The sequence below is a fragment of the Aythya marila genome (assembly GCF_965140915.1).
Source record: "Aythya marila genome assembly, chromosome: 1".
NCBI lineage: Eukaryota > Metazoa > Chordata > Aves > Anseriformes > Anatidae > Aythya > Aythya marila.
The window spans coordinates 148,396,387-148,515,403 of record NC_139042.1 but is presented as its reverse complement, the minus strand read 5'-3'; the positions used below and the strand labels follow the sequence as shown (position 1 = coordinate 148,515,403).

Genomic DNA, 119,017 nt, shown 5'->3' with positions numbered 1-119,017 from the left:
GTGAATTCCCAAGGTGGATAAACCACTAGAATTAAACTGTAATGTAGAGATCTTGTTCGTAAGACACAGATATATGTGAATTCAGCTTAAAGGTCTAAATTCAGGCTTCTCTCATGTTGCAGAAGGGACAGTGAAACCTCTGCACACTGTCAAAATAGCACAGAACCAATAACAAGGATGTCTAATGGATGTTGCAGGGGAGACGTTCGGGTCGTTGTGATTTTTTTTTTCATAGCTGGTTGTGCTTTTGGCTTTTAGTGAACTTACCCAGTTAAGTTAAACCGTATTGCCTTCTTTTCCTACTTCATGCATTCAGTGTATCTTTAGATATAGCTTGAAATTCGGGAGCTTATACTGGACGCACAGGAAAAACCAGGAGCTGCAGTCCAGCTGAGATGTTAGTGACCAAGATGTGTGACTTCTTTTAAAGGTCCAGCACCCTACTGCAGAAATGCTTGTGAAGGCTTCCCACACACAAGAGCAAGAAGTTGGAGATGGAACTGGCTTCGTCCTCGTTCTTGATCAAGTCCTTCAGGAAGTAGCCTAAGCCCTTCGGAGGCTGGGATTATCAGTCTCAGAGGCAAGCTCTATTGTTACTGCCGTTCTGGAGATTTAGTTCACACTGCCATTGGTCATAGAACTGCGACTAGTCTGCTTGCTTCCAAATGAATTTTTAGTCAGAGGTGTATGGAGAAGAGCACTGTATGTTTTTGTTGCTTGTGATTGTTTGCTTCCCTTGTAAGCTTTTCCATTTGTTTTTGTTGTATGGCCCTTTTCCAAGGAGGTAGAAGCAATACGAATGCACAGCCAGGTGAAATATTTGTTGTTTGCTGCACAGGTGAGGGAAAGATCCAAAAAAGTTGGCAAGGAGGCCCTAGAAATTCTTCCAGACATGGTGTGCTGTTCGCAATGAACCTTGGGGATTTTGAAGTGGCATCTGTGTTGCGTCTTTCAGTGATACGCACAAAGGATGGCACTGAAGGCTTCTTTTGTTGAAGCTTATTGCTCAGGCCTGTAGCAAGTGGATAAGAACATACCTGTGCACGCATCTAAAGACTTCCGTGGCTTGACTAACTTCTTCATAGAAGACAAAAGTCGTGGCTAGTTTATCAGGGTAAACTGATGGAATACATCAGCCTCTGAAATTAGTATGACATTGAACTCTTTGCTGACACTGTGGCTCAGAAAAGACCTGTACTTTCTACTAAATCTTTACAGAAATAGCTTACTGCTTTTATCTTTCAAGCAGAAAACCCTTTTTCGTAGACTTTGTTGGCATTGCGAGGGTACATGAAGAGAATTCTGCAGAGAGGGGGGGTGTGATTTAAAAGGCTAAGAGAACACCCAGAGTGTGTCGGCTTGCTTTCTCAATTGCTAACATATCCAATCAAAGCATAGGAACTGAATCAAGAAAGGAGGGGTTGCAAATCTTCCGATTATGGCATTCTCCAAATGTACGTAGTGTCTTGTTCTAGTTGGACCTACAGAGCAGCCTCTGGCAGACCACTGCCATTGCAGAGCATCACCTTGCTGAAGAAGCGCTATTGAAGTCACTAAGCATTTGCAAGTAACAGTGACAAACTGGGAAGAGATTGCTGTTTGCTTGTGTCAACCTTGCCTGCCTGGGAGACTGATTTCCCTCCCCAGCTGGAGAACCCGCAGGGACATCAAGGAGGCCGGAAGGGGGCTATTCAGGGGACCACACAGGGAAGGGCAAGCAACGGCCAGGTGAGGGCTGATCCCTTTTAAATAGCTTTATTTGCTTCTTGGCTCTTGAGTCAAAACACCCATAGCTACGTTGCAGGACCAGCATTATGCCTGCTCCGGCTGCTCCAGCCAGAGCCACACTGTGATATCATCGTGGTGACACTGGGTCGTCACGGTGACGTTTGAGTTCCCCCACCAGAACCCCCAGGCAGTCCGTTGAGCCTCACTTGCTGACTGGCAGCACCAGCAGTAGCCTCTCGCACAAATGGCTGCAGATGGAAACTCGAGTGACAACGAGATAAATGAAATTTATCAGGAGCCACTTCCCGAAGAGATGTCGTACGGTTTTGCTCCAGATGAGCTGTTTGAGTCTTCGGACTCCCCTTCTCCTGAGCCTCTGCGACAAGATAAAGGAGCAGCTTGTGATGCTCCTGTACCATCAACGAGGGGAGAAAAAGATCCCCAAGCTCTCCCTGATGACCACGAGACCAAACACCTTCCACGTCATTCCTCTGAGGAGAACGCTGGCCAGGACAACATCTTCTCATCGCTCAGCTTCCCAAGGAAACTCTGGCAACTGGCGGAAAGTGACCAATTTAAGGCCATCTGGTGGGGTCACTCTGGAAACTATATCGTGATCGACAAGGAAATGTTTGAAGCGGAAGTGCTGGGAAGGACAAGACCTCCGAGAGTTTTTGAGACTGAGAGAATGCAAAGTTTCATCCGTCAGCTGAATCTCTATGGATTCAGAAAACTGCGAGAGGACCTGCAAAGATCTGCCTCGCTTCCTGATCTTCCTAAAGAAGAGGATGCATTTTCTGCTCGTAGGAAGGTACCTCCACTGCTCCACGCGTGAACACAATATTCTGGTGGGAGAGATGGGTGTGCCAATACAATAAGCCTTGGCAATGGAGGAGATGAGGATAAGAGCAGATGTTCTGATCTTAATTGCTTTTTCAGGCTACTTCCAGGTGTTTTAGAGCTAGCATTGCTGAGGGGTAGAAATGCAGATAACATACATTTGGGTGGTACCCAATGAGTTTGAACCCATGGAACACAAAGATAAATCAATCAGGCTATGATGAGTCTATTTATTTTCAGCCATTTGCAACGGACCAGGACTGTATCATCAGGACTGCATCATTAAGTTTTAGGCTTCAACCGACCAATAGATCTTGCTAACCCAGGATTGCCTTTACCAACTAAAATCCTCAGCTCTTCTCTCTTGCTGTTTCTCAGTCCCAAACACGGAGCAACTAATTCTTCTCCTTTGCATTTTGTAGCTACTCTACTACTCTAACCCCAACTTCAAGAGAGGTGCTCCCCACCTGCTCAAGAACTGCAAGCGACAAGTTGCCCCGAAGAGGAAAGCCCTGCAGGCGGGGCTGGATGAGAGCTGCCCCAGCAGCAGCCTATACGCCCAGCCTGGCTGCAGAGACGTCGATATGCATGAGGAGGACCCCATGGCAGCAGCTCCAGCAGAAACACAGCCAGCGGCACGCGCAGGGTCCCCAGTCCCCAGGCACTGGGCAAAAGCCACCCCTCAAGCCAGCGCTGCCCCGACAGCCTCGCAGGGAGCTTCTCCCACCCTGCCAGCTCCTGCTGCAGCAGCAGGCAGGGCCAAGCAGCGGCGCCTGGACCCCTCCCTGCTGCTAGCAGGCAGCAGCCAGACTTCAGCTGCCGATCCTGCGCCCTCCTCACACCACAACCTCCCTTCCCACATACCCCAGGCTTCCTCTTCTGCCCTGCCTCCCTTCCGTCACCTACTCTTTCCACTGGCCTTGCTGGCAGTAGCCTCGGCTGCAGCCATTTTGCAGCCATACAGCTGGCAGTGCCTGGCAGCCCCACACTGCCCGACCTGCACCTGCGAACAAGACAGGGCAGCTGCAGGCGACACAATGGCACCCAGGCATGGCACCCGCTAGACGTAGCACAGATAGCAGCACCCCCTTACACCTTCATAGTCTCTTAGTTCATAGGTTGATAGTGCTGGAGTTAATCTGTTAGAATAATAAAACTTTCCCTGTTCCACTTGGTTAGGTCATAGATTGATTGCTCTGGTGTTAATCTGTTTGAACAATAAAACTTTTGCCGTTCCAGTTGTCTTTTTTGTATTATTCTGTATTATATATGTATTGGGGAAATCTCAGATTGAATGTGTATTTTGTCTCTCAAAAGGAAGTAGAAGCAACTGTTCTAACATCAAGTGGATCGTTTTCCAGAACAGACCAGCTCTCTAGCTTCTTAGCCATAGAGTAAAAGACTGGAAAATGTCTGCAAGCCACATGCACTGAGGATGCTCTTCCTAATGATGACTTCTAACGGAAAGATAGGAGAGAGGAATTAAATAACAGCATTTTAATTAGGGAAGACTCAGACAGGGAATGTCACGGAATCACAGAATTGTAGGGGTTGGAAGGGACCTCAAGAGATCATCGGGTCCAACCCCCCTCCCAAAGCAGGTTCCTGAGAGCAGCTTGCCCAGGTAGGCATCCAGAGGGGCCTTGAATATCTCCAGAGAAGGAGACCCCACAACCTCCCTGGGCAGCCTGTTCCAGTGCTCTGTTACCCTCACCGTGAAGAAGTTCTTTCGCACGCTGCTGCGGAACTTCCTGTCATCCATGTTGTGGCCACTGCCCCTTGTCCTGTCCCCACAAACCACCAAAAAGAGGTTGGCCAAATCCCTCTGCCTCCCACACTTAAGATATGTGTAACATTAATAAGGTCCCCAATTCACCTTCGGGTGAATGCTTGCAAAGTTCACACTAAATTGGCAGGCAGGAACAACCCTGGATTCGATTTCTGAGCTAACTTTTACGAAGGAGCTGAGAAACCAACGGCTTTGGAGAGTCCAAACCCAAAAAAAAACAGAGAACAGAGTTCAGAAGCTATGAAAAGAGTCATCTTGAGCCTTTCCTCTTCTAAGAATATCATAATGGCTGCACATTTGAGAAGTCTTTTAAATTGTAGAACCCCATTCCTTTAACGTGCCAAATACCATTGCTTTGGATCTTCTGCTGTGAGACTTGGGGAAAATCAGGTAAAGAGCTGTCCTGGTTTCAGCCAGGATAGGGTTCTTTTTCTTCATAGGGGCTGGTATGCGCATTTTGCAGGAAAGTAACTCCAAATCCCAAATATAAACAACTTCTATAGATAGAAATGTGAGGAGTCCAAAGTCGTGAAATCTGAAAGACAGCTTACTTTGCTAGGCTTTCTGTGAAAGAAGTCATTCTTAATCCAATATTAGAGATCCTTCTATGGAAAGCAAGAACATTATGTAATCCAAAAGCCAGGTGCCACAAAGAGTAAAGAGATTTGGTGTAAGGGTATCTAACAGATTGAAATGTGGGTAAATATTTTGGTACTACCGTAACATCCAATAATAATCAGTTGCATGCAACTTTTTGACCCCCACCCCCTTTTATTTTTTCTTTTTTCTTCCCCCAGTCATTCACCCACCCACATACAATGCAACAAAAACAGATTTGGTAATAAAAGTAAGTATTCAGATAATCTTATAAAAACGTTTTGGTTACAAAAAAGCTGGTTATAGGAAAGCACCAAAAGTTCAAAACATGCAAAATAGCACAGAGAAGTTGTGCAAATAAGTCTCAAAAGTGCATGACTGCTTTGCATGCAACCACGAATTGTACAGCAGTGTTCTAGGTGTCTTTGCTGAAGTGCATTGTGTTTCGGCATACAGGATCAGGCTGCTGGAGGCTTTGCCTTTGGTTATTCCATTTCACCAAGCATCTCATCACTTGTCTTAGTGTTGGCGTTGTCCAGTGCCTGTTGGCTTTCGATTGTAAAAGGGCATGAAAGACAAGCTGTGGTAATGCAGCTAGAGCTAGGAGCTGCCTCTTCCCAAGTAATGTCATCGTGCCTCTGCTGTGACCTTCTCCATTCACTTTTGACCATGTTCCAACATAACCAAAGCATCTCTCCAGCTCATCTCTCTCCTTATCTTCTGCTTTTCCCTCTATCTCTACCTAGTCCTTAATTCTGAGCCAAAATGCCACGCTGCACTTTCTCTGAGCTCTTTTCTTACCTGGGTATGTCTTTTCCAAGACTCCGGGGAGACACCCTCAGAACTGAAAGTGCCTCTGAAGTCAAAGAAATAATGTGTTATTTCTGGATGGTGGAATGACAAACAAAAGTAGGCCTCCTTTGATTATCATGACAAAGCTTATCCCGGTTTTGGCTCGGAGAGAGTTTGTTTTGTAGGTAGCTGGTGTGGTGCCGTGTTTTGGGTTTAGGATGAGAATGCTGCTGATAACACAGAGGTGTTTCAGTTGTGACAGAACAGTGCTTACCCAGAGACAAGGACTCGTCAACTTCTCGTGCTGCCTTGCCAGCGAAGAGGCTGCAGATGCTCCAAAACAAGTCGAGAAGGGACACAGCCAGAACAGGAGACCCAAACTGGCCCAAGGGATGTCCCATTCCATATGGCATCATGCAGAACAACAAAACTTTGGGGGTTGCCCATGGATGGAGAGGTGCTGTTTGGGGCCTGGCAGGGTATCAATTGGTGGATGGTAAGCAATTGCATTGTGCATCATTCCTTTTGTAGATAGATTATAATTGTAGTTGTTAGTGGTTTTCCTCCCTTTAGTGAACCATTCAACTGTCTTTATCTCAACCCACAAGTTCTAACTTTGTTGTTTTCCCAATTTTCTCCCCCGTCCCACGGGGAGGGTGGGGGAATGAGCGAATGGCTGCGTGCTGCTTAGCGGCCTGCCAGGTTAAACCACAACAGGAGAGTAACACCACTGTATATACACTGCCTCAGAAATGTTTTTAATACAAAATGGGTACTGTTTGGGGTATCGTAATTGAAGTCCAGTCTGGCATTCCACCTAGCATGATGTAGTGCTGGCAAGTGAGACAACCCTACAGGAAAAGAGCCACAGACTTTCTGGCTGACAACTGCAAACTTTTCAGGAAGCATTTCATCATTGAACCATTCTGCTTCCTACCTGGAAAAAAAGAAGTGCTCCTGTAAGGCCTGCACTAGTGAAGTAGCTACAACCAGATGATGGCATGAAGAATGTGAAATATATGGTAAAAAAAGTGACAAAATGTTAAGTCTTGATGAATCACTGGAGTCCTAACTGGTAAGGTCACTGTGTCCTCTTTGCTGTCTTTCTCCTCTATGGGAGACCTACAGAAAATAAAAGATGGTAACTTGGTAGATATCATCTTGCATGTAAACAGACTGTGTTCTGACACGTACAACAAAACCACGATCTTCAGTCGTCTTGATTAGTTAAATTCTGTACCAATATTTCTGAAGAGAAAACTGCTTCTTCAGAAATGAATGAGTTCCCCTTGATGTAACACACTTCTGAGTGTTATTTCAGAAAAAAAAATAAAAATAGATTATTAAATTACAAACAAGTCTAAAGGATATTTCTTTTCCCCTTTAGCAAGGAACAAAATGGGTACAATCATCTGGCCAAGCTTTTAGTTAGAAATGATGCTGCTACTGTCTTGAGAGAGCTGGAAGCGAGTTTTCCTAGAATAAGATAGTTCAGTTGGAAGGGACCTTCCAAGATCGAGTCCAACTGTCTGACCTCTTTGAGGATAATCAAAAGCTAAAGCATATCCATGAGGGCATTGCCCAAATGCCTCTGGAACACTGGAAGTCCTGGGGTGTCAACCACCTCTCAAGGATGCCTGTTCCAGGGTTTGATCGCCCCACAGTAAAGAATTTTTTCCTAATGTGCAGTCTGAACTCAACCGTTGCAGCTTTCCACCATTTCCATGCATCCTAGCATTCTTGCTTCAGAAGATGTCAAGGCTGTAAACTATTGTTTCTCTTAGCATGGGTCCAGATGGTTCTGGATGCTAACTGGAAGTGTGTCACCCTGCCAGATGACTTGGGTATGCCATTTTGTTACATTCTTCACTGGATTGGAGGAAAGTAAATGAGCTATATCCAGCATGGCGATCAAGCAGTTGCAGAAGACGCTTAGTCATTGGGTACTTTGTTCTCCCAAACCACTGCAGATTTAGAAGAGAGTACGCCTAGACAATGCAGTGTTTGGAAAACTGACTGAAATATCTGGTGTATTAATCTCCTGATGGTGGTGGTTGCCATGTTTTGTCTGCCTACAATATGGGAATCAGAGATATGAAGCTGGGGATATAACAGCATGCTCTTCTGAATAAAGTAAAGTCAACATTGTGGAAAGACCGACTTGTAGCTTTTTTCTCATACTAGCCAAAGTGTATCTATATTACTATGCAAATAAGACTTTACTGAGTTCTACACTAGACAGAAGTTCTAGACACATTTCTAGAGAGAAATTATTTTCTAGGATAATCATCAAGAAAGCTGGCCAGCTATAGGACAGCATCTTGAAAGCAGTATGAATTCCGTACTTAATGTATGCAGTTTAAGTAGGGCTAGCACGGAAGTCTCCATTCTGATGTTAAAAAACAATACAAATCTGAAGACTAGTTGCTTAATCTAAGGAAGTCATGCACCTTCCTCTCTGGCATAAGGTGACAGTTGCTCCAGTTATTTTCAAGAACGTAGTGTTGTTATTACGCTTTGGGTAATAATAAATAAAATTGGTGCGAGAGGGGGGGAAACAGTGAATTCCCAAGGTGGATAAACCACTAGAATTAAACTGTAATGTAGAGATCTTGTTCGTAAGACACACATATGTGAATTCAGCTTAAAGGTCTAAATTCAGGCTTCTCTCATGTTGCAGAAGGGACAGTGAAACCTCTGCACACTGTCAAAATAGCACAGAACCAATAACAAGGATGTCTAATGGATGTTGCAGGGGAGACGTTCGGGTCGTTGTGATTTTTTTTTTCATAGCTGGTTGTGCTTTTGGCTTTTAGTGAACTTACCCAGTTAAGTTAAACCGTATTGCCTTCTTTTCCTACTTCATGCATTCAGTGTATCTTTAGATATAGCTTGAAATTCGGGAGCTTTTACTGGACGCACAGGAAAAACCAGGAGCTGCAGTCCAGCTGAGATGTTAGTGACCAAGATGTGTGACTTCTTTTAAAGGTCCAGCACCCTACTGCAGAAATGCTTGTGAAGGCTTCCCACACACAAGAGCAAGAAGTTGGAGATGGAACTGGCTTCGTCCTCGTTCTTGATCAAGTCCTTCAGGAAGTAGCCTAAGCCCTTCGGAGGCTGGGATTATCAGTCTCAGAGGCAAGCTCTATTGTTACTGCTGTTCTGGAGATTTAGTTCACACTGCCATTGGTCATAGAACTGCGACTAGTCTGCTTGCTTCCAAATGAATTTTTAGTCAGAAGTGTATGGAGAAGAGCACTGTATGTTTTTGTTGCTTGTGATTGTTTGCTTCCCTTGTAAGCTTTTCCATTTGTTTTTGTTGTATGGCCCTTTTCCAAGGAGGTAGAAGCAATACGAATGCACAGCCAGGTGAAATATTTGTTGTTTGCTGCACAGGTGAGGGAAAGATCCAAAAAAGTTGGCAAGGAGGCCCTAGAAATTCTTCTAGACATGGTGTGCTGTTCGCAATGAACCTTGGGGATTTTGAAGTGGCATCTGTGTTGCGTCTTTCAGTGATACGCACAAAGGATGGCACTGAAGGCTTCTTTTGTTGAAGCTTATTGCTCAGGCCTGTAGCAAGTGGATAAGAACATACCTGTGCACGCATCTAAAGACTTCCGTGGCTTGACTAACTTCTTCATAGAAGACAAAAGTCGTGGCTAGTTTATCAGGGTAAACTGATGGAATACATCAGCCTCTGAAATTAGTATGACATTGAACTCTTTGCTGACACTGTGGCTCAGAAAAGACCTGTACTTTCTACTAAATCTTTACAGAAATAGCTTACTGCTTTTATCTTTCAAACAGAAAAACCTTTTTCGTAGACTTTGTTGGCATTGCGAGGGTACATGAAGAGAATTCTGCAGAGAGGGGGGGTGTGATTTAAAAGGCTAAGAGAACACCCTGAGTGTGTCGGCTTGCTTTCTCAATTGCTAACATATCCAATCAAAGCATAGGAACTGAATCAAGAAAGGAGGGGTTCCGCATCATCCGTTTATGGCATTCTCCAAATGTACGTAGTGTCTCGTTCTAGTTGGACCTACAGAGCAGCCTCTGGCAGACCACTGCCATTGCAGAGCATCACCTTGCTGAAGAAGCGCTATTGAAGTCACTAAGCATTTGCAAGTAACAGTGACAAACTGGGAAGAGATTGCTGTTTGCTTGTGTCAACCTTGCCTGCCTGGGAGACTGATTTCCCTCCCCAGCTGGAGAACCCGCAGGGACATCAAGGAGGCCGGAAGGGGGCTATTCAGGGGACCACACAGGGAAGGGCAAGCAACGGCCAGGTGAGGGCTGATCCCTTTTAAATAGCTTTATTTGCTTCTTGGCTCTTGAGTCAAAACACCCATAGCTACGTTGCAGGACCAGCATTATGCCTGCTCCGGCTGCTCCAGCCAGAGCCACACTGTGATATCATCGTGGTGACACTGGGTCGTCACGGTGACGTTTGAGTTCCCCCACCAGAACCCCCAGGCAGTCCGTTGAGCCTCACTTGCTGACTGGCAGCACCAGCAGTAGCCTCTCGCACAAATGGCTGCAGATGGAAACTCGAGTGACAACGAGATAAATGAAATTTATCAGGAGCCACTTCCCGAAGAGATGTCGTACGGTTTTGCTCCAGATGAGCTGTTTGAGTCTTCGGACTCCCCTTCTCCTGAGCCTCTGCGACAAGATAAAGGAGCAGCTTGTGATGCTCCTGTACCATCAACAAGGGAGGAAAAAGATCTCCAAGCTCTCCCTGATGACCACGAGACCAAACACCTTCCTCATCATTCTTCTGAGGAGAACGCTGGCCAGGACAACATCTTCTCATCGCTCAGCTTCCCTAGGAAACTCTGGCAACTGGCGGAAAGTGACCAATTTAAGGCCATCTGGTGGGGTCACTCTGGAAACTATATCGTGATCGACAAGGAAATGTTTGAAGCGGAAGTGCTGGGAAGGACAAGACCTCCGAGAGTTTTTGAGACTGAGAGAATGCAAAGTTTCATCCGTCAGCTGAATCTCTATGGATTCAGAAAACTGCGAGAGGACCTGCAAAGATCTGCCTCGCTTCCTGATCTTCCTAAAGAAGAGGATGCATTTTCTGCTCGTAGGAAGGTACCTCCACTGCTCCACGCGTGAACACAATATTCTGGTGGGAGAGATGGGTGTGCCAATACAATAAGCCTTGGCAATGGAGGAGATGAGGATAAGAGCAGATGTTCTGATCTTAATTGCTTTTTCAGGCTACTTCCAGGTGTTTTAGAGCTAGCATTGCTGAGGGGTAGAAATGCAGATAACATACATTTGGGTGGTACCCAATGAGTTTGAACCCATGGAACACAAAGATAAATCAATCAGGCTATGATGAGTCTATTTATTTTCAGCCATTTGCAACGGACCAGGACTGTATCATCAGGACTGCATCATTAAGTTTTAGGCTTCAACCGACCAATAGATCTTGCTAACCCAGGATTGCCTTTACCAACTAAAATCCTCAGCTCTTCTCTCTTGCTGTTTCTCAGTCCCAAACACGGAGCAACTAATTCTTCTCCTTTGCATTTTGTAGCTACTCTACTACTCTAACCCCAACTTCAAGAGAGGTGCTCCCCACCTGCTCAAGAACTGCAAGCGACAAGTTGCCCCGAAGAGGAAAGCCCTGCAGGCGGGGCTGGATGAGAGCTGCCCCAGCAGCAGCCTATACGCCCAGCCTGGCTGCAGAGACGTCGATATGCATGAGGAGGACCCCATGGCAGCAGCTCCAGCAGAAACACAGCCAGCGGCACGCGCAGGGTCCCCAGTCCCCAGGCACTGGGCAAAAGCCACCCCTCAAGCCAGCGCTGCCCCGACAGCCTCGCAGGGAGCTTCTCCCACCCTGCCAGCTCCTGCTGCAGCAGCAGGCAGGGCCAAGCAGCGGCGCCTGGACCCCTCCCTGCTGCTAGCAGGCAGCAGCCAGACTTCAGCTGCCGATCCTGCGCCCTCCCCACACCACATCCTCCCTTCCCACATACCCCAGGCTTCCTCTTCTGCCCTGCCTCCCTTCCGTCACCTACTCTTTCCACTGGCCTTGCTGGCAGTAGCCTCGGCTGCAGCCATTTTGCAGCCATACAGCTGGCAGTGCCTGGCAGCCCCACACTGCCCGACCTGCACCTGCGAACAAGACAGGGCAGCTGCAGGCGACACAATGGCACCCAGGCATGGCACCCGCTAGACGTAGCACAGATAGCAGCACCCCCTTACACCTTCATAGTCTCTTAGTTCATAGGTTGATAGTGCTGGAGTTAATCTGTTAGAATAATAAAACTTTCCCTGTTCCACTTGGTTAGGTCATAGATTGATTGCTCTGGTGTTAATCTGTTTGAACAATAAAACTTTTGCCGTTCCAGTTGTCTTTTTTGTATTATTCTGTATTATATATGTATTGGGGAAATCTCAGATTGAATGTGTATTTTGTCTCTCAAAAGGAAGTAGAAGCAACTGTTCTAACATCAAGTGGATCGTTTTCCAGAACAGACCAGCTCTCTAGCTTCTTAGCCATAGAGTAAAAGACTGGAAAATGTCTGCAAGCCACATGCACTGAGGATGCTCTTCCTAATGATGACTTCTAACGGAAAGATAGGAGAGAGGAATTAAATAACAGCATTTTAATTAGGGAAGACTCAGACAGGGAATGTCACGGAATCACAGAATTGTAGGGGTTGGAAGGGACCTCAAGAGATCATCGGGTCCAACCCCCCTCCCAAAGCAGGTTCCTGAGAGCAGCTTGCCCAGGTAGGCATCCAGAGGGGCCTTGAATATCTCCAGAGAAGGAGACCCCACAACCTCCCTGGGCAGCCTGTTCCAGTGCTCTGTTACCCTCACCGTGAAGAAGTTCTTTCGCACGCTGCTGCGGAACTTCCTGTCATCCATGTTGTGGCCACTGCCCCTTGTCCTGTCCCCACAAACCACCAAAAAGAGGTTGGCCAAATCCCTCTGCCTCCCACACTTAAGATATGTGTAACATTAATAAGGTCCCCAATTCACCTTCGGGTGAATGCTTGCAAAGTTCACACTAAATTGGCAGGCAGGAACAACCCTGGATTCGATTTCTGAGCTAACTTTTACGAAGGAGCTGAGAAACCAATGGCTTTGGAGAGTCCAAACCCAAAAAAAAACAGAGAACAGAGTTCAGAAGCTATGAAAAGAGTCATCTTGAGCCTTTCCTCTTCTAAGAATATCATAATGGCTGCACATTTGAGAAGTCTTTTAAATTGTAGAACCCCATTCCTTTAACGTGCCAAATACCATTGCTTTGGATCTTCTGCTGTGAGACTTGGGGAAAATCAGGTAAAGAGCTGTCCTGGTTTCAACCAGGATAGGGTTCTTTTTCTTCATAGGGGCTGGTATGCGCATTTTGCAGGAAAGTAACTCCAAATCCCAAATATAAACAACTTCTATAGATAGAAATGTGAGGAGTCCAAAGTCGTGAAATCTGAAAGACAGCTTACTTTGCTAGGCTTTCTGTGAAAGAAGTCATTCTTAATCCAATATTAGAGATCCTTCTATGGAAAGCAAGAACATTATGTAATCCAAAAGCCAGGTGCCACAAAGAGTAAAGAGATTTGGTGTAAGGGTATCTAACAGATTGAAATGTGGGTAAATATTTTGGTACTACCGTAACATCCAATAATAATCAGTTGCATGCAACTTTTTGACCCCCACCCCCTTTTATTTTTTCTTTTTTCTTCCCCCAGTCATTCACCCGCCCACATACAATGCAACAAAAACAGATTTGGTAATAAAAGTAAGTATTCAGATAATCTTATAAAAACGTTTTGGTTACAAAAAAGCTGGTTATAGGAAAGCACCAAAAGTTCAAAACATGCAAAATAGCACAGAGAAGTTGTGCAAATAAGTCTCAAAAGTGCATGACTGCTTTGCATGCAACCACGAATTGTACAGCAGTGTTCTAGGTGTCTTTGCTGAAGTGCATTGTGTTTCGGCATACAGGATCAGGCTGCTGGAGGCTTTGCCTTTGGTTATTCCATTTCACCAAGCATCTCATCACTTGTCTTAGTGTTGGCGTTGTCCAGTGCCTGTTGGCTTTCGATTGTAAAAGGGCATGAAAGACAAGCTGTGGTAATGCAGCTAGAGCTAGGAGCTGCCTCTTCCCAAGTAATGTCATCGTGCCTCTGCTGTGACCTTCTCCATTCACTTTTGACCATGTTCCAACATAACCAAAGCATCTCTCCAGCTCATCTCTCTCCTTATCTTCTGCTTTTCCCTCTATCTCTACCTAGTCCTTAATTCTGAGCCAAAATGCCACGCTGCACTTTCTCTGAGCTCTTTTCTTACCTGGGTATGTCTTTTCCAAGACTCCGGGGAGACACCCTCAGAACTGAAAGTGCCTCTGAAGTCAAAGAAATAATGTGTTATTTCTGGATGGTGGAATGACAAACAAAAGTAGGCCTCCTTTGATTATCATGACAAAGCTTATCCCGGTTTTGGCTCGGAGAGAGTTTGTTTCGTAGGTAGCTGGTGTGGTGCCGTGTTTTGGGTTTAGGATGAGAATGCTGCTGATAACACAGAGGTGTTTCAGTTGTGACAGAACAGTGCTTACCCAGAGACAAGGACTCGTCAACTTCTCGTGCTGCCTTGCCAGCGAAGAGGCTGCAGATGCTCCAAAACAAGTCGGGAAGGGACACAGCCAGAACAGGAGACCCAAACTGGCCCAAGGGATGTCCCATTCCATATGGCATCATGCAGAACAACAAAACTTTGGGGGTTGCCCATGGATGGAGAGGTGCTGTTTGGGGCCTGGCAGGGTATCAATTGGTGGATGGTAAGCAATTGCATTGTGCATCATTCCTTTTGTAGATAGATTATAATTGTAGTTGTTAGTGGTTTTCCTCCCTTTAGTGAACCATTCAACTGTCTTTATCTCAACCCACAAGTTCTAACTTTGTTGTTTTCCCAATTTTCTCCCCCGTCCCACGGGGAGGGTGGGGGAATGAGCGAATGGCTGCGTGCTGCTTAGCGGCCTGCCAGGTTAAACCACAACAGGAGAGTAACACCACTGTATATACACTGCCTCAGAAATGTTTTTAATACAAACGGATACTGTTTGGGGTATCGTAATTGAAGTCCAGTCTGGCATTCCACCTAGCATGATGTAGTGCTGGCAAGTGAGACGACCCTACAGGAAAAGAGCCACAGACTTTCTGGCTGACAACTGCAAACTTTTCAGGAAGCATTTCATCATTGAACCATTCTGCTTCCTACCTGGAAAAAAAGAAGTGCTCCTATAAGGCCTGCACTAGTGAAGTAGCTACAACCAGATGATGGCATGAAGAATGTGAAATACACGGTAAAACAAAATGACAAAATGTTAAGTCTTGATGAATCACTGGAGTCCTAACTGGTAAGGTCACTGTGTCCTCTTTGCTGTCTTACTCCTCTATGGGAGACCTACAGAAAATAAAAGATGGTAACTTGGTAGATATCATCTTGCATGTAAACAGACTGTGTTCTGACACGTACAACAAAACCACGATCTTCAGTCGTCTTGATTAGTTAAATTCTGTACCAATATTTCTGAAGAGAAAACTGCTTCTTCAGAAACTAATGAGTTCCCCTTGATGTAACACACTCCTGAGTGTTATTTCAGAAAAAAAAAAATAATAAAACAAAAGATTATTAAATTACAAACAAGTCTAAAGGATATTTCTTTTCCCCTTTAGCAAGGAACAAAATGGGTACAATTATCTGGCCAAGCTTTTAGTTAGAAATGATGCTGCTACTATCTTGAGAGAGCTGGAAGCGAGCTTTCCTAGAATAAGATAGTTCAGTTGGAAGGGACCTTCCAAGATCGAGTCCAACTGTCTGACCTCTTTGAGGATAATCAAAAGCTAAAGCATATCCATGAGGGCATTGCCCAAATGCCTCTGGAACACTGGAAGTCCTGGGGTGTCAACCACCTCTCAAGGATGCCTGTTCCAGGGTTTGATCGCCCCACAGTAAAGAATTTTTTCCTAATGTGCAGTCTGAACTCAACCGTTGCAGCTTTTCACCATTTCCATGCATTCTAGCATTCTTGCTTCAGAAGATGTCAAGGCTGTAAACTATTGTTTCTCTTAGCATGGGTCCAGATGGTTCTGGATGCTAACTGGAAGTGTGTCACCCTGCCAGATGACTTGGGTATGCCATTTTGTTACATTCTTCACTGGATTGGAGGAAAGTAAATGAGCTATATCCAGCATGGCGATCAAGCAGTTGCAGAAGACGCTTAGTCATTGGGTACTTTGTTCTCCCAAACCACTGCAGATTTAGAAGAGAGTACGCCTAGACAATGCAGTGTTTGGAAAACTGACTGAAATATCTGGTGTATTAATCTCCTGATGGTGGTGGTTGCCATGTTTTGTCTGCCTACAATATGGGAATCAGAGATATGAAGCTGGGGATATAACAGCATGCTCTTCTGAATAAAGTAAAGTCAACATTGTGGAAAGACCGACTTGTAGCTTTTTTCTCATACTAGCCAAAGTGTATCTATATTACTATGCAAATAAGACTTTACTGAGTTCTACACTAGACAGAAGTTCTAGACACATTTCTAGAGAGAAATTATTTTCTAGGATAATCATCAAGAAAGCTGGCCAGCTATAGGACAGCATCTTGAAAGCAGTATGAATTCCGTACTTAATGTATGCAGTCTAAGTAGGGCTAGCACGGAAGTCTCCATTCTGATGTTAAAAAACAATACAAATCTGAAGACTAGTTGCTTAATCTAAGGAAGTCATGCACCTTCCTCTCTGGCATAAGGTGACAGTTGCTCCAGTTATTTTCAAGAACGTAGTGTTGTTATTACGCTTTGGGTAATAATAAATAAAATTGGTGCGAGAGGGGGGGAAACAGTGAATTCCCAAGGTGGATAAACCACTAGAATTAAACTGTAATGTAGAGATCTTGTTCGTAAGACACACATATGTGAATTCAGCTTAAAGGTCTAAATTCAGGCTTCTCTCATGTTGCAGAAGGGACAGTGAAACCTCTGCACACTGTCAAAATAGCACAGAACCAATAACAAGGATGTCTAATGGATGTTGCAGGGGAGACGTTCGGGTCGTTGTGATTTTTTTTTTCATAGCTGGTTGTGCTTTTGGCTTTTAGTGAACTTACCCAGTTAAGTTAAACCGTATTGCCTTCCTTTCCTTCTTCATGCATTCAGTGTATCTTTAGATATAGCTTGAAATTCGGGAGCTTATACTGGACGCACAGGAAAAACCAGGAGCTGCAGTCCAGCTGAGATGTTAGTGACCAAGATGTGTGACTTCTTTTAAAGGTCCAGCACCCTACTGCAGAAATGCTTGTGAAGGCTTCCCACACACAAGAGCAAGAAGTTGGAGATGGAACTGGCTTTGTCCTCGTTCTTGATCAAGTCCTTCAGGAAGTAGCCTAAGCCCTTCGGAGGCTGGGATTATCAGTCTCAGAGGCAAGCTCTATTGTTACTGCCGTTCTGGAGATTTAGTTCACACTGCCATTGGTCATAGAACTGCGACCAGTCTGCTTGCTTCCAGATGAATTTTTAGTCAGAGGTGTATGGAGAAGAGCACTGTATGTTTTTGTTGCTTGTGATTGTTTGCTTCCCTTGTAAGCTTTTCCATTTGTTTTTGTTGTATGGCCCTTTTCCAAGGAGGTAGAAGCAATACGAATGCACAGCCAGGTGATATATTTGTTGTTTGCTGCACAGGTGAGGGAAGGATACAAAACAGTTGGCAAGGAAGCCCTAGAAATTCTTCTAGACATGGTGTGCTGTTCGCAATGAACCTTGGGGATTTTGAAGTGGCATCTGTGTTGCGTCTTTCAGTGATACGCACAAAGGATGGCACTGAAGGCTTCTTTTGTTGAAGCTTATTGCTCAGGCCTGTAGCAAGTGGATAAGAACATACCTGTGCACGCATCTAAAGACTTCCGTGGCTTGACTAACTTCTTCATAGAAGACAAAAGTCGTGGCTAGTTTATCAGGGCAAACTGATGGAATACATCAGCCTCTGAAATTAGTATGACATTGAACTCTTTGCTGACACTGTGGCTCAGAAAAGACCTGTACTTTCTACTAAATCTTTACAGAAATAGCTTACTGCTTTTATCTTTCAAGCAGAAAACCCTTTTTCGTAGACTTTGTTGGCATTGCGAGGGTACATGAAGAGAATTCTGCAGAGAGGGGGGGTGTGATTTAAAAGGCTAAGAGAACACCCTGAGTGTGTCGGCTTGCTTTCTCAATTGCTAACATATCAAAGCATAGGAACTGAATCAAGAAAGGAGGGGTTCCGCATCATCCGTTTATGGCATTCTCCAAATGTACGTAGTGTCTCGTTCTAGTTGGACCTACAGAGCAGCCTCTGGCAGACCACTGCCATTGCAGAGCATCACCTTGCTGAAGAAGCGCTATTGAAGTCACTAAGCATTTGCAAGTAACAGTGACAAACTGGGAAGAGATTGCTGTTTGCTTGTGTCAACCTTGCCTGCCTGGGAGACTGATTTCCCTCCCCAGCTGGAGAACCCGCAGGGACATCAAGGAGGCCGGAAGGGGGCTATTCAGGGGACCACACAGGGAAGGGCAAGCAACGGCCAGGTGAGGGCTGATCCCTTTTAAATAGCTTTATTTGCTTCTTGGCTCTTGAGTCAAAACACCCATAGCTACGTTGCAGGACCAGCATTATGCCTGCTCCGGCTGCTCCAGCCAGAGCCACACTGTGATATCATCGTGGTGACACTGGGTCGTCACGGTGACGTTTGAGTTCCCCCACCAGAACCCCCAGGCAGTCCGTTGAGCCTCACTTGCTGACTGGCAGCACCAGCAGTAGCCTCTCGCACAAATGGCTGCAGATGGAAACTCGAGTGACAACGAGATAAATGAAATTTATCAGGAGCCACTTCCCGAAGAGATGTCGTACGGTTTTGCTCCAGATGAGCTGTTTGAGTCTTCAGACTCCCCTTCTCCTGAGCCTCTGCGACAAGATAAAGGAGCAGCTTGTGATGCTCCTGTACCATCAACAAGGGGAGAAAAAGATCCCCAAGCTCTCCCTGATGACCACGAGACCAAACACCTTCCTCATCATTCTTCTGAGGAGAACGCTGGCCAGGACAACATCTTCTCATCGCTCAGCTTCCCAAGGAAACTCTGGCAACTGGCGGAAAGTGACCAATTTAAGGCCGTCTGGTGGGGTCACTCTGGAAACTATATCGTGATCGACAAGGAAATGTTTGAAGCGGAAGTGCTGGGAAGGACAAGACCTCCGAGAGTTTTTGAGACTGAGAGAATGCAAAGTTTCATCCGTCAGCTGAATCTCTATGGATTCAGAAAACTGCGAGAGGACCTGCAAAGATCTGCCTCACTTCCTGATCTTCCTAAAGAAGAGGATGCATTTTCTGCTCGTAGGAAGGTACCTCCATTGCTCCACAAGTGAACTAATTCTCACAATATTCTGGTGGGAGAGATGGGTGTGCCAATACAATAAGCCTTGGCAATGGAAGAGATGAGGGTAACAGCAGATGTTTTGATCTTAATTGCTTTTTCAGGCTACTTCCAGGTGTTTTAGAGCTAGCATTGCTGAGGGGTAGAAATGCAGATAACATACATTTGGGTGGTACCCAATGAGTTTGAACCCATGGAACACAAAGATAAATCAATCAGGCTATGATGAGTCTATTTATTTTCAGCCATTTGCAACGGACCAGGACTGTATCATCAGGACTGCATCATTAAGTTTTAGGCTTCAACCGACCAATAGATCTTGCTAACCCAGGATTGCCTTTACCAACTAAAATCCTCAGCTCTTCTCTCTTGCTGTTTCTCAGTCCCAAACACGGAGCAACTAATTCTTCTCCTTTGCATTTTGTAGCTACTCTACTACTCTAACCCCAACTTCAAGAGAGGTGCTCCCCACCTGCTCAAGAACTGCAAGCGACAAGTTGCCCCGAAGAGGAAAGCCCTGCAGGCGGGGCTGGATGAGAGCTGCCCCAGCAGCAGCCTATACGCCCAGCCTGGCTGCAGAGACGTCGATATGCATGAGGAGGACCCCATGGCAGCAGCTCCAGCAGAAACACAGCCAGCGGCACGCGCAGGGTCCCCAGTCCCCAGGCACTGGGCAAAAGCCACCCCTCAAGCCAGCGCTGCCCCGACAGCCTCGCAGGGAGCTTCTCCCACCCTGCCAGCTCCTGCTGCAGCAGCAGGCAGGGCCAAGCAGCGGCGCCTGGACCCCTCCCTGCTGCTAGCAGGCAGCAGCCAGACTTCAGCTGCCGATCCTGCGCCCTCCCCACACCACATCCTCCCTTCCCACATACCCCAGGCTTCCTCTTCTGCCCTGCCTCCCTTCCGTCACCTACTCTTTCCACTGGCCTTGCTGGCAGTAGCCTCGGCTGCAGCCATTTTGCAGCCATACAGCTGGCAGTGCCTGGCAGCCCCACACTGCCCGACCTGCACCTGCGAACAAGACAGGGCAGCTGCAGGCGACACAATGGCACCCAGGCATGGCACCCGCTAGACATAGCACAGATAGCAGCACCCCCTTACACCTTCATAGTCTCTTAGTTCATAGGTTGATAGTGCTGGAGTTAATCTGTTAGAATAATAAAACTTTCCCTGTTCCACTTGGTTAGGTCATAGATTGATTGCTCTGGTGTTAATCTGTTTGAACAATAAAACTTTTGCCGTTCCAGTTGTCTTTTTTGTCTAATTCTGAAATGGGGAAATCTCAGATTGAATGTGCATTTTGTCTCTCAAAAGGAAGTAGAAGCAACTGTTCTAACATCAATTGGATCGTTTTCCAGAACAGACCAGCTCTCTAGCTTCTTAGCCATAGAGTAAAAGACTGGAAAATGTCTGCAAGCCACATGCACTGAGGATGCTCTTCCTAATGATGACTTCTAACGGAAAGATAGGAGAGAGGAATTAAATAACAGCATTTTAATTAGGGAAGACTCAGACAGGGAATGTCACGGAATCACAGAATTGTAGGGGTTGGAAGGGACCTCAAGAGATCATCGGGTCCAACCCCCCTCCCAAAGCAGGTTCCTGAGAGCAGCTTGCCCAGGTAGGCATCCAGAGGGGCCTTGAATATCTCCAGAGAAGGAGACCCCACAACCTCCCTGGGCAGCCTGTTCCAGTGCTCTGTCACCCTCACCGTGAAGAAGTTCTTTCGCACGCTGCTGCGGAACTTCCTGTCATCCATGTTGTGGCCACTGCCCCTTGTCCTGTCCCCACAAACCACCAAAAAGAGGTTGGCCAAATCCCTCTGCCTCCCACACTTAAGATATGTGTAACATTAATAAGGTCCCCAATTCACCTTCGGGTGAATGCTTGCAAAGTTCACACTAAATTGGCAGGCAGGAACAACCCTGGATTCGATTTCTGAGCTAACTTTTACGAAGGAGCTGAGAAACCAATGGCTTTGGAGAGTCCAAACCCAAAAAAAAACAGAGAACAGAGTTCAGAAGCTATGAAAAGAGTCATCTTGAGCCTTTCCTCTTCTAAGAATATCATAATGGCTGCACATTTGAGAAGTCTTTTAAATTGTAGAACCCCATTCCTTTAACGTGCCAAATACCATTGCTTTGGATCTTCTGCTGTGAGACTTGGGGAAAATCAGGTAAAGAGCTGTCCTGGTTTCAGCCAGGATAGGGTTCTTTTTCTTCATAGGGGCTGGTATGCGCATTTTGCAGGAAAGTAACTCCAAATCCCAAATATAAACAACTTCTATAGATAGAAATGTGAGGAGTCCAAAGTCGTGAAATCTGAAAGACAGCTTACTTTGCTAGGCTTTCTGTGAAAGAAGTCATTCTTAATCCAATATTAGAGATCCTTCTATGGAAAGCAAGAACATTATGTAATCCAAAAGCCAGGTGCCACAAAGAGTAAAGAGATTTGGTGTAAGGGTATCTAACAGATTGAAATGTGGGTAAATATTTTGGTACTACCGTAACATCCAATAATAATCAGTTGCATGCAACTTTTTGACCCCCACCCCCTTTTATTTTTTCTTTTTTCTTCCCCCAGTCATTCACCCGCCCACATACAATGCAACAAAAACAGATTTGGTAATAAAAGTAAGTATTCAGATAATCTTATAAAAACGTTTTGGTTACAAAAAAGCTGGTTATAGGAAAGCACCAAAAGTTCAAAACATGCAAAATAGCACAGAGAAGTTGTGCAAATAAGTCTCAAAAGTGCATGACTGCTTTGCATGCAACCACGAATTGTACAGCAGTGTTCTAGGTGTCTTTGCTGAAGTGCATTGTGTTTCGGCATACAGGATCAGGCTGCTGGAGGCTTTGCCTTTGGTTATTCCATTTCACCAAGCATCTCATCACTTGTCTTAGTGTTGGCGTTGTCCAGTGCCTGTTGGCTTTCGATTGTAAAAGGGCATGAAAGACAAGCTGTGGTAATGCAGCTAGAGCTAGGAGCTGCCTCTTCCCAAGTAATGTCATCGTGCCTCTGCTGTGACCTTCTCCATTCACTTTTGACCATGTTCCAACATAACCAAAGCATCTCTCCAGCTCATCTCTCTCCTTATCTTCTGCTTTTCCCTCTATCTCTACCTAGTCCTTAATTCTGAGCCAAAATGCCACGCTGCACTTTCTCTGAGCTCTTTTCTTACCTGGGTATGTCTTTTCCAAGACTCCGTGGAGACACCCTCAGAACTGAAAGTGCCTCTGAAGTCAAAGAAATAATGTGTTATTTCTGGATGGTGGAATGACAAACAAAAGTAGGCCTCCTTTGATTATCATGACAAAGCTTATCCCGGTTTTGGCTCGGAGAGAGTTCGTTTCGTAGGTAGCTGGTGTGGTGCCGTGTTTTGGGTTTAGGATGAGAATGCTGCTGATAACACAGAGGTGTTTCAGTTGTGACAGAACAGTGCTTACCCAGAGACAAGGACTCGTCAACTTCTCGTGCTGCCTTGCCAGCGAAGAGGCTGCAGATGCTCCAAAACAAGTCGGGAAGGGACACAGCCAGAACAGGAGACCCAAACTGGCCCAAGGGATGTCCCATTCCATATGGCATCATGCAGAACAACAAAACTTTGGGGGTTGCCCATGGATGGAGAGGTGCTGTTTGGGGCCTGGCAGGGTATCAATTGGTGGATGGTAAGCAATTGCATTGTGCATCATTCCTTTTGTAGATAGATTATAATTGTAGTTGTTAGTGGTTTTCCTCCCTTTAGTGAACCATTCAACTGTCTTTATCTCAACCCACAAGTTCTAACTTTGTTGTTTTCCCAATTTTCTCCCCCGTCCCACGGGGAGGGTGGGGGAATGAGCGAATGGCTGCGTGCTGCTTAGCGGCCTGCCAGGTTAAACCACAACAGGAGAGTAACACCACTGTATATACACTGCCTCAGAAATGTTTTTAATACAAACGGGTACTGTTTGGGGTATCGTAATTGAAGTCCAGTCTGGCATTCCACCTAGCATGATGTAGTGCTGGCAAGTGAGACGACCCTACAGGAAAAGAGCCACAGACTTTCTGGCTGACAACTGCAAACTTTTCAGGAAGCATTTCATCATTGAACCATTCTGCTTCCTACCTGGAAAAAAAGAAGTGCTCCTATAAGGCCTGCACTAGTGAAGTAGCTACAACCAGATGATGGCATGAAGAATGTGAAATACACGGTAAAACAAAATGACAAAATGTTAAGTCTTGATGAATCACTGGAGTCCTAACTGGTAAGGTCACTGTGTCCTCTTTGCTGTCTTACTCCTCTATGGGAGACCTACAGAAAATAAAAGATGGTAACTTGGTAGATATCATCTTGCATGTAACCAGACTGTGTTCTGACACGTACAACAAAACCACGATCTTCAGTCGTCTTGATTAGTTAAATTCTGTACCAATATTTCTGAAGAGAAAACTGCTTCTTCAGAAACTAACGAGTTCCCCTTGATGTAACACACTCCTGAGTGTTATTTCAGAAAAAAAAAAAATAATAAAAAAAAAGATTATTAAATTACAAACAAGTCTAAAGGATATTTCTTTTCCCCTTTAGCAAGGAACAAAATGGGTACAATCATCTGGCCAAGCTTTTAGTTAGAAATGATGCTGCTACTGTCTTGAGAGAGCTGGAAGCGAGTTTTCCTAGAATAAGATAGTTCAGTTGGAAGGGACCTTCCAAGATCGAGTCCAACTGTCTGACCTCTTTGAGGATAATCAAAAGCTAAAGCATATCCATGAGGGCATTGCCCAAATGCCTCTGGAACACTGGAAGTCCTGGGGTGTCAACCACCTCTCAAGGATGCCTGTTCCAGGGTTTGATCGCCCCACAGTAAAGAATTTTTTCCTAATGTGCAGTCTGAACTCAACCGTTGCAGCTTTTCACCATTTCCATGCATTCTAGCATTCTTGCTTCAGAAGATGTCAAGGCTGTAAACTATTGTTTCTCTTAGCATGGGTCCAGATGGTTCTGGATGCTAACTGGAAGTGTGTCACCCTGCCAGATGACTTGGGTATGCCATTTTGTTACATTCTTCACTGGATTGGAGGAAAGTAAATGAGCTATATCCAGCATGGCGATCAAGCAGTTGCAGAAGACGCTTAGTCATTGGGTACTTTGTTCTCCCAAACCACTGCAGATTTAGAAGAGAGTACGCCTAGACAATGCAGTGTTTGGAAAACTGACTGAAATATCTGGTGTATTAATCTCCTGATGGTGGTGGTTGCCATGTTTTGTCTGCCTACAATATGGGAATCAGAGATATGAAGCTGGGGATATAACAGCATGCTCTTCTGAATAAAGTAAAGTCAACATTGTGGAAAGACCGACTTGTAGCTTTTTTCTCATACTAGCCAAAGTGTATCTATATTACTATGCAAATAAGACTTTACTGAGTTCTACACTAGACAGAAGTTCTAGACACATTTCTAGAGAGAAATTATTTTCTAGGATAATCATCAAGAAAGCTGGCCAGCTATAGGACAGCATCTTGAAAGCAGTAGTAATTCCGTACTTAATGTATGCAGTCTAAGTAGGGCTAGCACGGAAGTCTCCATTCTGATGTTAAAAAACAATACAAATCTGAAGACTAGTTGCTTAATCTAAGGAAGTCATGCACCTTCCTCTCTGGCATAAGGTGACAGTTGCTCCAGTTATTTTCAAGAACGTAGTGTTGTTATTACGCTTTGGGTAATAATAAATAAAATTGGTGCGAGAGGGGGGGAAACAGTGAATTCCCAAGGTGGATAAACCACTAGAATTAAACTGTAATGTAGAGATCTTGTTCGTAAGACACACATATGTGAATTCAGCTTAAAGGTCTAAATTCAGGCTTCTCTCATGTTGCAGAAGGGACAGTGAAACCTCTGCACACTGTCAAAATAGCACAGAACCAATAACAAGGATGTCTAATGGATGTTGCAGGGGAGACGTTCGGGTCGTTGTGATTTTTTTTTTCATAGCTGGTTGTGCTTTTGGCTTTTAGTGAACTTACCCAGTTAAGTTAAACCGTATTGCCTTCTTTTCCTACTTCATGCATTCAGTGTATCTTTAGATATAGCTTGAAATTCGGGAGCTTATACTGGACGCACAGGAAAAACCAGGAGCTGCAGTCCAGCTGAGATGTTAGTGACCAAGATGTGTGACTTCTTTTAAAGGTCCAGCACCCTACTGCAGAAATGCTTGTGAAGGCTTCCCACACACAAGAGCAAGAAGTTGGAGATGGAACTGGCTTTGTCCTCGTTCTTGATCAAGTCCTTCAGGAAGTAGCCTAAGCCCTTCGGAGGCTGGGATTATCAGTCTCAGAGGCAAGCTCTATTGTTACTGCCGTTCTGGAGATTTAGTTCACACTGCCATTGGTCATAGAACTGCGACTAGTCTGCTTGCTTCCAGATGAATTTTTAGTCAGAGGTGTATGGAGAAGAGCACTGTATGTTTTTGTTGCTTGTGATTGTTTGCTTCCCTTGTAAGCTTTTCCATTTGTTTTTGTTGTATGGCCCTTTTCCAAGGAGGTAGAAGCAATACGAATGCACAGCCAGGTGATATATTTGTTGTTTGCTGCACAGGTGAGGGAAAGATCCAAAAAAGTTGGCAAGGAAGCCCTAGAAATTCTTCTAGACATGGTGTGCTGTTCGCAATGAACCTTGGGGATTTTGAAGTGGCATCTGTGTTGCGTCTTTCAGTGATACGCACAAAGGATGGCACTGAAGGCTTCTTTTGTTGAAGCTTATTGCTCAGGCCTGTAGCAAGTGGATAAGAACATACCTGTGCATGCATCTAAAGACTTCCGTGGCTTGACTAACTTCTTCATAGAAGACAAAAGTCGTGGCTAGTTTATCAGGGTAAACTGATGGAATACATCAGCCTCTGAAATTAGTATGACATTGAACTCTTTGCTGACACTGTGGCTCAGAAAAGACCTGTACTTTCTACTAAATCTTTACAGAAATAGCTTACTGCTTTTATCTTTCAAGCAGAAAACCCTTTTTCGTAGACTTTGTTGGCATTGCGAGGGTACATGAAGAGAATTCTGCAGAGAGGGGGGGTGTGATTTAAAAGGCTAAGAGAACACCCTGAGTGTGTCGGCTTGCTTTCTCAATTGCTAACATATCAAAGCATAGGAACTGAATCAAGAAAGGAGGGGTTCCGCATCATCCGTTTATGGCATTCTCCAAATGTACGTAGTGTCTCGTTCTAGTTGGACCTACAGAGCAGCCTCTGGCAGACCACTGCCATTGCAGAGCATCACCTTGCTGAAGAAGCGCTATTGAAGTCACTAAGCATTTGCAAGTAACAGTGACAAACTGGGAAGAGATTGCTGTTTGCTTGTGTCAACCTTGCCTGCCTGGGAGACTGATTTCCCTCCCCAGCTGGAGAACCCGCAGGGACATCAAGGAGGCCGGAAGGGGGCTATTCAGGGGACCACACAGGGAAGGGCAAGCAACGGCCAGGTGAGGGCTGATCCCTTTTAAATAGCTTTATTTGCTTCTTGGCTCTTGAGTCAAAACACCCATAGCTACGTTGCAGGACCAGCATTATGCCTGCTCCGGCTGCTCCAGCCAGAGCCACACTGTGATATCATCGTGGTGACACTGGGTCGTCACGGTGACGTTTGAGTTCCCCCACCAGAACCCCCAGGCAGTCCGTTGAGCCTCACTTGCTGACTGGCAGCACCAGCAGTAGCCTCTCGCACAAATGGCTGCAGATGGAAACTCGAGTGACAACGAGATAAATGAAATTTATCAGGAGCCACTTCCCGAAGAGATGTCGTACGGTTTTGCTCCAGATGAGCTGTTTGAGTCTTCGGACTCCCCTTCTCCTGAGCCTCTGCGACAAGATAAAGGAGCAGCTTGTGATGCTCCTGTACCATCAACAAGGGAGGAAAAAGATCTCCAAGCTCTCCCTGATGACCACGAGACCAAACACCTTCCTCATCATTCTTCTGAGGAGAACGCTGGCCAGGACAACATCTTCTCATCGCTCAGCTTCCCAAGGAAACTCTGGCAACTGGCGGAAAGTGACCAATTTAAGGCCATCTGGTGGGGTCACTCTGGAAACTATATCGTGATCGACAAGGAAATGTTTGAAGCAGAAGTGCTGGGAAGGACAAGACCTCCGAGAGTTTTTGAGACTGAGAGAATGCAAAGTTTCATCCGTCAGCTGAATCTCTATGGATTCAGAAAACTGCGAGAGGACCTGCAAAGATCTGCCTCGCTTCCTGATCTTCCTAAAGAAGAGGATGCATTTTCTGCTCGTAGGAAGGTACCTCCATTGCTCCACGCGTGAACACAATATTCTGGTGGGAGAGATGGGTGTGCCAATGCAATAAGCCTTGGCAATGGAGGAGATGAGGATAAGAGCAGATGTTCTGATCTTAATTGCTTTTTCAGGCTACTTCCAGGTGTTTTAGAGCTAGCATTGCTGAGGGGTAGAAATGCAGATAACATACATTTGGGTGGTACCCAATGAGTTTGAACCCATGGAACACAAAGATAAATCAATCAGGCTATGATGAGTCTATTTATTTTCAGCCATTTGCAACGGACCAGGACTGTATCATCAGGACTGCATCATTAACTTCGTGTCAGCCTAAGTTTTAGGCTTCAACCGACCAATAGATCTTGCTAACCCAGGATTGCCTTTACCAATTAAAATCCTCAGCTCTTCTCTCTTGCTGTTTCTCAGTCCCAAACACGGAGCAACTAATTCTTCTCCTTTGCATTTTGTAGCTACTCTACTACTCTAACCCCAACTTCAAGAGAGGTGCTCCCCACCTGCTCAAGAACTGCAAGCGACAAGTTGCCCCGAAGAGGAAAGCCCTGCAGGCGGGGCTGGATGAGAGCTGCCCCAGCAGCAGCCTATACGCCCAGCCTGGCTGCAGAGACGTCGATATGCATGAGGAGGACCCCATGGCAGCAGCTCCAGCAGAAACACAGCCAGCGGCACGCGCAGGGTCCCCAGTCCCCAGGCACTGGGCAAAAGCCACCCCTCAAGCCAGCGCTGCCCCGACAGCCTCGCAGGGAGCTTCTCCCACCCTGCCAGCTCCTGCTGCAGCAGCAGGCAGGGCCAAGCAGCGGCGCCTGGACCCCTCCCTGCTGCTAGCAGGCAGCAGCCAGACTTCAGCTGCCGATCCTGCGCCCTCCCCACACCACATCCTCCCTTCCCACATACCCCAGGCTTCCTCTTCTGCCCTGCCTCCCTTCCGTCACCTACTCTTTCCACTGGCCTTGCTGGCAGTAGCCTCGGCTGCAGCCATTTTGCAGCCATACAGCTGGCAGTGCCTGGCAGCCCCACACTGCCCGACCTGCACCTGCGAACAAGACAGGGCAGCTGCAGGCGACACAATGGCACCCAGGCATGGCACCCGCTAGACATAGCACAGATAGCAGCACCCCCTTACACCTTCATAGTCTCTTAGTTCATAGGTTGATAGTGCTGGAGTTAATCTGTTAGAATAATAAAACTTTCCCTGTTCCACTTGGTTAGGTCATAGATTGATTGCTCTGGTGTTAATCTGTTTGAACAATAAAACTTTTGCCGTTCCAGTTGTCTTTTTTGTCTAATTCTGAAATGGGGAAATCTCAGATTGAATGTGCATTTTGTCTCTCAAAAGGAAGTAGAAGCAACTGTTCTAACATCAATTGGATCGTTTTCCAGAACAGACCAGCTCTCTAGCTTCTTAGCCATAGAGTAAAAGACTGGAAAATGTCTGCAAGCCACATGCACTGAGGATGCTCTTCCTAATGATGACTTCTAACGGAAAGATAGGAGAGAGGAATTAAATAACAGCATTTTAATTAGGGAAGACTCAGACAGGGAATGTCACGGAATCACAGAATTGTAGGGGTTGGAAGGGACCTCAAGAGATCATCGGGTCCAACCCCCCTCCCAAAGCAGGTTCCTGAGAGCAGCTTGCCCAGGTAGGCATCCAGAGGGGCCTTGAATATCTCCAGAGAAGGAGACCCCACAACCTCCCTGGGCAGCCTGTTCCAGTGCTCTGTCACCCTCACCGTGAAGAAGTTCTTTCGCACGCTGCTGCGGAACTTCCTGTCATCCATGTTGTGGCCACTGCCCCTTGTCCTGTCCCCACAAACCACCAAAAAGAGGTTGGCCAAATCCCTCTGCCTCCCACACTTAAGATATGTGTAACATTAATAAGGTCCCCAATTCACCTTCGGGTGAATGCTTGCAAAGTTCACACTAAATTGGCAGGCAGGAACAACCCTGGATTCGATTTCTGAGCTAACTTTTACGAAGGAGCTGAGAAACCAATGGCTTTGGAGAGTCCAAACCCAAAAAAAAACAGAGAACAGAGTTCAGAAGCTATGAAAAGAGTCATCTTGAGCCTTTCCTCTTCTAAGAATATCATAATGGCTGCACATTTGAGAAGTCTTTTAAATTGTAGAACCCCATTCCTTTAACGTGCCAAATACCATTGCTTTGGATCTTCTGCTGTGAGACTTGGGGAAAATCAGGTAAAGAGCTGTCCTGGTTTCAGCCAGGATAGGGTTCTTTTTCTTCATAGGGGCTGGTATGCGCATTTTGCAGGAAAGTAACTCCAAATCCCAAATATAAACAACTTCTATAGATAGAAATGTGAGGAGTCCAAAGTCGTGAAATCTGAAAGACAGCTTACTTTGCTAGGCTTTCTGTGAAAGAAGTCATTCTTAATCCAATATTAGAGATCCTTCTATGGAAAGCAAGAACATTATGTAATCCAAAAGCCAGGTGCCACAAAGAGTAAAGAGATTTGGTGTAAGGGTATCTAACAGATTGAAATGTGGGTAAATATTTTGGTACTACCGTAACATCCAATAATAATCAGTTGCATGCAACTTTTTGACCCCCACCCCCTTTTATTTTTTCTTTTTTCTTCCCCCAGTCATTCACCCGCCCACATACAATGCAACAAAAACAGATTTGGTAATAAAAGTAAGTATTCAGATAATCTTATAAAAACGTTTTGGTTACAAAAAAGCTGGTTATAGGAAAGCACCAAAAGTTCAAAACATGCAAAATAGCACAGAGAAGTTGTGCAAATAAGTCTCAAAAGTGCATGACTGCTTTGCATGCAACCACGAATTGTACAGCAGTGTTCTAGGTGTCTTTGCTGAAGTGCATTGTGTTTCGGCATACAGGATCAGGCTGCTGGAGGCTTTGCCTTTGGTTATTCCATTTCACCAAGCATCTCATCACTTGTCTTAGTGTTGGCGTTGTCCAGTGCCTGTTGGCTTTCGATTGTAAAAGGGCATGAAAGACAAGCTGTGGTAATGCAGCTAGAGCTAGGAGCTGCCTCTTCCCAAGTAATGTCATCGTGCCTCTGCTGTGACCTTCTCCATTCACTTTTGACCATGTTCCAACATAACCAAAGCATCTCTCCAGCTCATCTCTCTCCTTATCTTCTGCTTTTCCCTCTATCTCTACCTAGTCCTTAATTCTGAGCCAAAATGCCACGCTGCACTTTCTCTGAGCTCTTTTCTTACCTGGGTATGTCTTTTCCAAGACTCCGGGGAGACACCCTCAGAACTGAAAGTGCCTCTGAAGTCAAAGAAATAATGTGTTATTTCTGGATGGTGGAATGACAAACAAAAGTAGGCCTCCTTTGATTATCATGACAAAGCTTATCCCGGTTTTGGCTCGGAGAGAGTTCGTTTCGTAGGTAGCTGGTGTGGTGCCGTGTTTTGGGTTTAGGATGAGAATGCTGCTGATAACACAGAGGTGTTTCAGTTGTGACAGAACAGTGCTTACCCAGAGACAAGGACTCGTCAACTTCTCGTGCTGCCTTGCCAGCGAAGAGGCTGCAGATGCTCCAAAACAAGTCGGGAAGGGACACAGCCAGAACAGGAGACCCAAACTGGCCCAAGGGATGTCCCATTCCATATGGCATCATGCAGAACAACAAAACTTTGGGGGTTGCCCATGGATGGAGAGGTGCTGTTTGGGGCCTGGCAGGGTATCAATTGGTGGATGGTAAGCAATTGCATTGTGCATCATTCCTTTTGTAGATAGATTATAATTGTAGTTGTTAGTGGTTTTCCTCCCTTTAGTGAACCATTCAACTGTCTTTATCTCAACCCACAAGTTCTAACTTTGTTGTTTTCCCAATTTTCTCCCCCGTCCCACGGGGAGGGTGGGGGAATGAGCGAATGGCTGCGTGCTGCTTAGCGGCCTGCCAGGTTAAACCACAACAGGAGAGTAACACCACTGTATATACACTGCCTCAGAAATGTTTTTAATACAAACGGGTACTGTTTGGGGTATCGTAATTGAAGTCCAGTCTGGCATTCCACCTAGCATGATGTAGTGCTGGCAAGTGAGACGACCCTACAGGAAAAGAGCCACAGACTTTCTGGCTGACAACTGCAAACTTTTCAGGAAGCATTTCATCATTGAACCATTCTGCTTCCTACCTGGAAAAAAAGAAGTGCTCCTATAAGGCCTGCACTAGTGAAGTAGCTACAACCAGATGATGGCATGAAGAATGTGAAATACACGGTAAAACAAAATGACAAAATGTTAAGTCTTGATGAATCACTGGAGTCCTAACTGGTAAGGTCACTGTGTCCTCTTTGCTGTCTTACTCCTCTATGGGAGACCTACAGAAAATAAAAGATGGTAACTTGGTAGATATCATCTTGCATGTAACCAGACTGTGTTCTGACACGTACAACAAAACCACGATCTTCAGTCGTCTTGATTAGTTAAATTCTGTACCAATATTTCTGAAGAGAAAACTGCTTCTTCAGAAACTAACGAGTTCCCCTTGATGTAACACACTCCTGAGTGTTATTTCAGAAAAAAAAAAAATAAAAATAGATTATTAAATTACAAACAAGTCTAAAGGATATTTCTTTTCCCCTTTAGCAAGGAACAAAATGGGTACAATCATCTGGCCAAGCTTTTAGTTAGAAATGATGCTGCTACTGTCTTGAGAGAGCTGGAAGCGAGTTTTCCTAGAATAAGATAGTTCAGTTGGAAGGGACCTTCCAAGATCGAGTCCAACTGTCTGACCTCTTTGAGGATAATCAAAAGCTAAAGCATATCCATGAGGGCATTGCCCAAATGCCTCTGGAACACTGGAAGTCCTGGGGTGTCAACCACCTCTCAAGGATGCCTGTTCCAGGGTTTGATCGCCCCACAGTAAAGAATTTTTTCCTAATGTGCAGTCTGAACTCAACCGTTGCAGCTTTTCACCATTTCCATGCATTCTAGCATTCTTGCTTCAGAAGATGTCAAGGCTGTAAACTATTGTTTCTCTTAGCATGGGTCCAGATGGTTCTGGATGCTAACTGGAAGTGTGTCACCCTGCCAGATGACTTGGGTATGCCATTTTGTTACATTCTTCACTGGATTGGAGGAAAGTAAATGAGCTATATCCAGCATGGCGATCAAGCAGTTGCAGAAGACGCTTAGTCATTGGGTACTTTGTTCTCCCAAACCACTGCAGATTTAGAAGAGAGTACGCCTAGACAATGCAGTGTTTGGAAAACTGACTGAAATATCTGGTGTATTAATCTCCTGATGGTGGTGGTTGCCATGTTTTGTCTGCCTACAATATGGGAATCAGAGATATGAAGCTGGGGATATAACAGCATGCTCTTCTGAATAAAGTAAAGTCAACATTGTGGAAAGACCGACTTGTAGCTTTTTTCTCATACTAGCCAAAGTGTATCTATATTACTATGCAAATAAGACTTTACTGAGTTCTACACTAGACAGAAGTTCTAGACACATTTCTAGAGAGAAATTATTTTCTAGGATAATCATCAAGAAAGCTGGCCAGCTATAGGACAGCATCTTGAAAGCAGTAGTAATTCCGTACTTAATGTATGCAGTCTAAGTAGGGCTAGCACGGAAGTCTCCATTCTGATGTTAAAAAACAATACAAATCTGAAGACTAGTTGCTTAATCTAAGGAAGTCATGCACCTTCCTCTCTGGCATAAGGTGACAGTTGCTCCAGTTATTTTCAAGAACGTAGTGTTGTTATTACGCTTTGGGTAATAATAAATAAAATTGGTGCGAGAGGGGGGGAAACAGTGAATTCCCAAGGTGGATAAACCACTAGAATTAAACTGTAATGTAGAGATCTTGTTCGTAAGACACACATATGTGAATTCAGCTTAAAGGTCTAAATTCAGGCTTCTCTCATGTTGCAGAAGGGACAGTGAAACCTCTGCACACTGTCAAAATAGCACAGAACCAATAACAAGGATGTCTAATGGATGTTGCAGGGGAGACGTTCGGGTCGTTGTGATTTTTTTTTTCATAGCTGGTTGTGCTTTTGGCTTTTAGTGAACTTACCCAGTTAAGTTAAACCGTATTGCCTTCTTTTCCTACTTCATGCATTCAGTGTATCTTTAGATATAGCTTGAAATTCGGGAGCTTATACTGGACGCACAGGAAAAACCAGGAGCTGCAGTCCAGCTGAGATGTTAGTGACCAAGATGTGTGACTTCTTTTAAAGGTCCAGCACCCTACTGCAGAAATGCTTGTGAAGGCTTCCCACACACAAGAGCAAGAAGTTGGAGATGGAACTGGCTTTGTCCTCGTTCTTGATCAAGTCCTTCAGGAAGTAGCCTAAGCCCTTCGGAGGCTGGGATTATCAGTCTCAGAGGCAAGCTCTATTGTTACTGCCGTTCTGGAGATTTAGTTCACACTGCCATTGGTCATAGAACTGCGACTAGTCTGCTTGCTTCCAGATGAATTTTTAGTCAGAGGTGTATGGAGAAGAGCACTGTATGTTTTTGTTGCTTGTGATTGTTTGCTTCCCTTGTAAGCTTTTCCATTTGTTTTTGTTGTATGGCCCTTTTCCAAGGAGGTAGAAGCAATACGAATGCACAGCCAGGTGATATATTTGTTGTTTGCTGCACAGGTGAGGGAAAGATCCAAAAAAGTTGGCAAGGAAGCCCTAGAAATTCTTCTAGACATGGTGTGCTGTTCGCAATGAACCTTGGGGATTTTGAAGTGGCATCTGTGTTGCGTCTTTCAGTGATACGCACAAAGGATGGCACTGAAGGCTTCTTTTGTTGAAGCTTATTGCTCAGGCCTGTAGCAAGTGGATAAGAACATACCTGTGCACGCATCTAAAGACTTCCGTGGCTTGACTAACTTCTTCATAGAAGACAAAAGTCGTGGCTAGTTTATCAGGGTAAACTGATGGAATACATCAGCCTCTGAAATTAGTATGACATTGAACTCTTTGCTGACACTGTGGCTCAGAAAAGACCTGTACTTTCTACTAAATCTTTACAGAAATAGCTTACTGCTTTTATCTTTCAAGCAGAAAACCCTTTTTCGTAGACTTTGTTGGCATTGCGAGGGTACATGAAGAGAATTCTGCAGAGAGGGGGGGTGTGATTTAAAAGGCTAAGAGAACACCCTGAGTGTGTCGGCTTGCTTTCTCAATTGCTAACATATCAAAGCATAGGAACTGAATCAAGAAAGGAGGGGTTCCGCATCATCCGTTTATGGCATTCTCCAAATGTACGTAGTGTCTCGTTCTAGTTGGACCTACAGAGCAGCCTCTGGCAGACCACTGCCATTGCAGAGCATCACCTTGCTGAAGAAGCGCTATTGAAGTCACTAAGCATTTGCAAGTAACAGTGACAAACTGGGAAGAGATTGCTGTTTGCTTGTGTCAACCTTGCCTGCCTGGGAGACTGATTTCCCTCCCCAGCTGGAGAACCCGCAGGGACATCAAGGAGGCCGGAAGGGGGCTATTCAGGGGACCACACAGGGAAGGGCAAGCAACGGCCAGGTGAGGGCTGATCCCTTTTAAATAGCTTTATTTGCTTCTTGGCTCTTGAGTCAAAACACCCATAGCTACGTTGCAGGACCAGCATTATGCCTGCTCCGGCTGCTCCAGCCAGAGCCACACTGTGATATCATCGTGGTGACACTGGGTCGTCACGGTGACGTTTGAGTTCCCCCACCAGAACCCCCAGGCAGTCCGTTGAGCCTCACTTGCTGACTGGCAGCACCAGCAGTAGCCTCTCGCACAAATGGCTGCAGATGGAAACTCGAGTGACAACGAGATAAATGAAATTTATCAGGAGCCACTTCCCGAAGAGATGTCGTACGGTTTTGCTCCAGATGAGCTGTTTGAGTCTTCGGACTCCCCTTCTCCTGAGCCTCTGCGACAAGATAAAGGAGCAGCTTGTGATGCTCCTGTACCATCAACAAGGGAGGAAAAAGATCTCCAAGCTCTCCCTGATGACCACGAGACCAAACACCTTCCTCATCATTCTTCTGAGGAGAACGCTGGCCAGGACAACATCTTCTCATCGCTCAGCTTCCCAAGGAAACTCTGGCAACTGGCGGAAAGTGACCAATTTAAGGCCATCTGGTGGGGTCACTCTGGAAACTATATCGTGATCGACAAGGAAATGTTTGAAGCAGAAGTGCTGGGAAGGACAAGACCTCCGAGAGTTTTTGAGACTGAGAGAATGCAAAGTTTCATCCGTCAGCTGAATCTCTATGGATTCAGAAAACTGCGAGAGGACCTGCAAAGATCTGCCTCGCTTCCTGATCTTCCTAAAGAAGAGGATGCATTTTCTGCTCGTAGGAAGGTACCTCCATTGCTCCACGCGTGAACACAATATTCTGGTGGGAGAGATGGGTGTGCCAATGCAATAAGCCTTGGCAATGGAGGAGATGAGGATAAGAGCAGATGTTCTGATCTTAATTGCTTTTTCAGGCTACTTCCAGGTGTTTTAGAGCTAGCATTGCTGAGGGGTAGAAATGCAGATAACATACATTTGGGTGGTACCCAATGAGTTTGAACCCATGGAACACAAAGATAAATCAATCAGGCTATGATGAGTCTATTTATTTTCAGCCATTTGCAACGGACCAGGACTGTATCATCAGGACTGCATCATTAACTTCGTGTCAGCCTAAGTTTTAGGCTTCAACCGACCAATAGATCTTGCTAACCCAGGATTGCCTTTACCAATTAAAATCCTCAGCTCTTCTCTCTTGCTGTTTCTCAGTCCCAAACACGGAGCAACTAATTCTTCTCCTTTGCATTTTGTAGCTACTCTACTACTCTAACCCCAACTTCAAGAGAGGTGCTCCCCACCTGCTCAAGAACTGCAAGCGACAAGTTGCCCCGAAGAGGAAAGCCCTGCAGGCGGGGCTGGATGAGAGCTGCCCCAGCAGCAGCCTATACGCCCAGCCTGGCTGCAGAGACGTCGATATGCATGAGGAGGACCCCATGGCAGCAGCTCCAGCAGAAACACAGCCAGCGGCACGCGCAGGGTCCCCAGTCCCCAGGCACTGGGCAAAAGCCACCCCTCAAGCCAGCGCTGCCCCGACAGCCTCGCAGGGAGCTTCTCCCACCCTGCCAGCTCCTGCTGCAGCAGCAGGCAGGGCCAAGCAGCGGCGCCTGGACCCCTCCCTGCTGCTAGCAGGCAGCAGCCAGACTTCAGCTGCCGATCCTGCGCCCTCCCCACACCACATCCTCCCTTCCCACATACCCCAGGCTTCCTCTTCTGCCCTGCCTCCCTTCCGTCACCTACTCTTTCCACTGGCCTTGCTGGCAGTAGCCTCGGCTGCAGCCATTTTGCAGCCATACAGCTGGCAGTGCCTGGCAGCCCCACACTGCCCGACCTGCACCTGCGAACAAGACAGGGCAGCTGCAGGCGACACAATGGCACCCAGGCATGGCACCCGCTAGACATAGCACAGATAGCAGCACCCCCTTACACCTTCATAGTCTCTTAGTTCATAGGTTGATAGTGCTGGAGTTAATCTGTTAGAATAATAAAACTTTCCCTGTTCCACTTGGTTAGGTCATAGATTGATTGCTCTGGTGTTAATCTGTTTGAACAATAAAACTTTTGCCGTTCCAGTTGTCTTTTTTGTCTAATTCTGAAATGGGGAAATCTCAGATTGAATGTGCATTTTGTCTCTCAAAAGGAAGTAGAAGCAACTGTTCTAACATCAATTGGATCGTTTTCCAGAACAGACCAGCTCTCTAGCTTCTTAGCCATAGAGTAAAAGACTGGAAAATGTCTGCAAGCCACATGCACTGAGAATGCTCTTCCTAATGATGACTTCTAACGGAAAGATAGGAGAGAGGAATTAAATAACAGCATTTTAATTAGGGAAGACTCAGACAGGGAATGTCACGGAATCACAGAATTGTAGGGGTTGGAAGGGACCTCAAGAGATCATCGGGTTCAACCGCCCTCCCAAAGCAGGTTCCTGAGAGCAGCTTGCCCAGGTAGGCATCCAGAGGGGCCTTGAATATCTCCAGAGAAGGAGACCCCACAACCTCCCTGGGCAGCCTGTTCCAGTGCTCTGTCACCCTCACCGTGAAGAAGTTCTTTCGCACGCTGCTGCGGAACTTCCTGTCATCCATGTTGTGGCCACTGCCCCTTGTCCTGTCCCCACAAACCACCAAAAAGAGGTTGGCCAAATCCCTCTGCCTCCCACACTTAAGATATGTGTAACATTAATAAGGTCCCCAATTCACCTTCGGGTGAATGCTTGCAAAGTTCACACTAAATTGGCAGGCAGGAACAACCCTGGATTCGATTTCTGAGCTAACTTTTACGAAGGAGCTGAGAAACCAATGGCTTTGGAGAGTCCAAACCCGAAAAAACAGAGAACAGAGTTCAGAAGCTATGAAAAGAGTCATCTTGAGCCTTTACTCTTCTAAGGATATTATACTGGCTGTACATTTGAGAAGTATTTTAAACTGTAGAACCCCATTCCTTTAACGTGCCAAATACCATTGCTTTGGATCTTCTGCTGTGAGACTTGGGGAAAATCAGGTAAAGAGCTGTCCTGGTTTCAGCCAGGATAGGGTTCTTTTTCTTCATAGGGGCTGGTATGCGCATTTTGCAGGAAAGTAACTCCAAATCCCAAATATAAACAACTTCTATAGATAGAAATGTGAGGAGTCCAAAGTCGTGAAATCTGAAAGACAGCTTACTTTGCTAGGCTTTCTGTGAAAGAAGTCATTCTTAATCCAATATTAGAGATCCTTCTATGGAAAGCAAGAACATTATGTAATCCAAAAGCCAGGTGCCACAAAGAGTAAAGAGATTTGGTGTAAGGGTATCTAACAGATTGAAATGTGGGTAAATATTTTGGTACTACCGTAACATCCAATAATAATCAGTTGCATGCAACTTTTTGACCCCCACCCCCTTTTATTTTTTCTTTTTTCTTCCCCCAGTCATTCACCCGCCCACATACAATGCAACAAAAACAGATTTGGTAATAAAAGTAAGTATTCAGATAATCTTATAAAAACGTTTTGGTTACAAAAAAGCTGGTTATAGGAAAGCACCAAAAGTTCAAAACATGCAAAATAGCACAGAGAAGTTGTGCAAATAAGTCTCAAAAGTGCATGACTGCTTTGCATGCAACCACGAATTGTACAGCAGTGTTCTAGGTGTCTTTGCTGAAGTGCATTGTGTTTCGGCATACAGGATCAGGCTGCTGGAGGCTTTGCCTTTGGTTATTCCATTTCACCAAGCATCTCATCACTTGTCTTAGTGTTGGCGTTGTCCAGTGCCTGTTGGCTTTCGATTGTAAAAGGGCATGAAAGACAAGCTGTGGTAATGCAGCTAGAGCTAGGAGCTGCCTCTTCCCAAGTAATGTCATCGTGCCTCTGCTGTGACCTTCTCCATTCACTTTTGACCATGTTCCAACATAACCAAAGCATCTCTCCAGCTCATCTCTCTCCTTATCTTCTGCTTTTCCCTCTATCTCTACCTAGTCCTTAATTCTGAGCCAAAATGCCACGCTGCACTTTCTCTGAGCTCTTTTCTTACCTGGGTATGTCTTTTCCAAGACTCCGGGGAGACACCCTCAGAACTGAAAGTGCCTCTGAAGTCAAAGAAATAATGTGTTATTTCTGGATGGTGGAATGACAAACAAAAGTAGGCCTCCTTTGATTATCATGACAAAGCTTATCCCGGTTTTGGCTCGGAGAGAGTTCGTTTCGTAGGTAGCTGGTGTGGTGCCGTGTTTTGGGTTTAGGATGAGAATGCTGCTGATAACACAGAGGTGTTTCAGTTGTGACAGAACAGTGCTTACCCAGAGACAAGGACTCGTCAACTTCTCGTGCTGCCTTGCCAGCGAAGAGGCTGCAGATGCTCCAAAACAAGTCGAGAAGGGACACAGCCAGAACAGGAGACCCAAACTGGCCCAAGGGATGTCCCATTCCATATGGCATCATGCAGAACAACAAAACTTTGGGGGTTGCCCATGGATGGAGAGGTGCTGTTTGGGGCCTGGCAGGGTATCAATTGGTGGATGGTAAGCAATTGCATTGTGCATCATTCCTTTTGTAGATAGATTATAATTGTAGTTGTTAGTGGTTTTCCTCCCTTTAGTGAACCATTCAACTGTCTTTATCTCAACCCACAAGTTCTAACTTTGTTGTTTTCCCAATTTTCTCCCCCGTCCCACGGGGAGGGTGGGGGAATGAGCGAATGGCTGCGTGCTGCTTAGCGGCCTGCCAGGTTAAACCACAACAGGAGAGTAACACCACTGTATATACACTGCCTCAGAAATGTTTTTAATACAAACGGGTACTGTTTGGGGTATCGTAATTGAAGTCCAGTCTGGCATTCCACCTAGCATGATGTAGTGCTGGCAAGTGAGACGACCCTACAGGAAAAGAGCCACAGACTTTCTGGCTGACAACTGCAAACTTTTCAGGAAGCATTTCATCATTGAACCATTCTGCTTCCTACCTGGAAAAAAAGAAGTGCTCCTATAAGGCCTGCACTAGTGAAGTAGCTACAACCAGATGATGGCATGAAGAATGTGAAATACACGGTAAAACAAAATGACAAAATGTTAAGTCTTGATGAATCACTGGAGTCCTAACTGGTAAGGTCACTGTGTCCTCTTTGCTGTCTTACTCCTCTATGGGAGACCTACAGAAAATAAAAGATGGTAACTTGGTAGATATCATCTTGCATGTAACCAGACTGTGTTCTGACACGTACAACAAAACCACGATCTTCAGTCGTCTTGATTAGTTAAATTCTGTACCAATATTTCTGAAGAGAAAACTGCTTCTTCAGAAACTAACGAGTTCCCCTTGATGTAACACACTCCTGAGTGTTATTTCAGAAAAAAAAAAAATAATAAAAAAAAAGATTATTAAATTACAAACAAGTCTAAAGGATATTTCTTTTCCCCTTTAGCAAGGAACAAAATGGGTACAATCATCTGGCCAAGCTTTTAGTTAGAAATGATGCTGCTACTGTCTTGAGAGAGCTGGAAGCGAGTTTTCCTAGAATAAGATAGTTCAGTTGGAAGGGACCTTCCAAGATCGAGTCCAACTGTCTGACCTCTTTGAGGATAATCAAAAGCTAAAGCATATCCATGAGGGCATTGCCCAAATGCCTCTGGAACACTGGAAGTCCTGGGGTGTCAACCACCTCTCAAGGATGCCTGTTCCAGGGTTTGATCGCCCCACAGTAAAGAATTTTTTCCTAATGTGCAGTCTGAACTCAACCGTTGCAGCTTTTCACCATTTCCATGCATTCTAGCATTCTTGCTTCAGAAGATGTCAAGGCTGTAAACTATTGTTTCTCTTAGCATGGGTCCAGATGGTTCTGGATGCTAACTGGAAGTGTGTCACCCTGCCAGATGACTTGGGTATGCCATTTTGTTACATTCTTCACTGGATTGGAGGAAAGTAAATGAGCTATATCCAGCATGGCGATCAAGCAGTTGCAGAAGACGCTTAGTCATTGGGTACTTTGTTCTCCCAAACCACTGCAGATTTAGAAGAGAGTACGCCTAGACAATGCAGTGTTTGGAAAACTGACTGAAATATCTGGTGTATTAATCTCCTGATGGTGGTGGTTGCCATGTTTTGTCTGCCTACAATATGGGAATCAGAGATATGAAGCTGGGGATATAACAGCATGCTCTTCTGAATAAAGTAAAGTCAACATTGTGGAAAGACCGACTTGTAGCTTTTTTCTCATACTAGCCAAAGTGTATCTATATTACTATGCAAATAAGACTTTACTGAGTTCTACACTAGACAGAAGTTCTAGACACATTTCTAGAGAGAAATTATTTTCTAGGATAATCATCAAGAAAGCTGGCCAGCTATAGGACAGCATCTTGAAAGCAGTAGTAATTCCGTACTTAATGTATGCAGTCTAAGTAGGGCTAGCACGGAAGTCTCCATTCTGATGTTAAAAAACAATACAAATCTGAAGACTAGTTGCTTAATCTAAGGAAGTCATGCACCTTCCTCTCTGGCATAAGGTGACAGTTGCTCCAGTTATTTTCAAGAACGTAGTGTTGTTATTACGCTTTGGGTAATAATAAATAAAATTGGTGCGAGAGGGGGGGAAACAGTGAATTCCCAAGGTGGATAAACCACTAGAATTAAACTGTAATGTAGAGATCTTGTTCGTAAGACACACATATGTGAATTCAGCTTAAAGGTCTAAATTCAGGCTTCTCTCATGTTGCAGAAGGGACAGTGAAACCTCTGCACACTGTCAAAATAGCACAGAACCAATAACAAGGATGTCTAATGGATGTTGCAGGGGAGACGTTCGGGTCGTTGTGATTTTTTTTTTCATAGCTGGTTGTGCTTTTGGCTTTTAGTGAACTTACCCAGTTAAGTTAAACCGTATTGCCTTCTTTTCCTACTTCATGCATTCAGTGTATCTTTAGATATAGCTTGAAATTCGGGAGCTTATACTGGACGCACAGGAAAAACCAGGAGCTGCAGTCCAGCTGAGATGTTAGTGACCAAGATGTGTGACTTCTTTTAAAGGTCCAGCACCCTACTGCAGAAATGCTTGTGAAGGCTTCCCACACACAAGAGCAAGAAGTTGGAGATGGAACTGGCTTTGTCCTCGTTCTTGATCAAGTCCTTCAGGAAGTAGCCTAAGCCCTTCGGAGGCTGGGATTATCAGTCTCAGAGGCAAGCTCTATTGTTACTGCCGTTCTGGAGATTTAGTTCACACTGCCATTGGTCATAGAACTGCGACTAGTCTGCTTGCTTCCAGATGAATTTTTAGTCAGAGGTGTATGGAGAAGAGCACTGTATGTTTTTGTTGCTTGTGATTGTTTGCTTCCCTTGTAAGCTTTTCCATTTGTTTTTGTTGTATGGCCCTTTTCCAAGGAGGTAGAAGCAATACGAATGCACAGCCAGATGATATATTTGTTGTTTGCTGCACAGGTGAGGGAAAGATCCAAAAAAGTTGGCAAGGAAGCCCTAGAAATTCTTCTAGACATGGTGTGCTGTTCGCAATGAACCTTGGGGATTTTGAAGTGGCATCTGTGTTGCGTCTTTCAGTGATACGCACAAAGGATGGCACTGAAGGCTTCTTTTGTTGAAGCTTATTGCTCAGGCCTGTAGCAAGTGGATAAGAACATACCTGTGCACGCATCTAAAGACTTCCGTGGCTTGACTAACTTCTTCATAGAAGACAAAAGTCGTGGCTAGTTTATCAGGGTAAACTGATGGAATACATCAGCCTCTGAAATTAGTATGACATTGAACTCTTTGCTGACACTGTGGCTCAGAAAAGACCTGTACTTTCTACTAAATCTTTACAGAAATAGCTTACTGCTTTTATCTTTCAAGCAGAAAACCCTTTTTCGTAGACTTTGTTGGCATTGCGAGGGTACATGAAGAGAATTCTGCAGAGAGGGGGGGTGTGATTTAAAAGGCTAAGAGAACACCCTGAGTGTGTCGGCTTGCTTTCTCAATTGCTAACATATCCAATCAAAGCATAGGAACTGAATCAAGAAAGGAGGGGTTCCGCATCATCCGTTTATGGCATTCTCCAAATGTACGTAGTGTCTCGTTCTAGTTGGACCTACAGAGCAGCCTCTGGCAGACCACTGCCATTGCAGAGCATCACCTTGCTGAAGAAGCGCTATTGAAGTCACTAAGCATTTGCAAGTAACAGTGACAAACTGGGAAGAGATTGCTGTTTGCTTGTGTCAACCTTGCCTGCCTGGGAGACTGATTTCCCTCCCCAGCTGGAGAACCCGCAGGGACATCAAGGAGGCCGGAAGGGGGCTATTCAGGGGACCACACAGGGAAGGGCAAGCAACGGCCAGGTGAGGGCTGATCCCTTTTAAATAGCTTTATTTGCTTCTTGGCTCTTGAGTCAAAACACCCATAGCTACGTTGCAGGACCAGCATTATGCCTGCTCCGGCTGCTCCAGCCAGAGCCACACTGTGATATCATCGTGGTGACACTGGGTCGTCACGGTGACGTTTGAGTTCCCCCACCAGAACCCCCAGGCAGTCCGTTGAGCCTCACTTGCTGACTGGCAGCACCAGCAGTAGCCTCTCGCACAAATGGCTGCAGATGGAAACTCGAGTGACAACGAGATAAATGAAATTTATCAGGAGCCACTTCCCGAAGAGATGTCGTACGGTTTTGCTCCAGATGAGCTGTTTGAGTCTTCGGACTCCCCTTCTCCTGAGCCTCTGCGACAAGATAAAGGAGCAGCTTGTGATGCTCCTGTACCATCAACAAGGGAGGAAAAAGATCTCCAAGCTCTCCCTGATGACCACGAGACCAAACACCTTCCTCATCATTCTTCTGAGGAGAACGCTGGCCAGGACAACATCTTCTCATCGCTCAGCTTCCCAAGGAAACTCTGGCAACTGGCGGAAAGTGACCAATTTAAGGCCATCTGGTGGGGTCACTCTGGAAACTATATCGTGATCGACAAGGAAATGTTTGAAGCAGAAGTGCTGGGAAGGACAAGACCTCCGAGAGTTTTTGAGACTGAGAGAATGCAAAGTTTCATCCGTCAGCTGAATCTCTATGGATTCAGAAAACTGCGAGAGGACCTGCAAAGATCTGCCTCGCTTCCTGATCTTCCTAAAGAAGAGGATGCATTTTCTGCTCGTAGGAAGGTACCTCCATTGCTCCACGCGTGAACACAATATTCTGGTGGGAGAGATGGGTGTGCCAATGCAATAAGCCTTGGCAATGGAGGAGATGAGGATAAGAGCAGATGTTCTGATCTTAATTGCTTTTTCAGGCTACTTCCAGGTGTTTTAGAGCTAGCATTGCTGAGGGGTAGAAATGCAGATAACATACATTTGGGTGGTACCCAATGAGTTTGAACCCATGGAACACAAAGATAAATCAATCAGGCTATGATGAGTCTATTTATTTTCAGCCATTTGCAACGGACCAGGACTGTATCATCAGGACTGCATCATTAACTTCGTGTCAGCCTAAGTTTTAGGCTTCAACCGACCAATAGATCTTGCTAACCCAGGATTGCCTTTACCAATTAAAATCCTCAGCTCTTCTCTCTTGCTGTTTCTCAGTCCCAAACACGGAGCAACTAATTCTTCTCCTTTGCATTTTGTAGCTACTCTACTACTCTAACCCCAACTTCAAGAGAGGTGCTCCCCACCTGCTCAAGAACTGCAAGCGACAAGTTGCCCCGAAGAGGAAAGCCCTGCAGGCGGGGCTGGATGAGAGCTGCCCCAGCAGCAGCCTATACGCCCAGCCTGGCTGCAGAGACGTCGATATGCATGAGGAGGACCCCATGGCAGCAGCTCCAGCAGAAACACAGCCAGCGGCACGCGCAGGGTCCCCAGTCCCCAGGCACTGGGCAAAAGCCACCCCTCAAGCCAGCGCTGCCCCGACAGCCTCGCAGGGAGCTTCTCCCACCCTGCCAGCTCCTGCTGCAGCAGCAGGCAGGGCCAAGCAGCGGCGCCTGGACCCCTCCCTGCTGCTAGCAGGCAGCAGCCAGACTTCAGCTGCCGATCCTGCGCCCTCCCCACACCACATCCTCCCTTCCCACATACCCCAGGCTTCCTCTTCTGCCCTGCCTCCCTTCCGTCACCTACTCTTTCCACTGGCCTTGCTGGCAGTAGCCTCGGCTGCAGCCATTTTGCAGCCATACAGCTGGCAGTGCCTGGCAGCCCCACACTGCCCGACCTGCACCTGCGAACAAGACAGGGCAGCTGCAGGCGACACAATGGCACCCAGGCATGGCACCCGCTAGACATAGCACAGATAGCAGCACCCCCTTACACCTTCATAGTCTCTTAGTTCATAGGTTGATAGTGCTGGAGATAATCTGTTAGAATAATAAAACTTTCCCTGTTCCACTTGGTTAGGTCATAGATTGATTGCTCTGGTGTTAATCTGTTTGAACAATAAAACTTTTGCCGTTCCAGTTGTCTTTTTTGTCTAATTCTGAAATGGGGAAATCTCAGATTGAATGTGCATTTTGTCTCTCAAAAGGAAGTAGAAGCAACTGTTCTAACATCAAGTGGATCGTTTTCCAGAACAGACCAGCTCTCTAGCTTCTTAGCCATAGAGTAAAAGACTGGAAAATGTCTGCAAGCCACATGCACTGAGAATGCTCTTCCTAATGATGACTTCTAACGGAAAGATAGGAGAGAGGAATTAAATAACAGCATTTTAATTAGGGAAGACTCAGACAGGGAATGTCACGGAATCACAGAATTGTAGGGGTTGGAAGGGACCTCAAGAGATCATCGGGTTCAACCGCCCTCCCAAAGCAGGTTCCTGAGAGCAGCTTGCCCAGGTAGGCATCCAGAGGGGCCTTGAATATCTCCAGAGAAGGAGACCCCACAACCTCCCTGGGCAGCCTGTTCCAGTGCTCTGTCACCCTCACCGTGAAGAAGTTCTTTCGCACGCTGCTGCGGAACTTCCTGTCATCCATGTTGTGGCCACTGCCCCTTGTCCTGTCCCCACAAACCACCAAAAAGAGGTTGGCCAAATCCCTCTGCCTCCCACACTTAAGATATGTGTAACATTAATAAGGTCCCCAATTCACCTTCGGGTGAATGCTTGCAAAGTTCACACTAAATTGGCAGGCAGGAACAACCCTGGATTCGATTTCTGAGCTAACTTTTACGAAGGAGCTGAGAAACCAATGGCTTTGGAGAGTCCAAACCCGAAAAAACAGAGAACAGAGTTCAGAAGCTATGAAAAGAGTCATCTTGAGCCTTTACTCTTCTAAGGATATTATACTGGCTGTACATTTGAGAAGTATTTTAAACTGTAGAACCCCATTCCTTTAACGTGCCAAATACCATTGCTTTGGATCTTCTGCTGTGAGACTTGGGGAAAATCAGGTAAAGAGCTGTCCTGGTTTCAGCCAGGATAGGGTTCTTTTTCTTCATAGGGGCTGGTATGTGTATGTTTTGGATTTAGAAGAAAAAGAATGCTGATAACTCACGGGTGTTTCAGTTGTTGCAGAGCAGTGCTTACACAGAGCCAAGGAGTTGTCAGCTTCTCATGCTGCCCTGCCAGCAAGGAAGCTGGGGGTGCTCCAGGAGATGGGAGGTGACAGAGTCTGGACAAGTGACCCAGACTGGCCCAAGGGATGTCCCACAACATGTGTGTGGTGTCATGCTGAGCAATAAAATTCCAGGGGATGGGGAGGTCATTGCTCAGTATGGGGGCTGAGCATCAGTCAGCAAGTGGTGAGCAGCTGCATTATGCACCACTTGCTTTGCACATTCTCTTATCATTAGTATTATTTCCCTTCCTTTTCTGTCTTAATAAACTGTCTTTATCTCTACCCACGAGTTTTTACATTTTTTAATTAAAAAAAAAAAAAAAAAAAAAGCAGCTGCCTGCTGGGTTAAACCACAACAAAGCTGCGTGTGAATACTTATAGAAAAATATTCAGTTTTGTTTACTGTTTTTTTCTCAGAAGTTTCTCATCATTTTGTTGGACACGATGTGTATCCTGACGCAAAGATTACATCCAAAAACCATCTCAAAATATTTAGTTTTAAAGTGGAAGCAGTAGTAATCCCATTTCAATATTTTTAACTTACTTTAAGATAGGTCATGGCCTGATATCTGCTGAAAATTTCAGCCTGGCAAAAACAGCTTCTTCCTGTGATGCTGCTGGAATTTCCATTATATTCAGCTTTCAGTTACCAGTTATGAATTAACCAGCTCCAGCCTTCCTCTAGGTGCCATGCAGTAGCTTGTTGGACAGAAGACTCCTTTCATAGGAGACCTCCAGCTGCTCATTACTGCTTGAATATAGCCTAAGTTCTGTGGAAATCTATATACTAATTACAGGTGAATGCATTAAATATGTTTTTTGTTTGTTTGTTTGTTTCTAAATTAAATGTATTATTTTTGCTTTAAATTATTTCCCTCCAGAAATGGGAAGCAGAACCTACTTAAACGATGTGCCAGAATACAGGTGATTTTTTCAAAGTGCAGATAAGCAGCCAAGCTGTGAGGACCTTCACCATCCTCCTTTGTAATGCAGCAAGTGGACTTACTGCATCCAATATGCTTCCTGCAGTGAGCAGCAGTCTGACTCATCTCCTCCCTGTCACCATCCAGAGGATCCAGTGGACCTGTTCCAGGTGTTACCATAGGACTCAAGTCCCTCAAGTCCATATTATGCAGGACTCTTTTGTGTTCTGCTTGCCAGAGACACACTAATTGTTTTCCATTTGGACTCAGCTGCCTAAAAGCCATAAAAATAAACAAATAAGTTTTCCCTTTTTTGTCTTGGGCTGTAGAGAGTTAAAAGCAACTGGCTGAATGTATATAACCAAAAGGAAAACCCTGTGTGTAGGAAACTAGAAAATGCTGAGCTAGAACTTACACAATGTGTTAACATTAAAATAGCTTTGGAAGACTGTCCAGTCTTGACTAGTGTGCACTTAACCTGCAAGATGAGTGGGGATGTTTCAAGATATAACACTTCATTCACTTCTTATCCATGGATTTTGACCAGGGAATAATAGGTTTAACAGGAGATATAACTGGCTCACAAACACAGCTGAAAATCTTTGTGGGTCTGAAAGAAAGTATTGGACTGGGGCACTGCTATACTCCTGCATATGTACTATGGTGAAACTGAAACAGCTTTTCTTCTGCCCTTCAGTGCAAAACCACTTTGGTATGCCAAATATCATACTCAGTACAAATTGACGAAGGCAATTCGCAGTAGGCATGTGCAGGTACACTTTGACTGATATTCTGTCCTTTTTTATTATTATTCTGTATTTGGAGCTGCTCAAACTGCAGGGGGGCAATAGGCAGAAATTCTTTTATTGTGTACATAACTCAGAAAGCAAGATGCTTGGTTTTTAATAGTCTGTTTTTAAGGACTACATAAAACAATTTACCAAGAACTGGGATGATGTTGCCAAGTTCAAGGCTTTTCCTATCAATTATTTCATGTGTAAAATGGGTATTTAAAAATAAAAATAAAAATGAAGACCTGATGTTTTTTTATCATGCTTCCCAACTTCTTCCCTAAAGAGCAAATGAATTAGTTAATCCTCTGATGTTGCCTTAGCATGGAAGCTGGAAAACTGAAAATGAAAGCCGTTTTCAGAGAACTGCAAGTCATTTACCGTTTAATTTTCATTTTATTTTTTAAAATGAACGTATGTAACAGCTGAGATTTGCATTTCTCAGTATGCTTAACAGTCAAGGGTAATAATTCTCTGAACCCTCTGCTGGCTAGCTTTGTACATATTCTGACATACCTAAATTACTGAGATAGATGCTTTTCTTTTTGATTCAGTTGGGGGAAAATCACTAAGGCAATATGAGTTCTGTATGGAAAGCTTTGCCAGAATTCCCTTCATAAGCATGGAGTTAGAAGACTCCATGGGAAATCAAAAAAATGCTAATCCACACTTTGACCTTTTCAGCTGTTCATTGGACCACCTTAGCAAAAACAACTGTTGCCCCTATGGAGGATCAGGTGACACTATGTCTGGAAATTTTTTTGGATCAGCTTTTTATTTCTGTTTAACTTACCTCTCAATTGTATAGCTATTAGAGTTCTATGCTGATTCTAACAGAATTTTATGTCTGGGGACCTGTAACAGTATATAAGCATATAAAACGCATACGAACATTGTAAGTTACAGTAGCAATCGCCAGTTTTTTCAGCTTGTGCAGTTCTGTTTTGCAATTGACTAGCTGCTCTGACTTTGTGCATATAAAAATATATGTAGCAGATCAGTTTCAGTGCTTTGAAACCCGTGCTGTTGTCCTTACTTCTTAGTGCATGCTAATCACAAGACAAAATGTTTCTTTGCTAATGATGAAGACAAAATTTTGAGCTGTACACACAGCTTTTGCTTACACTCCAAGTTATCCTCAGCTAACTTGCACTCCAACTTGCACTCCAAGTTAGCCTCAGCATCTCTGAGATTAACATCTTCGCAATGCTCATGTCAGTTGGAATGCATTTTCATAACTGTTAGTCTTTAATCTTCCCTTCATGACTTTGTCTTTAAACACCTGCATATGTACATACACATCTGTAGGGCATCAATTACTATCAGTTAAGTACTGTGAAGTATTTATTCCTTCATTTGACATTCATCATCCAATATGCATGCTGATACAAAATACACTTCTAAATCATACACAGTGTAAATTTGGATATCATCAATTTATATTTTATGTTTTAAATAAATTCTTCCACTCGGGGTTCAACTATTGTAAGCTCCAGTTTAACAAACCAGTTCAATTAAAACATTTTCAAGAAGTTTAAAACAAACAAACAAAAAGGATCATTTTCCTGTACTCTCTGTTTTTCACTTTTCATACCCTGCATTTCCTAATTCCAGCTGGGAAAAAAAGTGCTGTGTTGCAGTTTTCTACGCAGTGTTTTTCTTTTGCCAAATTAAAAGCAGGAAGTACCATAAAGTTCACAGAAGATCATATTCTTGTGAGATTTTTGTCCAACTTTACAGACCAATAGATTCAGATAAGATTTAACTAAGCATTTACATTATTAAATTGCTGTAGTATTGCCTGGAAAACTTACATTACAGACATTTTATGGTAAATGAGATTAATGCTTCTTGCGTGTGTGGACATTTTATGGTAAATGAGATTAAAGCTTCTTACATGTAATGTAGGGATTTTTTGAGGTAATTAAGGTGGTAACATAGTTCATTTGGTTGATTTAACAGTTTCTTTCCACAAAAATAATTTACACAATTCCTATAAACTATTAAACCTAACAAATTTGTTTATGTTGCTGTTCTCCTGAAGTATTACAGGTGAACTTGCATGGGGTAGCAGAGTTCTTTATATTTTTGTTACTAAAGCCAGCAAGATAAGGTCTCGTCTGTAACGCCCCTCTTCCATATACACAGATTTTGGTGTTCATCATACACCTTGGCTGATTTGATCGAACTCAGTAACCACACAGAAAGCCATCCCTCCTCTGCCAAGACGGCAATTTGAACAGCTGTAGTGAGCTCATGTGATGAGGTTTTGGTAGCGGGGTGCCACAGGAGTGGCTTCTGTGAGAAGAATCCAGAAGCTGCCCCATGTTAGATAAGGGCCCTGCTGCTGGCCAGAGCCAGACCAATAAGTGATATTGCTTACACCTCTGCAAGAACATATTTAAGAAAGAGGGGAAAAATGCTGCTGAACAGCAGCTGGGAGAGAGAAAGTGGTGAGAAACAGCCTTGCAGATACCAAGGTCTGTGAAGAAGGAGGGCAGGAGGTACTCCAGGCACCAAAGCAGAAGTTCCCCTGTGGCCTGTGGAGAGGAGCCCACGCAGGAGCAGGGAGTCTGGGGGGAGCTGCCACCTGTGGGGAACGTGTGTTGGAGCAGTTTGCTCCTGATGGATGGACCCTGTGGTACAGAGCCATGTTGCAGCAGATCTTGAAGAGCTTCTGCCTGTGGGAAACCCCCGCAGGATCGGTTGGGGAAGGACAGCATCTCATGAGAGGGACCCCACGTGGAGCAGGGGCAGAGAGTGACCGTGAAGGAGTGGCAGAGACGAAGAGTTAGGGACTGACCGCAGCCCCCATTCCCCTGTGCCACCCAAGAGGGCAGAGGTGGAAGAGGGTGGATGGGGGAAAAAGTGGTTTTGGTTTCTTTGCTTTGTTTCTTACTTCTCTAGCCTTTTACTAACAGGCAATAAATTTTATTACCTCCCAACTCAGAGAGTTATTCAGATCCAATACAGGGATCTTTCACGACACGGTTACAGCTCTTCAAGCTCTTTCAGAACACCCCTGGGTCTTCCAGAGCTCATCATTTCCACCCCCAGAGCAGACACCTCCCCGGCAGAGGGACCGCGAACTACACTTCCCATGAGGCGCTATGCGGGGAGCGCTCATGCGCTGCCTTACGGCGGGGAGGGGACATTTTGTGCCCGTGCCGAGGCCGCTGCCGGTGAGGTGCGGCGGGCGGGGGCTGCCCGGTGCTCGCCACCCCTCGGGGATGGACGCGGACGGGCTGCCCATCGTGGGCTCCGGCATCGACCTCACCAAGGTACGGGCTGCGCCTCGCCCGGGGCTCGGCTGCTGGGCGGGCCCCGTCCCGTCTCCCCTCCCCTCCTCTCCCCTCTCCTGCCCCGCGGTGGCCCCGGTTCGGAGCCGTCCCCTCAGGCTCCGACCGGGCTCTGGCCGAAGCGCAGCGGAGGCTGCTGTGCAGGGGCACGGGGTGAGGGCTGAGGTGGGGGTGAGGCCGAGGAAGAGGTCAGAACCCGGCGGGCCTGCGCTGGGTCAAAACCCGGCCGGCTGCCAGAGAGAGACCTCGGTGCGGCACCGCGCTCTGCTCTGGGGCCCCTGCTGTGCGGGTGCCCTACCCCAGCCTCCTGTAGTGGGTTAAGTACAGGTGCGAGCTGGCCACCGTAACAAGCACCCACTGCCCTTCTTCACAAACGCGACGTTCTGCTTTTTAGCTTGGAAAGTACGCCTGCGTCAGATCCGAGTTTGGAGGAGTGACTGAAGTTTAATGTTAGGGTTATCCCTGCTTGAAAACAAAATATACAGTCCCTAATGTGTGTATATATGTATATATATATATATACATATATATGTATATTCCCTATATATAGTTCCTAAACACTGAGCCAGAGATTCTACTACTAGTGATTTTGGGGTTTGATGCTCTCAGCTGTAACATGAGCGGATGACCAAAGTTTTAATTTCCTTAAGCTTCAGAAGGAATGACTTTTGCCCTCTTTTTTTAAAAATATATATATATATATTTATTTTAATGCTAATTTTCAGGATAGTTCATAATTTCATCTAGAAGTATTTTCTTAAATAAGATTACATTTAGTAGATGTTGTTCTCCTTTCTAGGTATCCCTCAGCGTTTCAAGTGTATGCTTCGTAGATTATTAGTGGAAAAGGATTTCTCTTTATGTATATACATATACAAGCAAAAAACATATATTTATGTATTTATGCATTCATATCAAGCACACTTAAGGCTGATTTATAAATTATTTTTTTTCCTAGAATATTTGCATTTCTAACAGGTGTTTTTTGTCCAAATGTGAGAACTTACACGTAAACTCGTTTTCTTATATTGTTTAATGCAGGTTCCTGCTATTCAGCAGAAAAGAACAGTAGCATTTCTAAACCAGTTTGTGGTTCACACGGTGCAATTTCTGAACCGCTTTTCTACTGTTTGTGAAGAGGTATGTTTGTTATTTTCCATCCTTTAACTTATATGGTGAAAATAAATCCTAGCAGTAAGAACCATTCACTTTGGTATTTTTGCTGCATTAAAGATTGTAGCTTTAGAATTTAGTCTGCTTTCTGTTCAAGGTTCATCCTGACTAAGTTGTTAGGACAGATTTTTGCACCAGCGTATCCACATGACCTGCTATATCACACTTAACCCAGTGTCCTTGAACTTTTGCATTTGGCATAGTCTTTGAACTTTGATATATGAAGACTTTTTTTTGGAGTTGTTCAGTCTGTGAATATGTTGTTCTTGTTCTGGAAAGAGGATGCTGTATTCCTATGGCGCTGAAACCATGTGACAGTCAGTATCTCTCTCAACTGTGTTCTAGAATATTGCATCAGAACTTGCTTTCAGAGTTTTTCCACCTTTACTTTAAAAGAATGGAATGCTAAACTCTGAAAGTAAATAATTTTATGTGAAAAGAGACATTTTTGTCAAGTAATTAGTATGGAACATGATGCAGTTGATTTTAGTGTTTTGGGGGGAATAGAGAAAAAAATAGTTATTAGAAATTTTTAGTAAATTTTTTATGCTGAATTTAATGTCAATGGAAATATATCGGACTGACAGGACTAGAATCCACCACAGAATAGAAGAGTGCTCCTTGGCATGTATAAAGGGAGTTTTCTAATGTGACTTGAAGCTTAACATTTTTGTCATTAGCATTTTTTGTAACTGTTCACCAGTTTACTCAAGAAGGCTAATATACAGCCCTAGCCAGCACCAGTTGTCAAACCTAATTAGAATAAGCCAAGTAATCTGAGAAATTCCGTTATTTGTTAGTAAAGTTTAGATCCGGATCTGTAAAAAATATAAAATTGGGCTACCACGTCAACATATGGAGCCTCAGAGGGAAAAAAAAAATCTAGATTTTTTTAGCCTATTTTATCTTTATATGTGGAACAGTGTAACTGCCTTGTGATGCTGTCAGTCATCTAAAAGTAAACCATTGTGTGATCTCAGTGTTACCTGTTACACAGACACTATAGAAATCAAAGCACAGGTGTATATAAAGCCGCTTTCAGCAGAGAGCAAGGCTGTGATGTCTAGTTAATAAAACAGTTACCTGTTAACCTAAATATGTTGTTAAGCAAGAGACTAAATAGTTACTTTATAAACTCCTTGAAAAACTTTTTTTTTTTGTATTTTTGAAGTACAGAAGTTATTTCACGTGAAAGGTCCCAGTGCAAAGCAACAGAAGTCAGGAAATTTAAGGCTGACACCATCCTCACCTCTACGTTTCTTGGTTCTTGTTTAGTCAAACTGACCTGTAAAGTTATATAACTGACTTTTGTGCATGTTTCCTCCCCATTCCCCACTAGTTGCAGACCGTATAGTTCCTGTCAAAAGGATTATACTCCTCTTCATGAACAAAGAGCCATCTGTAAACAATGCAGTGCACTATCCAAAAAGACTAGCTCTTGTCAGTCTCTTTTTACTTTTTCTAGCATATTGGCAGAACTGCCATTTTCTTAGGGTGTTAAAGTTCTGCCTAAGAGCCAGGCAGAATCTTGCCAATGTGCCAGAAAGCTGTCAAAATGGTACATATCTGCCAGCCTGCATGCTAGCCAGATTCACTTGGACAGGTCTGTTGGAGTATGGTAATGATTAGCTAAAAGAGTGACAGTTCTCAGAGAGTAATTTCAAAAAACTTACGTTGCATTTAAAAGAAAAAAAAAAAAGTGTCAAAATTTGATTAAAGTACACCTGCAGCAATATAAACCTTCTGGTTACTTCTGGTTCACTATACTTTTTGATTATATAGGCCTTTAATTCACCTGATGTATTCTTTGTAAGATTTTTCTACTTTGTATGTGCTCAGTTACGTACGCACACATTGCATCTTTTCTTCTTTAACATTTGGAAAAAGCTTTGAAGAAAGTTACTTTGGTTAACTGTGAGAGTACAGTATGTTTCCCATTATTCTCCAGTTGCCCAAAGTAATACCCTGTATATACTGGCTTTCTTTTGTACGTAGTTTGTCTTCCTTTCTGTCTGTCGTTAATTGGGAATACTGTTTAATAAAATTATTTGAAATTTGAACCACAGTAGCTGCTGTACTAAAAGAGATGGTGTTGCTTTGTTTAGTTCACAGCAGTGTTATCTCATTTATACTCTACTCTGTCTGCAGCAGGTTGAAACCAAAAATGATTTTGTTTAGCTGAATGTGAACAGTTGCGTATATACAAGTGGCCTAGGAGAGTGTTTTCACATCCTACTTGTTTTCTGTCCTAGAAATTGTCAGCACTCTCTCTCCGTATCCAGCAAATAGAAACAACCCTCAATATACTGGATGCCAAGGTTTGTATGCATACATTTGACTTTTAACAATGACAGATTCCCAGATTATATAAACTAGCTTCCTTTTCATAGTTTGAATTGAGCAAATAAGTTTTCTATGATGATTTGAGGCAGCTAATAGAAAATGCTTACCAGGCAAATTTCCTTTTTGTGTGCCTTCCATTGATATTGTGTAATGCTTGAACGTGTAGTGGATGTGGAAGAAAGGAGCAGACAGCATATAGTGGAAATGTTGTTTTTGTCCCTATTATGTGTACAGAACTGGAAAGGAACATTTGGATCGTGAAAGGGCAGCTGAACTAAATGGCAGCTTCCTTGTGTTGACTATATTGCAAAATTTGGTTTTAAGAAAGTGGAGGGAATTTTTCCTATATTAAAATAAGCAACTTATATTGCAAAAGCTACAGTATGAAAATGCATTTGCCATACAATCAATAATAAGTTCTTGACCCCTTTTTAAAGCAAAAACATCTTTGTAAGTGGTGCTGGATTGTAAACATTTCAACTGGAAGGAGTAACCAGATAGATCTCTTGTAAAGCTTTTGATATTGAAATGTGACCTCAGAAAGCTTTAAACTTTAAACAAATGTGTCTGATGTATGTTCTTTAGCTAAAGGAATGAAGGGAGGTAACCTACAGTCATGTATTATTATTTAATCTGTTAAAAGAAAAAAAATGTAAAATTTTAATCAGTCCTCTCATTAATGATAGAAAAGACAACAGAAATTGCTCCTGGGAGCAGGTACAGAACATTTTGAAACCCTTATTGAGATCTTTGTGGGAAAAAAAACACTGCAGTAATACAAACAGCAACTATTAACTTTTATTTGTTCCAAAATACTGAGGAATGACCAGTATTGATCGTGTTGCAGAATTCTTCATAATCGTGTTAAATTGAATTTCCTTCAGATAGATATCTGGCTTGTATATAATATCTGATCTCAGCATTTCTTAAAAAAAGACACACCAAAAATTACAAAATCTGTAACCAGTCACTCCATCTGTTGTTAGGTAACAGTCATTCTGCTCATGATTTCTTTCACTGTGGAACAAGTAGCAGAGAAGATGGCCCAGTTTTTTGCATGGTTGATACATGCAGTAGCAAAATCCTGGGAAGCTGTTGAAGCCTTTCCTGCACTGCAGCCCTGAGTTAATAAGAAGCTTCAATGAAGTGTTTTGGGTTTTTTATTGTAGAAGCCACCTGAATAGGAATTATTTTTATTTATTTTTTATTTTTTTTTAATCGAAATACAAAAGCTAGTGATAAAAAGTTACAGTTTCACCAATTTGAAACTTACCTGTGGGAATGTGTTGTAAGCAGCATACTGCAGACTTTCTTGTATGTGTAGACTTAGAATATGCTCGTTGCTTATTTGATCGTGTTTTGTATACTCAGTTATCCTCTATTCCTGGCCTAGAAGATGTCAAATTTGAAGTGTCCAGTGCAAATGTGAATAGTGTTACAAATGGTCCTGTGGCATCTACTACAGATCAACAGGCAGCTGTCTCACCTCAGTGTGGTGTAAGTAATGAATATAAATTATGTACTGAAGGAATATACTTCTTAATATACTTCTCCATATCAAGTTTCTAATCTCATCCAAAATAGATGGAAGAAGCAAGTCTACTTAAAGAAGACAGTCAAGCCAACTGTAAAGATCTAAAAATACATTTTCATTAATGAAACTTTAAGTGAATGGCTTTTAAAACAAAAAAGGGATATACGCTTTCTTAAAAAATTGGCTTAAATCATCAGAACTAACTGAAATCTAATAATAAATTCTGTCTTCCTCTTTGTTCAATCACACTAAAATATGAACATAAATTACATCAGGCTATTGTGAAGGTCATGAATGAAAAACAGCAGTTCAAATCACATAATTCCAGTTATTTTCTGCTTTTAGAATGAGCTTTCAGCTCAAATTGAAGTTTTTAGCAGACTTTATTTTAAAGAGGTTATTACAGTGAATGTTTTATATGTGTAATCATTTACGTACAGAAAATGCCAGCTTATTATAAGTGATCGATATTAAGATGTTTTGTGCTTTCACCTGCTATAGTATTTGGGAATCTTCAATTCTAGTCTCCACTCTGTCTTATTTGGTGCAACTGTGAAGCAACAGTAGCTGGGAGTACTCTTCTTGCCTTTCCTTGCTTGTTAAACATTGTATCTCTAGACTAATTGCTCCTAGCAACATAGAAGTCAGAATGGACAGCAGGCATTACAGGTTTCACTCCTATTAGGAAATAACTTGCATTTATTTTGTTCTCTTCAAAGTTTCTCAGATATTAGGGTAGGGACAAATACTCCTGAAAAGGTTTCCAATTCTGTTTTCAAGTCATTAGGTTAATAGCAAATATGCGTTTTTCTGTTGTCATTTACATAGTACTGCAGCTTCTTGTCATTTTTATTTTTTTTAATTAATTGCTTTCAAAGATTCTTTCATTTCATTATGTCATCCATTAATGGTTTGTACTAAAAATTACAATTTAAAAGTTACTTGTTCTGTATGAAGTTGAATAGTTTGCAGAGGAAATACGTTGGACCTGTTGGAGATTATACATAATCTTTTAAAATTAATATATATATATATCCTATAAAGTAAGCATTTAAATTAGTTCTCTTTTATTTATTGAATGCAATGAACTTAACAGCTTTTTTAGGCTACGAAGATGTCTTGTAGCATTAGCTAATCACTGCACATTTTATTGCTTGTCTTGATCAACTTGTTGTAAATCAAGTCCAATGAGGAAAGTAACCCTAGTCTGTATTATTTTCCACTCCTCATTTTTGTTTGACTACTCCAACTTCATAATTCATGGACCTGTATCTGCTATAACTCTTTTGACAATACTGCCTTTGAATTCAGTACCGATTTTTTTTTTTCTCATGTATTGGGCAATAACTTTAAATTGTTGCTGAAAGTATTTAAATAGTCACACTTGTAACAGTCAATAACAAAAGAGCTGGGTTTTGTGTATTCATACATCTCAGAAATCTATAGTACTGTGAGTATAGGTCAGAATATTCATGAGGTAAGAAAAGTTGCTTTTTATCCTGAAGTTACAAACCTTATGGATTGAAATCTCTCCTTACTTACGGTCTGCATACCTAACCACTAAAGTGTTATCTTCTTTGTATACAGCAGAACAATGTACATGAAGAATCATTACAGAAAACAGAGGTAGTAACAGAAAATGTCAAAACTGTGGCCAAGGACCCAAGATACGCCAGATATCTCAAAATGGTACAAGTGGTAAGTTAATTCTCTAATCATTCTTTGGGTACGCAGTTATTTTTAGGTGAAACTTCACACACAGCTCTAAGTGAACATTAACTACCAGAAGATCTATATTACATTAATAATCTTTAAGCTAGGATAATATTGACACATTTCTAGCACATCCTCTCTAAAGAATGACTTAATGTAGTGTATTCCTGCAGACAGCCTCAGGCAAGATCTTCCTACAAAATTCTGCCAAAGTAATTCTGAACTGAAGGTGTGAAGGTGTGTAAATGCAGAGTGAAGCTAGCTGGAGTTATAGAACATTTGACTGAAAGTGTAGTTACTCTGACAGAATTGGTGTCATTACATACACGCAGACGTGCTTACAGCTTATTTTTGCTGTAGGGTACAAAACAAAGTTTTGCTTGTATACTCCAGAGTGTTGGATGTTCCCATAGGGCTCAAAATAGAATGATAAAAATTGGTTAACTACTTGGTTCCACTTCAGCTCCCTGTTTTTCACAATACACATTTTGTTTCCCTCTTTACCTGTGGTCTTTTCTGTGGATCATTAGGAAATAAATGAGTAAAATCTCAATATTTACCTGCGTGAAAATGAATGAAGGGGAGTAAAGATTGGTGAGAGACTCTTGGTGACATTCCTTAGTTTTTGTGGGCATGAAAAAAAGAGCTGAAAAAACATGAGATTGGAAACAAAGAAAAAAAAATCTGTGTTTTCCAGCAATCACTGGAAAATTTCCCCTAAAATATATATGATAATTCTGGAAAATGTTACTAACTTGTAGTATTAGTAAAGTGTTGCTTATGTTAGAACTAACTGCATGATTTCATTCTCTCTTCAGAGTAATTATTATGGTTGCTGTGCTTAGTACTTTGAATGATGTTCCAGACCTTATTTTTCATTTGAATCACAAGTTCGCGGTTTATGGGTAGCTTATTACAAACCATTTGGAAAACCTACTAGTGCAGTAGTGGCAGAGGGCTGAACACTTTGTTAGTGTATTGATTTAATTCCAGATCTCAAAGTGGATGCAAAAGTGCTGGATGGTCTAATTACTTTGACTCTTTTGGTGGCTGCTCGAGGAGTGAGATCTCACTTTCCACATTTATCCTTTGTGCTGGCAGTTCCTGGTGACTCCTCTGCCAGTTGTAAACAGTGTGGTAGGAAAGTCAAACTACCATACTACAAATTAATGTGTGTTTTTTTATTTGCCAACTTGGTCTTCTCACCCAGTTCAGTTAATGTCATTTATTTGCCGGAATTAAGTTTCTAGCTGAAAATTTGTTTGATCTAATCGTTTATTTATGTCCCACTATATTTTTAGTATTGAATTAACACCGCAAAGGGAGATTTCTTTTGTGCTGAGGATAGCTGTTCTGGGGGACAGTAACAAACTCATTTTGATGGAGTGCAGTTTACCATAATAAATTCTTTTTTTTTTTTTTAAAGATGTACAGCAATAGTATTTGAGCAAACCTTACAAAAGCTCTATCATATTTGCTGCAATAAATATTCACAACTTTTGTTTTGACAGAGTGAGAGGAGCAGTCTAGGATGTCAGATAAGTTGTGTATTAAAGTACAAACATTCTACTGGATACTAAACATGAAACATGACTACATAGAGGCAAATATTGGCCTAATATAGATGGATCCCTGCTTTAAAGAACTGAAATAAAACCACACGTGGTTGCATCACTGATCTCAAGTAATTGCCAACATTAATGATACCTAACCTCTTTCTGCACGGTCTGGGTAGCCAAAACTTGTTTTGCAACAGGACTGCTACTTGCACTGTGTCTTCTCCAGGACCTGCATACTTGCTGAGCCGCAGGACCAGCTTGGTAGGGCTGGGGTACAATATGTTGAATGTGTAGTGTTTTGGATTACATCAAATGTTAATTGGATGAAGGGGATGGGACTTTAGGTTTGGCTCTGATGTTAGAAAAGTACACCTGTGCCATTGAGCTCCAGATACGTGTAGTTACGAAAACTGCAGTTCTTTTCAGGCTAGTCATAATTTAGTTATTGGCAATATAGCTCTTCTGGCTACCAGCATGCATCGCTTTCTAAGAAGCATGCAAGATTTTTGGTTCTGTTGTTATCTTTTGTACATCTGCCTACAGCTATCTAAAGTATCAGTTTATTATATATTTTTCATCATACTTTTCAGAGGGCAGAAACCAGAAGTTTTAAGTCATTGCTATGAAGAGCAATGACTTAGGTTAGGAGAAGCCTAGCCATCTGAGCTACCCATTAGTCCTACAGCCATGTTTGTATTAATTCTCTGTAGTAATGTAGATTTTATAATTATTTTGAGGAACACAGAATTCCTGTTTATAAACACAAGAGAAAAAGATTAAAAGATTAAAAGATTTAAAAAAAAAGATTTAAAAGATTTAAAAGATGTTTAGGAAGTTAAGATGGCTGTGTATTCCCACAAGAATTGTCTTTTAATATTAATGAGTTAGCATGTACTTGTATATGGATGATCACAATACTTAAGAATCTACAACAGTAAGGTTAGGCTAGTATTGCACAAAAGTCCTCTATTTTATAATTAATAAAAGATCTATTTCCATTAAAGCTTCAGAGAATCTGTGTTCTACAAATTCTTTAAGTTTTGAGTCTGCAAGTATTGAAGAGCTTTCTCAAATAGATGTGATCTTGAAGGCCTTTCACAGTAGCTATGAAACAAGCTCATTAATTTATAAATCTAGTGTTTTGCATATTGCCATATATATATATTTTAAAGTATTGCAGATAATAGACCCTGTGTTAAAGTGATTCTTACATATTTTGATGCCTACAATTTTGGAATAAAACTTTTGTCCAAATGAGAATACAATCACATAACGGTTTTCAGTCCATTGTTAGAAGTTCATATACTAAGCTCCCCTTCCCTGACAGCAAATATGAGTATCTTGTTTTCACTTGGTTTGAACTGATGCATAAACACTTCATCAGTGGCATCTGAGCTCAGCTTGCTTAATATGCTTGGCAGGGGTAAAGAACTCATCCTAACCTGGGGAAAAACATTTGATAATACAGGATTGTGTGGGGTCCAAATCTCTGCTAGGGTAAATGAACATTTTAAGCAGTCATGAAATATGCAACTGATTTCACTATTGTAATGTGCATTAGTTGCAACTTACTGAGAAATTCCATATTATAAGATAATACCTCACAACTGTTTGAGTCAGATTTTTGCCTATATTCCCAATAGATTGCTAACTATATCTGTCTGTGCACTATTCCAAAATCTTCACACTAAAATGTTGGGATTCTTAATGTAAAACTGCACACAGAAGACACACTGAACCAACTAGCTTAGCTCTCACTTTGCCAGGTTAGCTACTGCAACTGTCACTAGTACCACAGTTCTCTGGAACATTAGTCATGGCTGCTCATTATTTTATCACTTTTTATTTATTTTGGACAGAAATTGTTTGTCCTCTACCAAAAGAATCCTGCAGTACCATTCATTTAGGTTTTGAGGCATCTCCTGTCTTTCCTAGACAACCAGGAGCTTTGTCCATTGGAGCTCAGAAATTTAATCCTCTAACCCCCCCCCCCTCCTGCCCTCTTTGCACACCATGTGCCAGCTGGTGTTTCAGATCATCTGCTACAGGGGATGGCGAAGCAACAAGTTGTCTTTGAGCAACTCCAGTGGAAACATAGGAGCAGTTTTATTGGAATGTATCTTGTAAGATGACGTGGATCGACATGTTCTTCAGTATCCGATCCAAGATGAGGAGATGTTTAGGTGTTGCTGACTAAAATAAAGTGCAGAAGCTGTGGAGGGGCTTGCAGTGAATGATTTATTTATTTTTTTTAACACGTTCATAGCTGGCTAAAATCTGTCCACAAGTCATAGAAGATTCAACACAGACTGTACAATTACTTGTATTCAGAGGAGTCCCTTTTAAATTGTGCTGTTGTTCCAATGTCCTGTTTGTCTTTTTCCTGCATGCTTTATAAAGACTTTCCCAATTTTTAGCATTGCTGTAGGGTATCCTTCCAGAGCTATAGCAGATGTATTTTTCCTGCCTTTTTCTCCACTTCATCTATACATTCTGTGTGTCTTTAGTCCTCTTCATCTTTCCAGCACAGCTATTCTTTGCTGTCTTTGTGCTGCTTTGTGCTTTTTTCACATTCTCATCCATAGACTTAGCTTCATCTCACTATTTTTGTCTGCATAAATTGCAAATATATCTGTCTATTGCTAACCCCCCCCCCCCCCGACTTTGTTGAGGCATTTTACCATGAATATAAGAATTAGAAGTGTTTTATCTCTGTTATTACTCACTTCTAGGTTCTTACTGATGGCAAATGGTATTATCATTCCATGCTCTTGTTCAATGAGTGACATGAAAGTGTGTCTGAATGAATCTGTGGAATTTAGTTCACCTATTTGTGTCCAGTACTTCTATATTATTCTTCCTACACAGGGTGTTCCTGTAATGGCAATACGAAACAAAATGATTTCTGAGGGGCTAAATCCAGATCTTCTTGAGTAAGTAATATTTCAAATTTGTAACTTCGAGTAGGGGGGGAAAATCAACTATTTGTAGAATAAGAGGGTCTGAGGAGGGCCATCAGAAGGAGGGGTGCAATCTCAAGTGTGAGCTGTCTTTTCAGTATTGTCTAATCCAAGGTAAGGCCCAGGAAATGCAGAGCTTGGAATGTCAGATATTGCACCCTTCCAGACAGAAAGTTGCAGGACTTTACCAGTCCAACTTAAAGTATTGAAGTATGAAGGACTTCTTCCAAGCCTAGCACAGGTTCAAGGAACCAAATATAGGAATGACAAGGCAGTATTTGACAATATGCATCTACCAATGGGGAATCAAATAACATGTCAGTAGCCATTTTGACTGTGCTACATTGAGTATGAGTTTTTTCCCATAAATTTTCTTCCACCACTTTGGTAACCAAATGTCATTATTGTAGTGTAATAAGAACAAGCTTTATTTTATTTATGTGTGAGGGACAACACACTTGTTTCCAGATTCCCTTTCTCTAGATAAAATGTACAGTTTGACTTCAGTGTGGACCGGGTAAGTTGAAGTCAGCAGTTCACCGTTGTGACTGTAGATTAAACCTGATGTGAAGGCTACTAAGATTAGATACTCATTTTCAATGCTACTTTGTCTAAAGCATGGATTTTAATATTATCTTGCATTTGAGATGTAGTTTTGCTTTACTGCACTGTTTCACAAAATTTGTTAATTGATTACAATTAAATATTAATTGATTACATTAAATATTAAATTTAATTCTTACGTTGAAGTCAGTATACTGTTTGAAACACTTGTATCCTCTGCAGAAATTGTCATTGTATTAGAAAGTTCTCTTCTCCTTTCCAGTGAAGCCTTCTTAACTTTTGGAAAGGCTTCTTCTGAAACTAGCAATTTGTATAATAAAATAATGAAAATATAGTAAACCAGAAGTATTGTCATACGTTGAGTCACTTTATCTCCTAGCTGCTTCCCAGTGTCTTAGTAAGCCTAAAGTAGTTACTCCTCATTTGATAACATACCTGATCAAATGAGAAATTAGACAAAGATCTTAAATAAGCATCTGCGCAAGTCTGAGACAGAATTATCAAACGGGTTTACTACGTGTGTTAAATTTATTTTCTCATTCTGCATTCGTGGTCCTTATGTAAATGCTTTATGTAAATGCTGCTATGTTTTTCATGTTTGGGTGGATTTTGATAGATGAAATTTTAGCTGATTATTATTATTATTTAAAGTGTTTGCTTAAAAAAAAAAAGTGCTTTCAAATTGTCTGGTTTGGGTTAAGACAGAGCTGAGACAGAAACGTTATTGTGAATTGAGGCTCATGAAATAGGTTTGGGGTTTGGTCTCAGTCCATCTTCAAGGATTCTGTGAAACGCTAAAAGTTCAGGCAGGATGTCTTTAAATTGTTACTGATTTGAAAACATTACAGCCAATCTACCTTATTAAAAAAAGCTAATTATTTTGGCAAGGTGCCTCTTTGAAGAACCAGCATTGTTCACATTATTTCATTTTAGTACATCTTAAGAAATCATAGGGAACCTTTCTTTTCATCTTCTTGCTTTCTTCTCTTGATATCATAGTGTTTGTTTTGTTTGGTTTTTTTTTAATGTTCTACCATTCACACCAGATTTCTTGAGTCTTCAGGCTGTTTAGGCCTGTTCGCTCAGTCCCAATGAAAATTAGGAAAATCAACATATTGCTATATGCTCAGTCGCTTACTACAGCCTCCCCCAGCTACTTGTTGGTGACTGAGTGTGGTTTTTCTGTGGCTGCAGAAAAGCTAACTACTAATAGATTTGTTTTTAATCTCTCCCTTTGACTGTTTTACCTCTAATTCTGTTATCACTCCTTTCCTGACTTTTTACAAACGCTTTTTCTTTTTTTTATTTTTTTGAAAATAGCCTATTCTGTTAAGCTCCCAGTTCATCTGTGTATCTATGTTTAACTTTTCTTTCTTATCCTCTCTCTCTTGCTGGTCCACAATTCCAGGAGATTTTGTCCTGCCCACCCGAAGTAAAGGAATTCACTGCCATCTTCGTCTCCTTACTAGAGGAGAGTTTTTTTTGCTGCTCTCTCCAGATCACATGTCTTTGCACAACTCTTCTGTTTTGTCATTACCGTGGCAACAAGGAATAATATTGTGAAGTGGTATTTGCATGAGAGAGCAAACCCTTTCTTAATTTATTTTGGAGGTGTGCAGGGGGCAGGGAGAAGGCTCTCTTACAGTTCTTTAATGCCCTTCTCACTTTTGTACCAGAATGCTTATAAACACTTTAAATGTGCCTTTGGGATTTCCAGCAGAGAAATTAAAATAAACAACTAAACTTGGATAAGAAATTCTCTGGCATGACACAGAGAGGTAACCAAAAGATAAATAACAGGACTAACAATATAATTATCAGATTAGTTTAAATTTTATGTTTAATCAAAAGGAGCAGTTAACTATTATACAAGAGGCATCTGTGAAGATCGTTCTTTCCATTCCTGAAGTATAATTGTATGTATACTCTATACCCTGGTTTCAGAATTTACTAGTCTCAATCTTGCTTGTATTGTCAAATTCATTACATAGAAGGGAGACGCCAAGGAAAGCCAGCATCTAGAATCAGTAGTGTTAAATATTCTTTAGATGGTTTGCTTCTCTGTCCTTCATTCCCACTAGATTCCCTGAGCAAATGTTTTGACACAGTATTAAGATCCATCTTAAATATTCTCATCAAAACTAAATACCAGAGGTCTGATCATTTATAGTCAATAAAAATCCCATGGCTGCTCTTGCATGTCAAATTTAACCCAGTGTTCTCGCCAAATTCCACTCTGAGTAATTCTTTTTTGCTTCTCTAAATTATCCCTGCAGTTTTAGTTGGATACAATATTGTTCATTTCCTGTCTTATTTTTTTCATGTACTATTTACACTGCTTAATGGTGTACAGCATGTTCCCTTCAGCCCTAGAACCTCTGAAGATTTAAAAAAAAAAATTAATCAGTATTGCCTGCTTTCAACTTTCTCTTCAAGTGTTTGCTACTTCTTAGTGATCTATCATAATTTCCAATAACCTTAAAGGTGTGCATTCATACTGATGTCTGCAGAGTTTTGATGTCCAGTGAGTTACAGTTTCTAGTGTTTATCTTTCAGTTCTAGGTGAAGCAATACCAATGAGGCGTGTGTTTGTAAAGCACAACAGTTTATGTGTTAAATGTTGTGGATATAAAGTGCATACAGATGTAGTAAAAGGCACATCCTACTGAGTTACTTGTGTTCTCAGCAACCTTCTAGGATTTACAACATACAACCTTTTTGTTGCCTGCAGGACTCCAGATGCCCCTGTGCCTGCTTGGGGAGATGATGGGAATGCAGAAGACAGTTCTGATAGTGAATCTTCCTTTAGTGACTAAAAAGACTGATTTCAGCCTTTGGAAACCTCTTTTAACTGCTAATGTCTTTGGAGCTTTTGCAGATAATGATTTTGTGTGGGTCACATGCGTGACATGATTTATCTGACAGCTTTTCTTAGCATTGAGATCTCTCATGTTCTCTCCACAAAAGTTTGAACAGGTGGCATGTTCAACCTGAACCTTTCCATTGTGAAAATTGATCACAATATCCTCGTGATTTTTATCCTGTGTTGTTTCAGATTCTTTCTGATTCTTCTGGAGTTACGTTACAAAACTCTTTTAAAAAAAAAAAAAAAAATCCATGCCTCTAAATCTTCAGGTCTCTAAGAGGGCATTCTGGTCATTCTTGGATTTTCTGAGTAAGACTTTTAACCTAAGTTGCCTCCCTTCTGTCCCATAGCAATCAGGTAGAGTAACTTATCAAAATATAATAGCAAACTTATAAACTGTATTTTTTTTTCTAATATAGTATATTTTGAAGTGGCATAATAAGAATGACAGAAGTCGGCTACCTTATGGTGATTGCAAATCAGTGATACTGATATGCGTAAAAAATAAAGAACTGTCTTAATCTATTTTCAGAGTATATACTGCTCTTTGATTTCACATCAGAATCTGAACAAAATTGTTAAATTTCTGCTCTGTAGTAGTAATTTATCAAATTCAGGTTACAGTGGTGTAGAAAGCTACAACTATTGCAAGATTGTTTTTGAAAGTATAGTGTGAGAGAAGCAAGTGACTTGAGCATTTATTAATGGAATACCAAATTCTTTCTTCTGACCTATTGACATGGGTCAATAATTTAAAAAAAAAAAAAAAAATGACAGCTATTTGGCTTGTTGCAAACTGCACAGGCTCAGGTTATTTCCATAGGATAAGAAATCATCTCCAAGTCGGTGCCCTTGCTGATGGTTCCAGCAAAGAAGTCAAAATTCAGTTTACGTAATGATGAAACTACCTTGCTGCTTTTTGAGGATGCATTGGGGAACAATATGAAGAAAACGACTTGGAGCCTGACTTGCCCTAACGACTTCCCTCCAAAGTACATGATCTACTGCATGAGTCAAAAATGACATTTCATTAAAGAATCCCGTTTAATATAATTTGTTGCACATGAAACACTTCACAATCTATTTGAATTCCCCAGTTTATTGTGATTATACCAGAATGCTGTGGGCCAGGCAGTCACTTAGTTTCTGGTATTTCAGTTTAATCCTGAGACTAAGAAAAGACTAGAGCTGAATCTCTAAATGTATAAATTTGTTAGCTCTTATAGCTGAGTCATCATCTCCTCTCTTAGTTATTTGTCACCTCAATAGCTGCTTTTTTTTTTCTGTAACTTAGGCATGGGTCCCATTTGAGTCTAGCAGACACATTCAAGCTCTTCACAACCTGTAAATCAGAGTACTATTTGAATCCCTAGGAGGATAGCATATATGCACTAGAAAATTATGAGTTAATTATTATTGAACACTTAAACACAAATATTCAATAGCTAACACTTGGCAAAACTTGACAAATCTTAACATATTAGCAATAAGGATTTCAAAAGTAAGTGTTATCATGTTATTTCAGAAAACTTTTTGAAATCTATATTTGAAAACTTATTGAAATAATCTGTATAATAAAAGATATGTTTTGTAAAACAAAGTTGTGGTTCTATTTCACTGTATTATGGTGTTTTAAACAAGATTATGAAAATTGTTCTGGATTCTCTGTAATTCATGTTTCTCTGTAACCAGCTATGCTGAAGTTGCATCAGTCTGCTAGCTGAAGGGGGATGTTTTAAGAATAGGAATTCGGAGTTTAACCTAAGCCATGTTAGTACTTCGTCAAGAGAACTGAACATCCCATAGCTGCTATTCCAAAGAGAAGATTTAAGGAAGACTGAAGTTAATGCAAATTGTATGTTTGTACATGTTAAATTACGTAAGAAAGCAATATGAGAGTTAACCTGAGACATAGTAGTTACTTTCTTTCTTTTCTTTAAAAAAAAAAAAAAAAAGGTTACCAAAACACATTTAAGGAGATATGGCTCCCATTGTTTATCATTTTAAATAAGCTTCTTGTGTAAAGTAATGTAGTAATTTTAGTCTGAAGAAATTTAGATGTGTTTTATGTGGGGTGAAAAAGGAAGCCTCTAGCCTGCTGTCCCTTGTTATAATGAGGGATAATTAATTGGTAATTACCAATTTATATATACTATTGTATATATACATGTACACATCAAAGAACAGTAAGCATGCTCAGTTTTGTTGCCCAAGATGTTTTTTGCAGGGTAGCTGTTTGATGTGGAATCATGCAGTATTGGTAGGCTTGCAGAAACCTAAAGAAAAATCTTGCCACTTTGTCTCCTCTTCCACTTAAGTGGTGGCACGCTACACAGTAAAAATCTGAGTGTTTGAAACGTGATGAATGAGGGAGGAAAAAAAAAGTCTTCCCTTTTACCTTGAGTGCATCAGCTAACTTATTTCCTCTACTGCTTTTGGACCCTCTGAACACAGTAAGCTCCACTGTTTCCACCAGCCTCATCTGCTAAATGCATCCCTGCGTTGTAGGTTGTAGCCAAGTTCAGGCTGAGATGTTTCAGCTTGGGACACATGCTGACACAAGAATCTGTTAAGTATGGGAAGGTTGATTTGAGACTGAATTTTGTGAGCTGTGCTGGTCCTTGATCTACAGCAGTTTTCTAGTGAGCTGGTGCTAACCCAGAAATTCAGAAAGACCTTAACCACAAGCTAAATACTATAAGCAGAGAATATTCCAATTTGCTCATTATTTGCAATCTGTTTTGGAATAGAAGATGGACAGAGTATTTCAACTTGGCTGCATAGTGTTCAGATATGCTTAGTCTGTTCAAGGGAAGAAGTCCATTTTTAAGTGACTTTTATTTTTAGAAACCTTCTAACAGCAATGAACTGTTAAAAATGCTGTGTACAATGAAATGGACCAGTCCTACACACCTAGTATACCCCAAATTTACATGGATTTGAAATCATCATCCAGGACAATATTGCAATTTGTAGAGGCATGAGAACTACTTCAGCGCATTGCTGGAATAACTATTGAATGCACCAGCTAGTACAAATTATGGACTATCAGTAAATCATGTACTCCATTTTTAAACAAGCTATTTTTACCCCATCACCATCTTTGTCATTTTGCAGGTGAACTGGAATGCAGAATATGTAAAGGTCAGTTTCTTAAAGATAATACAGGTATTTGAAATGCATTTGGGTGCCTGAGTGTATCACTAGATATATATTTGTGCTGTACCTCAAACTACTGTCAAAGGCAAAAACAACATCTGGACATGACAACACTTTACACTGAGGTTCCAGTTTAGCACTTCTAATCATTACTCTATTTCCTCTTAGCTCTGCTGCTACATTTGGAAAAGAATATTGATGTCCTTTTTTCAGGCTGCATCTCTTCATCTTTCTTGTTTTTCTTTCCAGTGCGTGTTGCTTACACCGGTGATTAAGTATATAGTTTGACGTTCTGTGAAAAAAAAGGCCATAAGAAGCTATGGGCTGTACTTGGAAAAAGGATATCACTAGGATCAGCACTTTGAGTTGCATGTGATCAGGTCAATTTTGCTTTCCATAATGGTATTTAGAAACAAACTGATCTTCATCACAGACTTTAGGGAATACTGCTTTATGCCTGAATAGCTGATACAAGGACACAGTGTTACGATGGACTTGTCTGCAAAACAAAACGTGTATTTTGTTGCTCCTCAAAAAATTTGGCAGCCTGTTCCCTGAGACAACTCCAAGTCAAATGCACGCACTTGTACCCTAGATATTTTACTCTTGATTCTTCTTGTGATGGTGCCTCCATTTGGACACTTCAGAGGCGAGATAGGAACCACCACACAGCTCAGGCCTGTGACTCACTTAGTCTTGCAGTACAAATCAATACTGAGCACTTTAACAGGAGATATGAGAAGTACTGCGGTGCTCTGGTAGTCCCTGTTCTTGCCACAAAGATTTTACTCCAACTGTGAGTAGAGATTGATGTTAAGTGCTAAATTACAAGATTGCTTCCAAACTGTTTGCATTAATTCTGGAAGCTGTGGAAATTCCTGTCTTGTGTTTGACTGTCTAACTTTGCTAATATAATGTTTTAAACGAATCCCAAGGGCAGTTTCATAGTGAACAAAATGAAGCAGAAAATTAAACTTAAATATCCCATGCCATAATGAAAATGAGTGACAGAAACAAGCTTAGCATAGGAAGTATCTCCACATACTCTCATTTTGAGGCAACTTGAGTTTAAACGGCCATAAATTCATAAATTAAAACACAGGTCATGGGGTAAGGACAGATATAGCATGACACTCTTATCCATCCTTGTTTGGTTTTTAGATATTTGTTTAAGTCAATATCTTGACCTCAAACAGATTATTTTCTCATTTCAGTGTTTCCCATTTCCAAGTAAATCTGTAGAAAGGAAGCTGAACAAACATTCACTTTGCAGATGGATGATTTTTTTTTTTTTTTTTTGCATCAGACTAACTCGTACACTGTCTGTAAAGGAATGAAATGGTAAATAATAGTATTCTCTGATTTAGGAAATAGAGTTTTTGCTAATCAAGCTCTTGTATGATCCAGTATATGAGCTTGTACTTGAAAGTTGGCTACTCTGAGGGTATGTTGTTCCCTGTATATTGATATGTAGAAATACCTTTTGGTGCTTCATTGCCATTTTCTGTCCTAATCTGTGGAGTCAGAAGTTGTAGTGAAGTGGACGCTATGCTTGGGAGGAATATTTACTGGAAAGAGCATGCATCTGAATGCTTGAAAGGACGGATCAGAAGAAAGAGGTCTGGGAGTATTTTTTTACATTAATATGAACAGTACTTTATGTGAGATGCTTGCTGTCACCAGTTTAACAAACGTTACCATCCATGTTACCTGTAGTGGTGAGAATCTGAGTACACTTGAATTACCCTGCTCTTAAGAGTTGAACAGTGGAAAAAAATTACAAGGCCTGTTAAAAATGATAACTCTCCTAAGAACGGTGATTATCCTTTTTGCTTTTAAACACATGACCTCTAATGTTGCATTGACTTTACACTTCCAACAGAGTTCATAATCCGCATATGATTTCTTGTAGCACATTTTACACCATTTTTCAGGGGTATGGACAATCTCTCCCCAGTGATAGTTAAACTGTTCACAATTAATGTCTTACATTGTTGATTTCTCCATACTGATTTCCAACAGCCCTTTGAAAAGTTTTGCATGCTGACATGATCCTTTGATCTTCTACGTCCAGTTTTAAAGTAGAGTAGAAGTAGAGAGGGGGATGAACAGAGAAAATGAGGAGTGTCTGTTTGTCTCAGTTTTATCATTTGCTATTTCCTCAGTACAGTGAATTTAGTGACTGCCAAATAATAACAATGGAGATTTTTTTCCAAGAAACCTTGAACAACATTGTCTTGTTTACCCAGCATGATGCCTGGCATCATCAAAGGCAAAAGGTGAAATAGGCGGCAGCCAATATTTTTTTTTAATAATTGATTGGGTGAAGAATGGTTCATAATGCTTTATGATGTGTTTGGTGGATTTTAGAGAACTGATGTCAAAAGCTTGCCTGCACAAAAGCATCTGATTTATCAAGAAGACCATTACAAAGCAGCTGAGTACAGTTAAAATACCATGGGTGGGGAGTGATTATTAGCTTTTTTTTTACTGTGACTTCTCTTTACTCTGACTGTGCTTTTGTGTCTACCTCCTCTTCTGCTGTAAATGTTAAGCTTTGTAATTGTTATTCCATCCTTTTGCCATCCTTGCTTTTCAAACATTGCTGAGCTGACCTATTCTGGTGGAACATCAAAATTGAGATCCCTAAAGGTTTGATGAAAATAAGTAGGTGGGTAGGTGAGAGAGAACATAATAGCAATAAAGGCTGCTTTCCTGGCTCGATCCTTAAGCCATCTTGGGCCTTAACTTGTCTATATCAGAAAGAGGTGTTGTAAAGCACCATGTATGTGCCTCCTCTAAGGCCAGACCCTCTCATCCGCCACAAACCTTTAGACCTCTGCAGGTCTCTAAGGCCTCTCTAGTTGCAGCCCTAACTCAGTTCTAGAGTGGCCTCATGGACTTTCTGGCATGGACTTTCTGTCGATTAGCAGAACAGCACCCTACTGATCCATTACCAGGGGAATTATTACTGGTGGCAGACAGTCTGTCCAGTAGCTAGAATATGAGGTTTTTAAGCAGGGTTTCCATTGTATCCAACAGGCTTTGTGAGCACGAGGCCGTGGCCTGTAGCCCTGCTATGGGAAACGAATGCTGAAGAGTTTGTTTGCACCTTAGAGTTCAAAGCCAGTCAGGCCCATGTTAGAGCTCAATAGGAAATCTGTTTGTGTTAATTTCCCTGAATGTCTTTCAGCAAGTGCATAGTTACCAGAAAACTTTTCAAAATTTGATCAGTTTGGCTGAAGAGAAATGACATGTTTTGGTGGAGACTGAAGCTTTGGCAGAGAGGACAGAAACAATAGGACAGCTCTCTTCAGGAATTATTTATACTGTGCTCACAAGTGGACCACTCCGTGCTAGTGTTTTGTAAGGCAGTCCTCAGAAAATCAAGCAGGAATGAAAACTTTTATTTTGCCATTTAAACAGAGCGGGTTGCAAAACACAACTTGTCTTTCTCCTGTTCTGGATTTTTTTTTTCCATTTCTATAATGTTTCTGTATCGTCATGCATACAACAACACACTGCTCTAGCTGTTTTTTTCCGGGACCTGCCTCTCCTGGGTATCCATCCCTTTGCTCCATGACGTGCTGTTGCCCTCCACAGGATTTCCAGGCATTACAATGAGCCTCAGCCACCAATAGCACAAAGTACAGCTACCCATAGTCAGGCCCCAGCTGGCTACTGCACACTGTGTTTCTAATCTCACCTCTCCCAGGGACTGAATTGCTCAATCTTGCCCAAGTATTTGACTCTGGATTCTTTCATCAGATGCCTTTGTGAGGGCAGTGTGATAAGTAATGGATGCACTGTCAGTCTGGGGGGATTTGTCAGATTATATACAATGGGGTTCTGCTGACCCAATAACCTAACTCCAGGATCCATGAACCACACCTTTTCCCCAGAGAGGCTTCCTTTTTCCTTTTAAAAAATATATTCTGACACATTTTTGGCTATTATATTTTAGTATGTCTCTGTTGGGCATCTTAACTACCATTTTATTCACATACTGAGCACGCATCAAGCTATAACCACTATTGGTATCACACAATCAAATGTACAACATTGAATGCCATACTTTGGCCGTTTTCCAGCATGCATCCTCATTGCATGAGTCTCTTTATTACACAGGGGTCACCTGCCAAGAATATCATGCTGCCATAATAGATTTACAATCAGCAGTCATTTTGCTCTTCCCTTTCAGGTTCCACAGCTGTCAGTTGCATGCAGTTGTCCACCCATCCAGTTTATGTCCTTTCTCCAATAGTACGTGCACTTCATACAGCTAGGGAATAGACAGGATTCCTGATTTTAAGTTTGAATAACAAATTCATTTTAGTACCAGCCTTCATTTAATAGTTTGGCTTGATCTCATTTTTTGTAGCCTACAAATGAAAACAGTGAAATGGGGAGAAAAAAAAAACACTCATTGATCATTAACAAGATTATGAACAAAGTCTTTTTCCATAGATTGAAAATTTTTATTAGGTAAACTCTTTCACTTCACAAAAATGCATCTAGACATACACAATCTCACATATACACTCCTGCCTTTCTAACATGTTTACATTTTTAGTTCCAGTTTGCAACACTCTGTCGGTTCCTGAGCAGTGCTCATTCTTTATTTATGTCCAAGACACAAGCAAACAAAATTCCTTCAAACATCTTTCTGAATTAGTGGAGAGATGACAGTAAAAAAAAAAAAAAAAAAAAAAAAAAAAAAAAAAAAGCAAAACAATTAAATTCTCTCCCACTTAAATGAAAATTTTACTGAGGCTTGTTTTGTTACATACTGTTATAGTGAAAACAGATGATATTTGAAACTTGGCTTTGAAGCAATCCTCCCTTCAGCCTCCACAGGCAACCAGACATTCCCCCTCTGCACATCACTTCCAACAGATATTTAGCGCAGAATATTTTCATGTTTATCCTCCAGACAAATTATAATTGCTGATCTTAAGTCATTTGTGTACTAAGAAAATGATGTGTTGTCAACCCCAAATCCCACTACTCTTTATAAATCCTTTCAGAGAAAAATAAGTGAAACGAAGAGAGAATTCATTGCATTACTTCCTTTTCTTTTAACACATGAGGATGGCTGCAGCAGAATCAGCTCCTCAGTGAAAAGTGCCTCAGTGAGCAACACGTACAATTGGCCTGCTCAGGCTCACCCCAAAGAGCTCTGGTGACTTGCGTACTGCCCAAGCAGAGGGAGCTGACACAACTGCTGACGCTGAAAGAGCAGATGTGGGATATACCTCCCCTAAACTGTGTTCTTAACAAAATGACTGTGAACCATTTATCAAAATGTTTAACTTGTTTTGATAGCTGGACTAAATTGTAAACAAATGGTAACCACATGTTATTTACGGCAATTTTGCTTTGTTTGGTTTTATGACAGCATTTACACAGTGTTTTATGCAACCTTAGTGACCTACATAAGGTTTTGGTCTACAAGTTACACTCTTCTTCTCCAAAAACAAAGAATTAGCAAAATAGATGATGGCAGGGATTGTTTTTAGCCATAGCAGCTGGTAATTTGATGAGGAAAAAGAAGAAGAAAAAAAAACAGTAAAATTTGTTTGGTGTTTTCAGAGATCAGAAATTCTCTTTTCTGCTGTCTTGAGGGCCTTTAAAAATAACCAAGCTTGTTTTTGAAGTTCATTAAGTCATGAGGTGATAGCAATACACATTACCACTCCTAATTTCAAGTAATTTCCCCTAATTCCTGCCATCACAAACCATTTCCTGGCTTCTCCTCACCTTGCTCTGAAATGTGTTTTTTTTTTTTGGTTTATGGTTTTTTGTTTCTCAAGTTTGGGAAGAACGGGGGAACATTGTGATGAAACCTTCTGTAAAATCACTGAAACCATTACACCGCAGTTACAGCTCTGCTGTATTTGTCTTTAGTCACAAGCCAAGATCAGATGGGTCTAGATCAGAAAAGAAGAAACAGGGAAGGGGTAAACCACATAAAAGTTTTTCTCCATCGTAGCACTTCAATTCAAAGGTCCTGGAGGGAAATCACAAATATATTAGCTCAGCCTTGCAAAAATCATCCCTTAACAAAACAAATGTGAAAATAAATAAATAAACAAATAAGTAAATAGGTATATAAATAAATATTTCCCAAACCAAAACAGTGGGGCATGCAATATCTGAATTATTACATAGTCATGTTGGAAAAGTAGTAGCTGAATAATTTTGTGGCTTGGTGGTTGTTTTCAAGACTGTTTTGTAAAGTTGCATGAGAGGAAACAGAAAACTTGGTTAGGATTTGTAAATAGAAAACATCGTAAGGCTGCTGTCCCTTTCCTCTTCTCCTGGATCATGGAAGCCACCTGTAATTCCCTTTGTAAATGTTCTGTGCTTTGTGCAAATGAAGGAAGAAAGGAAAAAAGAACAATAATTGCTGAACAGAATGCAGGCAATAAATATTTCTGAATGTATTTAATTTTCCAGGAGGGAGGGCTCCATCTTTTTGACCTCTGGTAGATGGGGAGGGGAGAGCTACTGCCACTTTATGCACCCTTGGCGCCATTTTACTTACCAAGATGACATACTTACACATGCAACCTGAGTCAATTTTCAGCTCACGTTTCTTTGATAGGAATGACTGGGTCTCACAGGGAAGGAAAGAGTGACCAACTGACTCCTTTTGTTTCCTCAGAATCTTTCACAAAACCTCACTGCCTTTCCTGGTCACTCCTTTCCATTCTTCTCCTCATTCTTGGTTCCATTTCTTGAAAATTGGCACAAAAGGATTCATTAAAATTTCAGAGCCACTTAAAGCAGAATTTTAGAGCTGCCATGCTTCAACTCCTGGGGTGAAATGTTCTTGGGTTAGTTTGTTTCTGTCAAGTTTCCTTCAAAACGACTTCTTAAGACAAGTTAAGGAGAAAAAGTCAGTTGTTTTCATCTGTATTTTTAAAACATATATGTTTTTGACAAGATGGAGTCCTCATGTTTAGATCAGAGAGGAGGCCTTTGTCGGGGACCGGTAGGAGCAGGTCTACGTCCCCTAAGGGAGGACGAGCAGGAGCAGAGGCTGGTGGCAAGGCAGGAGCAGGCCATGGAGCTCACCAGCAAGGGCTGGTCAGTTCCACAGCTCCCAGCGAGGAGAGCAGGGAGGGCCTGGTGGTAGCAGCCAAGATTGACCAAGGGTCCAAAACACCAGGCAAGCCTATAGAGATGAGACAGGTCTGAGGCCAAGCTGAGCCTGCAAGTCAGGATCAGTTCCCCTCAGTTTAAAAGCATCAGAGTGCTGTGTACAAAAGCCATAAAAGCAATAGGTGCCCCATGCCATTGCCCAGAAAGGAGAATGAACCGTGAGGTTCCCTATGGGCATATAGGGCTTAATCATACACTTAAGGCCCAAATCACAGTATATTTGCAGAGGAGGTTCAGGCTGTACTGTCACACAGGTAGCTTTAAAACTGGCAAATTGCAGCTTGACATTTATGGGAAAAAACGCATGATGGCTGCAAAGCCCAGTTTTGGCTTGAAATTTTAATACGTATAAGCAGCAGAGACTAAGAGAAAAGGATTGACTCATTCTTCTTGTGTGGGGAAGGATAGTGTGGAAAAGATACCGAATAACACCTAATAAAAAATGGGCAGCAGTGCATATAAATTAGATGTTGGGAAGAGGGTTGGTAAAGCTTTATTTTTTGGCACTAATAGCACACACCGAAAGGCTGTCTGAGTATTGGAGGGGTTTCTTGAAAGAAAACTGAAAACTCCAATTGTAATAAAAGGAAATGGTTTTCTGACAGAGCAGTAAAAAGGTGCAACAACAGATGCCCTGATAAACATACCTAGTTGCCACAGGCACCTACAATGCATCCTCTAAACACATTTTTTGGCAGACAAAGTGGAAAAAAAAAAAAAGGAAAGAAATAAAAATCTAGGATTAAAGAAAATTGTATCCCACTTTGAAAGTTTGGAGAATGTGTGAATAGTATAAATTGTGTATCTTGGCCATCCCCAAATATATAGGCAGGCACTTGAGGAAATGAGTTAGAACTGCATTTCCTCATAGTCAAAACTCAGTTGCAGCCTTTAGTAAACTTGTATTTTTCCATCTAGCATGGTTAGTGACTTGAATTCTTAATAAGAAAATAAGATATTAGCAAGTAATAAAAGTCAGAGTGGTGATGTTTGTCTCATACAGTAGCACATTTTCTGTAATTATTTAGGTGGAAACACAGAGATACTAAAAGTTTTTTTTCCTAAAATCACAACATACAAACAACCAAGCAATCTAATCAAATGACAACCAGAAGGGCTTTGTGTCATTCATTTCAGCTTTATGGGGGCACTGGCTTGAGTTCCACAAATGCAAAAATATTAGCCTTTGTGTAGATATTTTGTGTTCAGTGAGTGAGTTCCATTTATCTGACAAAATGAATGTTTGAAAGATTTAATGGAAAGATCCAGAAAGAACATTTTTTTTTAACCAGTTTTCTGGTTTTGAAAGACTTAAAAGTACTTGGAAGGAGGTATAATTGATTTGCGTGAAACTTTAAAAGAGTAATTTTTTCACATTTCCTTTGAAATATTATGATTTTTTTATGGTCAGTCAGAAATAGTAGCATAAAGCTGCTAAGATTGCTTTAATGAAGATGTATTTTGCTCTTTTTATATTACACCGTGAGATGTTTTGGCTTTCTTTTTAACCCCAAATGTCTTAAATTGAAAATAGGAGTCAAGAGACTTGTATTCATTTTACATATGCAGCTTTTTATATAAATTTATACTTAATCCAGAAGCAGTTTATTACCAAAGAGGACTCAATGGTGAAGAGAATCTGTATTTTATCTCATATCTAAAACACGGAAATAGAAAATATTATGTTACATGATTTTGCCTATTAAAAAAAAAAAAAAAAGTCTTCCTAGTTTTTATTAGGATCATCAACATAATATTTGTACCATCTGTTTAGTATCTTTCCTAACATCCTTGCAGTAAAAGGACCAGTACTTACAAAAGGATGGATTAGATTGCACCAGAGAAGACATTACAGATTTGCCAAGTTCTACAGATCATCCTGTTCTTCCCTTTTCTCATCTACATAGAAGATGATTTCTATGTATATGAGAAAGGTTCAAGGAAAAAGTGTGATTACGCAACAGTGTCTTGCAGGTATGAATGCTTTGCTTTTTTGACATCACTTGCTCTGATCATACACTCATCATGGCAAGACAGAGAGAGGGCAGCTTAGGCCAGCATGATTAACATTATAAGATCCCATGAAAGTGTGGGTACAGCAGAAAGTGTGAGGACAAAGGAAAAACTTTGTCCCACATCAGCACATGTACATGTGGCTAGATGGTGACTCCTCCAATAATTTTATTGGCATCACCTGTTTTAAAATAACAAGCATAATAATACTTAAATTGTTGCAAAAGTGAAGACATGCTACGTAAACACAGATGAACACATCTGACTGCTTCAGTACAGTTCGGCAAACATATGACAAAATATGAAATTCTGAATATCTCAAGAGACAGGAGCTTTTCTGCTGTCAAATCACTGTAAGGAGCTCTAAAAAGATTTAATGTTAAATTTTCAGTTGTGTTTTTGTTAGATGTCCTGACTTGGCAGTGTTCAGTTCCAAAAGTGCCTGGTTTTGGTACAAATGACTCATAAATAAAATCTTACTGTAGAAGCTTAAAAGCTGGCACATAGTTTTCCACAAAGCAAAATCATAAGGAACTTATTCTCAAGTGGTAATATAAACACTAGAGTAAAAGCACAGGGTGACTGGGGGTGGGACAGAGGAGAGTTAATTGCCTTAGTGCAAAAGTCTAAATTTCAATTATTTTTTTTTTCCTTTTTGCTTCTTTACTGCTTATTTTAAAGGCAACCAGCCCAAAAGTGTTAAAAAATCACATTCAAATAGAACAAATTCAGTGTTTAAAATTTTTGTATTCCTTTGTTTCAATCACAGACACAGAGCTTGGGTCAAGGACTCCTATGGTTAAAGGTACCAAGCAATGTGTCAGACTAGTCAGTAAAAAAGCTTTACTGATAGGAGGAGAACCAAATTTTGCTGCTTTATGTTAATAAATGAGGACTGAAGACAAGCTCTTACAGAATTTCTGGTTTTCCACATTTCAGACCTTTCCAGACAATTTATGGTTCTCAGACTTCAATTTCTGCTAAAAGTACAAAATTCCAAAACTAAATTTTATATTTTGCAACAATTGCCTCCCATTGATTTAGGTACACCAGAGGCAGGACAAGTACAAGTCCTCATGGAGTGAGGGCTTCAGGGTCACCAGAGCTTGAGCTGAAATTTGGTCTCATGTGCCAGAACAGGTCTATGCCCAAGACTTGAAAAGGAGTCATGTTGCTTAGCCACTCTAACTGTTATCAGCAATATACCAAAAACTAAGCAAGCAGGAACAAGAACAGGAGCTTACAAGAGAAATGGTCTCTTGCACGCCACATCTATAGTAATGAAGAATGGAAGTTAGGATGAGGACAGCAGCGAAGACTGGCTTGTCTCCAAAGTGTACCACAATGACATCTACTCGGCTTTTGATCCTGCTGTGCTCGGCTCTGACTAGTGGCACAAATCTTTATACCAGACTGGAGCCTGCAGGTGCCTGCCCCAGGCACCACTTGCCAGGATTGCTCTGGGGACAGACCCATGCAGCCCTCCCACTGCCTCGCAGCAAGCTGCCCTGTCCTCTGGTGCCCACCAGCCATTGCTGGAGCCCAGGCCTGCAGTTTCTTTAAAACCGCAACTGGAACCCTGTTTCAGTGAATTCAGATAAAGTAAATGTAGCGTGGTTCCATCCTTCCTGCTACTGTTGCACTGGGCAAACCTGTCCTCTTTCATGTGCCTGCAAAACTTTGAAAAATAACACCACCAGCCTCTACATTATAAAAGCAAATATTCAGAGAGCAAATTTGCTTTCCAGTCAAATGGAGAGAATTACTCAAATTCTTTTTTTTTTTTTTTTTTTTTTTTTTTTTAATTATTGATCTGTCAGCATATTAACGTTTTGGAAATACACTACGTAAAGTTTTGCCCATTATTTTAAATAAATTAAATTAAAATACAGACAGTGTGAAATAGAGCCTGTATTCCCCAGGTAAAGTGTTAGTGCCCCTGGAAAAACACATTATTTCCACATTTCCTGCAGGCAATTTGCAGTAGCTGATTACATAGTAAGGACAAAAAATACATTTCCTGAACTACATTCTGTAAACCAAACTGAATGCAATACCTAAAACACTACAAAAATAACTCGCTTTTCTGAAAAATAATTGAGAGAAAAAATATTCCGAATCAGTGATAATTTTAAAAGTTAAAGCAATGAACTACCGTCAACTTCACAATTTTGTCCTTGCCTGCCAGGAGCCTGGAGTATTGGAGGTTCTGAGGGTGGCCCACAAACTCTTCTTGGGAATCACTTTTCCAAACTGTAACTGAAATTATGACAATTTATAACCCCAATTTGCCATCTATATGAAAGGCAGAAATGCAATATCACTGCAACTCTTCATGGGTTATTTTTTTGCACAGGGACAGCTGATATTCTTGTTGTCTCCCTGATGAACGGCTGTGAATGAGTGCAGTGTCTGCAGCTACAGCTGGTTATCGATTTACTTGGATAGGGAAATACTGATGGACTTGACTTTCCTTTGAAACCTGAAGAATGCAAAGTCAGCGTTGTGACAGCTGTGCTTCTGCTCACGTTTTGAACAAACTTTGTTTTGGATTCCTGGGCCTGACTGCTTCTTAGCTATGTATTTATTTTACACTTTAAAGTTCATGTTAGAAGATAGGTGCTCCTGTCTTTTTTTCAACATTTTGTTATAAACAAATCTCAGCATCATACAAAGTTCATGGAGTTTACAGTTTAATTTTCTTCATTTGTTTGGCCTGTCTCCAGAAAAGAACTAAATACATACTTTTAAGTTCTTGCGTTTAGGTGTATTCTTTCAGAATGAATGGGCTTTGCTGCCCAGACTGTTGCCATTTGTTTGGAAAAAAAAAAAAAAAAAAAAAAAAAAAAGAGTAATTCCTATAAAGACCAGCTTTATTTCATCTGATGAGGTGTAGCCTGGTGTACAGATAGTTAAGGATAGTGGGATCACCCCAAACTCCCTTACTCCCTGAGAAGACTTTCCTTTGCTTTAATAACCTTGTCTACTATAGTGTTTTTCTAGTGTACTCTAGTTGAATTCTGCTGACCAAAGGTGCAGATTTCCATGAGGAAAGCTTGTCACCTGTCCTTCTTACGAACTGCTGCAGGAACCAAAGGTTTAGTACTGAACAGTATCAGGTTGCATATAACATAGCTGGAGGGAATTTCTTCATTGCTACTTTCACCACTATGCATCCATACTAAGACCAGAAGATCTGTTTTCTGTGTGGTGGTGTTACTTCTTTCACAGGTGACAACTTAAACCTCATGAACATAAGCAGCAAATGTACTTTGTTCTAAGAGCTCAGGAGCATGAGTGCCAACACAAAGCATGCAGAGAACAACCAGGTGGTGAGACCCAGTCAGCACAGGTTTATGAAAGGCAGATCCTGCTTGACTAACCTGAGCTCCTTCTATGATAAGATGATATGCCTAGTGGATGAGGAAAAGGCTGGGAGTGTTGTTCACTTGGACTTCAGCAAAGTGTTTGATGCTATTCCTCTCAGACTTCTCCCAGAGAAAGTGGCTGCTGGTGGCTTGGTGGATGTACTGTTGGCTGGGTAAAAAACAGCTGGAGGCTGGGCCCAAAGGGGCCTTGTGAGAGGACTCAGATCCAGTCGGTGGCTGGTCACAAGTGGCACTCCCCAAGGCTCAGTCTTGGGGACAATTTTGTTTAATGTTTTTATCAATGTCTTGATGAGGGGAGGCAGTGCACCCTCAGTAATTTGGAGATGACACTGAGGTGGGTGGACACATGGATCTACCTGAGGGTAGGAGAGGTCTGGATGGGACGGGTCAATGGGCCACATCCAACTGTGCCTTCAACAAGGCCAAGTGCCAGGTGCTGCCCCTGTAACAACCCCAAGCTTCAGGTTGTACATAAAAGGGTTGTTATAAAGCTGCCCAGCAGACAAGGACCTGGAGGTGTTGGTCAGCAGCCACCTGAACACGAGCCAGCAGTGTGCTCAGGTGGCCGGGAAGGCCAGTGGTGTCCTGGCCTGCATCAGCTGTAGTGTGGCCAGCAGGACGAGGGAGGTGACTGTCCCTCTGTGCTTGGCATGGAGGGATTGCACCTCAGGTATTGTCTTCAGCTTTGGGCCCCTCACCACAAGAAGGGTATTGGGTTGCTCAAGAATGTGCAAAGAAGAGCAACGAAGCTGGTGAAGGGACTAGAAAATGAGTTATGAGGAGTGCCTGGGGGAGCGAGGGCTGTTTAGTCTGGAGAAGAGGAACCTGAGGGGAGGCCCCATCGCTCTCTCCAACTACCTGAAAGGAGGCTGCAGCAAGGAGGTGTCGGTCTCTTTTCTCAGGTGAAAAGTGACAGGCATGAGGAAATGGCCTCAGGTTGTGCCAGTGAAAGTTTAGATTAGATATCAGGAAAAAATTCTTCATGTAAAGGGTGGTTAGGCACTGGAACAGGCTGCCCAGGGAAGTCGTGGAGTTGCCGTCTGTGGAAGTATTTAAGAGATGTGTGGATGACATGGACATGGTTTAGCAGTGGATTTGGTAGTTCTAGGTTACGGTTGGACTTGATGATGTTCTGGGTCTTTTCCAACCTAAATGATTCTATGATCCTATGAAAGCTTATTGACTGGGTAATGGAGAAGGGAAACTGTACTCTTTGGGATGACCTCCTAAAAAAATGAAAGTGCTTTGAAGCCCATGTTCTTAATAGCCTCCAAGGGCTTCATCTACATGAATATTGAAACCTTGCTGTCCTTAAGAGCTCCAGAAGATGGGATTTAGATGCTTTGGTCCATGCTCTCAAAAGACTTTTCCTAATCTAATACAATCACAGCATAATCTGGGGAGTTTGTTTTTGCCATTTTGCTTGATTTTGGGCCATCTACTCTCTAATTTTCTGTTCCTATGTAGCATAGAATAATTTAAAATACTAGACTGATACAAACAGAAAAAAAAAAAAAAAAAAAAAAAAAAAAAGAAGAAAGGAGAAAGTAACCTTTTAGAAAACCAAGACAAATATCAATTGATTTTACATGAGATGCAGAAACATAAGTCATTCAAAAGGATGTTATACAAAGGATACTTTCAAAACTTTTCACTCACCAGTCATTGTTGATAAATCTGGATACATGATCCAGGTGATATTTGCATAGTTCTGGTTGCTACCTAATGAGGTAAGACATAGTTTTGAAGTTATTCCAATAGCTAGGACAAAGATGAGATCACTTATGCTGACTGGCCTGATGAAGACAGCTGTCTAAGACTTCTACATTTTCAGCTTTATAAATGCTAAAAAATTTTCCCAACAAGTCATTTTGACACTGTTGTCATAAAGGTATCAGCAAGCTCTTTTGTGAACCGTGAAGTTCTTGGCAGACTGCAATTGAGCACAAAACTAGCTTTGGCTCTGGGTTCTCTTGCAAATTAATATGTTTTTGTCAGTTTTGCTTCACATGAAACACTATTTCTGGATAAGAGATTTAAAATGGTAAATCACATGCCAGCTGTAATCAGCTAATGAACTCCGTGTGACAAGGTAGATAGCCCAAGTCTCTTGGTGCCATCCAGCTTGATCTCTGTGACAGCCTGAAAGTTATGCCATCGTATGGTACAGCTAGTTCATTTTTTTCAAAAGAAGCTCATGTTTATTTATTATTTTACATCAGTGCATAGAACTCATGGCCAGGCCTACAAACCTAGGCACAACTATAAACACGGATGTATTTGCAGGACAGGAGAAAATTTAGTTAATGCATTCAACTGCTGGACAGGTGTTGACAAACAGAAAAAAACAATCATGCAGACCAGCCCCATCAGCAATGTGCATTCATGGTGAATTTACATAGTAAGTAGCACCCTAAAAAAGGGTGTCTGTAAACACTGCTGTTTACTTGCCTCATAAGTAACTGTCAACCAAAAATATATTTTTTAATTTTTTTTCCCCCTGCAAATGGCTCTCGAAGGCCTTTTCAAGGTAGTAAACACTGAGCAGATAAGCATGGCAGGAACAGAATGTGATTTAAATCCAAGTGGAGTGGAAAGATTCCACAGGATGTCGATGTTTTTGAATAAGCCCTCGAGTAAACATCGTTCTTAACACAGTCATTACCAGTTAGCATGGTTGGATCTCGATGTCCTCCTGATGCCAAAAGGAAGGACTCCCAGTCTCTGCTCCTTCTCTCTAACGAATCTGAAAAGGGTGGCTGCTAAGCTCAGACTAATTCTCCATCACTCCTAATTGCACCATTATCACCCATAAGGAACCCATTAAAGTGGAAGAGGTTTTGAAACCAAAGTCTCCCTTTTCAGAGCCCTGATCTAGGAATGCTTTACGGGTATATGCCAGCTCAAGAATCAGATTCATTTTGGTTCTGGGAACCAAACCACAGCCTCTGAAAAACAATGGAATTCAAGGCTTGTTCCAGAAAGTTAAGCAACAGCCTCAGCTCTTTGCTAAAAGAGGGCTAATAAGGTTTGATGTAACATCAGAGGAGCTAATTCAGATCTAATAACAATAGTTGTTTTTTGAACATTTTAGCCTTAACACAAACAATTTCTCACTTCATAATTTTCCTTCCTAGGGCCTTATTTTGGAATATTATGCAGGCAGATGTCCTACTTAACAGGAGACCCCTCATATTCTGCCAATTTCCAGCTATGTTTAAGTATTTATTGATTGAGAACATTTCAACCATTAGGCAAAGAATCCTCTTTCTGTGTGGGATGCCAGATGTCAGCTGCAGCATGATCCGCAGAAAGACAAGCTGTCTTACGGCTACCTGGGCAGTAGTATGATGGGATTAGTCATTTCTGCCTTACTTGAAACAGCACTATCCCTATTTAAATGTTAGGAAATAATGAGCTGTATGCTAAGCAGCTTGTTATGCACAGAGTTGAGTGGCAGAGGAAAACTGCAGTTTGCACTGCATCTGCCCAAGAGTTACCGTGAACAATAAGGAAAATCCAAAAAAGCATTGAACACTAAATGATAGCAAGGGAATGGATATTTCAGAACATGACTGGAATCTGTATTTCATGTTAAAGAGGATTCATTACAGAAACATTTGCTCTCCTCACTGTAACTTTAGATGCAAGAAGTAGTCAGCTCTTCTGACCTTTATAAGCAGCCAGGAAATAGCATAAGCTTAATTCATTTCAGTTTGTTTTAAAATTGCAGTTCTGATAAGGAGTGGAAGGAAAGTTGGTGGGGGAAAGATGACAGCAATCTGTATCCTTAAAAAAATAAAAAAGAAAAACATAAAATAAAAATTAAAAAAAAAAAAAAAAAAAAGTGACAAAAATGGCTAGGTTTCCTGAAAGGAACTTTCACTGGAATTCATGTCCTGTTTAGAGAATCTGCTGTAAACTTCAGCCTCTATAGCTTCCTGTTTACATTCTGCACAGTTCTGGTGTAGCTGTATGCAACTGAAACAAAGCAAGCTCTGTGCGTGTGTTATACACAGCACTGGAAGGAACACAAGCTGCAAATGAGGTTGTTTTAAGAACAGGTTTTGTGATTATGCTTTAATTACCAGCGATTCAGCTAGTCTCTGTTCAAATTTGTGCAAATCTCAAATGAGTAAACTGGTTAAAAAAAATATTTTAAAATCCTAGGAAGTTAAAGGCACTAAAGTGGCCATAAATAAACTCTAAAGGAGAGTAAAACTAGATGTTGAAATACAGACTCCCCAGATATGTTGGACAAGAGCCTACAAAAGCCTTCAAAAGAATTTTCTTCAAAACAGTATGAAAGTTAACAGGAAACTCTCTATAGGAGACTTCATGATAATTATAAAGATGTTGTCTGGCACCTTATGAATAATGTGTTCCCTTGTATAAAGAAAACAACACTGACAATTCACAATAACCCAAAAATAAACGGTTGGGACACCAACAAATACATGCTAAGGGGTGAGCTCAGATTAGCAGTATTTTACGTCGAACAGTGGTTTAGCTGCAGACTGACAGAGCTACTGCCTGTGCAGCATATCCAGGAGATGAGAATTAATTCCATAGGTTTGGTTGGATGAAGTACAACAGCACATTTGCTGGATCTTAATGCAGCCCAGGATAAACTGAGATAAGAAGAGCCATCTCCTGCCTTTTCTGCTGGAGCTGCCATCCTCCTTCTGACTGTTGACAGATGTTTTAAGACTTAATTACACACGCTATGATCAGTGGTCATTTACCTTGTGGCTCTTCCAGTTGCATCAGCATAGTCCTTACCCCTTTCCTCCCCAGATCAGTACTGGTCCTCAGCTGAGGTTTGTAACTTTGCATCTGCTTTATGTCCAGTTTAACCCATCCCTCCACACCATTCCCATTTAATTTATTGTTGTTGTTATGATCCCACTGAGGTTTCTGTTTTCCCACCTTGTCATGCGAGGGGCTCCTGTGCACTCCTTGAGATGTATTTCAGCTACCACTTAGCTGCTGGGTGTGGAGGAGACCTCACAGGCCAGAAACCCTCCTTGCAGCTGCAGTGACACCCTTTTCAGATGCTTCCATGTGACACTGGGGACAGGAGCAGAGCTCCCCAGACATCTTACTGTGTGTAACTGACTCCTCAGTGTTTCATTTCAGAGCTCTCTTTCTCTTCCAGTTCCTCCATTTTGTTGGAAGGAAAACAAAAAAAACAAAAACAAAAACAAAAACAAAAACAAAAACAAAAAAAAAAAAAAAAAAAAAAACACTTTTGAAACTGCGAAACAAGTTGGTGTCACCCCTCCAGAAGCTACATGGGGACCTTTACATGCAAGCATGATCTGATATCCCAAAATCTTTACTGAAAACCCACAGATGGGCAAAATCTTCCTGGCTCTGACCTATCTGCTGCATGTCAACAGCAGGTATCTCCTCTCCAGGTCCTTTGACTGCAGTTACAGGATAACTTCATTCCTGTGAAACCTACCAAGCTCTTGATCTTTAGTATCAGGAAACAGATAACTGGAGAACAAGTGCTTTCTGCTTCCTTTAAGTAATTTGCTGTCATTTAGTATCCCTGATAGTGTATTCATTATGTGATAATACAGAGTTCTTTATTTTTTTCTACTGAGGCCAGGGGAAGTGAGGTGTTCATTTCCATCAGCTTTGAGTCAAACTGTCTTAGTCCTACCTTTTCTTTCCCCCATTTCCTTATGTGGGGACTCTCCTCTTTCTTACCTGTTCTCTCAACTTCTGAACATTAATTCTGTGTCTGAATTTTCCTGTTCTTAGAGCAAGTGACAAAAATGCAGAAGAACTGCCGATTCTTAAAGTTACATAACTTATTGTAAGAGAAAATCATTCATCTCCAGCTGACTTTCAAGAAAATAAGATCACTAATTCTCATCTTGCCGCACCATTTAACTGCTCCCATGATTTATGGGGTGCTTTCAATAACCCATCCATGGTACTGCTAGGATTTTGGTTTCTGAGATCTCTGTTTTTCCAGAACCCAGACACACGCACAGAGGCAGCCTGTCTATTCTTTCTAGAAAGGCGGGAGGGATGAGTCCATCACCAGACCTGAGCTGAATGCTTGCTGCCTGCACAGCGCTTTCTGTTTGCTGAATTTAACCAGGTGGTTTGAGAGTCATTGCCTTTTCATCCCATCCCCATATCCAGCAAGACTCAGCAGTCTGCAGGGCTGCATTTTTATTCCACATTCTTATATATTCTTTTATTTATCTGTTAGTGCATTTGTCCATGTTGAATTTTATCTGACATTGCAATGAAGAGTTTCCAAGCCTGTCTTTGTTTAGTTTCCTTTCACTCCTCTTTTGGCCTAACATTGTTAAATATTTTTGCAACCAGAAGGTATTTTTGGAGTGAATATACTGCCATGACTCTCTGTTTTCAATGGCAATGCTCAGTTCTGGCTGCCATGAGCAGACATAAGATGCCATGTAAAACTGCAAGTTGATTTAAAAAAAAATCTGATTATATAATGTTATACCATTCCTTTTGGTTGAAATTCCAGGAAAGTAGCAATAGGGATTTTGTATTGTCTACCCTAAACAGTAAGCATGTTTAAAATTCAGTTCACGACTAAGAAGCTACACTAATACAATAAAAACGTTCAAATTTTAAAGCTGTTTGGCAAGGAAAGGTACTGAAAAAATGTCAGTTTCGCCCTTTGACAGCACTGGCAATCACCCTCTAAACTCTGCTATAATACTATTATTGCCCTGAATATTTGGTGTAAACACTTTTAAACTAAGCAGCCATGCCAGCTGTAGGCAGGATCTTGGTTCAGAGTTGATTTTGGTAGGCAGTCAGGTCAGAGAGCCCCCATGACTTACTACCTGCATAGGTTTAAATTCCCCAGGCATTGCATGGAGACCACAAAATGGAGGAAAGTAAGGCTAATTTGTTGACTGTCATGAAGAAGGATGATTTCTGGAACAGAATCATAGAAACCACATCCTAATACTAACATACTCGGAGAGCTGTTTGCCAATACAATTTGTGTGAATTGAGTATTATGTAACACAGAATGACAGAGGACAAAGGGAGAAATAAGAAATGGCGCCATCTCTGTGCCCCCAAAACCAACACAAACTCGTGCCAATGGAAAGCTTCCACACTCCTGAGAAAATGAGTGCTTTCTGAACCCTGGCTCCCATTTCCTCAGTTGCTTCAAAGGCTGTTACAGCTACTTGGGGACTTCTCACATCTTGCCACACTGTGATGAGCTCTACACACAATAGCTTTTGCACTGAATTTTGAATTAAATTTTATTAGAGACTTAGTCAAAACAACATCCTTTTGCAATCTGTGGTATTGGTATACCTCAGGTTTGAACACTTCATTTTGAACAGTCCATTTCCAGTTTTTCAACATGAAAATGTGTTGGGCTTAAGAATCTAGAGTGGAACAAGCAAATAGTTTTAGCACTTGACATCTCCTTCAAACTCCTAACAGAGAAATAATTTCTTTTCCAGACCCACGCCGAGGTTATCCTACTGACTCCAGAAGCTATCCAGAAAACATCCCCAGGCCCCATGGGGGTGTTTTGCACTTGCAAAATGTATGCACTTGCAGAGCAGTAGAAATACCAACCATTAAAGCCAGTAAAAGGCTTGTAATGTGATTTTGGTTGATTAGAAGCAAGAAAATTGCTTTTCCTTTAGGCAAAGGTTCATATCTCCTACTGAATTTTAATCTTCAAAGATTACCTAGCTCTCTACAAGACCAGAGTGATATTTCATCGGGAGGAGTTTCTGAACATTAAATTTCCACATTGCAATCAAGAGCAATGGTGAAAATCAGTTCTAAGCAGTAAAGACTTTACACATAAACGTAGTCCAACTTCAACTCTATATTAAATTCAACTTACAACTTTTTAAGGAAAAAAGAAAAGAAATTATTGTAATATGAAGGACTATCCTGGGGAAGAGAAGAGCAATTGTACAAAGCAATATTTATGGTATTCCCGAAGTAACAATTTTTGACTTTTCCAGGTAACCTATATAAATTAAACCTAGCACAGATTACTAGAAAGAAACACAACCAGCCTGGAAATGCTGGGACGACAATGCCTAGCAGCATAAACCCTTGTTTTGATGCCCCATCGCTGGAAGTGTTTAAAATCAGGTTGGATGGGGCTTTGAGCAACCTGACCTAGTGGGAGGTGTCCCTGCCCATGGCAGGGGGGCTGAAACTAGGAGATCTGTAAGGTCCCTTCCAACCCAAAAGACTCTGTGATTCTATGATCATATGATTGGAGTGTAGTCAAGGTTTTTGAAATATCTATACATTGGATGTTTGGGGGGAAATCTGGTTGAATTGAACAAAAATAATTCCTCTGAATTGTAGTACTGCTCTAGAATTGTATCACACAGTCACCCACAGACAGATAGGAAATAAATAGTTCCATATTCTAGCTAACATGAAGAGATATCTAACAGAACCTTTATGCACAAAGACAGAAGCTAAGATACGTATCTCATTACCAGTGTGATTTCCTTTTTTTCCTGGTTAGAATTTCCTTAGCCTTATACAAGATCTTTGAAATTAGCTTGTTTCTATTGACTTTTGTGTGGTTTCTGCCTTTGCCAAATGAAACAACACAAAACAACCCCCTGTTGCAGAGAGATGCCCATGTATGTGACACTGAACATTTGAGCAACCTGCTCTGACCCTCTCACCAGCTGAAGTCAATCCATGCTGCTGTCTCCCCCTCCCTATAGCCATGACAAAACACTATTGAATAATTCAAACTGAAAGGAAAAAAAAAAAAAGTCCATGAAAATCACCTAATTTTTTTCAACTATTTAATGCAGTGTACGAGTGAAGGAAAGAGACCTTTTTGCATGGAGCTGTCAGCTGCTAATCTTTCTAATAAATGTAGAACTACAGAGATATTGTTCCCCAGATTAGAGCTCATGATGGAAGTCCAGATGTTCATCAGAGAAGCCTTCTTTCAAATACAACTTCCACATAATAATTAATTTTATGAGCATGTATGGGGAGAGTAATCATGTTGTTGAGTAAAAGATTCCATTTGTTAAAAACATGTAGCGATAATAAAGTACTCACATTCTGTTAAAGTACTTTTAATATTTATTTTTAAAAATCCATGCAACACTGTTGATGAGGGTTTTTAGAGGAATACCTACACTCAATATAGCTTATTTAAGACCAAGAATGCTGAACTTGTATAATTCCAAGTAAATTGATAGATGTTCAGAGGCCTGGATTATTGCTACACTTCACAGAAGACATGCAAAAAATGCTACCCAACTGTTTACTCACTCAATGAAATAACTGAAAACAGACTTTATGTGTAAACAAAAGTGGATTTTGGAAAAACACAGCAGCTGCCTTCAATTTATTTTATTTTATTATTTTAATTTTATTTTATTTTATTATCTGTATTTATTTTTATTTTATTTTATTGTTGGTGTTGTTGGTGTTTTGTTTTTTGTTTCTGTTTGTTTGTTTATTTGTTTTACAACCAAGCTGGTATGTCACTGTTTCTAGGTGCAGAATAGCTGTAATTTTGAAATGTTGAAAGTTTGTCCTTTCTATATTGTTGTGTCATGAAAATAAAATCTATCTCTTTTTCTGATGCTCTAGTAGAAATGATAGGTACCTGTTAAAACTGTTGAGTAAAATGTACCTTTTTGTAATGGGATAAGAGAAACTTCCCAAAGCAAGTGGCTTCATAACAAAAGCCAAATTGCAACTCGTGCCACTGTTAACTACATCAAGAGGCTCCTTTGGCTTAGCTAAATTAATCTGAATATTGAAGTTGCTATGAAACTAAATGTTGCAGTGAAAAATACATTTACTTTGAGGCAGAAAGGGATGACAAGAGAACTTGCATCTGACTTTGTTTCCACAGAGGAGTAATAAAAAATCATTTAACTGGCTCTCCAATGACTATTAAAACCAACTAGAGCTACCTATAAAACTATTGTACTTGCTAGCAACAGTGATAATTTCTCAGTGAACGTGGAAAAAACAAACCCTGATCATGTGGTCTTCTACTGCCATCTGTTGTGTACATGGAAATATGCACATACCAGAGGTGGAAGTTGCCTATTTTCCTTTTTTTAATGCAAGACAAGCCCTTTCTTCATCACCTTTCCAATAAGAAAACACAGCCAAATCTCATTTAAAATATCCTCAACTGCTTTTTCTCTTTTTATAAAGTACAGAAATGGTTGTCATTTATGTACTTTGCAGCAACATGCAGCACTCTCAGCACTGTCAGGCTTCATTGTGCTAATGCTGGCTGTGCATGTGTGTATGCGGACCACATGGGTGCGTGCACACACACACACACACAAATGCAGTGAAAGGCAGACCCGGCTGTGATAGTTGTAGCCAAAACTGTGGAAACCTTATAAACAAAAACACACTACAGCTGGCTTATGTTGTGTCCCAGAAGCAACCCTGCCCTGCTGAGTGTTTCTTCTCTCCAGCATGATTGTAGAATCACAGAATCGTCTACGTTGGAAAAGACCGTCAGAATCACCAAGTCCAACCATCAGCTTCACCTACTGAGTCCCACCACTAAACCATGTTCCTGAGTGCCATGTCCACACACCTCTTATACACCTTCAGGGGTGGGGACCCCACCACTCCCATGGGCAGCCCATTTCAATTCCTAACCACGCTCTCCACAAGTAACTTCTTCCTAAAGTCCACTCTAAACCTCCTCTAGTGCAACTTGAGACCGTTTCCTCATGTCCTATCACTTGCCAACATGGTATGTCTACAAGGCAAGAGGTTAGTAGATCCCAACGACACAAAGTGATATTGAGCACTGTAATTTGCTTCCCTAAGCCAGGTGAGAAAACATTACTCAGGGAAAGTTCCCAGCTTCCTTTTCCAATGCTCAGACCAAGATCTCACATACATATATTTTGGACAGCTAAACTTCTTAGCTAGATTGCATTCAGCTCATCGCCAAGCTCATCCAGCCCGCCCTTCTGCTGCTTGCATATTTGCCTTTCTTACGGATTTAGACTTATATTGCACCTAGGTAACCCCTGTATAATATAAAGCACTCCAGAGAGTGAAGGCTTAATCTTTCTGAACATATTGCACAAAAAGCAAAGCTTTTTTTCTTTCCACCAGCCTTTTTATCTGCCTCTGCTGCTGAAGTTTCACTATCTGAGCTCTGAGTGTGAGACTCTCACTCTGTTCACTCTCTAATTTTCTGTGTTTTCTGGAGAGCTCAGGTAATCCATGCTGCAATCAAAATTTTCACATATTGGCATATTTTTTCCTCTTCAGCACTTTCAGGCTAGTTTAATGTTAGTTCTTCTCGCTCCATATGTCTTCTCACATCCAAAATCCCTCTTCGTGCCTGCCACAGGACTCTGGAGCTTGCCTCACAGATTCCCTGTTGGCCTGTTTCCCGCACAGGGATCAGTCTTCCAAGTGAATATCATATTATTTCCTGCTAAGATCTTGTGTGCTGGATTGTTTCTTACAGTTTTCAACTGAGAGCAGCTCCCCAAAAGCTGCCTTGGAGTCCAGTTGCTTTTCTTTGGTCCTGTCATTCCTGCATTCTTTGGCTCCTTTCTTCCTGCCTGTGAATCAAAAGAGGTCTTCTCATACGGCTGAGACCCTCCTCTAAGTGAGGTATTTTTTGTTTTAATGTGCAGATTTCTTCACCACAACTCTGACCAGAGTATTCAATGGATTAAGGTTAAGAGATAGATTAAGGCAGACACCTCTGCTTCTCTCTAAGTGCAAAAGCAGACCTCTTCGACCTGAGGAAAAGGGTGTATGAGCCAACCTCCTCCTGATCCACAGCCACTGCTGGGCTGTGGGGGCACAGGAGAGTGGAGGAAGGGTTGCTCATCTGCCCGGTGGGGGGACATGCCTCAGGTTGTTCAGCTTTCCCTGGGAAGGAAAGGTCCTCTTCCTTTGGGAAAACAGGCTGAGCAGCTGGATCTGGCCAAGGCAAAGATTGTTGTGCCAGGCTGTGATGTAGCAGTGGAGAACATAAGACACAAGTTGAATGTGAGTGCTGTGCAAAACAGACTATCCTCTATTTCTCTGGTTTATCTCTTTTAGGTGGTCACAATCCTTAAGGAACTTTCCCTATTTTATTAATATGCCACATGTAAAGCACACATGGAAGAAGCAACCACATTTTTACAGGCAATGTGGAACAATGCTGCTGTTGATTAAACTTCTTTTACTCTATAATTTGGCTAGAAGAGACTTAGGAGGAGTTAACAAAAAAAAAAAAAAGTTTCTTTTCTTTTCCTTTCCTTTCCTTTCCTTTCCTTTCCTTTCCTTTCCTTTCCTTTCCTTTCCTTTCCTTTCCTTTCCTTTCCTTTCCTTTCCTTTCCTTTCCTTTCCTTTCCTTTCCTTTCCTTTCCTTTCCTTTCCTTTCCTTTCCTTTCCTTTCCTTTCCTTTCCTTTCCAAGTCCTTTTAAGTTCTTTTAAATTGTTCTGAACTGTACTAATATGCACACTTGAAATTTCATGCTTGAGACTCTGCCTGGTGCAAGATGGTATTACTTCCATTTTTTTTTCTCATTGTAACCCAGGGTAGGAAAGGGCTTGCGTGGAGCAATTTTTATTAACACATACTTGGCGTACAGGAGTACCAGCTTATTTTGTTGCAGAGGTTCAATACACTGTGTAAGGTGTATGTCTGGGAACTGCTGTGACAAACCAGTTCCATCTGAGGGAAGCTGGTGGAAGCCTTAGAAAAAGTCTCTGAAAACTTTTTGACAGGAGATCACAAATCTCCTTGAAGAGCCTTGGAAGCTGTCCAGCTGGAAATAATATGAACTGTGTGAAAAATATCTTTTCAGAGCTGCAAGGTAAAAGTGGAAAGAGAAAAAGACTCACTTTTAATTCAGAGTGTTAAGCAGGGAAGAGTTCTGGAAGAGAACTGAGGTTAAAGATTTAGATTAGACATTAGGAAGAAATTCTTCACTCAGAGGATGGTGAGGCACTGCAACAGGATTCCCAGTGAAGCTGTGGATGCCCCATCCCTGGAGGTGTTCAAGGCCAAAATGGATGGGGCTTTGGGCAACCTGGTCTGGTAGGAGGTGTCCCTGCCTGTGGAAGGGGGGGTGAAACTAGGTGGTCTTTAAGGTCTCTTTCAACCCAAACCTTTCTATGATTAGCATTTGATTGTAACAATTTAAATAGCATTATTTAACAAGAGTCATCCACAGCTAAAATGATACAACTTGGTAGAAGAAAATTTTTTGAATTGCTTGCAACCTGTCTGCTTACACTGGAACTGAAAAAATATTAAGATCTCGAATGAAAAGGTGCCTGGAGCCGGAGGATAATCGAAGAATGTTCAATAGCTGTTCACTGCACAAATGAAAAGGTGACCGTCCATAGTCTGCAACTGCATGTTGATGTATGTTGACGTTTTTTGGCCTAATGAATTAAATGAGCAAATTCTTGGTGATGCATTCTTTTGGTCATGACTATAACTCACATAATGATGTAGCATGACAAAGCTCAGGAAAATGGGAAAGATTTCTTTAAGCTACATTAGTTCTTTATTAACAGATTATTAATTAACAGATTGATTTTAGCAAACAAAATTATTTTTATTTATCCACTTACTCTGAAAAAAATGGTTTGTTTGTTTGTTTTATCTTTAGGATACTGTAAGCACTGTGAAGTTGACAGGCTGGGTAAGACTGTTTTGAGGAGGACAGGGTACTAAGAGATTAAGTGTGAACTCATTTCAGAAGCCATGATTTGGGAATGATTTAATATTTTCTTCAGCGTTTGCTCCCTCAGTGCAGTAAAAAACTTGTGAAACATTGTAGTGATTCTTGCTTGAATCAGAACAGTACAAATAATTGTTTTCTTGTGTGAGTGTACATCAATTCACTGTAAAAACACACTAAATATTAGTTAAGGCTGAACTTCAGGTTAACATGATTTCATTTAGCACGTAAAGAGTTTTGTAAGTTGATGAGCTGAAAACTGATATAATTTGAAATAACAATTTCAATCTTCTTATACTTTATTTTTATTGTATTGTATTGTATTGTTCTTCATCTCTTTATTCCTAGCTTTCTCAAACTAAAGTATTTCTTAACGTGGTCTTCAAAAATAACACAATCTCAGTTTTTATGGCTGGTATACATTTTCTTGTGAGCACTTCTGTAAGGAATGTGTGTTCCTTGCAGAACACAATCAGCAAGACATAAGTCTTACATCTAGTCTACAATAGATTTTATTTTCAACATGATTATAACCATAAACTTCAGCAGGATTATGTGAATAATGCAGAAAGCAAATCTGCCAGTAGAAAACATTTTTACTATTTTTATTTGGAGAACACATAAAGAAAACATGGACTTTATAAGTTGTGCAACAGCTGAATTTAGTACAGTTTAAAATACACATTAAAGGAAATAGCAACAGCAGACTAGTCTTAAGACAACACTTTCCAAAAGAAACATTTATTTTATCTCATGGAAAATTAGCAACTCACAATCATGAATGTTTCTGTATAAACTGTAATACACCATGGCAAATTTGATTTTCACAGAACTTGATTGATAGGCAAGTCATTAATGCATTAAATGGAGGTAGTGAATCAGTCCATAAAAGACCATTTTGCCTCCAGGTACTTGTAATATACGACTTCTCAGTTACAGTTTCATTACAGAACTATATTATACCTTAACCACAGAAGCTGTCCAGGATTATTATTATTATTTATTATTTTTTTCTATATACAATACTCATACATGTATAACTGAATACCTGAAAACTACTGGTGTCTCTTCTTGTTTTCCATTCACTCTCAGTGACTTTTCAGAGACCTCTTCATTCCATCATCGTGGGTTAAAACACAGACTTGAAAACTTCTGCTCTGTATTAACCAGATGGCAGCAAGACTTCTCTTTAGTAGATCCTGCATAAATATGAATTTCCTTTCTATTCCACAACAGTATTAAGCTTCCCATGGTCAGCAATGCATAAAAGGGAAAAAAGGGAGTAGACTTTTACAACATATATTGCAGTGATGATTTGAAAACATGTTTTCAAGCAGTAGTTTAATCTTCTAGGATTTGTATTTGTATAGTGTCCACAATCACAAACTTGTAGCATAGTATTCCAACCCACTAACTGCAGATCTCAAGTCTTGAAACAAGGATGCTTGCTTCTGCTCACATCTTCCTCCACAGTTCTTGCAACTTAAGAACCGAAATTCAGTTTTAGTGTTGTCTAATGCTTTAGACATTCCAAACTGTTTGCAGATTATACTTTCTCAAGTTTAAAACTAATGTTACTTAGCAGACTGTAACAGATGAATATATACATCTATATATGGCTACGTCCAAAAGGGAAGAGCTGAGGAGGTCCACATTTTTTAATGACCTTGAAGTGCTGCTATAGATTACCTCTATTGCAGTATTTTTAATATATGAAACAGTATAAAAATTACAAAATTTTGGAAAAAAAAAAAAAAAAAAAGAGCAGGAATATTGCTGCTAGTACTTAAAACATTTTGGTAGATGCTGTTACAGGTGTTGCAGAATTAATGGCGTGGTTTCTTTATAAAATTTAAAATCTCTGTCCCTCTGCAACATTTTCCATAAGTAAAAAGAAACCTAGAACATTCTGCAATATAAAATATAATTTTCTTCTCTATCAGGAGTCTTCATGTATTTCTGTTGATATCCTTAACGAAACTCTCTAGAACAAAAATAAAACAAGATCAGCTTAAGATAAATTAAGTTCTGAGATATACAAGGAGTACAAAGAGATGAAACAAAAACAACAACAACAACAAAAAACTAAGTGAAATACATACTGTGAGAAACTTTGAAAAATGAGAAAGGATTATTTTTCTTTTAAAATTAGGTGTTTGGTTTTCTGTTAGCACTGATTAAATGAAAAAGATGATAGAATCTAAAAAATCTTTGTCATAGTGAAAAATTGAGATAAGATTTCATGTTATCTCATATCATGTAAATTAAAATGTATGCATTTCCTATTTAGTTTAGTTCTATTGTTTTCTCTTATTTATTACATTCATAGTATTTATATACAGCTTGACTTTTAATGTTGAACAGTTTGAGTTGTGTGCAAACCTAAGAACTAATTTAGTTATTCTAAGTACTATAGTATTGTCTGCCAATATGTATCTCCAAGGTAAGAGTTTTGTGATAAAACAGATACCATCAGATATGTAGTCATCAAAGTGTGAAGGACCGGCAATAAATACAACAAAAGACAAATAGTAAATTCAATGATGCATGCAAGTCTGAAGGGTAGTTGAATATTTGTGTTAGTTTTGGAAGGCAATTATAGGCTTTTAAGGTAATTCACTGTACTATTTTGAATTCATTTTTTATTTTTTCCTGCAAAATCTACCTTTCATTTTAATATTGGTCACACCTTCAGTCATGGTCTGTGTACTCAGTATTATTAGTCAAAAGTAAATGCATGCAAAGATGTTAGATATCAGCTACCAAAAGATGTGAACTCTAAGTCCTGAGTTGAAAACTGATTCCTGTATATGCTCATGAAAGTTATATACAGGTCATACATGTATTAACTACTCCCGTGCTGGGCAAGCATATGAGTGCTTGCTTCTGAGAAGAAGCAAGTATGCTAATTACAAAGTTTTATGTGATCTCATGTCAAGTTTCAGTTTTATGACAGAGGACTTAAGGGGCTCTCCCAACCTCCATCAATTCTGGCTATGGTTTCCTGCAATTTATCACAGCACCAGTTGGCTCACATATGTGATCCAAATTAGTTCTACAGTTATGCAAATTCTTGGATCAATAGTTTTTGTCTTTCAGCAACTTGTGTGAGGCAATGGTATTTGTGAAAGACCTACATATTGGTATGATACCCACTCTGATTACAAATGAGTTAATTCATCTTTGTAGTTATGGTACTCAGCAGCATTTCTCAGTCTTTGCTACCTTAAGCCTTCTCCTTGAGTCTTGCAAAGATGCAACAAGGTTTTGGAGAAAACAAATATCCGTAAGTCTGAGAAGGGTATAGAGGCCTTTATCTTCCTAACACACCCAGGAGGTTTTGTCCTCAAATCCTCATAAGCCACTTATGAGCAACTTTTTTTTCTTTTATTATTTTTACAAGTTCTTTTGCCAAAGTTAAGTCTCACACATTTATATTTTTAGCATTTTGTATCCCTGAACTGACCCCCAAAAAACATGAAAATCTGCAGCTAGAACGTAGTAGGTAAACAAAAATGTGAAGAGGGAAAGCTTAAGGAACTAAGTTTAAGTCGTATAGAAGTATTTTCTTTTTAACTAATCTAACATTTTCTCTTCCTTAAAGTCAGATTTGATGCATCACCAGAAATCAAACTATTTGTAACACTGTTCCAGCTACCCAAACCAGAAGGTTTTCATGTTAATACTTTTCAAAAAGAATTTGATATTCTTCACATTGTGAGGGAACACATACCGAAATGTGTTAATTTTTTGAAAGAAAGGATACAGCTGTAGTTGAAATACAGTGCCTTACCATATAAAATCTCTTGGGTAGAAAGAAACGCAGTTTTAGCTGCAGCATTTATTTTGTTATTATAACATTCTTAAAGGGCCTCTTTCTAGAGAAATGGTGTTAAATAAATAAAAGATACTCATTTATTGAATCATTTTCCAGACCAAACATCTATTAAACTGATTTGTAACACAGATTTTTACGTTTTAAAACTTAGAGGAAAAAATATTCATTAGGTAGACAGAAGTCAGTTCTTTGACTGATTTTTTTTTTTTTTATACCTTTGGCATTTTTAGCTCAGATAAAGAATAATAATTTTATACTGCATTTATTGTTACAGAATTCATAGTTTTCAGTCTGCTAAAATATGCAGATACCAACCTGAAAATCTCTAATGAACGTTAAAAAAAAGAAGATAAAACCAAAGGCCACTGTCCATTCACAGATTGCGCTCATGAAATGATAAGTATAATCCTGATGGAATGAGACATAAAATAAATTTTCAGGAAAACAAACAAACAAACAAACAAAACAGCTAAACGAAATAACTGTGTAATGCTACAAAAATAGGCATAAGAGCTCTGAGGCTCTTAAAAAGTTGATCCTTAAAAGACAACATATGATTTGAGAAAGGAATCCATATGCTTCAGATCATGAATGTTTTGGGGAGACGTGTGCCAAGCTTATATAATAGGATTCTGGTCTCTTGTTTAGAAGTTCCAATTCCACAATAATTTAACAGTAAAATTCAAACATGTAAAGACATTAAAATATATACAGCCTATATTACTAGAACGTCAAGGAAAAAATAAAAGCAGTAACAAAACTAACAATCTTATAAGCAACATATACTCAGTAAAATTAAGTATGTTTTTTCCTGAGAGAATTCATTGCATTTGTTTTACAAAATTAATAACTAACATTGTCACAAAATGCTATGCTGTTGTATTTCAAAGGGAAATTAAATATGATTTCTTAGGTAAAATCACTCGTAGTTAGGTCAAGTCTTTATAAGGATTTATTTTAATTTATTTTTGGAATGAGTAAACAGAGAACAGTTTCCTTCTATAAATTCAGCAAACATACTGAGACTTATGACTCATCATCACAATACCATGTTGTATTAAAGTTAATACAGATTCAGTTTTAACAGAATGGTAAATACATTTGTCAAGTCTGTATACATCCCATGAAGCAATGTCTTGTGCACCACTATGAAAAACATTACAAGGAAACTACAATTAGCACTAGATCAAAGCATAACTTGAATATAATCTTCATCTGAAAAATATTACGTTCTTATGTGAAGGATATCAAAGTGCCGATATTCTTAAACTTTTACTCAGAGTCACTGAGTTCAGTAATACTATCCCTTACAATAAATTCTCACAATGTTTTTAAATGGATGGCCACCTGATATGACAGTTCCTGACAAGACTTTTGTTTTTAAGTAGACCGTCATAGAAAGACCTAAGTAACATGACAAAAACAGAATGACAAGTGTTTTGTTATGTGCCATCAACAAATATGACAAATTTTTCAGTAAAAATAATTTTTAATCCTTGTGTCTCAAGGAAAAAAAAAAAAAAAATCACAAGGTATATATTACTAATATCATCTAACTTGAGAGAGAAGAGTTATCTCACAGGTGCCTTACCACTCTGGTTGAAGTTCATTTACCAGTTTGCTTTTATTAAATTCTTCAAGCAGACTAAATGCTCTGTGTTACTTAACTTGATTTTTGGAAACCTCCATGTGGCAAAGTTTGTACCAAAATAAAATTTGCCTTTTAAAAACCATGATTCTGAGAAGAATGAAATTAATTAAAATATTTGATGCTCCCTTTAGTATGCTTTAGCGCAAACCCCCAGTGTTTACTGCAGTAGTAAAAATTAATTAATAAGGAACGATGGAAAAAGCTGAGAAAAACAGTGTAGCAAAAATAACTCAGAAACTTCAGAATTAAATTGTTCCACCTTTGTTCCATGCATGAAGTTCATCTTCAAGAATTGTGACCACAAAAGGAAGTAGAACAACTCATTTCCAGAAAGTTTGTTTTTTTACACTTTGTTCTACTGGTAAGTTTCACGTGCCTCGTTAAAATGAAAGTCTAACTCTCTTAAGATGTACCCATCCATGAATTTAACAAGCCACAGACAGTTTTCTAATGAAGAAATAACTGTAAACTAGTTTTCTGCAAATCAGTGACCTTCTGTTCTCAATAATGTACTATTTAAAGTCTCTGATGTGTTAGTAATGCTATACAATTTAGATAAGCATAACAGCATACCCCAAACAATACAATACCGGGTAAGTTGGCTACCTAATGGGATTTTACCTTTTCACCTGGAGTCCAATCAATTTTTGTCATTGAAATTTTTGAAGCAAATACAATCACTGGTGAAAAAAAAACAGCGTAAAGGAAACTACAAAAGTTTAATGAGTAATAATGAAAATGCCTGCTTTTAAAAGACGTCTCAGTTTCCCCCTTCTCTAACACAAAAGATCCAGAACAACCAGAATATCACATCAAAGTATTAAGAAGACAAGTAAATGAAATATATTACTTAAAGGGAAGTGATAGCATATCCAAACATATTTCTGAATAAAGGTTTCTGGGGGCTCTTCCAAGTACAGAGGGTAAGGGTAGACATTCCAAAGATCAGATCACTTTCATGACCGAGGACTATGGCAGCAGAGCCCTGCATTGTTGGAAGGGGAATGAGGTTGGTTTCCATTTGTCCACAATAGGTCCTTTGATATATTTGTATAATTTTCTCTCAGAACTGCAGTCCTCTTTAAAAGCCTCTTCACAGCTGCTGAAATCAAAAGCAGACTGTAGCTGAATGGCTTATATGATGATCTGTTGCAACCATTTTTTGACACTGGCTGATCACCTGGAGTCCAATAAAATCAGTGGGATGACCCTAATTTCAGCAAGATGTGGCAAAAGCCAGTGCATTGAGTGTTCATCAAGGGGAGGCATCTAATCAAGCCAAGCACCAACAAACATGATCGAAAGTGTCTACTTAGGCTTAAAAGGAAATCTTGTATATGTCAACTGTATTTTGTATTTCTGTGAATTAGGTTCACTTCAGAAGTGGTGCCCCCTTTTTGCAGGCCTTCTCCATACCCTCCCTAAAATGAAGGAAGTTGGGAAGTTGGTCTGGCTGACTTTCTGATGTTCCTTCCTTTCTGAATTATCATATAATAATACAAAGAACACCAGGGCATCAGATTTAAATATACTGCTGAAAGAAGAGCTACAGCTTTTTAGAATGACTCTGAAGCTCATCTTTATGCTATTAATACTGTTTTGACACGCTATGTGCATTATAATGGCAGAAATATTAGAGGGTCCTAAGCAAAGACTGAAACCTCATTTCATCCTTTATTAGCAATGGTTTAACTTAAAAGGAAGATCAAGAAGCCATAAAGGGAAAACTGTGAGATGCACTGTAAAGGATACTGGGAATGAAAGCAATGCATGATATTACAGATATGGCCATCCTTATGTGACACACAAAGTAAGTGTTCCATTGTGGACAGGACTTGTAAGAGATTATAGATTGAAGTGTTATGTATACAACACCAGAGCCAAATGCCACCAAAGCTCCTATGTCATGGACGCTGGGAACAGACAGCTCCTGGAAAGAGATTCAACACAATGGTTAGCTGTTACTATTCGTACAGTGGTAGGAGTCAGTGAGCCCTGAGAAGATGCTCAGCATGTAGAAGCAGCAGGAAACTGTCCCTTCTAACAGTCTACACAGGGAAGATGAAAGAAAAAGGAGAAAGAGTAGGTCAGAGAGGTAAATTAACCTTGGCCAAAGCCACCAGGTAAAAACTAAAACACAGGAAAGCATAGATCAATTTTAATGCTCTTCAACAGTCAGTCATTATCAACTACTGTTTTCACAAGCAGGACCAGGCTTGTGTTTTTCTTAAGAGGTTCCTATACTTCCTTTCTCCCTTTGCTCTGCCAAAGATTTTAATCCTTCTGTGTTGAAAGTTGAATCTGCATTTGTGTGGCCATACAATAAGTAACTAGTGGTGACTTTTCATAGCAGCTGATGTAAAGTGTGACCACTGCAGCTCTGTCCCCACCCTCCACTGGTCAGCCACAAGACTCAAGGAAATGAGTCAGCAGAAAATTAGTTATATATTTAAGGGGGAAAAAAAGTGTTACCTAAAATAAATTCTTGATATGAAGGTCTTCCACTGTCAGTCACTTGAATTATTCAGCCCTCCAACTCTTTCCCACATCACCAGTCACTTTTATTTAACTTCCACAACATGTGAAAGAGTGTTTAAAATTCCAGTATCACTACATGTGGCCTATATTTTTTTAAAACCCTAACTATGGAAGATTCTCTCCTTTAAAACACACACAGCTAAAATATCTGGCAAAAGAATAGATTAAGATTCCCAAGAAATTGTATTCTAAATGTTTCAAAAAAATATGAATTCTAAGTTATGACACCTTGGAATCCAGTACCAGACAGATAAATTAGCTTTTAAGCTCTACTCTGTCACCAGAACATAGCAAAATACGTGCTATGATCTGACCTACTGCAGTTCTATTTTAATGATTCATGAAAACATGTCTATATTCTCTCATTATGTATTTTAATATTTTTTTTTTCTGTCAGGAAGCCACTGATTTCTTTTTCTTTTAATGGTGATTATATTCACATGCTCTATTTTATTTTTTCCTATGCTTTTCTTTCTCATTATTCCCCTCTATCTCTCTGTGATGTATTAAGTTCTGACAGATTTTAAAGCATGTTTCTCACAAAGGTATTTCAGTGGCCTCTCATCTACACTTGCATTTTCTTTTCTTCTGTTCCATTTTTTGCCTTTTATGCAGAACTGACAGCATTTGGTACAGAAAGCATTAAGTAAGCTTAGCTGCTGGCTTTTGCATTCAGCCCTGCATACAATATAGAGAATTTTTCTAAGAGAGCTCTCACTCTTGCTCCTATCAAACTGCCAAAGCCAAAACAAAACAAAACAAAACAAAATAAAAAAAAAAAAAATTACATGTAACACCTACAGAACCATGGGAAATCTTGCTACCTCTGGTGTGGTAAGCCTCCAAAGCTTCCTAGTCAAAGATGGGGAAATCTCCTTAATCATGTGTAATGTCTAACTGGCAAAAGCAAACCTGCTGAGACCTGGGTTTATGCTTTGCCTTATTCATGAAGGCCCACGGGGCTTTTCCTTCTATATCCAATTATCTTCTCAAAGCTGTCCCTCCACTGTCTTTTATTCCTACATTTCAGGCATTGTATTATTGAAACCAGAGAACAAACACCTCATTCATGATCATTATTTAATTTCTTAGAAACTCTTTTGCTTTTAAAGAACCCACTCCTAGAGTTTTCTACCACCCATATTCTCATTTTTGTAAAGCGTTCAGAGAGCAATACCACCAAAACCCCATACTGCCTATCATACTACATGTTTTCAAGCAAAAGCTTGAAAAAATTTCCCTTACAATTAATTATGTTACTTAAAAGATTAATCACAAGTAGCGTTATATTAGTGTTAGTAAATGCAAACCTTAAATATTTCCAGTAATATTTCACACTGGAGTCTTTTCAACAACCTAGATATTTTGCTAGGTGAGAGAGAAAATAAAGTGATGCCCAGTCAGTCAGTCAGCTTTACTAAAACACTCAGGTATGAAGCTAGTTCACCTGCTGGGGAAAAATAAGCATTAAGAAACCACCAAATTGTAAACAGGGATATGAATTTCCTGCATGATGCACTGCTAGAGAGACTAGGCTGAATGGTAAAGAAAACTTCAAATTCCAACTTTTCTTTTATCTCTTGACCTGAATCAACCATCTGACCTTGAGCAAGTCTCACAGCCTATTCATGTCTCAGTTCTTGTGCTGGTAAGTGGGGTTGAGTGTCCTGTTCACTATACAGTTAGAAGACCTAAGACTTGCAAGCCACCATTTCTATCTTCATGGGCAATTAATCATGCTCAGATATTTGCTAGATGAAATCCTTAGCTAGATAGGATCCTTACTGTGTTCTGAACCTATCCTACAAACTATACCTAACACTCAAAGTAAGGTCAAAGCAAGAGAAGGAGAAATTAAGAGAGGAAGGAACCTACAAACAGGCAATGAGAGACAATAAAGATTAGATAAGTAATGCTATTACTCTCAGTGAACCTCATTTGAAACTTTAGCATTGAGATCTCTACTTTCTTGACCCTCTCAAATTATTTTGTGTGCTGTATTTGTCTTTTACTAATTGAAACTGAGTGTATTTTAGTCAAGCAACACTGTCCATTGTCATCTGACTTCTTTTGTGCCACATATAAATCTAACCAGTAAGAGTACAGATATTTAAAAGTAGAATAGTATGCAATGCCTGTAGAGTTTGCTATCCACACACAGTGCTTGGAGGTAAAACTAGAAACAGCAAGATACCAGTCTAAGATAGAGAGGTTTTTTTCTGAAAATACTATGCAAATGACCTTCAAAATTGTATTGACTGCTGAAGCCCTGACAATCTTTATTTTCAATTTCTCTGTATATTGTCAAGTCACTATATGACAGAACAGTCTTTACCAAAATGTTCCCCAAAGTAGGCTATTCTTCAAAAGAAATAATTCATCTCTTTCCGCAGATTTCAAGATAGTATCTCAAACTACCTGCTACCATTTGATTCTCAGATGAAGAATTTATGATATTAAGCTGTTTTCTAGTACAGACATGTTACAAAATAAGCAAAATCCCTTACTGACATAGCTATACAAGCAAAAAAAAAAAAATTAATTAACAATCTAATTTACAGGGATAAATCAAATCTGTCATTTTAAAGCTATTGAAAATGTAAGAACTAAGAAAGACATTTGCCAAGTATTCACACTGAGATAACGTTAACCATTCTGATCTATTTGATTTTTTAACTGATAAAACAATTTTAGTTTTATTTATGATATGAGATTTATAATCATACCTGGAAAGTTGCAACTATGCCCATTCCAGTACAACCCATCAATCCAATGCATAATGAGAACATGTTGCACGAAGACCTAATGAAGTGCGATGACTCATTTTGCTTCTTTATTATTAAATATCTGATATACATTGTAATTACACCTGAAAAAAAAAAAGTATTTTTTCAATGTTCACATATCACTTACATTTCAATACCTTGCATTATAACACATTTACATACAGAATGAAATTATAAGCATCATGCAATAAATAATACTGCCTTAATTTTGGATCTTCACATCTTAAACTCCACATTGCTGCAAATCAGTTCAAGAAAAAACTAATTTAAATACCATATTAAATACCAGGCACTGGCATTCCACATCAGGAACAGCTGTTACAGGCAGAAGTGGGAGAATTCAATCTGCTCTGATATACACTCTTGTACCAGAACTACATCTCTTTAATAATGGACATCCTGAAGAATTAATATATTTCTGCAGTGTGTAAACAGAAAAAAATGTAACTAGCTGTGTATTCAGAAAATATTCAGAAAGCTTTTGGCATTCTGGCTATTCTTTAGTATAACAGAGGCCCCAAACCACTACTCATAGATTTTATTGCAGCCCACATGACCCCAATATGCAGCTCACTCCTGACAAAAACCTCTAGTGAATTAGAAGATCATAGTTCATTGGGATAGAACAAGTAGTAAACTGGATTCCATGAAAAAAAAAACAATACTGTAATTCAGACTGATAACAAAAAACATGGTTTCATTCTATCTACAGCTGGAAAAATAAATCATGTAACTTTGTTCAGGTACTGAGATGTTACATGCAATGCAACCACACAGTGTGAATTAAATAGATTCTTTGAAAAAAATATGGAATTTTAAATTGCATGAAGGCCTTCACAGCCTCTATATACATGTATACCATTACACAGTTTTTCATCTTCCATCCCCTAGAAGCGAACAGGAAGTCCCAAACCTTCTCATTCAAGGTCAGCAAAAATTTAGTGGAGTAGGCATCTTCACAGAGGAAGCCAAGTTTTGCTTCAATACTGTTTTACCTTGCTGCAGCATTATTTAACCAAATGTCTCTCTATATCAAAGATAAAGTTGGCGCACACTAATTATGCTATCTTTCTTCCTCTTTTTATTTCCAGTTACGTTGACTACTTTGCACTGATGAGATGCTCTTGAGAGACAGAAGAGCCTCTAAGATTATGCTTCCCCAAGCACCTGGTCCTCTGGATATGAATTCCATCTAGCTTGTATTACCACTTAAGTGTGGAGTACTTTTTCTGCAGAGCATTGTGTGGACTCCAATACAGAAGACAATAATTGTTAGTTTACATTTCTTTTCTGTGTTAGGCCAAGTAATGTATACCTACCTAAAAGTGCTGAAATATTAATCATAAAACCAAAGATACCACTCTCAGGAGGTTTAGTTCCAGTGTCACTAAAACAAGAAGGGAAAGAAGAAATTAAAAGTTAATTGTGATCTGTGAAACATAAATGAGACATATACATGAAACCTCAAGAGTAATGTAACTTGTGTGAACTGCTGTTACATTTAAATGTATAAATTGGAATGTCACCCGCTGTGTGCTTAAGCTCTATTTGTAGTACTGAATCTTTGTTTTAGAAAGTAAACACAATTTTAGAGCACAGTATTTGAATTGTATTCCTTCATTTTCTCTATGCAGTATGCAAAGATGTGATAGATTACAATACTGTGGTTGTGAATTACATAAATGATTATATAAATGGTATTTTAGAAATGACATTTGTTTTATCCACTAAACTAACACTGTGAAATATATATCTAATGGCATTCAGTATCCTAAAATGTTAGAGAATTTACACTTACTTTCCTGATTTCACTGAAAAGACTTTACGCCAGGAGAACAATTGTGTTCCAATGCCTGGGAACATACCTAGGCAGTGTTTAATTTTCTAATTTTCTAATTTCCAGCATAAGAGGACTTTCAGCCCAAGGTGTCGTCTTTCGCTGAAGCAAATTGCCCTCATAGGGGATAATTAGGAGTTCACTGGGCTAGACAAATGGAGCTTACATAAATACATATAGGTGAAAAATGTCACATATAAAAGATGTATGTTATTTACAAAATGGAATACCTTCATCACAGAATCCTTTTCCCTCTTTTTTCCGTACCTATTTGCAAACACCTGCACAAACAGCCATAGCAGAGAATGTCCTTGCCTAGCAGGAAGGGTGTACTCCTGAGAGGATGTGAGTTCAAGTCTCCTCAAGCAGGATCCCTTTATGCCAAGAGAGAGAACTGTGGAAAGAACGCTGCAATACCATCACCTCTTTGTGTTACCTTTTCTTTTCTACAGCACAGCCAGATGAGAATATCTGAGAACATCAGGCTGTTTGTCAAGCCGATGGAAAGCATGTAGCTCAAAGTCTTATACAACTTGGCTGTGAGCTGAGTTTTTAGTTACTCACCAGAACTAAGAGGCTGTGGGGTAACACACTCACCAGAACTAAGATGGTTGTCCATGTAAACAGAGGCACCCAAGGAACTTTACTGTCAGAAACGCAAACAGGTAAGGATTTTAGCCCTTGCCAAAGTTCAGTGGAAACTGAACAAAGACTCTGAGAATGAAACTTTATCTTAGCTATATGATGAAACAAGTAGGTACTAGCCAGAGATTTTTCACATGATTCAAGAAGATAAATCCTCTTCATCCCAACAGTGAGGCTGGATTAGATTTTAGTGCCAAACTGAACATACCACTGTGTGCAGTCAACATGACAGTGTGCAGTCAACATGACAGGTACTCATCCTGAATGCTGGAGCTTTAGTACCCGAAAGAGAAAGTTCTCTCTACATAAACAAATGTTTTTAAAGATTATGACAATTTTGTTAACTTCAAGCCAGAAAACTATAACCATATCATTTTTTTATTATTATTTTTTTACAAACTCATGTTCTCTCTCAATCCCCTAATCTGTCACAGAAACATTTGTGTAATCAGTTACTAAGGTGATTTATCAAGAATGGGAGGAAGCTTAGAGTGCAAGGAGAATCATTTTCTATGACAAACTGAAGTAAAATGAAAAAAATGAAATCTTGTATTTCCTTTTGATGTGACTGGTTCCAAATCCTCAGACAACAAAAACTTGGGATGCCTAGGCTTTTGTACAAGTTTTTACAACTTCTCAAACATTAAGAATCCCTACTGACATCTATTTTCCTGTTGTAATGCTTTCTGAAGTCTTGTTATAGCTTGTACTTAGTGTTAGTCATTTTTGATTGTAGAACTGATGAAAACAATAGAGTGACTCTCTTTTTCTTTTTTTTTTTTGTTTGACATTTCTGAAAATCGTCTTAATCCTCACTTAATTTAGCTGATTTTTTAACCTTGAACTTCACATCTTTTCCTCATCTTTCTGGAGTGTTTTCACAAATACCAGTAAGGGCTTCATTTAAACAGTGGGCTACTTGTGACAATCTTGAAGGACTTTTGCAAATCAAGAGACTACTCTATGCTAAGTACAGGATTGTGATCACTTCAAAACTTTTGAAGGGCTTTAGGTGAGAAGAGAATGGAATCAGCACATGCAAAGAAAGCAGCCATTTGAAGTTCTTGGAACACTTCACATCATAAGAGCAATCCAAATAGCCTGAAATTGCACTGAACTCCAGTCATTTTTTTAATTAAAGCTTTTCTCAAGCTAAAGTTTTACAGGTGAATTTTGCTATTGTTGATTTTTAAACTCAATAACCTTTGACATTTACTTCCAAGTAATTTCATACCAAGAATATTATGTCATATCTGTGATGTATTTACAAAGTACTGTACAGGATTTTGAAGGACACAATCTTTCTAATGCCATATTTTCTACTAAAAATATCCCTAAGGATAAAGGAAAACTTAGATACATTTTTAGTTCACTTCTGGCGTACTGCTTTGGAGAAAAAAGAAGAAACGGAAGGAAGGAAGGAAGGAAGGAAGGAAGGAAGGAAGGAAGGAAGGAAGGAAGGAAGGAAGGAAGGAAGGAAGGAAGGAAGGAAGGAAGGAAGGAAGGAAGGAAGGAGGGAAGGAAGGAAGGTATCATGTAGCAATTACTGTTTTTTAATGAAAAAAAGGCGCATACTGGACCTGGTGCTCCCTAGTGCAGACAAACTCATTATAGAGATTAAAACTGGAGGCAGTCTTTAGGCTGCAGTGGCCATGCTCTGGTTCAGTTTGTGATCTCAAGGAACATGGGCCAGGCAAAGGGCAAAGTCAGGGCCTTGGACTTCTGAAGAGTGAACTTCCAGCTGTTCAAAGACCTAGTAGACAAGATCCCCTGAAATACTGTCCTTAGGCACAAAGTTGCTGACAGAACTGGCAACTCTTTAAAGACGTTTTTGTTAGAACACAAGAACTCTTCATCTCCCTGCGTAAGAAAGCGAGCAAGGAGGGCAGAAAACCAGGAAGGCTGAGCAAGGGTCTGATGGTCAAACTGAGGTGCAAGAAAGAAATGCGCTGGCAGTGGAAGCAGGGACATGTGGCCTGGGAAGAGTACAGGGATGGCATCCAGATATGCAGGGATGCAATCAGGAAAGCCAAGGCACAGATGGAACTGAGCTTGGCAAGGGATGCAAAGAATAACAGACAGGGATTCTACAAGTACATTGGCCAGAAAAGAAAGGCCAAGAAGTGTGTGCCCCCTCTGATAAATGAGAAGGGAGAACTGGTAATGACAGACATAGAGAAGGCTGAGGTACTCAACAAGTTCTTTGCCACAGTCTTCACAGACATTCAGTCTTCCCAGGTCTCTGCTGTCCCTGAACCTCTGTGCAGGGGCTGAGGGAGCAAAGTCTCTCCCACCATAAGTGAAGAGCAGGTTTGAGACCACCTGATGAAACTGAACAGTTACAAGTCTGTGGGGCCTTATGCCATGCATCCCAGGGTCCCGAGGGAATCATGGAAATATAGAATATCCCAAGTTGGAAGGCACCCACAAGGATCATCAAGTCCAACTCCCGGGTCCCCAAAGGACCACCCAAAAACTAAAATAAATAAATAAATAAATCAGATCATGTGTCGGAGAGCATTGTCCAAACACTTCTTGAACTCCGGCAGGCTCGGTGCCGTGACCACTGCCCTGGGGAGCCTGTCCCAGTGCCTGACCACCCTTCTGGTGAAGAACCTTTTCCTGATATCCAGCCTGAAGCACCCCTGTTGCAGCAGCTTCAAACAGTTCCCTCAGGTCCTGTCGCTGTCCCCAGAGAGCAGCGCTCAGCGCCTGCCTCTCTGCTCCCCTTGTCAGGGAGCTGCAGGCCGCCATGAGGCCTCCCCTTAGTCTCCTCTTCTCCAGTCTGAACAATACAAGTGACTTCAGCTGCTCCTCATATGTCTTCCCCTCTAGACCCTTTACCACATTTGTTGCCCTCCTTTGGACAATAACAGTTTTACATGTTTCTTATACAGTGGTGCCCAGAACTGCACACAGTACTTGAGGTGAGGCTGCACCAGCGCAGAGCAGAGCGGGACAGTCCCTCCCCTCAACAAGCTAGCCATGCTGTGCTTGATGCACCCCACAGTATGGTTGGTGCTCCTGGTCACCATGGCACCCTGCTGGCTCATGTACAGCTTGCTATCAACCAAAGCCCTCAGAACCCTTTCTGTGTGGCAGATCTCCAGCATCTTGTCCCCCCCCCTCCAGCCTGTATGTATAGCTAGGATTTCTTCCTATGTGCAGAATCCAGCACTTGCTCTTATTAAGCTTCATATTGTTGGTGATTGCCCAGCTCTCTTATTTGTCTAGATCTCTCTGCAAGGCCTCCTCACCCTCAACGAAGTCAACAGCTCCATCCAATTTGGTATTGTCTGCAAACTTGCTCAGAAAACCTTCAAGTCCTTCATCCAAAGCATTTATGCAAACATTGAAGAAAACTGGTTCTAAAATGGAGCCCTGGGGAACCCCACTAGGGACAGGTTGCCATCCTGAAGTAACCCTGCTTACCAGAACCCTCTTGGCCTGACCCATCAGCCAAAGGATGTTATTTCTGTTCCCACTGACACTCTGCCTACTGTTACTGGTCCCCAGTATTGGGCTGCAGCTATTGTTTACAAGATTGTTGTTGGTTTTTTGTTGTTGTTGTTGTTTTTTGTTTTGGTTTGGTTTGGTTTGGTTTGGTTTAATTTATATTCAGCATGCGCCTTCAGGACTTGACAATGTAAGACTTTAGGTAGAGCTAATATATCTTAATATCTAGTATTACTGTAAAAAGTAGACAAGCTTTTGGATGTGTTAGCTTTTCTTTGAGTGAATCTACATTCTATTTGCTAGGGATAGCTTGGTAGTTCTTGCTTAACTAGCACGCCTGATAACTGTTTAGCATAAGAAAGCATCCTGATTTGAAAAGTGGTATGAGAAAAAAGCTGGTATGAGAAAAACATAGTGCTATGAACTGAACTATTAGTGAACTGAACTGAACTATTACCCTGAACTTGCTCGTGGGTGAAACTGGTGTCATCTCCCTGTATACAGTGCAAATATTTACTCTACCATCCTTCAGCTTGAAACCTGGCAGGCAACTCATAGTACAGGAAATAGTTTTCTGAGTTTTCAGGAGCCTTGGATGGTAGAAAGCCATTTTGATATACTGTTTCAATGGGATTGGTGTGTTCATAAAAAGATTTATGTTCTGTTAAATTGCTGGTTTTCAGTAGAAGTGTGTTCAGGCAGAAATTGTTTTCATGTTTCCAATATTATTTTTCTTGCATGATTGATGTCTTTGTGTATCCTGTTTTGGCTCAGGGTCACTAACTGCACAACACCAGACACAGCAGACCTGGGATGGTAGAGTGACAGTGCTCCAACTGGCTGATGGAGTTGCCAAACCTCTCTCCATCTTATTTGAAAAGTCCTGGCAGTCAGGTGAAGTCCCTGGTGACTGGAAAAAGGGAAACATCACTCCCATTTTTAAAAAGAGTAGAAAGGAGGACCCAGTGAACTACAGACCAGTGAACCTTACATGTGTGCCTGGGAAGATCTTGGAATGGATCCTCCTGGAAGCAATGTTAAGGCACATGCAAGACACGAAGGTGATCTGAAACAGCCAGCAGGGCTTCACAAAGGGCAAATTGTGCCTGACCAATCTTGTGGCCTTCTACGATGGAGTGACTGCATCAGTTGACAAGGGAAGACCAACCCATGGACTTCTGCAAGGCCTTTGACATGGTCCCACATGACATCCTGGTCTCCAGATTGGACAGATACGGATTTGAAGGGTGGACCATTCAGTGGATAAGGAATTGGCTTGAAGGCCGCACTCAGAGAGCGGTGGTCAATGGCTCTGTGCCTAGGTGGAGGCTGGTAACAAGTTGTGTTCCTCAGGCATTCATCTTGGGACTAGTGCGTTTAATATCTTTATCAATGACATAGACTGTTGGATCAAGTGCACCCTCAACAAGTTTGCAGATGACACCAAGTTGAGTGGTGCAGTCAATACTCAAGAAGGAAGGGATGCCATCCAGAGGGACCTGGACAAGCTTGAGGAGTGGGCCCATGTGAACCTAATGAGGTTCAACAAGTCCAAGCGCAAGGTGCTGCACCTGGGTCAGGGCAATCCCAGATGTGAGTACAGACTGGGAGAAGAACTCACTGAGAGCAGCCCAGAAGGGAAGAACCTGGGGGTTCTGATGGATGAAAAGTTTGTCATGAGCAAACAGTGCGTGCTTTCTTTAATTCTATGATTCTACGATATGAAACAAATACTTATGCTCATTTATCTGCAATGATGCATAGGTGAGCACATCATGGACAAGATGAGGAACCCAGTATGAAAATTACATCATTTGTGTCACTATCATGTGGCAGAATTCTTCTAGGTCCAGTAGTCTTCTGAAGAGTTGAAAGAGGAGAAAGTAAAGCAGATGGGGAACAAATATTTGGGGCCAAAAGACTCATTTTGGGGCCAAAAGACTCATCATCATCAAATTTTCTGCATAGACATCATAAACTATTTAACACCAAACTGAAGGTAGGAAGATTATATTCTGATATCAGCACAGTTTCAATGGCAAATGTTGATGTGGTCTTTCTCTCACTGTAAAAACTGTCACATGGTAAACGAATATAATTAACAAGTTGCCTCAAGGCATACATAGGTCACTTGAATAATCTGAATAAGAATTAGACAAATGCTGAACTAAAATTTGTCTATATTGTTCTTCTTTGTCCAACAGGAATTTCCCCACACAAATTCTATTTCATTTCATTTAAGACATTGCACAACTGAAATCTTGCAACATTCTTCCTCTTTCTTTTTATCACTCTAAGTTTCACTAAATCACATTCTTAATCCCATGATTCATCTTCTTATGCTAAAGCAATAAACTACCACATAAGAATACAAACTATGAATATTGGCCTGAGTACACCAGAGAAATCATCATATTATGTACAAGTGCACCTTCTGTGAAGAACATATGCCTAGATCATATGTCTTTAGGACTATTAATAATTGTTCACCAGCAGTCAATGTATATCCCTAGTAAAAATGTACTAGTAAAAGAATTTAAAATAAACAAGATTTCTTCTTCTAAAAAAAAAAAAAAAAAAAAAAATTTACTAGCAAATGCTGTTTTTTGTTGTTGTTTGTTTTGTTTGTTATTTTATTGCTGACACAGTTTCATCCTTTTTTTTTTTTTTTTTTTCCAATTAGATATTACCTGCACGGAGCTTCTTATTGATTTAACTGTGGCAATGGTGACACCTTCATCAGAGCTTTACATCTGTGACTTCTCTGTTTGGTCTACAACTTTCAAGTCACCCTTACAAGTAACATATGTGTGCTGTCAAAAACTTGACTGTAAGTACGGTAATTCATAAAGTAAGTCATATTCATTCATGTTTTATTCAAGTTGGCATAAGCTGCAACAATAAGAAACACCATTTATCAAAATTCTTACTACAAAACCTCAAAGTCCTTCAGAGCACAAACCATGTACTGAACGTGAACAGTTGCATCAAACAGTTTATTTTTCTTGGATAACAGGGGATAAATTGCACTGGTTACAAACACTTTTGTGTCAGTAGAACTGTATGTAATCATGGAAGAGCAGAACTGTAACCACTATTGCTAAGGCAGTAGAATATTTTTGCACATACAAGAACAAGGCTTTCTAAGAGCACAGTCCAGATACGGGCAGATAATCTTAACAAGTTTTGCTGACATAAGCATGAAGTACAGCTTTCTTTGGCTCAGTTTGAATGAAGCTCAACTATCTTGTGGGTTGCAATGTTATTTGCACCATCTTACTTGCTTATGATCACAGACCTGAACTTTCAAACAAATTTAACAGTACGTACAATTCAGGTTAGCAGTCTTAAATGTTTATGCATGTTCATAGGTTCTGTCAAGGAATTAGGTCTAGAATTATCTGAAACATGTATTTGAAAAGCTTCTTTAGATCCTTTATATATCTGAAACCATTCTTGGATTTTTGTCTCACCTTTGATCTGTTAAGAGCTAAATGCTAGCAATTTCACTATTCAGATTTAAATGTTAACTAAAGCTATATAAACAATGATTTATTCAAATCTGTGCTTAAATGACTAAAGTTATAGAATAAAATAGAACGGAACAGAACACTGCAGTCCTGTTGGAAGCATCCTACAAAGATCATAAAGTCCAACTGACTTTAGGGCTAACTAAAAGTCAAAGCGTATTACCAAGGGCATTCTCCAAATGCCTCTTGGACACTGACAGGCTTGGGGCATCAACCACCTTGCTAGGAAGCCTGCTCCAGTGTTTGACCACACTCATGGAAAATAAAGTTTTCCTAATATCTAGTATGACTCGGTATCAGGAAAATTGATGTTAGAAAAAAGCATGCCAGTCATCTCTTGGGTAGCCTTTTACACCCATTGTTGCTATGCCGAAATTGTAAAAATGCATGCCTGCGCGTCTCCTACAAAGCCTGTTGGAGCTCTTCAAGTCCCACCACCATCTGCTGCACTTTGGCCCAATTCTGGAGTTACGCAAACAAAACCCTACATGTACACTCCTTAAAACTGAGCGGTCAGCTTATGTCCGTGCGCCCATAGCATACCTTGGCTCCAGCCACGAACTTCAGGCCCCGTGTGCCAGATGTGTTGAGACCCTGGGTTCTCTGGGGGTGTTGAGGCGTGCTGGGGGCTGGTGGGCAGCAGCACATGGAGGCACCCAGCTCTCCCTCCCCACCTTCCCTTGGCTGCTCCCCAACACCGAGGGAGCCCCCCGGCACCTGCCCACAGCCCACCGCCCCTTCCTGGTCCACTGTCCCCGTCCCTCCTCACCTGATGTAGGGGACGAGGGGCTCGACGTGCCCCTCCAGCACGGCGATCACGTAGGAGATGATGAAGGCGGCCGAGGACCAGGTGACGAGCAAAGCGGGAACGAAAGCCACGCCGGGCATGAAGCACAGCATCGCCCGCGGCTGCCCTGCCCGGGGGGGCATCGGGGCGAGAGCACCCCGGAGCCTCACACACACGCACACACACACGGGGGCACCCCCAGGGCTCACGGGGCACCCTCACACACCTCCGCCCGGTTCCCAGCGTCCTGCCCCACGCGTGTTTTTCCCCCGCCGGGCAGCGGCGCGGCGCTGCCGCCTTTCCCCTGCGGCGCCGGGGATCCCCCGCCCCGTTTCCCGCCGCCTTCCCTTCGCTTTCGCTTCTCCTCAGCGCGGCCCCGCTGAGGCAGCGCCCTTGGGGGCGCCGGGAGCTCCGCCCTGACGGCGGCTAACGGCGGATAATGGCGACCAACGGCGGCCAACGGTGGCCAGCGGCGGTGGCGGCGAGGAGCGAGGGGCCCCACGAGGCCCCTCGGCTGCCAGGGGGTGCCGGGTTTTAACGGCCTCGGTTGGGGGCTCCCCCGACCCCCTGTACAAAACCCGCCCGCCCTGGGCTTTCGAGCACCCCTCGGCTTGCGAAGTTCCTGGGGGTTGTGTCTTCACACGCATTGGGGAAATAGTTTTAAGTCAAACTCACACCGCTCTGCACTTTCGCTTTGGTTTAGCCTGTCAAGTTTCCTTCTGTTTGCTTTGACGTTTCGTATGTGTCTGCATTTCAGACTAACATCCGAACGCACGGTCACTGTCCCAAAACAAAGTGCACATAATCTGTTTCTTCTTGAAAATTTCCTGTGAGTTCTGCCTTCAGCAGACATTCCCTGTGCTGAAAACATCGCGAGTTAGAAGCCGAGTACTCTCCAAGCCTTTGAAGATGCTAGGAACCGCCAGAAATATAGTAAAGGCACTTAGGATGGTGTGTAAAGACAGGAAAGTAATCACAAACTGTTCTAAGGCTGATAGTGGAGGTGTGCTATATCCAACGCCTTTTGGCAGCAGCATGTTGCTCACATTCTTAATGTGTAACTCGAGTCTAATAATTTACTGATACTTCATGATTACATTGGAGCACTTTCAAAAAAAAAAAAAAAAAAAAAAAAAAAAAAAAAAAAAGCCCGTCTCTTTAAAGCAAGGACTTAGAAAAATAAATTAAAAAAAAAAAAAAAAGAAATAAACCCTCAATGACAGAATGACAGGTATCTTTGTTTTGTTCCTTGGAACAAAATATTCCATTCAGGCTCTGTATCCAGCCTCTTCAGTAAATAAATGGACTGCAGAAATGTGTTGACGTTCACTGTACATATAGAAAGATTTTTTTTTCATCAATAGCATACTATTCCATTTTGTTTCCTTGTAGAAGAAGGATAAGATTAATTTTCTTTTACCTCAACAACATTTAGGTGCTAGCACTGGAAAAATATCACGTTTTGCAAAATCGTGTTATACTAACTATAGTTTTGTAAGTAGTAAATAACTCACTCTTGAGTGAGAGTTGAGTATTTAAAATTTTCACATGACTTTTTGCAGTACCTGGACATTATTTGGACTGAAAGAAAAAGACACGTCTTTGGCTCAAGCAGGTGGTAGTTTGCTGTATGACGATCACTAGCAAAGGCACTTTGCTGCTATGTAAACATTTATTACAGCTCATGTGATGTTTCTTTATACATTTATTGTAGGAAGTATCAGCACATAACCTGTGAATTATGATATTTATTTATTTATTTATTTATTTTGCAAGCAGTATTTTTACACTGTTCTTCAGAAGATTAGGAGCTGCAAGGAGTAATTGATACAGGTTACTCACAAACATGGGGGTGTCATTTTATTTACTGGGTTAAAGAAAATCAGTGTGGTATTTCAGGGATTGTATTCTGATTTATTGTGCTTTGGACTAATTGTATTGAAACACCATGAGCACAAAAATATAAAATAACTGTGGTCTTCAATGTTACTGCACTGGATTTAACAAAGTGATTGGACTACTTCTTAGATGTTTAAAACTTTGGTATAATTTTTTGCTTGTCAGTGTAATATCATATTAGAATTATTAGAAAAATAAAGTTAATGTGTGCAAATAGTAACATACATGTCCGTGAGTTGAAAACATATTAAGATAAAGGAAATAGTCATGGAAGAAATCTAAAATAGATTACACCAATGGTATTTGTATCCCCACTTCTATTCTATTTCATTTGCAGTCCAATCTCCATTGTTTTTATATTTGTTGTATACAACTGTTTCCTTCATCACTTTACCTTCTAAGGCAAGTCAGGTAATGTCAATTAGGGGAGGT

The 119,017-nt window shown here is 41.1% G+C and overlaps 2 protein-coding genes across 6 annotated transcripts; one reads left to right on the top strand and one right to left on the bottom strand.

The window, feature by feature from the left end:
• Positions 1 to 51,317: 51,317 nt before the first annotated feature.
• Positions 51,318 to 107,676, top strand: WASHC3 (WASH complex subunit 3). 4 transcript variants are annotated; one of them, XM_082780579.1, is made up of 7 exons: positions 51,318 to 51,448; positions 52,508 to 52,606; positions 54,892 to 54,957; positions 56,354 to 56,479; positions 58,104 to 58,214; positions 62,657 to 62,721; positions 107,523 to 107,676. In XM_082780579.1, exons 1-7 carry the CDS (start codon positions 51,398 to 51,400, stop codon positions 107,557 to 107,559), a joined length of 555 nt encoding a protein of 184 aa, XP_082636705.1. In that variant the 5' UTR covers positions 51,318 to 51,397; the 3' UTR covers positions 107,560 to 107,676. The 4 variants fall into 4 exon arrangements, with proteins under 4 accessions (XP_082636705.1, XP_082636706.1, XP_082636704.1 ...); XM_082780580.1 differs by lacking the exon at positions 107,523 to 107,676 and adding an exon at positions 89,388 to 91,176; XM_082780578.1 differs by lacking the exon at positions 107,523 to 107,676 and adding an exon at positions 66,044 to 67,806 and having other exon boundaries at positions 58,107 to 58,214.
• DRAM1 (DNA damage regulated autophagy modulator 1) lies at positions 97,363 to 117,363 on the bottom strand. 2 transcript variants are annotated; one of them, XM_082780560.1, is made up of 7 exons: positions 116,669 to 117,363; positions 107,751 to 107,818; positions 106,372 to 106,514; positions 102,860 to 103,037; positions 101,729 to 101,787; positions 99,772 to 99,864; positions 97,363 to 97,602 (listed from the first exon to the last, which is right to left on the bottom strand). In XM_082780560.1, the coding sequence occupies exons 1-7, from the start codon at positions 116,827 to 116,829 to the stop codon at positions 97,558 to 97,560; spliced, it is 747 nt and encodes a 248-aa protein (XP_082636686.1). In that variant the 5' UTR covers positions 116,830 to 117,363; the 3' UTR covers positions 97,363 to 97,557. The 2 variants fall into 2 exon arrangements, with proteins under 2 accessions (XP_082636686.1, XP_082636687.1); XM_082780561.1 differs by lacking the exon at positions 99,772 to 99,864.
• Positions 117,364 to 119,017: the final 1,654 nt, after the last annotated feature.

Excerpts from the sequence above, each read along its gene's own strand:
- WASHC3 (XM_082780577.1), top strand. The coding sequence starts at position 51,398 with ATGGACGCGGACGGGCTGCCCATCGTGGGCTCCGGCATCGACCTCACC. Across the intron at positions 52,607-54,891 it reads TTTCTACTGTTTGTGAAGAG|AAATTGTCAGCACTCTCTCT; the intron begins GTATGTTTGTTA and ends TTTCTGTCCTAG. Across the intron at positions 58,215-62,656 it reads ATCTCAAAATGGTACAAGTG|GGTGTTCCTGTAATGGCAAT; the intron begins GTAAGTTAATTC and ends CTTCCTACACAG.
- DRAM1 (XM_082780560.1), bottom strand. The coding sequence starts at position 116,829 with ATGCCCCCCCGGGCAGGGCAGCCGCGGGCGATGCTGTGCTTCATGCCC. Across the intron at positions 103,038-106,371 it reads GCATAGTTGCAACTTTCCAG|GAGCTGTCTGTTCCCAGCGT; the intron begins GTATGATTATAA and ends ATCTCTTTCCAG. Across the intron at positions 99,865-101,728 it reads ATTGGACTCCAGGTGAAAAG|GATTATACTTATCATTTCAT; the intron begins GTAAAATCCCAT and ends TCATTCCATCAG.